This window comes from Lissotriton helveticus, chromosome 7 (genome assembly GCF_964261635.1).
Source record: "Lissotriton helveticus chromosome 7, aLisHel1.1, whole genome shotgun sequence".
NCBI lineage: Eukaryota > Metazoa > Chordata > Amphibia > Caudata > Salamandridae > Lissotriton > Lissotriton helveticus.
The window spans coordinates 1,736,438,439-1,736,582,617 of record NC_136068.1 but is presented as its reverse complement, the minus strand read 5'-3'; positions in this window follow the sequence as shown (position 1 = coordinate 1,736,582,617).

Sequence of the window (144,179 nt, the reverse complement as noted above, 5' to 3'; positions counted from 1 at the left end):
ACACAAACATAAACTGACCAACACCCAAGCACCATAGAGGCAGCCGGAGCAGGCGCAGAGGATGAGTGCAAGCCCACAAGCTCCCCGGACGACCAGCCTGGGACCTCGGGAACAGGGAAGGGCAAGGACAAGAAGAAGAGGAAGACAAAGTTTAGACTGCAGGAAAACAGGTTCCTGATCACGGAGGTGATGGAACACCATCAACAACTGTACGTCACCTCCAACTTGTCATTGGGCACCAAAAATGGGATATGGCGGGACTTCGTGGACAAGGTGAATGCCGTCGGAGAGCACAAGAGGTCAATGGACGAGGCCAAGAGGCGATGGATTGACATCAAGCGCAAGGCCAAGGAGAAACTCGCAGCCAACCAGAAGACAGCAATGCAGACTGGAGGTGGGAGCCCAGCGCGACAGGTCGTGCTGGATGACATGGAGGAGATGGTGTCGACAGTCATCAGTGAGGAGACTGTGGCCGGAGTCGACGGAACGGACACTGCCCGAAAGGACACGACACAAACGCTACAGGGGGAGTGACCACCAGGTACTGGGGGGACAGGTGGAGAGGCCCACAATGGCACACATGCACAATCAAGCAGAGCACAATGTACACCCACAATGACTCTTGGTCATGGCCCTGATCTACACACTGTCACAATATACAATGCCATGCTGTCTGAATGTCAACATGCTCTTCAGCAGCATTTCAAAGCTACTGAAGCAGGGTGATTTTCCCCACTTCCTGCCTACGCGTCCTAGAGCGGCCATTGTGGCAAGGTGACGCTCAAGTCTCGCGCAGTCATTTAGCTATTTAGTCCCAGTATGGCGCCGACGCGCAGCAGACAATTAGCCTGAGGCTCACAAGGCTTCTGAGCTGCGCTAGCACTCTGCTACTAAACTGCGGTATTTTAACGATGTTTTTAAAAAAATTGTATTTGCCGATCTCACTGATATTTACGGTAAACATCCTTTACAACGCAACTTTTACCACGCAGTGCCTTTACGACGCAACTTTTACAAAGCAAACCATTATAACGCATTGCGCTGGGGGGCGCTCTAGGATAGGGAATAGGTTTAATGTACTATCCAACACCTTCCCTACTATCCACGGGGACTGGAGTAGGAATAGTAAATTAAACTATTCACTATCCAGCGCCCAAAAGCATTATGCGTTGTAAAGGTATTCATTGTAAATACCACGTTGTAAAGGCATGCGATGTAAAAGCATGCGTTGTAATGTCATACATCCGATTTTTACTTGCTATACTCACGATTGTTGCCTGAAGATTTGTCTCCCTGGTCCACCGCAGCAAACCCATGCTGATTGAGTGGAGGGAGTACTTTCAAAGCTACTGAAGCAGGGTGATTTTCTCCACTTTCAGCCTACGCGTCCTAGAGCGGCCATTGTGGCAGGGTGACACTCTAATCTCGTGCAGGCATTTAGCTATTTAGTCCCACTATGGCGCCGATGCGCAGCGGACAGTTAGCCTGAGGCTCACAAGGCTTCTGAGATGCTCTAGCGCTCTGCTGCTAAACTGTGGTATTTTAACGTTGTTCTTAAAAAATTGTATTTGCCGATCTCACTGATATTTACTTGCTATACTCACGATTGTTGCCTGAAGATTTGTCTCTCCGGTCCACCGCAGCAAACCCATGCTGATTGAGTGGAGGGAGCACTTTCAAAGCTACTGAAGCAGGGTTATTTTCTCCACTTCCTGCCTACGCGTCCTAGAGCAGCCATTGTGGCAGGGTGACGCTCTAGTCTCACGCAGGCATTTAGCCATTTAGTCCCAGTACGGCGCGGACGCGTAGCAGACGCGAGCAGTGGGCGCACCGCTGTCGCGCCGAAGGAGTGCCAAAGGCAAGCCCGTCTGCGCCCATCCCCGGCTGGTCAGCGGCCAGGGCCAGAGATGCTGCCCATTTTCCTATTGCTCGGAGGATTGCCTATAGCCACACTGACATGACTGCCCTTAGGCCTAATCTGTTCCCACACCCGCCTATCCAGACACTTGGAGATGTTGAGATGAAATATGTATGTTCACATTGTGGATTCTCTCTAAACAGTTCCAGCCAGTATAGAAGCAACTCACCTCACATCTTACAATCTACCTCATCCCCTTCGAAAATATCACTAAAAGCCGGGTTCATAAATTGTAGATCCTTGGTCAAACATGCATTTGATATTTTTCAGTCCATTAGAGATAACGATTGGGACCTCCTATTTTTGACGGAAACCTGGCTTCATGATGACACTAATCCATCTCTGATTTAGGCTTTCCCGGAAGACTATGGTCTACTGTGTGCCAATAGACAGAATGGGAAACAGGGAGGCGGAGTGGCTATCGTTTATAAAATAAAATGTGGGATTACAGCATCTCACTTTGAGCAGATTGCTTGCATAGAAGGACTATCTTTCTGTATCATGCTCCCGGTGTCTATTTCTTGCTCTGGCCTCCTGCTCTAGACCTCCTAACTCTAGCTTGATCCATTTGCCCACCTTGGCAGACTATATCTCTCAAGCCAGCATACGTTATGCAAACTTCACGATGCTTGGGGACTTGAACTTACTTGTGGACAATGTGTCCTGTCCACACAGCTCTCACTTTATTGCCACATTAGCGGGTGCAACCTAACGCAATATGTTTCCCTTCCTACACACAAGGCAGGCCACACTCTGGATTTGATCTGTTCCAATCTTTCCGACATTACGGTCCATGCCCCTTTGACAGTAATTTGGTCAGATCACTGCTTAATTCCCTTTCAAATTTAATTGACTAATACAGATAAAGCTACCTCAATTCCTAAGGAGTTTAGGAGGAACTGGAGCAACATCACTCTAGAATCACTAACACATCATATGAAGGATTCTAAGCCGGCTCCAGTGAACGATCTTGAGTCTAGTATCTCGGATGTGAATGAGTGGATTGGCACTGCGCTTGATTCCCTGGCACCTCAGAAAGCAGTAAAATCCCCTAGATCTTCCCCTTCTGCACCATGGTATTCTGAGGAGCTTAGACAAAAAAAGTCTGACTGTAACCTACTCGAACGCGGCTGGAGACTCACGGATTGTGCAGAAAGCAAGGCTGACTATCGTGCAGCTCTCAAAGAATATCGCAAATCGCTCATAAAGAATAAAAGAGCCTTTCTATCCGATAGAATTAATTATGCTGAGAACTCATTCAGGGAGATTTTTAAGATTGTCAAATCCTTTACTGATCCACAGGCCCTGACTCACACTCATCCTACATCACAGGGCCAATGTAATAAACTCTCTGAATTCTTTGAGGATAAAATTGCATTGATCTATGCTTCTTTTCCCAAGACGCAAGATGACCCCCAGAACATGAGGACCATGTTTTGGTACAGGCCCCCGTGTCTGTATTCTCAGAATTTGCTGAAATCTCGAAGGGAACCTCTTTTCATGAACTACAGAAATGCAAGTCGGGCTCACCAGCGACCCCTGTCCAGCTAAACAATACAAGGCCCTTGCGAGATTTCTCAACCTGCACTTAAACCCCATTTGCAACCTATCGCTGAGATCGGATATTTACCCTGTGGTGTGGAAACATGCATTTCTTGTGCCCATCCTAAAGAAAGCCAATGCAGACCCAGAAGCCCCTTGTAACTATAGACCTATCTCTCTATTACCTGCTCCGGCAAAGGTTTTAGAGAAGTTGGTCCATCAGCAATTGGCCAGTTTTATTGAGTCCAGGGGTCTTCTCGATGATTCTCAATCCGGGTTTTTCTCCGGATATAGTACGGATTCAGCCCTAATTGAAATGGCGGACTCAATACGATGGGCAATACATCGAGGTTCCAAAGCACGGTTAGTGCTGTTAGACTTGTCTGCAGCATTTGACATCCTATCCTCCTGAACCGCCTAAAGTCCATAGGAGTCCAGGGCACAGTATTGACTTGGCTATCTTCTTTCCTCTCTGACCGCAAACAACAGGTCCGGACCCATCCCTATACTTCTCCTGTGAAACCTCTCAAATGGGGTGTTCCGCAGGGCTCAGCTGTGAGCCTGTTTCTTTTTAATATATACTTAGCCCCGTTGGCCGAAATGATCTTGAAATCTGGGATCACAATTACATCATACGCTATGACACTCAGCTATTGTTCACCTTCAATGATGTATCCTTTGCCACCTTTGATCCCCTCAAAGTATGTCTAAAAAATATTGCGGCCTGGATGGACCGCAATTTCTTGAAACTCAATGCGGATAAGACCGACATCTTATTCTTTAACCAACCATCACCTCTCGCCTCTAATTTATGGTGGACTGAGGAATTGGGCATTGCCCCTCTTCCCAAGGATTCGGTTAAGAATCTGGGCTTCAGATGGGACAATTGTTTGTCCCTTGCTGCTCAGGTCCAGACAGCCTCAGCCGCCTGCTTTGGCAAAATTAAAACGATAAAAAAATGCATTACCTATTTGCCTAGCGCTACACTCAATACTGTGGTCCATGCGTTGGTTACTTCGCATCTAGACTATGCGAATGGATTATGTCTGGTTCTTTCTGTGGGCCTGCTTCATAGATATCTCCCTTCTTGCGGAAACTGCACTGGCTCCCCATTGCCAAATGGATCGAGTTTAAAGCTCTAACATTGGCCTTTCGGGCAGACAAAGGTCTAGGACCAGCTTACCTTAGGAGGAGACTCCATCCCTATAGTCATTCCAGAGCCTTATGCTCTAATACTAAACATTTGCTGGTTACCCCCAGATTAAAAAACATCTAGATTAGGAGGCAAGTCATTCAAGGTGGGTGCCACTCAATGTTGGACCAAACTCCCCCTTCACCTTCGCCAGATCCAGTCTGAACTTGAGTTTCGTAAATCTCTCAAGACCTGGCTGTTCAGCCACCAGGACTAGTCAGCGCTCTTGCTCTGCTCCGCTTTCTGTCTGCTGTAGCGCCGGGACACCCCGTTGGGGGAGCTGTGCACTTAATAAATGCCTTATTATTATATTATTATTATTCCATGCTGCCACATACATGTGGACACATTGTAATACACCATCTCCCCTTCACATTGCAGGGGTACCGTCAACACCCCCAGTACAGCAGTCCCAGCCACTCTTCACTGATGATGAGGAGGACAATCCCTGCATCGAAACCCAAGCCCTCCAAAACATTATGGACATGACCTGCAACTCACTTCCTGGATCAGGGCAGCCCAGCTGCATCGAGGAGACCCCACCCACTACCCAAACCACCCAGCATGAGGCACCCACAACCCCAGCAGTCTCCCAAGACCCCCAGGAACAAACCATAGCCTTCCAACGCCGGGCGCTGGAGGGCCAGAGGGAGACGGCTGAGCTGGTGTGGATGAGGTTCGACCTCATGGCTACCAAACTGGACGCCATCCATGGGTGTCTAGGTCCCATGAGGGACCCGCTCCAGTCCCTAAGGGACACCCACAGCCCGCTCCATGGTCTCCAACGAGCCCTGACTGACATAGCTGCAGTCATGACGTGGAGAGAAGAACATCTGTCTGCTCAGACTGGCTCCAGCGATTCCAGCCATGAGCTGGCACACATGCGGAGGCTCATGGAGGACATGGTGCGGATGGAGGTGTAAAGGATGGCAGCCACCGCTGCACATCAGCGAGATGTAGCTGGGGTTCTACCAAGCCCTGCAGATCCTCATCATGGCATTGCTTCCACAAGGCGTGGCGCTGATGAATGCTGCTGCCCCCACACCATCCACATCTCTGCCCCCTCGTGTGTCAGTGCCTCACAGTACGGCTGACAATCCTCCCCCGACCCCTGAGGTTTTAGTAGCACACAGTGCCGCAGCTGGTACTGCAACACCCACAGGTGGGGCAGAGCACACATCCAAAGACGAGGATGTGGCTGGGATTGTTGTCAGAAGGAGGCACTAGCACGCATTTCTGTCACGTGGCCAGTTTCTGCTTGGTGCAGCACACAGCCCCATGACCTTCCACTGGCCCCTGATACACTCCGCTGCACTCCCCTTGGACCACAAGATAGATTGTCATATCCTGTTTGATGAACAATGACACGGCAACCAGACTGCGGACTGTACCCTTCCTCTTCCGCAGTGCTTGGCATCCCCAGATGGACTCTGGCTGGCCCTCCTGGGCCCATATTGTGTAGTGTGCTTTACATGGCCATTCACCTCTCCAGCTGCAACTCTCCACTGGATGTGCTCTAAACATCCAGTAACGCACTGATGTGTCATGACTTTCATCATCCAGATATGTATGTGTGGATGAATGTAGTGTGAGAAAGTGGCCCTATATGTACTGGACCAAAGTAAGGTGCAGTGTGTATAGAGGCCACCAACCCCAGAGGTATAACAGAGGTTAAAGTCAGGGTGACCTTACTCTCAAAAAGTGGTAGCTTAGTCGAGCAGTAAGGCAGTACCAGAGGACAGTGTAAAGCATTTGTTGTACACACTCAGTCAGCAAAAGGTTTCCCACACTCAAGGACTGAACTCCAGGCCAATTGTTTTTATATCAAAAGATATAGTGGTTTTATTTTTAGAACCAACAGGTATCAAAATATACTTTTCTCAGTGATGAGTAATCTCAGGTTATTGCTTTGCAGAAAGGCAATGACTTTGTAAACACAATAGGTTCAGGGGTTGCAATAGGCAACACAGTTCTACACACAATTTAGCATTGTGAGCTCATTGGGTTTTTCTACACAATTACAGTTGATTACTTTGCAGATTACTTTTTTAAATCCAAGACTGGACCCTAGATTCAGTCCTGGGGTCTAAGCTCGAAACAGTTTAGTATAAACGTTTTGGTTATTGCAATGATTTTTAAGGAGTAAAAAGGTATCTCCAAAGTTCACACTTGGAAACTTTTCAGTGAAAATCTGGCAATGTTATCCAATGGGAGAAAATTCAGGTTACAGGTAAAGTATGTTCTTGTTACTTTTGTAATCCAGTACTGGGCTCCTAGGTCCAGCACTGGGATCTCTACTTAGGACAGGTGAGTAATTACGTTTCAGTAGTATGTGCGAATTTTAAGAAATATTTAAAGTTTTCAAAAGTAGACACTTAGAAGAAATGTAATAGATAAGCAGACAATGAATTCCTATGAAGAAAATACAGGTTAATGGTAAACCCGGTTCGGATTACTTTTGTGGTTCAATACTGGGCTACAAGGTACCGTACTGGCTTCTCTCCTGATCACAGGTGAGTACTTCGGAATTCGTTACTCGGCTGATTTTATAGGAATATTTTAAGTTTTCAAAACCTCACACTTTTTTCGAGTCAAGCCAGTCAAAGTTATCTAATGGCAGGTAAGTAAGTTACTGGTTTCCGGGTGAGTACTCGGCTGGTGAAGTTAAGGTTCTGGGCATAGACTCAGGGGTCCCCCTGGGTCAGGTAGGTACAGTTGGTTTACCCTCAGCGGCACAGGGTCGGCCGGGTGCAGAGGTAGTTAGGCCCAATGTTAGCCAATGAGGGGCAGGGGGCCTTCGGTTGGGGGCTGCTGGCTAGCAGGCAATGTGGCTGTGGGAGCTGGGCTCCTGGTCACTTGCTCGGAGCAAATGGGGAAGTAGGATAGGGCAAAGGTTGTACTGCCAGAGGCACTCGGGCAGCTGGGTGCACGGTACTTTTGAGCCGTCGGGCGCTCAATGTTATTCAATGGGAAAGGTAAAACGGGAACAAAGGCTGCAGACTCGGGGACGGTGATCCTTCAGGTGTGACCACCACTTTGAGAGGTAAGTTGAGATCCTGGAGAAGAGGTAGGTACCCCAAAGGGAGGCACAGGGAGCCGCAGGGCGTCGGGTGCAGAGGTGTCTTTGGGTTTGGAGAAATCTTACCCTCCGCTGGTCGCGGTTGGAGGTGTCCCTGGTTCTGAGGCTGCAGGCGTCGTCTGGTTCGTCGAGGAGGGTCTTTGGGCACTACACTTTGGGTCCCAGTCACCGGGGTGACGTTCTCGTGGTCATGGATCACTAGGGCACCGCCGGGCTTGGCGGGTGCAGAGGGGGCAGGTCTTGGGATTCCTGGCTGGCACCAGGGGTTGGTTGTTGAAGCAGAGCCTCTGCTTATGGGAGTTCAAGTCTTTAAGAGGGTCAAGGCAGGCAGGTCCTCCGGTGGTCCCAAGGTTGCTGTCCGCAGGAGTCGCCAGGATTAAGCAGGAGCCGGTTCCAGAATCGACAAGCCAGTAGGGCTGGGGCCAAGTCAGTGGATGTTGTCCTGTTGAGAGCAGCTGCACGGCGGGTCTTCTTCTTCTTGATCTTCTTTCTTCTTTTCTTATTGGGATCTGAGGAAGGAAGGTTCAGGGAGCCCCTAAATACTGAATTTAGGGGCGCTACAAGTAGGGCAAGGGCAGGGACCAATAGGTCCATGTCCTGGAGTGGGTACACCCCCTAGTCTGCTCCTCTCCGGTGGCAGGGCTCCTCATCTTCAGGATGGCCGGAGCCCGGGGTAGTGCTTCACCTCGCCTGCCCCACCTGAGGGGTGGGGTTGGAACAGGCTGGCACACCCCCCTTCCTGACGTAGGGTTTCGCGCCAGTCTTCCTGCCAGAGTGGGGGTAAGAACTTGTGGGGGCCAGTTGCTTGGTACAGCAAATAGCCTGGAGAAGCTCACAGAGGCGGCATGCCTTGGAAGCTTCCTCCTGCCCATCCTGGGGAAGGAGACCGAGCACCTCGCCCAGGATGTGCATTGTTGCAGGCCCAGGAGAGCAAGGGGCTCTCCACCCAGGGGTCCAGCAACATGTCTGCTGTGTGGCAGCCTGGGCAGCCACTCAGTCCAAACGTGGATTGTAGGTTAGGTTTCAGGGGGCATCTCTAAGATGCCCTCCGGTGCATTTTACATTAAACCTCACACTGGCATAAGTGCGGGTTTAATATGCTAAGCAGTTTGATACCAAACTTCTCAGTCTTCAGTGAAGCCATCATGGTGCTGTGGAGTTTGTAATGATGACCTCCCAGCACCATATACTCTTAAATGGCAGCACTGCACTTACAGTGCCCAGGAATGGCCCTGAGTACTGTAGGGGCACAGGGCTCATGCACCTGTGCCCACACCACTGGAATAGGGCAACCAGCTAGAGGGCTGACTGATGTATGCCAGGGCAGTTTGGTTTGTGGGCATGGCACACAGGGAGATGGGCCATGTCGACTCTCTGTTTAGTTCTGTACTTAGACACTCAGTCTGCAAAGGCAGTGTGTGGGTGTCAGGGTACTGGGCCCCGAAGGGTGGCACAATAAGTGCTGCAACCCTTAGGGGTTTTCTCTTGTCACTATGCCCTGGGTACCTAGGGTACCATTTACTAGGGGCTGAAAGGTGGCCAGAGATGCCAATTGCGTTTTGTTTCAACACAGCTTTAGGGAAGGAACACAGGCCCTGGGTACCTGGTTGGCAGGAGCCCGGGGCACACTCAGTCAAAGCACATCAGCAGTTCAGCAAAAAGTGGGGGCATACCAATGCAAGAAAGATGGCACTTTCTCACATGTAGGGACAGTGATTCCCCTTACGTTAATGATGCCCATCTAGTGGGATGCCAGTCAGAGTGTACTACATTGCCTATTTTGTATCGTGTGCTGTGGACACTGCAATAGGGACACAGGTATTAATCACTTCCTGGTCCAGACATGAACTGAACCACGCCCAGAGCCCCCAAGTCATAGTTGCAAGCCCCGCGCTGGTATGCCATACACCAGGCCAGACCACTCCACTTACGCTCCAAGAGGGGCCCAATAGCTACCTGTCGCAGGCGTTCACGCTGGTGTTGTGCAGGTCACTGGTCTAGTTGTCAGCATGTCACAGCCACTCCCTGAGGGCAGGTTTGCACACACACACCACACCCATCTGGCACAGGCGTCACAGGTCCTGTGACACCGCAAATATAAGGGGCCACCGATGTAACATTCCCCGCTGCCGGTGGTGACTGGAAGACGGCCGCTCCACGGTGCTCAATCATAAAGGGCCCATGAGATGTTGCACACAGGGTTAGTGGCACCCAAGGCCTTGCGGCCATCACAGGCCTACCACCACGTGGCGCTGACTTGGGTTGCACAGGGTTAGTGGCACCTGAAGCCTTGTGGCCATCACGGGCCTACCACCACGTGGCGCTGACTTGGGTTGCACAGGGTTAGTGACACCGGACTAGCTGAGCGGGTGTGCAGCCTGCGATGATGATGTGTGCACTGATGTGGAGAGGTATGGGGCCGCGGCCAGGGCGACTGACGCTGGAATCTGGGGACCACGGTTCGATCCCCGGCTCCGGCGGCAGGTTAGCCCAGCACCATGTGACTCTGGGCAATAGCTCGCTTAATCTTCCCGACGGCCCCCGGCGCCTAGAGACCCTTACGGGTGATTGTGCGCTTTACAAATGTGGACTTTACTTTACTTTATGTGGTGTCCGCCATTGATGACTCAGGACTCAGCGTCATGTGTGGGACCTGCTCTGCCGCAGGGCGGGCCCGCATGATGTGGACTATTCCATGGTGGCGGGACCTGGACCCGGAGCTTGCACAGGCACGTGGTGTGCCTACTGGTGGACACACCGGCGGAAGCAGGTGAGCAGTGGGGCCTGTGTGCGCAGGGGCGTTGGTGTCTCTCTCTCTCTCCTTTCCTTTCCTTCCCTATCTCTCCCTTCCTTTCCTGTCTCTCACTCTCTCTCCCTTCCCCTCTCTCTCTCTTCCTTCCTTTCCTACCCTCTCTCACTCTCTCTCCCTTCCCACTCTCTCTCTCTCTCTCCCTTCCTTTCCTTCTCTCTCTCACTCTCTCTCCCTTCACTCTCACTCTCTCTCTCCCTTCTTTTCCTTCTCTATCTTTAACTCTCTCCCTTCCCCCTCTCTCGCTCTCACCCTTCTTTTCCTTTCCTTCTCTCTCTGACTCTCTCCCTTCCCTTTCTCTCTCTATCTCTCTTCTTTTCCTTTCCTTCCCTCTCTTTCTCTCTCTGGCTCACTTTCCTTCTCTGTTTCTCTGTGTCTCGCTCCTTTGATGTGCGCATGACACACATCCTGATTTTGTGCCATGTTTTCCAGACTGTGACTACGAGGTTGTCCCTGACGGACCTGACAGGATGTTGTTTTGTGTTGTGTTTCAATAAAGTTTTTGATTGTTACTTCAGTGCTGTGTGACTATTTCTTGTTCTTCTGGCCACACATGTGTGTATTTATTTTGGCAATGTGCGTCATCGTGTGCTTTTTGTGGCTCTTGTGTCGTGCACAGTATGTGTATGTCCGAGTGGGCAGTCCGGGGGTGGGGGGCCTGGGGGTGCTGGCGGGGGATGTTGTGTCCCTCATGGGTATCGGTATGCATGATGATTGTCTCCAAGGCATCTGTGGGTCTTCAGGTGTGGCTCTTGGCTGGGCTCCCTTTCATGCTGTGGGCAGTCATCCTGCTTAGCACCAGCAAAAGGCAGGTGCTAGTTCCCTGCTGCTACTGCGGCTTATTGCCTGTTTTTGTTTTGCATCGCAGATCTGGCAGTTCGTTGTGAAAGTGGTGTTGTGGTTTTTTTGTGTGCTTTTGTGTGGGAACACCTACTCTGCATCTCATTAGGGTTAGTTGGTGGTGTCCACTGTGGAGATACATTTTGGGCAAGTTATCGCGGGAGTAGTAGCGATGGCCTTAGTTTGCACCAGCTTGTGAAAGGGGTGTTGACTCTATATCCGCTTTTGATGCGGTAAGCTGGGGATAAATCCCCCTCAGTCTTTAGACCCAAACCTGAAGTCTTAGGATAATGCTATTCCCTCTTCGAGCCCCATAGGCATTTACACACTCCGGACTAAGGCCAGAGCTCCTTTCGTTGCCATCAGAGCAAATATGGCTGCACACATCTCTGCAGCCCAACGATACCCAGTCCAGCTAGGCACTTTCTTAATAAGCTGCTCTGAGGGCACCACTTTTACTCACAGCAAAACACCAGACATTGGGCACTGCCAAGGGAATATGACACTTGTTTTTGCAAGAACCTTTATCACACACAGTACATACGTATATGGGTATAAACACAAACATACACATTGATTTGTACTTGTTTACTTTACATGCAATAAATGTAGATATCCGTGCAGTTCTGCCACTGTAGAGATGATGCAACTGTACAATGTATTGTTTAGTACCAGAGCGCAACATCAATGGGTACCTTGTATATTGTGGTCCTTACTCTTATGTTAGCATTCTGTACATTTGGAACAATTACAGCTATTCTCTGATACTGGGTTAAGTTAAATTTAGCCATTGCAAAATTTCTGTGGGTTTCCTACTGTGGAGATTTGTTGGTTAATATTGACATTAAGTCGAGGTAGATTTGTGTTAATATTAGTTTTGGAGTTGGTGAAATCTGGTGAACTTCTGCACATTTCCGGGATATTTTGTGTATATAAAAAAATATATCTACTTCAAGCTGGAAACAAATCAGTGCGACTCTTGAGGTCAGCTAGACTTGTCTCTTACTGCTACCTGTAATGTGTAAACAGCAGAAGACTAAGGGGCATATTACCAAGGCGGCGCTATGAAATTATCGTCGCTTTTGCGGCCGTTTTCTTCCAAAAAGCGGCGATAATTTCATTGCCTTATCAGCAAAGATACTGTAGTAAAGAGCCACACCAGTATCAGGTAATTACTTTACATTATTTATTAAGAGCAAAGTAAACTGTGCCTCCAGCTTGCCAGAGCGGGCTAGAGTCGCAACATTCTAAAGCAGCCTTCACCTGAAGGTTCTAGGATCAAACCACTGTGTAACAGGGACAGAGGAGGAGAGAGGGGGAGAGGGAAAGACAGGAAGGTTACAACAGACACGTTATTGCGTGTTTTGCTGATTTAGCGCCCCTTACAACAACGCCCAACTTTGCATCTCTAATGAGATGCACAGTGGGCGTTCCATGCCAAAATAACTGGAGAAATATCGCTAACCAACATGTCTCCAAATATCCAGCTGCACGCAAACAATCAGAGCGTTAAGAAAAGTGGCGCTAACCACAGTTAACGCTACTTTCCTAACACCTGCTTGTAACCTGATTTAGCCATGTAATTAAATGGGAGGTGGATTACATGGCTAAGATCAACCTGCCCTATCAGCAAGGTTTCGCTGGTTGCAGTGGGTAAACAACGTTTACCACGAAGTTTTGACAACGCGGTACCTTTACCACGCGGCCGTTACAACGCAAGTCGTTACCACGACTTGCGCTGGAGGGCGCTGTGGGATAAGGAATTTAATACATTTATATTCCAACACCTTCCCTAGTATCCACGGGGACTGGTGTTGGAATATAAAATTTAAAAAACCCTAAATCCGCGCCCTCCAAAGCAAGTCGTGGTAACGACTTGCATTGTAGCGGCCGCGTGCTAAAGGTATGCGTTGTTACAACCCGCGTTGTAACAACGTACATCCGTTGCAGTGTGATTATCGCTGGATTTATAGTGATAATCACACTGTTTTACAGCTAACGCATGGATTCCTATCGTTTGGGAGATAAGCGTTGCTGAATCAAGTTTTAGCCTGCGATAATTATCCTCGCGCTATAAGCGTTGAGCGTTGAGCGCATCTGCCTATGCTTGTTCCATAGCGCGCCACTTTGTAAATGTGGCGCATCCGTGGTGGGCAAACGATGGCATTGCGTTTCGCATTTTTCTTGGCGCATCCCTGCTGATTTGCAGGGATGGGCCAGGTAACGTTAATTTGCCCCAAGGAGTATGGTTTTATATATTAGGGTGGGTCAGATACAGCAAGCTTTCGGACACTTTCCTGGTATGACCAGGTAACCCGGAAGTGGGATGGGCAGTGTGCTTCTACTGGCCCATTTAAAATACCGCACAAATTAAGGGGTTTTGATGGTGAGGTTGGGGTTCCCCCTTAACCCCTCCTGCCCATTGTACACCACAGGGCCTTAACCTCTAGAGTGCTTCGACGCTGTATATAAACTTCAATATTAAGTATTGTAATCTACGACTGAACAACATCAGGTGGTATCAGGAGATAACTTTAAGTAGCATATGATAACAAAATCAATTTTACCTATGCTCAAACAGCCATTTAGCAATTCAAAAAAGATTTCTGAATCACAAAGTTATTACTGAATTGCACTCCGGGAGAGGTTTGTTAGGGCCGCCCCTTTCTTCTCCTTTTCTATTTTGTGAGCTGTGCATCACTAGTTTGCAGTCAAAATTCCCGTTGTAAACCATTGGTCAGTCATGGAACCCCAAATTCAGATGGTTCTGATTTGCAAAGGGGCAGGGGCCCCCCATTGCACCCCTTTCCCTTTGGAGCTCACAGTGGTAACTATTGTGCGAAGGAGCAAGTGGTGCTCCAGGGTAATACTGCCAACTCGTGCTGAAGTTTTTCTCAAAATAGAAAACTGTCCTTTAAAAAAAAAATAAAACGGGCTGTTTTTATTTTTAAAAAATCTATTTCGAAAGGGAATGACCGGGATGGCGGTCCGCTGCTCCGTAGATTTTAGTGGCAAATATTTTTCATTTAGCAGCTCTTGCAATTTAAAACAAGAGTACTAGCAGTTTAAGTCGTAAGCCGAAAAAAAGCATTTTTCATTTGTTGTAGTTTAGCGCCGTCTTGTGGCCTTTTAAGGCAGTGCTGACTATGGTAAACTCAATGTCTTAGTGGTACTGAAAATGGACTGAACCATTTTATCTACATGAATCACAAACTGGCCTGTGAGCTCTCCCATCTTTGAGTGCTCCCTGCAGCTTACTTTGATTGCAGTGTACAACATGCCTGTGATATGTGGGGCCCGGAGGTGAGACTGAGGCGGCCCCGATCATCAGGAGGTATGTTATGGTGTGCGATGTGTAATGGAGGTCTTCTGTATGGCCATAAAGGACGTAGCCGTGTGGTCAGACTGTCATTTGAAAGGGAGACAGACTAAGTGGGACCCAGCAGCAGGAAGCACACTGTCAGCAGCAGCAGAATTAAAAGAAAGGCACAGGACAGCTTTGCAGTGTCCCTAGTCAGCAGACTCCAGGGCAGCACCCCCTTAATGCCAAAACAAAGGTAGAACAACTAGCCAAGTGAGTACCACATGCCTCATGTTGACTGCCCATCAATTGTTGCAAGAGGTAGAAGAAAATGTAACCCCTGCATGGAGCAATAAGACACTCACAGCTGCCCCGGCCAAGAGAAGCATAAAGTGGCCAAGCAATGTCCAGAGAAGGCAATAAGACTGCCATAAGCCAAGCCCCATGAAGACTCAAGAAAGACGTACGCTGAACGTGCAACCCACGTGGCTGTCTTACGCCACCACGAGCAAGAAGAGTGTGCCACTTACCCTCAGTGGTAAAGGGACATCACAGCAAGCTACAGATCAGGCACACCTAGTGCCAAGAAAAGGTGCGTTGAAAAACGGACCTCGTCACAAGAAGTGACCGACACCACCAAGAATGCCTGCATGGAGGCAGGAGCAGGCTGGAGGTGCATGCACAAAGCCCTTGAGGGAAGATCTAACCTGCCATTCTAGCAGAGGAGCACCACAACCATCCCTGAGAAGCAGATGGGGCCCACAAACGGTCCACAAGGAGAAGAAGCATGTCATAGCAACAGGACAGGCCTGTCACAGGTAAAGACAGTCCTAAGAACTGGACACGACCAGCGAGATAACCATGTGGCACAAACATGAGACATGTGGTAGGACGCCACGTCCGAGTGAGGAACCTGGTCAGAAGGAGGATAAGAGCGCGGCTGGACACCACATAGCGAAGGAGAACAGCGTGTCCGGACGTCACTCCACAAATGAGGAGAGGAGAGTGGCACGATACCACAGGGCAAACAACCACCCCGGGCACTCAAGAAGCAAAAGGAGAAGAGCAACAGGACAGGGTAGCACTGGAGAAGGTGCTCATTGGTACGAGCCAGCCACCATAGTGCAGAAATGTCACTGGAGACAGCTTAGCTTCGCGTAAGGACCAACCGTAAGCCGCTAGTAAGCACGATCTGCGTCCATGCCCCACGCATCATAGTGTAACCATTCACTCGTCTATCAAGGGCTGCTTGGCATAGATGGCACCACATCTAGGAAGTGCACCTGCCGGAAGACAACCGTAAGTGGGCAAAAAGTCCCTCCAGTCCTCCTCACTCCATGAGGTCACCTAAAGCACCTGTTGTCCAACTGAAAGGAAGTGATTGTGTTTATCATCAAGGTGCATCATACCCACTCAAGAACATCTAAGGAGCATCATATCAACAGAGTAGATCCTAATGCTTTAGACTTCCCGAATTCAACAAGGCTAACCAACCAGGAACCTTCTATGTGCCCCCATAAACATGAAGCCTGCTGAAGAACATACCAGACCATTGGACTATCCATCCTTTGAGTTACACGAAGCTTGGCTGTGGCCCTGTTGGAAGTTCTGCAGTGACCCCTCAATGCAGTCTATGAAATGCCCGCACAGCCCATGCAGTCACATGGCAATCCAGGGCAAGTCTTGACTGCGAGAGCACACGGACTGAGACATCACCATCTGAGGCTACATGAGCAATTTGGCTGTAGTCCTGTTGGCAGTTCCTCCGCAACGCCTTCGCAGGGCCTACACAAGTCCCTCACAGTCCACATGGTCCCATGGCAGCCTCGCAGGAAGGCCTCCAGGAGACTCTGGTGAGAGGGGAGTCTGGGCAGGAGAGGCAAGTCTGAAGCTGCTTTTGTATCAGTAACTGGAAAGCATCATCGCCTCTAATAAAGACCTCATCCACCAAGGTCATCCTCCATATTTGCAGGTTTGCTGTCCACCAGACCCTGAGCGCCTGCAAGAAGATCTCCAAAGTGGAATCTACCACTGCTCCTGATGCACCACTATTTGGACTTTGTAAATAGACTCCAACACCGCAAGACCAGGTCAGTTTGAACTTCATCGCCGAGGCGGATCAAAAAGCTTTCTGACTGTGTGGTCCAGAGCTCCAGCACCGCCCAGCAGATTGCCATGAAAATACTCATCGATGGCTGTGTGTTGTTGTTTGTATTTCTTCGTAGGTTGGACTTTTCGTTTGTTTCTTTTTCATTAAAGTTTGGGAGGGATATAGGGCCAGATGTACGACGTAAAATTGCATGCGCAAATGGGTTTGCAACCGTTTGCGCATGCAATTTTAGTCTGTACCATGTACTTACACTATTTTGCAACTCGCAAATAATAGTGTATTGCGACTCACTATCAGGAAGGGGCATTCCCTTCCTGAAAGCGACCGCAGAGCCATGAATTAATGTTTTACGACCGCAATAGCGGTCGCAAAACACTTGCAAATTACCGCCCTCTTCAGGAGGGTGGTAATGCAGTTGCAAATGGGAAGGGGTCCACAGGGACCCCTTCTCCTTTGTGACTGGCTCCAAAAATATTTTTTAAGGGCAGGCAGTGGTCTTAGGGACCACTGCCTGCCCTTGAAAAACAAGCATTTGCAATGCAATAGGTCTCGCATTTACGAACGTTTGAGCCATTGGCATTTGTAAATGACAATGCCTTTTATTTATGTGTTGTTTTTTAAAACTGATACAATGCCAATAGATTAAACTCTTGCAAATGCAAGACCTATTGCATTGTAAATGCTTTTTAATATATGGGAGCATTTTTACAACCATCCACGCAGCCCTTTATAAATAAATTCCTAAGGAAGTTGTCAATCCTCCAGGTTGGGATTTAACTGCGTTACACTCATGCGCTTCAAGTGGTGCACTGTAGAACCCACCCTGGCATCCCGCTGCGCAGTTATACGTAATTCACAGCAGCGGTGCGTCCATTGGGGCGTAGGGGCGTAGCCCCACTAAGCCTGGTGGACGCACCTGCGCTGCGTGACACACTGAGAGCACCGATAAATTAAATAAAGCGCCGCTGCAATCCGCTTGCGGGATACACCCGATGGAATAGGGAGTGCACAGGGGGTGGGGCTGGTGGTCTGAAGCTTGAGTGACACTGCAGTCAGAGAGTCTGCATGATCCGGCCACTGAGCACAGCGCATGAGGAATTCCGGGCTGAGACTAGCCCGAGCATGCGCTTTAGCGTGCAGCTGTTCTCATTATACAGGCTGAAGGGACCGAAGGGGCCAGGGGGTGCAGCTTTAGCCGGGCCCCGTCATTTGAAAGGTGCCAGGGCGAGGAGTCTGCGGGCCCCCCTAGCCAATCCTGGTGCTTATGGAGCGCCAGGATTGGCTGGTCCACCACGCCAAGGACAAGGCTCAGCACTTTATCAATCATGGCCAATCACTGTGACTTCAGCATGTGAAGTCATTCAGTGATTGGCCATTCGGGGACGTGCGCGCCGTCTAAGTTTCCAGTCGGGTAGGGGGTGGGGATCCCTCTCTGACATGTCTCCTGCGTGTAGGCCAGGCAGCACCAGGACACAGCACTTCCGTCCGACACTTAGAGTCTAGACTCACTCGTTGACTCGACTCGAGTAGTCACAACAGCCTGAGTCACAACACTGTGACACTGGTCAGAGAGGTTCAAGTATCGTCAATCGAATGGACATATCGACTGAAATTTTCGAAGGAACGAATACTAAAAGTAGGTGCAGCCGGTCGGGTCGCGCTTGGGGGCAGGGCAGGACTGTGTTTAGGGGGCTGAAGGAAGGGTAGTCGCGCTGTGCTGATTGCGCGGTATTACCCCGCTGGCATTGCCGGAGTTCCGAGTGGCCGGTAGCTGTGCAGGTCAGTGATGGCTGCTTTTGTTAGTTTTGGCTGCCTGCAGGCCTTGCTGGGTCTTGTGCACAGGTCGGTGCTTTCGCCGATATTACACCAAAGTGGCGGCTGTTTGGGGGCACTTTGAAAGGTTGTGCAGCATTTTGTTTTATTTGCTCTGCTCTACGTTTAAATGCACAATCGACATCACCCGTACCTTGCAAAACATAATTAGAGCGTATTACTTTTGCAAGGTACGGGTGATGTCGATTGTGCATTTAAACGTAGAGCATAGCAAATAAAACAAAATGCTGCACAACCTTTCAAATGCCCCCACAGCGTATGCTATCGCAGGCGGCAGGTTTCACACCTCAGCGGTCGGAGGTTGCAGGCTGGGAGGGCAACTGACCTACCTACTTTAAGTGGTGCAGGGCACCGTGGCCTAGACTGCAGAACAGGGGCAATACAATTAATGAATGGACCCAGTAAAGTGCTGGCTTGGCCTGGAGGCTCCCGAGATGTTTTTCTTTTTGTACAGTAGCAAGTTTAGCTGCACCTTACTGATCACCTTGTCTGGCAGTAACTAGACCAATTATTCATTAATAGCTGCACGGAGACAGCTTGTGTCCTGAACAGGGTGCCAAGTCAGTCAGGGTCGATGGCAGTTTACGGCGCCCATTCACCCTCCAGGGACGCCTGCACAGGGCTCTGGATTAATAAGGCCTCTTGGTGCTATAGCATACAGAGATAGTTTTATAAAGTGTTAGTCGAAACGCCTGGGGGTAGCAGAAGTAACATCATGCACGCTATGATCCCAAATGATGCCACATGGCTAACCCGTTTTACCACTGTTACCTTTTGAGTGCGGAAACAGGAAAAAAAAGAGTTCTAGAGAGGCAAATGGAAAGTGAGACAATGGGAAGGAGGGAAAAAGCAAGAAAGAGGAGAAAAGGGGAGAAGGAAGGAAAGAAAGAACATGAACCACACGTTCACAAAATTGTAGTTTATGAGGATTATCTGTGAGCTACTGCTTTTTACTAGGTTAGTGCCCTTCCATTTCTAGCACTTTACAGCAGTTTTAAGATCTGAGTTTTTCGTTGCCCAAGTGAGTTTAATGTCTGTTATTTATATGTTTTGCACTTCTTCATTGCTTGATTTTGCTTGCGAGAAAGTGTCACTCATAGTCATTGAATGTCACTCATAATTACACTGCAATTGTGAAAATGTCACACATAAGTAATCAGAACCCTTGGCAGCTATGATGACATGATGTGATGATGAGGCCTCAGGCAGGCCACAGTGCGGGTGGCTGGTGGAGTGTGCGGCGATGTGCTTTGTAGGCATTTTAAATTACAGCACTGAGCAAGCGCTTACGGCGGGATTTGTGTGGAATTCGCCTCGGGCACAGAAAGTTGAAAACGATTTTTCAGAAAATATACAGAATTCTTTGAGCTTTATGCAGCCGCGTTTTAAGTTTCTAACGAAATGCCCACAAGTCCAATCTTCCCCCTGAAAGAAAGGATATGAACATTTAGCTCTGCCTCGCAGTCATGTTATGCACGGTTTTATTTTTCTGACTCATTACCACTTGGAGTACTAATTGTCACATGTAAAGGCAGACTGATTCCGGAACGCTGTAGACTGGGGACGGTTTTGTTTGTGTCGCAGCTGCCATAGATTAAGGTTCAACTGCCTTTCTATGGTAATGGCGGAGCAGCTGTTTAGGCCCCAGTCCTTGCAGTTTTACTTGTTGAAGCAGTATGTGACCGCGTGATTGCGGAATATTTCCACTGTGGGCACGGCCGATCGTAGTTCATTTGTTGCAGGAATATGTCCCTGCCTTGTGGGTGAGAGAAGTCTCTTCGTGTGACTGAGACTGGTAGGCCCTGTCCTAAGGATGGCTCTATTGAGTGGACACTAATAGAGGTTAAGGGTGCATCATGAATACCAAGTAAAGCCAAATTCAGTGTGTCGAGATATTCTGTCTGTTGTGCTATACGCTGCGCATATCCTAAGCCAGTCTGTGTGTGAACTGTAGCTGCCCAATTGTAAAGTGAACCATTAAATATGTTCACATATATATATATATATATATATATACACAGTATTGCGTCAGTTGAGTCTTGTTTCCAAGGCACAGTGAGCTGCAGAACAAAATGCAGGTCAATCTGTGCTTAATCTCCAGCTGGTTGTTCCAGTTCAGCTATGTGCAAATTACAAAGACCGAGGGCTGCACAAAATAACTAGTCTGGCCAAACAGCATTTGGGCATGTTTTCCTATTCTGAGTAGTTCGATACATGTACTCGCACGCAGTATTTAACAACAAAACTTTTGCCACATGGAATACCTGCCTAAATTTGTTCTACGAAGTTTGCATCTCAAAGGTGGAAAACCCGTGTTTTAGTGCATTTTTGCCTTTCATGTGTGCTGAAGGTGGAATGTGTTAGTAAAATCGTACCCAGTGGTCCTGTATTCCCCGAGTGCTTTTACAACACCCACAAATTTCAGTCTTTGCTATGAAAACCAGGGCAGGGGATATATCATTATAATTATAACAACATTACTTTTGACTATTGAATCAGACGTCGTTAGAGTGCTGCGTTCTTAGTTCTTCACACTGCACTTGTTGCTTTGCCCAAGACACCTGCTAGGTTTCAAACATTGTATTTGGGGATTTACTTATGAGAGGAAGCCACAGCTGTGGTGTGAAGGGGTTGGTATGTTCGCTTATCGCTGCAGAGTGGAATAGGTTTTGGGGTTTTCAGTGCATGAGGCTTGTACCCTCATTAGATGTCTCATTATCTTAAGAGACACAATTCCAAAGGGCTGTGACAAGGGTTCGAGTTCTCCAGCTATGAGTGTATCCGAGTTCACCCACCATGAGGCTTGTACAGCAAATGCACTTGGCTATCTTACTGAATTGATTTTAAATTGTACTGAATTTAATATATACAATTACTTAAAATCGTTATGAATGTTTTACAGCAATAACAGGAATGGAAACAATGATAACAATTGAAAAATCATCAATGTAATTGACATTATATAAATTAGCTAAAAAAAAAAATCATAAAATGAATTCGCCAAAATCTTGGTATGCAGTTCTTAAATCCATCATGCCCCCTTTTCTTCCAAACAGAATGTGTCAAAGCCATCAATCAATGTGTCAAAGCCATCAATCAATGTGTCAAAGCCATCAATTCCCTATTTCCATGGAGTATCTTATGTGAGCAGGACGACTGACCACTGATGCAAGCGCCTGGCTCTTCTGGGTCAGAGGAAATTTGCTGGACATCTATTTCATGCAGTGCGGCCATTTCATATTCACAATGTCCCCTCAGATAATGGCGAGAACCGATGTCTCGTGAAGTGTGCACGTGCCTGCACCCCTAGCTGCGCCTTTCCCAGCAAGCTGGGGGTCAACAACCTGCTTCAGACTGCGCAACCCATTCCAACATGGTTGGCTTTCCCCGAACAGCCGGGCATTGTTGTTGTTACTGGGCCTCTCTGGTGGTATACGCTTTGTGCACTCAGTCCTGGTGGGTGACAGTGTGTGTACCAAAACCCTGGTGGCAGACACTGTATGAACTAAGGTTCCGGTGGCTGACACTCCATGGACTAAGATTCCGGTGGCTGACACTGAATAAGCTAAGATCCCTGATGGTTGACGCTGTATAAACTAAAATCACGGTGGCTGACACTATGTGCACCATTAACACCACAGGAACTGATTGTGTGCGCCTGAAGGCCCTGGTGCAGACGCTATGTGGAGCAGAACCTCTGTGCGCTAGGACTGTAGGATAGACGCTGTGTACACTACACTCCTGCTACACTCATGACTCATATGCAACAATTGCAAGAGCAAATACATGATGCTCGTTTAATACAAATGAGAGCTTAATTTAAGCGCAGTTTCTTTGAAATGGAGTTAGTTACCTTAATTGACACAAACGGTGCCTTTTGGTGGTGCTGTACATATATTTCTCTTGTAAAATGTGAAAGTCACTGACAACTTAACATGGGGGACTGGCAACCGACAGTTCACCCTGGCAGACGCCCTCTCTCAGCAAAGTCAGTAGCTGAATACAATCCACACATCTACCCACCCGCACAATGACTAAGTTGTCTCATATCTGATGTGGGACATTGGGCCTGGTTTTGTAGTACAGAGCACTTAGAATGCTGGTGCCTGTTAATTCTGACTTTACTTAAAAATGCACAACTCCAAGCACCAGAATCAAAGGGACATGAGCCAGTATCAAGCTATGAACATTTTGCACATGACTTGCACAACAGGAAAGTTCTGTACGCTAGTCTGTTTTTTGAATATTTTTAAAAAGTATGCCCTGAAAATGTCTACCTGGAATAATATCCACATAATTTCTTAATTTACGTGATCGAACCCTACAGTCTGTAGAAATAACTCAGACTTCTGTGCATAGCCCTTAACCCTAAAATGAAACACTTGCTGATGACATTGTGCTGGTGTCTTGTACTACTTTATCTACAAACATAAAAGACAGTCTATGTATCTAGTGAGTTTCAAAAATGAAATGAGCACAGCTTTCTGGCTGCCAAACATCCTCAGGGAGAATTTATTGAACCCCGGTTGGAGCAAATGATGTAAATAGGTCAGTGAGTGACTGCTTTTGTCAGAGAGATCCTTTTGTTACTTGCAGTTTCAAAGTAAAAATCCTAACATACAACAGCGAGCTATTAACTGTCATCTAAGAGCTGGATGCAAACTGCAAGGACAAGATTGGAGCGTTATGTTTTTCCCCACAGTCTTTGTTTGATTACCCTACTGTTTCAAAAATAAATTGTTATCTTTTCATTTTCAGCACCTGACAACCTGAAACATTACCGCATTTTGGGGCCAGTTCTCAGCAAACAAGAAGAGGACCACAACCTCCTTTGCTGCTCTTTCACCCCGGCTACCACCCAGCAAACACCAGTGATAAAGGTAAGCAAACTGATGCTATATTTTTTTACATGGGAGTTAGGCTGTGCAACTTCTTCTACTCTTAGAGCTGAGATTTCCATGAAAGTCTTATAGTCTGAATTCAACACCTGAGCATAATAGGACAGAATGTATGAAGCTCTGTGGTTATACTGAATAAGCAGCTACCTATGTTATGCCATCTATTAATGTAATAACTGCACTTTCACAATTGCTTTATTAACCTTCCTGCTTTCTCAAATTTGCTTGAAAATGCACGATTTTTCTTCTTTTTTTTCAAAAATTTCTTGGGGGGGGATAATCCCCCCGAACCCCCCTTTTGGGTTTCGGGATCGCTCGCTGCGCTCGCTCGCAACGGTGCAGTATGCAAATCACTTTGCGCCCTACCACTTTCAAATCTCACCCACCGCCCCTGGTAATTCATCAAACACGCACTGTGGTTTAGCACATAACTTGCCGGCGCTTCCCCCGCTGTGCATGCCTGCTCTCTTCAATGCTAGGCTTGTGTCTGGCTGTAATGCAATTGGTGCTGATTTAAAGTGCTCTGATACCTTTGGGTAAAGTTTGTGCTATATAAAAGTGCAAAAAAATAAATAAATAAAAGCCTACCTGTAGCACGTCCGTTCTTATTCTGCAATGACACTTGCCTTCGGGTCCCTGTACTGATTAACTGCACCCAGCTGTGGGTAACCTACATGGCAGGAACAACTTGTTGCGGGCAGACACAAGGAATGTAGCCACTGGCTGCAAAGCGAGGTAACAGTGCGGGGCAGGAAGGCAGGCAGTCTGCACGGCTGTGCCATGGCAGTGTAGTCCGCTGTGCAGGCCAGGCATGGGGGTTTCTGTTGGCTGACAGGAAGTGGTGAGGAGGTGCTGGTTCAGTATGCCTGCATCCTGATATTAGGCAGGCGACAGTTAAAAAAACAAGCATTTGCAATGCAAACTGTCTCGCTTTTGGGACCTTATAAGTATTTAGCTATGCAGTACATTAGGTATATAGTGCTTGCTACACCTGATAAGGGGTTACAGTTTTTGTTTTTAGTTTTTCTGTGAGTAGCACGCTACTTCAGAACACACTAATAGGAAACCCGCATTTCTGAATGCTGCAGCTAACAGCCACTATCAATGGGTGGGTTTGGCAAACCCCTCAGAGAGAGATACAACAGGTCATCGATGATGCTCGCCCTAAAAAGCACTATGACGTGCCAAGACCGCGACATACCGTTTTTTTTCTCTTTTAGTTATGCATGTACAAACACGTTAAAATTTTTATTTTCTCTAACCTTACTTGTGTGAGTCCCGCACTTTCTTCTGGACCACATTAAGGAGCAGGGTATGAGTGTCGATTAAATACTCACGGTGCCCCGGTGTTTAAGCCGGAATTGAGGTCTTATAACGAAAGTTAAATAAACATCAAAGATTCTTATTGCAAGTGTGGGGTCCATTATGTAACAGTATGTGTGCGTGTAGCTGTGTTTGTTTGTTTTTGTGACTCTCAGGACCCCTTCCCCCCCTCCCCTCTTCAGTCCCGGAGCACACCCTCCCCGGGGGGTTTATTTCCACAGCCAGACAGTGACGGCCCCTCTGACGGCCATTGTTGGGGGCGAAGGGGGTGATTTACTGTTGCAGAATAACGGGTGACTTTTCTTTCCCAGCCTGGATTAAAGGCCGGGTGACATCTACCGCAGTATATCACTATTGCAACGAGTGATAGTGGCTCGGATATCACTCTTCCTGACAGGGGGCACCGCACCCCCGAGTATTGTGTGGGGGGATGCAGGGTACAGGCATGGGGGCAAGGAACAACAGAGCGCGCACTGAGTGCGAATGTCTCCGCGAGACAGTGGCCGGGGGTGTTTGTGTGTCACCGTGGGATGGAAACTGCCCCAGCGGGGGCAGGAAGGCGATGATGGGGGCTGGGCACTTAGTGAGAGGCAAACTCAGTGGGAGGCAACAGTCACCAATTTACGTGCAGACCCTTTGGGGTTGTTACCGCTTTTTGCCAATGTTGAATAGTATTTTTATTTGTTTTCTAGAGTTTTTATAAAGTGATGTTGCTGTTTCCTCTGCACTGCAAGGACTCTGTATGTGCAGCCTCGGGCCTGGCAGAGTACGAATCGCGCTTGGTCACACCACTATGCAGTCCACAGCCTCACTGATGGTGCTTAGGACAAGGAAGGAGTGGCGTCGTTAGCTCGGTGAGGATATTACAGAACAGCAGTGACGATACTGCTGTTGGACAGGTGCGTGCTGCGGGCGGAATGGGTCAGATTTTTACAACTAGCGCGACATTGCTCCTGTATAGCACAGTACTGGGATCCAGTGCACGGTGTCACTGCGCATAGTGCCAATATCGGCCCACTCACCAACCCGCTCAGAGCAACATGCATGTCACAGAAATAAGCAGACAAGACAACTTTTTGTTGGAGAAAAGTAGCTGCAGGTTTATTAGCATATACACATGCCAACAAGGTGGGTTATCTTACAGACGATCCAAAGGCAAGCCGCCCCTCGCGGCCTACTACCTGATGGGCCAATTTGCAACTGCTGTTTCTGCCAATACCATCACCGACAGAGACAAAAGCTACCTCATTAAGGATTACCCTCAGGTACCATATATTTATTTAGTACCTAAAATCCATAAGAATTCCAGTCAACCACCATTCAGACCAATTGTGAGTACTACCAACTCTATACATGCCCCAACGGGCACTTACATCGACAAACACTTACAAGCGAGTGTTAAAGGTATGAGTACATTTATCCAAGACACGACAGATTTCTTAAACAAACTACAACAGATTGTAATACCTAATGATCAACCAATTGTCCTATGTACGATTGATGTCAACGCATTATATACCTCAATCCCCCATAATTTGGGTTTGGAAGCTCTTGAGACTGCTCTAGTACAAACTGATAAACCACTGGATCTTCAAGTATTCCTAATGGAATTGATGCAATTTATTTTACATCACAGCTATTTCAAAACACGTGACAATCAATACTATTTGCAACTATCTGGAGTAGCAATGGGCAACTGTGCTGCTCCAGCATATGCTAACCTTTTTATGTATTCATTCGAACAACAATACATATTACACAATGCACTTTGGCAACCATATATGTGTGCATACTACAGATATATTGACGATATCTTTCTTGTTTGGCAAGGCACAGAGACCCAATTTCTTGCTGCAATTAATCATCTCAACACCGTTAATGACAGGATTCAATTTACCCACACTCTAAATAACACTGAAATTGCTTTCCTGGATGTACTTGTTAAATTGTGTGGCAACCAATTTACTACTTCCATTTTTACCAAAGCCACAGACCGCAACAATTACTTGCACCATAAAAGCTTTCACCAACCAAGTTTGAAAAAGCATCTTCCATATTCTCAACTATTAAGAGCTAAGCGCATTGCTTCTACTGATGATCTATATAATACTAACAGCTCAAGCATTGTTCAAAAATTCCAACAACGTGGATATCCAGAGCATATCACAGCGGCTGCTGAAGATAGAGTAAAGCTTAAGAACCGAGATGAATTACTGAAACCGAAATTGAAAGTTCAACAGCAAGTGACCCGTAATGTCTTTGTATCCAAATACTCTACTAAATCAAGACAAATAAAAGAGGTTATTCGCAAACACTGGCCTTTACTACAATCAGAAACTGAATTTAATCATATTTTCGAAACACCTCCCATCTTTGCCTACCAATGCACCAAGACCATTCAACAACTTATCAAACAACCTACAGTGACAAAACAAACAACTTTCAAAGGAACTATCCCATGCCACAATTGCAGCCATTGCAACAGTGTAATTCTTGGATCTACCATGATGCATCCTACCCAAGGTACCGTCATCAATCTCCGAGTGAATGCTACATGTGATACGACCAATGTTATCTATATGATAAAATGCCCATGTGGTCTCCCTTATGTGGGCAAAACGGAACGAAAAATAAAAATCAGGCTAAATGAACACCGGAGTAACATCCGCACAAAAAACACAAAATCTAATATTGCGGCACACTTCATCCAACAATCCCACAACCCGAGCCAAATACGCTTCCTGATTTTGGAAATAGTGGAGAAACAACCACATATCGACAACAATAAAAAATTGCTACAGCGAGAACTATACTGGATATATAGACTGCAGGCAATTCAGCCTAAAGGACTCAATGAGCGTCTTGAATTTGGATGCCATCTATGATTAAGTACTTGATTCTATTACTTGAGTGTACTGTATATATTGACCTCCGTTTAGCTGTGAAATGATGGTAATTTGTAAATAGTTGCAATCATACAGTATGCCCAATCAGGGATGTACTCACAGGTTCGCACATTTATTGTACTTATTCTTTATTCTTTCAGTGTTACATTGCTTTATTCTCATGTTTTGTTCAGATTGATATTTGTATATAGCACCTTTGACTCCATTTTTGACTGTACTGTTAATTCAGTAGTTTTTCATGTTCACCTCTTTCATTTGACATCTTTTTATTTTTATATATTTCACTTTTCTTATTGCAGTACGGTATGTTTACATTCTAGTTAGGATAGATGCATGCTATTTTTTCTTCACCAGCCCATCGGACTATCTTTATACACTTTCACGCCGTTTTGGTCTCTTTTCTATGTTCACTGTTCGACACTCTTTTTCAATGCGCTACCGCGCATGCGTGGCGTCTTCCGGGTTCCTGCTTCGCATGGAGCCGGTTCTTCGCCTACACTTTGTTACCCAATGCGGTTCTTCTGAACCTTACACCAACCGGGTAATCTACCGTTGATCTTGTGATTCTCATGCTTATACCATTACGCGAGCATGTAACACTTTGACGACTTGATTTAAGTGCATGGGGAAGCACATCGTACGGTTTTAGCAGTTATTACACTTATGGTTTCCTTACTTCGGTTGTCTCTCGAGTCACATATTCGTGTCACTTTTTACTCACAAACAGTCACCCCTATTTTTCCTCACCCTTGTATTTTGTTGTAGTTCTTTTTCGACGTTATAAACACTGAGGGCAGTCTCTCTGAGCACATGCATGATTTTTGGTCGGGTTCTGGTGTACACCCCTCGTTATTCATTTTTTGACCTATTCACTTCCGTTTTGACCTGACTTAGTTGTTTTAATCACGTATATGCAGTTGTATTGTACCGCCTCCTGGAAAAATACCAGTGTACCTACTCTTGTCATTTCGATTTAATTACAGACCCCCTGAGGAAGCGCACTTTTGTGCGAAATGCATTGGGGCATTTAAAAATCATGTGGATCACCAATACGTTGTTTGAGATTCAATAATGGAAATGAATTAAAAGATGAGAATATTCAATCATATGAATGGAATATGATGATCAACAAATAAATGATTTAAACAAACTCAAATCGGATTGTATTAAAATTCCCAAACTACATTGGATTAATTATACAGCACTATTGTGAGTTAAGTGTACTTCAGGTTATTCCTACTCGCCGTAGGATTTCCCGCAACCAATTTGCAACGTGGCCTTAGCCAATCATTGCTTAGCGGTTGTGGTGAGGAGATAGCCCCTCCTATTTCCGGTGAACCATTGGTCCACCCTCTTGCTCACGCCCCCCCTACGAGGGGCGGAGCATTCAAGCGACCCCCGGTTGTACAGGTTTCCAACCGCCCGTAGGATAGCGGGCGCCGTCGCACCCCAGGGTCCACCGCACAGACTTCCTGGGGATATTAGGCCTCAGCATCCTTTGTGCTCCTGAAGAGGGTACTCCCGGGTACCTTTCCGCCTCAGGATCGCCCTGTAACTCCGCCTGCAACACAAATGAGAAAACATTAGAAGACATTCCCCCCCCACCCTGAAAACGCCGGGTATGCGGTAGGGAGGGAAACGGCGTCAGGTGAGGGGACGGCGTACAAAGAGGCCGCTAGGTGGGCGGGGGAGGAATATATACTCTCCCCCGCCCACACCAGGCCGGAAGTGACGCGCGGGACCCACCGGGATCTCGTAGCGCTGGACTGCCTCGTGTGCCATCTTGTGGCACTATGGGGGGCCGCCCTCTTACTTGTGTCCCCTGCGGGGACGTGTCTGTCGGCCTGCATAGTGCCAAAATCGGCTCACTCACCAGCCCGCTCACAGCAACATGCATGTTGCAGAAATAAGCAGACAAGACAACTTTTTGTTGGAGAAAAGTAGCTGCAGGTTTATTAGCATATACACATGCCAACAAGGTGGGTTATCTTACAGACGATCCAAAGGCAAGCCGCCTCTCGCGGCCTACCACCTGATGGGCCAATTTGCAACGTGGCCTTAGCCAATCGTTGCCTAGCGGTTGTGGTGAGGAGATAGCCGCTCCCATTTCCGGTGAACCATTGGTCCACCCTCTTGCTCACGCCCCCCCTATGAGGGGCGGAGCGTTCAAGCGACCCCCGGTTGTACAGGTTTCTAACCGCCCGTAGGATAGCGGGTGCCGTCACACCCCAGGGTCCACCGCACAGACTTCCTGGGGATATTAGGCCTCAGCATCCTTGGTGCTCCTGAAGAGGGTACTCCCAGGTACCTTTCCGCCTCAGGACCGCCCTGTAACTCCGCCACAGCCCTGGGTGTGGCGACCGTCGCAGCCAGGGCTCCCCACCAAGGCCGGTATTCCTCCTACTTTTTCTAGCGCGTTATCTCTAGGGCCTCTCCCCTAACCAGCCTGAACCAGTCCAAGTTTAAATCGGGCAGAAGTGCCAAAATATCCTCCCAAAGCCCCTTGCGCTTGGCGTAAGGTCTCCCAGGTCTAATGACGTCCAGTCTCCTCTGCCCTTTGAATTACACACAGCGCAGGACTTCCTGCGCATTGGCTCCAGCGCCTCCCTTGACGAGCGCCTTACCTACCGAGATAGAGACATGTCTGACCACTGAAATTTACCTGACCCCCACTGGTAGCAAAAACCCCACCGTGAGTTAAATGTGGTCATTCTATCAGGTGCATAGCAAGCCGTGATGGCCAGCGCAAAATACGTAAAAAGATCCTTGGTGCACATACCAGATGTCACGTTCAGGATTTGGGAATTAAGAGTATAGGGTCCGAACATGTAACACAGCGAAAATTTTGCAAAGTGTCAACCTACACTGCTTGCTGAACCAGGGACTGGTCACAGATGCCTGGATCCTGCTAACCGCATGAGACCCTGATGTATACACCTGGAAGGTGTCGACTAGAAAGATAGTGCGTCGACAAGGTTCCCTATATGGTGGACAAGGAGCATCCGCTGGAACCCGTCTGTGAATGTGAATTACAGTGACACGCCCCTCAGTCCAGAAAACCCATGCCTGATCCTCAAAAGGCACCTAGAGCTCGCTGCCCCCCGCAACGCATGGCGAGGGAAAATCGGCCCAGAACCCCCAGACTGAGTTTCAAACACTATCACCACCACAGGATCTAGCTAAAGATTGGCTACCCCTGACCTGGCAAGGCCTGTCGGAGGCCAGCCCCCACTCCCCCCCCTTAGTTGACCTAGCCCTGGGGAAGTGAACTTGCAGTAAACCCGCAGGGGGGTCAAAGGCCAAAAACATGCCAGATAAGAGAGCAGAGAGATGCCCCACAAGCCTACTTCCAGCAGAATGTGCCAAAATAAGCTCTCCCCCCATGCTCCCCTCAACATAATGCACCCCAACTAAGCAAGACAGTTGGTTGTGTTTGCCAAAACCTGTCTAAAGGGCAGGACTTGTAGACTGTCTAGGATGATCAAGATGAACCATCTCGTGGTGCATGCCTGCAAACCTTCCCCTAATACACTGGGAGGAAAGCCCACAGTCTGGGCGCTAACTTCTCTGACCAGGGGGAAAGCCAGTATGATATTTTTGTTGCCTAGGCAGCACACTTCTAACAATGCGTGCAGTGTCTCCTCGAGTTATCACATGCGCTATTCCTCCTCCTTTCCCTGGCACTCGTTGGACCTTAAGCAGTATAGGACATGCACCCTTATACAACTGTATAATCTGATATAGCAACTGGGAGAACAGTTACTTGACCACTATTACTTCCTGGTGAGTGAAAACTGCAGAGCGAGACCTTGCTTAGTACATGAAAAAACCCGAAATAAAATACTGTACAGGCGAGAGCTTACCAGAGGACTTAACCAGTTGACATCCACTACGTGTCAACCCAAGATTGGCTTTAACCTAAAACTCACTAAAACACTCGCCAACATGGCCAAAACGCACCAACCCTTTGTCCTTTGAAGGAACCCTATCCAGAGGATACTTACACCTGGCCTGCTAGTCACCTGGCTTGAGATTATCTTGCCACTTGTAGCTGACTGTACCCTTAGTGCATGCCAATGGTCCTTTACCACCTGGTACCATCGTGTGACAAGCTGGCCCCTTATATTACCAACTTTGACGGCCCTAAATGATCTTCTCTGAGTGGCGCCTGTGTACTTGAAAAGAAAGTCCTGTAAGAAGAAACAGGTTGCACTCCATTCCCGGAAGTGCTGACCCAGGGCCCCCACACTGGCCCCAGTGCGTTCTTCCCCTGTACCTGCTCCGCGCCCTGGCAGGCCAGCCAGAAGGCGTGGAATGTCCTTCGTAGGACGAAACCCGTGAGAATCTGGAAGAGAGAACAGATCCATGAAAACAGCCTAAAACCAGCAAGGCAGGTGAGCAAAAAGCTATTTCGCTGGCCAGTAACCTGGTCCCCTAATTGAGCACCAGTATTTGTACCAAAGAACATCTTCCAACCTCACACGGGAGATGCATGAATAGCCCCCACTCCCCAAAAGCTTCGCGAAAAACACATATCATATAATGACACAGGGGTTGTCCAGGGAATAAACAAATTGCCCAGACACAGATCATTACAAGGGAAGGCCTAATTATCCCACAGGGGATACCTGCTATTCTCAAACTCGCCAGTTCCAGCAGATCTATATTTTCACGGGGTGGAAACCAACGAATGCCCCCCCCTCCTGTAAACCCAAAGTACCAAAGCAGAAAAGAAAGGGGGACCCTGCATCCCATGTGGGGTGACCTATACAATACGTAACAAGCAAAACTGCTTGTAAACCCATCCCGGTAGCCCCACCTGCTGTCCGTAAGTGGCCCTTAGAGTTGAAACAACCACGTCCCGGAATGCTAAATAGCCCCCGGGATTGGTACCCCTCCACCGTAGAGAGGGAAGGGGGCGTGACTCGCACAAACTGCAAGCCCCAGGAGGCAACGTGAAGAGCGACAGATGCCGTGCCCCCTGTCTCAGCTCCAGGCAACATTGACTGCAGGCTCAGGAGCCCCAAACACCCCATTGTAGGCCCGCGCGCGTGGAACACACACCCCAAACATTATTCTAGCCGGAACTGAACCAGCGACCTAAGGATGCAGTTACTCCACTACAGTCCTCCGCTCTACCAACTGCGCTATCGTGGGCTGGGAAGAGGGGAAACAGCCCTCAGATGCACGAGGCAGCCCTCAGAGGAAGGGCGCGCGGGGGGTGGGCTGCCCCTCACGGAGCGCCAGGAGAACCAGGCCCTAATCTTCCTCCTCTCCGCGGCCCGGGCACAAGCCGCGTGACCCCACCGTGCCACAATAGAAAGGGTGGAGCAGGCAAAAGGGAGCCAAAGCGAACCCCCTATCGTTGGCTCCGTAAAATCGTGCGCAAGCAGAAGCACTGAGCCTCGTGATCAGAGCCCGCCCTCCCAGTGGCACAGCCCCTGAGTCCTTTCCAGACCCTCCAACCAATGCAGCGACGGAATGACGACCATAGACTCCCGCAAAGGGTCGGCTACCTATAGAAAGTAGGGGGTAACAGCTCCACAGGTAAAACCTGAACGACATGGGCCAGGATTGGACCGAAAGCTAGAAGAAGCCCCACCAGGAAGATAGCCTGCCCCAAGCGAATGCCTCCTAATAGCGACATCTCTGTGATCTAAGGGTAAGGAATCGCCGGGAGGAAGCGATTCACGGAGCCAGGGAAGCCTCAACACACCGGATGTGGTGCAAAGGAGAAAAGCCTAAAATATCAGGAAGGGAGCCATCCTAGGGGATTGAACAGTGTAATCTCAGCTTACAGGCTGGCCGAATACTGTGTGACCACATCCTCAAAAGATATAGAAGTCGCCCGAGCTGCGCGGCTCATAGACCATGCAGTGCACTCATGGAGAAGAATACTCTCCCGGCGGCCAAACTCGTCAGGCGACCACGGACAACCGGGCCGGCTCTCCTCCCTCCTAAGCGACCACAAAGAGTGCAGCCTACATACCCATGCTGATTACTAAACCTCCATAGGAGGACCCTGAGGATGGTCCGAGACCCGTAGGGAAGAGAAGCCAAAATGGCCGCACCCGGGCACCGTTACCCCGTGCGCCGGACCTCAGTACCGCAATTGCTCCAAAAGTACTAAAACATAAAACATCACCCTTTGCCCGTCACCAACACCGAGCTCGGGGCCCAGTAGACCCCGTGAAAACCCCAATACACTTCAGGCCACCTGGACTGGAAGAAAGGAAAATGGCTGCCCGCAAGGTCGCCATTTTCCCCCTGGGCCTCACACTAGCGGCCGCAATTCCAAGAAATTGCGACTCCTTCGACACCGCCCCCCGAGGAGGGTGCTAGCGAACGCGGGGGGAGCCCGTCAAAAGAAAAATTCAGCCTCCCATAGATCCCCTGCTCAAAACAAGACAGTTGCAGCCGCTTGTGAGGCCGAAACCCCTCTCCCGCCCGCAGCGGAGACCCAGACCCAAGGAGGGGGGCAAACACGGGCGTGAAAACCCCTGTCGCAGAGTAACAAATCCCCTACTCCTCCGCGGCCACGCAGTCCCGCGCCGGTAGGTTCAACGCAGTATGAGAACCTCCCCCCCCCCTTAACTAACCAGGAAAACACTGTTAAACAATACTTTCACACCAAGGAAGACCAAATAGTACGCCCCGCTGCAAAAACCGGGGAGGAAGAAGCCAGCACCGTGCCCAGATCACCACCCCCGAATCGTAACAAAACACAAGATTACAACATCGACATAATTGAAAGCATGCCCCAGCTTCAGCGGCCTGCTCCTATGTAGGCCGCCCGGCCCAGCTTAACCCCCATACTGGGGAAAGCAGGCACGAAGGGGGTACAAGAAAGCTCACCTGAACTCAATCTATTCCTGGTCACGATCAGCAACGAGGCCATTAGGCCAGCTGCCAGTGGGAGTGCTGTTTTATGACCGACCGTGGCCTAAGGGGTGTCCTTCGAGCTGCCCTGTAAGCGGTGTCTGACCAGTGCAACATGCTCGCCGTGCTGCAGTCACTACATCTGGCAACAAGCCGACAGTGGCACTTGTGTGCACGCACCTGGGTGAAACGCACTTCTAGCCCCGTGCCTCAAGGAGAGAAAGGGCAACCGGTCTGGCCAGCAGCAGAAGTGCCCCAGCCTAGTACTCGCCAACTTCCAAAGTTTGCACGCTCGCATGCATTCCCCCTGCTCGACAAAACTGAGCTAGAAAACTGAGCCCCACAGCACAAAGCCCAGGGATCTTACTAAAGGATACCAAAGTACCCGAGACGGTTAGGAGCACTGAGCCCCGCAGAAGACTACCGCCGGTAGAGGCTATTGACAGCGCACATGGCACGTCGGGCGATGAGGACTAACTGCAGCACCCCCGTCGGCAGTGTCGGCTAGACCAGAAAGGCAACAAACACTAGGTAGTGGCCTCGAGTATAAAGTTCAATACCTTAGCCGTAGCACCACATTAATGCATACATATTACACCTAAATGCCAAATAACTGTAACATACATGGGGGGGCTACAGTGGAAGTCCATGTGAAAGATGGTCGCTGGCCAGACGACCGCGTACCCCACGGCCTGTCGACGCAAGATGGCCGAGTGCCCCCCAGCAGCGAGCCAAAATGGCCGGAGACCACTTGGGCCGCACATTGCATAGGAAGCGACTGGACGCCAACACTGCGAAGATACCTCACCAAAGCGATATCTCGCCGAGTGCTGATTGGCCGCTACAACCCGTTAGAAAAGTGCAATCCCGGGAGCACACGAGGGCGCTGAAAACTATGCTTGCCTGGCGGGGCGCCATTACCCGGCAGGTGCCCCGCGAGTGTCCCTAATTGCCCCGGCAGTGAAAAATTACCAACAGTGACACATGCGTGCAGCTAGGAAAGGAAACCAACCCAGAAGGGAGTGCCACAGGTTGTTGAACCTTCACCCTAGAGCCAGAAAAGGTGCCAGCATGGAGATCTGGAAAAGTGCACAGACCCGATTCCATAATAGTGACTATACCAACAAAGTTTCCTAGGTAACTGGACATGGACAGGACTGAAGAAGAAAAGTTCACCTCTAAGACCTCTAAGCTTTTTCCAAAGAAGCAGACATGTCCCCAGCCCATATGGTCTACTGAGGGCAAATGGTGGACACTAGTAATTAAATATAAATTTTGTGCTGAGTAGTTTTTAATTACATTTCCAAGTAAGCTGTATAGAAAGTGGCTGTGGAAATATAATCCCCAAACATAGTTTATGTGCATATACATTTGCAGACAAGGGGGTTGTAAAGACTCCGAACTCATTCTCCCATATAATGCATCCCCTACTGAACTGTTCAAAAGGAAATAGAGAATTAGTGTGCTTATTAATGTGTTAATCCATGTTTTAACAATTAACCCCATGTCTATAATAGGTGGTGCATAATAGTGACCTAAAGTGTGCAGGAATAACATAAAGACATGGCGGCAGAAGGGATAAAACCATACATAATATTTCCACTAAAGATGCTAGCCCTGTTCCAAAGTGCACTGAATGTTGACCCACGCCCCCGCAGAGTCACCCTAGCCTGTGGCCCAATAGCCCACGGCCGCTCCTAGAAATACGTGATCCAAAATAAGGGCATAATTAAAGGTGGTGCAGTAAGTAGGCTATTACCGGGCGGTAAATCACACGCCAAAAACCGTAGCACTCGAAAAGAAAGCCTAAGGTCCAGGTAGAGAGAACAGAGATTGGGGGTTCCAGCCACTCCCACGCCCAACAAGGCTAAGACTAAGGAGAAAGCCCCTCTCGTGCAGGTGCCTCGCGACATGTCCCCTCGCTCCTGTAACTGACGCTTCCCCGAAGAAGTAAAGCATAATATAACAAGTGTGAGTACCGTCAGCGTCTGTCTCACCTTGCACCCTCCATCCCTCACTATGGAAAATCATTGCAAGCCGTGGCGGGGTTCGAATACGAATTCGAACCCACACCTCCTGAGACACTAGACTAGAGCCTAATGATGCTGCTTAGACCACTCTGACACGCTCCCTTCTTATCTTAGATAAACAAGAAAAATGTCCCAACCACAATTATTTCAAATCAGCTTTAAGGCATGGAAAAATATGTATTCATTCCAAACCAGGCAAATTCATTTATTGCCATTTACTTTATATTTTATCAACAATTGTTAAGTAATAATAGCAAAAAACAAACACTGTACATTCAATATTTAAACACTTTTTACAAAAATCACATGAAATTATGAATCAATAAAGACAACATCAAAACATGCTACAGAGAATACAAAAAATTAAACCAAGAATACATGTATAAACAACAACAAATGAATATTCTAAATGTGCGTGGAACTTTATGTCAAATGAATGGCAAACAATACAAATCACTGGACTACTAGGTCCTAGTTGTTATTACAAATCAGAATTTGTTCCATCCAACACAAAAGCCGACGCGTTTCGAGGCCAGGACGAATGTCCCTGGTCTCTCATCAGGGCTTTAATTTTTTATATCAGGTTTGGGTCATGTGGTGGGGGCGTCGCGTTCTTTAAGCATCTGGGACACCAAGGGCTTTATTTAGAGTAGGGGTACCTTTGCTGTGCCGTCTCCCGGCCGAACTTTGGACAGATTGTAACCATGTACCGGTTATTCTTTTTTTTGGTACTTCACTGGCTCGAAAATTTTTGAAAATCTCTCTGCTCACCCGGACCGTTTGTCTCCGTGCCTTCTCAGAACCCGAATGCAGTGACACTGATTCAAAGACCACTATGGAAAATCATTGCAAGCCGTGGCGGGGGTTCGAATACGAATTCGAACCCACACCTCCTGAGACACTAGACTAGAGCCTAATGATGCTGCTTTGACCACTCTGACACGCTCCCTTCTTATCTGAGGGCGTGCCGAGCACAATCAAGGGAGAGAGCCGCTAGAGCCACAACCCCGGATATATATCCTCCTCACCCTGTAACAAAGCACATCTCCGCTCACCGACAAAACCTTCAATAACGCTGCACCTCTACTCGTGGAGCGTGGACATCAAAGCCTCCTAGCCTACTCGGCGCCACGGGCTTAACCTACAAAGCATTGCCACCGGCAATCCCACCCCAGCGGGCCCAAAAGGTGACTACACATGCTCCCGGACATGCCAAGGCCATGTGATCGCTTGATCATAATTAGCGCCAAGCAGCACCTCACCCTCCAAGGCCTCCCAGGGGCAAACACACGCTCCCCGCAAGCCCTTGCAAGGCCGAGGCCGTGTACAGGAGAAAATCCCAGGGTGCAGGGCAGAGGCATGCACACCCGACCCGTGGCAAAGGGCGTCTGCCCCCCCCCGCACTTCACCTATTAACCCGACTCACCGCCATAGGAAGCAAATCATCGGAAAGCACAGCAAACCGACGCCAGACCAGGCCTCTGGACGCACTACCAGAGGCACACCAAACGGCGTCAGGGTGAGGGGATGGCGGGCAAAGAGGCCGCTTGGTGGGCGGGGGAGAAATATATACTCTCCCCCGCCCACACCAGGCCGGAAGTGACGCGCGGGACCCACCGGCATCTCGTAGCGCTGGGCTGCCCCGTGTGCCATCTTGTTGCACTATGGGGGCCGCCCTCTTACTTGTGTCCCCTGCGGGGACGTGTCGGTCGGCCTGCATTACAGCAAGTGTACTACCACGACTGCCAAGTGTCCGTTCTCAGCTATGCGAGGAAACCTCCCACCACCCAACCAATCCGAAAGCCAGGGCAGCGTTGTCCCAAGTGCCTCTCCCTGTTGAAGCCTCCAGTCTCCTCCCGCTCTGGTGCCGGCGCCTGTAAGTCCCCTGCTGAGGCATCCATTCGGTTCTCCTGACGTCCTCCGATCCAACTCTGGCTGCTTCTATGGAAAACGTCCGGTGACCTCCATTGTCCAACGGCCGTTTTGTCCAATTGACTGTGGGAGGCAGAGACAGCACAAGCAGCGGCCGGGAAAATGCTCATTATATTCTCCCAAAGCGATACAAAAGGGATGATGGACGGAGCGTTTGAGCAAATCAAACACTCACCCCCAGTCAACTGATCTGGGTTTAATCCATCACCATTCTTTAGCCCACTCAGCCACCCCATTTCAGACATGGCCATATGCAAATCAGTCTTACCCTGTGCCTCATGGGAACAGTCCAGCCCGAACTGCCAAGCCATGTCTTCCATAGACCGGAAACAAGCATCCTGGGACCGGTTTCGGATTCATAATCCTCATCAGCGAGGCTATCTTGAATCCAGTGGCCAAGTGAGCAAGGGACTCACGTCTGAGCATACCCTGCCACACTTAGGGCGAACAAAGCGATACAAAAGGGATGATGGACGGAGCGTTTGAGCAAATCAAACACTCACCCCCAGTCAACTGATCTGGGTTTAGTCCATCACCATTCTTTAGACCACTCAGCCACCCCATTTCAGACATGGCCATATGCAAATCAGTCTGACCCTGTGCCTCATGGGAACAGTCCAGCCCGAACTGCCAAGCCATGTCTTCCATGGACCGGAAACAAGCATCCTGGGACCGGTTTTGGATTCATAATCCTCATCAGCCAGGCTATCTTGAATCCAGTGGCCAAGTGAGCAAGGGACTCACGTCTGAGCATACCCTGCCACACTTAGGGCGAACAAAGCGATACAAAAGGGATGATGGACGGAGCGTTTGAGCAAATCAAACACTCACCCCCAGTCAACTGATCTGGGTTTAATCCATCACCATTCTTTAGCCCACTCAGCCACCCCATTTCAGACATGGCCATATGCAAATCAGTCTGGCCCTGTGCCTCATGGGAACAGTCCAGCCCGAACTGCCAAGCCATGTCTTCCATGGACCTGAAACAAGCATCCTGGGACCGGTTTCGGATTCATAATCCTCATCAGCCAGGCTATCTTGAATCCAGTGGCCAAGTGAGCAAGGGACTCACGTCTGAGCATAACCTGCCACACTTAGGGCGAACAAAGCGATACAAAAGGGATGATGGACGGAGCGTTTGAGCAAATCAAACACTCACCCCCAGTCAACTGATCTGGGTTTAATCCATCACCATTCTTTAGCCCACTCAGCCACCCCATTTCAGACATGGCCATATGCAAATCAGTCTTACCCTGTGCCTCATGGGAACAGTCCAGCCCGAACTGCCAAGCCATGTCTTCCATGGACCGGAAACAAGCATCCTGGGACCGGTTTCGGATTCATAATCCTCATCAGCCATTCTATCTTGAATCCAGTGGCCAAGTGAGCAAGGGACTCACGTCTGAGCATACCCTGCCACACTTAGGGCGAACAAAGCGATACAAAAGGGATGATGGACGGAGCGTTTGAGCAAATCAAACACTCACCCCCAGTCAACTGATCTGGGTTTAATCCATCACCATTCTTTAGACCACTCAGCCACCCCATTTCAGACATGGCCATATGCAAATCAGTCTGACCCTGTGCCTCATGGGAACAGTCCAGCCCGAACTGCCAAGCCATGTCTTCCATGGACCGGAAACAAGCATCCTGGGACCGGTTTTGGATTCATAATCCTCATCAGCCAGGCTATCTTGAATCCAGTGGCCAAGTGAGCAAGGGACTCACGTCTGAGCATACCCTGCCACACTTAGGGCGAACAAAGCGATACAAAAGGGATGATGGACGGAGCGTTTGAGCAAATCAAACACTCACCCCCAGTCAACTGATCTGGGTTTAATCCATCACCATTCTTTAGCCCACTCAGCCACCCCATTTCAGACATGGCCATATGCAAATCAGTCTGACCCTGTGCCTCATGGGAACAGTCCAGCCCGAACTGCCAAGCCATGTCTTCCATGGACCGGAAACAAGCATCCTGGGACCGGTTTCGGATTCATAATCCTCATCAGCCAGGCTATCTTGAATCCAGTGGCCAAGTGAGCAAGGGACTCACGTCTGAGCATAACCTGCCACACTTAGGGCGAACAAAGCGATACAAAAGGGGATGATGGACGGAGCGTTTGAGCAAATCAAACACTCACCCCCAGTCAACTGATCTGGGTTTAATCCATCACCATTCTTTAGCCCACTCAGCCACCCCATTTCAGACATGGCCATATGCAAATCAGTCTGACCCTGTGCCTCATGGGAACAGTCCAGCCCGAACTGCCAAGCCATGTCTTCCATGGACCGGAAACAAGCATCCTGGGACCGGTTTCGGATTCATAATCCTCATCAGCCAGGCTATCTTGAATCCAGTGGCCAAGTGAGCAAGGGACTCACGTCTGAGCATACCCTGCCACACTTAGGGCGAACAAAGCGATACAAAATGGATGATGGACGGAGCGTTTGAGCAAATCAAACACTCACCCCCGGTAAACTGATCTGGGTTTAATCCATCACCATTCTAGCCCACTCAGCCACCCCATTTCAGACATGGCCATATGCAAATCAGTCTTACCCTGTGCCTCATGGGAACAGTCCAGCCCGAACTGCCAATTAGGGTGGTGGCCCAGCTCAGCGTCCTCTGGGCTCCAACGGGCATGGACGGGCCCACCCTTGGCCCAGGCTTGCCAGCACATTGAGCGTTTTTATGCGCAGGTGTTGCGGGATCTTGTGGGAGTAGTAGTTTCCCCAGTGGCTTGTGGCGGCTTCCCCCAGGCGAGATTCCAAGCCTCAACAGGAGTCAGGGGCAGGTGTTAACCCTCTTGCAGTCACAATGTGCGCTTTTATGCGTTGATGCTGCGGGGGCTTGTGAGAGTAGTAGTCTCCCCAGATGCTTGTGGAGGTTTCCCCCAGGCGAGAATCAAAGCACCAGCAGGAGTCAGGAGTCCTTAGTTCTTTCAACAGACCATGGGTGGCCATGATTTCCTCAAAATAAGGGATATTTTTTTGGCAGTCATGGACTCCAGAATTTCGAAAAATGATCAATAATCACCAGCATGGGAAGGCCATCTGGCAAGCTTCCAAAGTCCACACTAGCTCTGTGCCATGGAATGAAGGGAATGACTTCAGTGATAAGAGGAGCAGGTGGCTCATCCAGACCAGTGGCCTGATAAAAAGAACATTGTTGCACAGTGTTCTCCACCATGTCATCCAGGCCAGGGAACCATACCTTCCACCTGAGTCTTGATTTCGTCATGACAATCCCCTGATGGGCTACGTGAGCGAGATCCGCTGCCTACTGTCGAAGTGTATCTGGAATAACCAGACGAGGGCCTCTCAGTAAGCACCCTTCAAGAGACACGACCAGTTCATGGCGCATATTATGCAAGGACATCAAACTTGCTGGCACTTCCGTTGTGCGATGAGAGACATTCCTAGTAAGGGTGTGCCAGTTCCCTGAGGACACTGCAGAGACACTGCAGAGACCTCAAGCAGAAAGTCAGCCCGCGTAGCTGTAATAATCTTCTCCAAAGAAATGGGCAATGGCCTTGAGCGTTCCACCACCAACCTGACATACTCAGCATCCAACATTTCACTAGCTGTGGTGGGCCTCACATGTCTGGGAAGATAATATTCAGAGTTTTGAAAACCTGGTTGGTATATGAGAGAGAAAAAGTATTCTTGCAGTTGTAGGATCCACTTTTCAATTCCGGGTGGTGGTGTGGATGAGGCCCTTGTGAACAACAGCATCAATGGTTTTTGGCCAGTTTAAATCACAAATAACTGTCCATAGAGATTGAGGTGGAAATGACGATACCCCTGGTGAACAGCCATGGCTTTTTTATGTGAGAGTATCGCTGTTTAGTTTTAATCAAAGCTCTGCTTGCATATGCTACAGGAGCCCATCCTCTATTATACTGTTTCTGGGAATAAAAAATCTCCTAGGCCAGTGGGGCTGTCATTCACTGACAACTCTGGGTCACAGCAAGGATCAAAGTATGCCAAAGAGGTGTGCACAGACAAAGCTTGCTTGGTTGATGCAAACGCTTCCTCCTGGAGAGCCCCCCACTGCACTGGCCTTGGTTAGTTCTCTAAGGGGAGCAGTGAGATTTTGAATATATCGGCCACAATAGTTAACCATCCCCAGGAAACTGTGAACACCTCTGATGGTCATCGGGGCAGGGGCTGATTGAATGTGCTGAACCTTTGCAGGGGCAGGCATAACCCTGTGTTCAGAGAAACAGTTGAAAAATGCCTCCTCCGTCTGGAGGAACGTGCACTACTCCTAATGAAGAGAGAGTCAATTTTCTTGCAGACTTCGAAACATTGCCCACAGCCAGTCCAGAAGTTCCTTAATGGATGGGGCATGAACCAAAATGTAATTACTGACATTAATGACCCCGGACAATCCTGACAAGACCCCTCTTATTGTATCCTGAAAAACTTCATTGGCACTGGAGTTGCGGAACCTCAGGCGTTTGTATTTGTTCAAACCAACATTTGTGGAGAAGGTAGTGATGGCTCGTGATTCCGGAGCCAGCCTAAACTGATGGTACTCTGCCCACGGGTCCATCATGAAAAACCATCTTGATCCACTCATTTCCACCACAATGTCATCAACAGTGGGTGTTAAATGGCGTTGTCACCATATAACCATACTGGGCAGCCTCATGTCTACACAAATTCTACCTTGGGAAGGCTGTTTGGGCTCACGAGCAGGACAAATGGTGAAACCCACGGGGTAGGACCATCCACCTTTTCAATGATGTAGCATACGTGAAGGGTGGTCCAGCTTCCACCACAGATTTGGCAAGTTTGTGAATATCAGCACCCCCTAAGTGCAGCAACATGGGACATCGTCTGTCTGGGTCTAGCACCACTGAGGCAAAGTAAGTTTCTAACCGCTCCGCCCAATCTTTACAGTGTGCCTCTTTTACAGACGGGGGACACTCCATCACAATCCGCTCAAAGACAGGTATTGAGGCCATGGCAGCCGCAAGTGTAGAACGTTAAGCAGACAAAATGCAGGAACAACACCACCAATCAGAACCAGGTGCACATGAAAATTATGTAGTTTGACCCAGGACTCACCAGCAGAGGGATACAGTTGCCAGAACCAATGGTCAGGATGATGAGGGTGCTCAGGTGTGATTGACAGGCACAAGTCAGTGATGCATAGGAACCTTTCTGGGCAGTCAAACAGGGGATGAGGCAGAATGTGCCCTGTCATCAGTTCACCATGATGTTGTTACAGTAAGTAACTGTAGCACTAAGTCTCTGCAGGAACTTCACAGCAGTGTGGTGACTCACAGACCCACCCATCCAAGGAAGGTTGATAATCTAAGACTCCTGCCATTGCACTCCCGCTCTCCCTTTTAGGCAGAGCTGTGCTGCCCTGGTTTTTATACGCACTTCAGAATGCGATGGATCTGGTTCTTGCGTCCTACTTTAGGGAAATAGAGGCCCTCCAGAGACAGCTACTCTGGGACGGTAAACCCCGCATAGCATTCTCCAAACTTACCTTCCCTGGCACGACGGGGCAATAGGATTGCCGGACCTAAATAAATATTACTGGGCCTCTCAGTTGTTGGCGGTAAATCACAGGATATATGGGCCCCCAGATGATGCCATGGACCAATGGCGACTACCGGGGGGCGACTACACTAGAGCACTATATGCTGGGCCTCGCAGGTTTCCACTCACAGGACCCACGGCACATGCCGTTCAGGTGTGGCATGAGGCCAACAGGCACCTCTAGTGGGAGGGGAGGCTCACACTCACCACCCTGCTGTGGAGTTTGGAGAAGTTGGGAAGTCTATGGAAGTCTAAAGGCTTTGCTAAGTGGGACCTTATAGGGACCACGCATATAAAGAATGTTTGGGGGGAAGGTACAATTCACACATTTGATTCCCTTAAGCTACAATATCAACTGAATGACTGTGAGTATTTCCCGTACCTTCAAATCCTGCATGCGTTGCTCACACACATTCCCAGGGGCACGACCCTCCCTAACTCTTCACCCCTTGAGGACAGAGTGCTGGACGGACATCTTCCAGAGAAAACCATCTCTTTATTATATAAGAAACTCATAAATAATATGGAGGATCTGCTAGTACTCATAAGACGGCATTGGAATGAGGATGGGTTGGAGCTAGATGACGAGGACGAGCAGGAGCCGGTTTCCACCCCGCGGGTGGTGGCAATTCAGATGAGGCTCAGATTGGTGCAACTAAAGATTTTACACAGGCCATATGTCTCGGGGCCTTGTCTGGTCCGTATGGGCCTCTCGGAGGGTGGGGAATGCAAGAGGGGATGTGGGGATCTGGGGACGTTCACACATATATTGTGGCACTGTATAAGTGTGCCAGCGTATTGGGGAAAGGTCCAGAGCATGCTGCGAGCAGTCCTGGGATAGAAATTCAGCCAGAGGCCCGCAGGTGTATTCTGAACGTCTGGGACCCACGGACCTAAATGCATATAAAAATGAATTTGCAACGTTGGCATTCATGATAGCAAAGCGTAATACTGCCTAACTGTGGTGAGCCAGCCAACCGCCCCGGATCGAGAAATGGATGGAGGATTTAGATTGGTGTATGTTTAGGGAAAGTTCAGTCTATTCCGCCAGTAGATGTCCGGGGAAGTGGGGAACGGTCTGGGAGGCTTGGAATCACTACAGGGGAGATGTCCGTGCCCCTCTGGCATGTCAAGAAGAAGCGGATATGCATATGTCCCCTTGATCCACCAACTGTCACAACTGTATAATATTTTGGATGTATGGAATGTAATCAAGAAACTTGTAAGATCTAGGAAAATGTCACCTGATGTGTTTCTTTGTTGATTTTTGTTTAATAAAAAGAATTAGAAAAAAAGGACTCCTGCCCTCTTGCAGGAACACTGCGGCCACCATGTGGAGGCGGGGGATGCCCGAATCACAGGACCGGAGAACTTCCAGCCTCTACAGCATGTCAGTATCACTGCTGCTGTATCGCAGCCCACCGAAAGGGCACGAGCAGCTGCGTCCCCGGGGTCGGGAAAAAGCCAGGAGGGTAGGAAACCTACCGTGGGTACTCAGAGGTGTGGGAGCTATCATCAGCACCAACCGACACTGGTGGATGTCGAGGTGGTGCACGGGCGAGGAATCCAATCAGCTTGTCACCAATTTGTCGTGGTATGCGACATGCAATGGAGGCCTTCTATCCAGTCGGGAAGGGTGTAACCCACACAGTGTAAGTTTTGTTTTATTGTCACAAGGCATGGGCCCCCGGGCTATTTATTTTCTCCCCTCGTTGCGTCATTAGGGTCAGACGTAACTGGGTGTTATCTCAAAAAAACCTTGCTTGGGAGGCGTGCATGGGACAGTCCACGCAGCCTCCCTAAACACAACAGAGGTGTAACTCATGGAACTGGGACTGAAAACCCTGAAAATAGACCACACAGAGATGGTGCATAAGGTTCCCTGTGCCCTGGCTAAGGCCTCCTCAGAGGCCACACCCAGCAAAGACAGCATTTATTTCCAAACCGACCACGTGGTATGGCACAAACCAAACAATACTCAGCCCTCAGGGGCAGTGACATAACAACCACTGACATCGGGGTACATTGATGCAAATCTGAAGCTCCATTTGTATCACTGGAGCGACATTACATACCTCCCGAAAATGCAGATCAAACAAAATACAATGGACAGTACAACCAACATGAATACCATAACTGAATGGTGAACAGGAAGTCTGGGAGTTCACACAGGGATAACAGATACACATGACAGGGTGATGTACCTCATAACAAGAGGTTACCTGACACCGAATAAACAAACAAAACCGATTATACCAGATGATCCCACTGTCTAGTCTATTGCATAGGATTGCTCTGGGGCCCATACCGGGTGCAGGTAATGTGGCTGGGCTGTAGATCCAAGGACCTGGCAGTGGGACTCCTCAGAGGGATTTCAGTTGAGTTGGCAACTCTGGGTTCATTGTCACTAGACACCGATGTTCCACCTTTCGGATAGTCCACTTCATAAACCCCGTCCTGTTCCTACATCACAGGGCCATCATAATCGTCCCACAGGGAATGTGATGAAACCTCTTGAACGTTGAAATGTTCTGAGTGATTGTCTTTTGGCCATGATGAGCTGTGACTCTAGTGCCATGTAAAGACACTATGTTCCTGGGGTTTCACTCAAAAGGTAGCCTGAATTTACTGACTTGGAGATTTTGTAGATGTCTCTTCCCCCCAAGTGTAGCATCAGAGACCTCTTTTTGGGTTGAAACAATGAATAGTCGATGACCTCTACAAACATCGTTAGAAATGGCAGCTCAGTTTAAACATTGAAGAGGACGAGTTTATGGATTCACTCAAGCAGGGTCACTCTGTATTGAGGTCAGCCGGTGTGCCAGCACAGCATTACAAGATGATATTTTCTTTATACTATGTGCCAGCTAAGATCGTCCAATGGGGTGGCACAGACGGCATCCTCTGTCCCCAATGTCGTAGTGCTGATGCTGACATTGTTCACACGTTTTCTTCTTGTCCGTCTCTAGAGCCTCTGAAAAAGGCTATAGACGAATTTTTAGCACAAACTTTGAGGATTCAAACAAAACTCAAAACTGATTTGATGTTATTAAGGGTCACAAAGACAGGAGCATTCCTGGTACAACGTGAGTTGATCTTCTTAGCCATGGCTGTAGTAAGATTGTGTATTTCGTCAGCCTGTGTGAATCCTGACCCCCCCCCCACATTTCAGCAATGGCTTTCATGGCTATTAGCTACATATAATCTCGAAAAGGATTTATATGAGAAGAAAGGATGGAGGGCTCGAAAATTAGGAAATATTATCAGGGCTCCTATAAATAATTGGAAAGCTGAAATTGAAATATGTCTAGCCACATCTAAAGACCTAGAGCCTCCCGGGTATCAAAAATAGTCTAATATGATATTTTACATCATGTCACGAAATATTAGCACAATGTTTTGAATTCTCTATCTACTTATGATAGGTAACGTTTCCTCATATATTTTTATGGCTGTAACTGTATAAATGTATTTTACTGATGGAGGAAAAAAAAACAGAGACCTCTTTTGGGCGTAGTCCACTTTAGTGGCTTCAAAGTACATTATTACTCTCTCTACCCATTCTTTTCACCTTGGTGCTTGCGCTGACAGGGCACCTTCAGCTATGAAGGGCTCATCACTGGTATATTCGCCATTTTGTGGATAATGAGGGTATATCCGCTACAGTGTTTCTTGTTGAGTCACCTTTTTTGTGTTTTGTTTGAAACGTCACTCAGATGGCATGCAGGGGTGAGATAAGGATTCCCCCTTGTCTTTGTTTCCTTCCAGCACTACCAACTGGCAGGCAGGTCACACCCTCAACATCGCTACTAGCCTTGCTTGGTATATATATGTATATGTATATTCTCTGAAAAAAACATAGGTTTCAGGCCTGATATAGTTAGGAATTAGCATTTAAAAAACCTTTGAAATTCACTGAAAGAACCATAGGTTTCAGGCGTGATATAGTTAGGAATTAGCATTTAAAAAACCTTAGAAATTCACTGAAAAAACTGTAGGTTTTAGGGGTGTTATAGTTAGCTGGGCATTTCACTCATACAAAACCATTGAAATTCCTCCAATATAGTTAGTTGTACTAACTATATCTCGCGCGCCCGCAATCCACTGCTGATGATGTCACATATTACATCATTCATGATGTGGTCAGTGACATCACTGATGACATCTCAAATGACATCACTGATGACATCATCCAGTGAATGTGGTTTGCTTCGTTATTTAAATATGTATAATATATATAGCAGTTTGCATTGAAGAATGAGTGGATATATAAATATAAATATCTGGATGGAGGATTTAGTAGCAGTGTGATTGACTGTTTACTTGACTAATTTAAAGTGTCTCCCTAAATATATTGGATAGTGACTAAACTGTGTGAACATCTGTATCACTTTGTCAGTTGTTGTAAAAACTACCTCTCCAGTAGGTTACTAGGTATTTGAAATTCTGTATTAGGTTTTGATTAGTTAACTTAGTATTTGTATGGGAGAGTGAATGTGTATGTGGTTCCATGGGAGGTGTGTCACTGCCCAAAGTTGTGTGAATAGTTGATTTAGTAGGTATATGACGTTAAGACTACATGTTATAACAGTTGTTTGGGTGAGTGAATATCTTTATGGGTGTGGTGATGAGCAAATCTCTCTCTTAATGGTACATGTCCAACAGAGTAGAAAAATAAAAGGCAATGTATGTGTCAGTTGTTGTTTATAAATAAGTATACAGAAGACTCAGTGATTGTATGTGTGACTTTATGGATAACTGTATACTTGTAATATTGGTTTTATAACACACTAAGTATAATTTACTATCTATATGAATAGATAAAGAGGTGTTTGTATAAGTGTATAGCTAAGTAAATGTAAGTATGATCCATTGTTTGCATAAGTGAATAGGATGACTTTATAAGTAAATAGGATGTGTGCTGGTGTGTAATGTCGATATAGGTGTATAAGTATATTTGATAGTGTTCTATTGATCATTGACTGCATGTATGAGTGAATCTGTAGCTAAGGGATTAGATGTGTGTATAGATCTAGGAATCACTGAGTGGGTTTTTAGAAACTTGTATTGGTGTGTCAATGGATTCAAATATGGTACTCTGTATTTTACAGTGAGTGATGAAAGGTTATACTAGTGTATGATGAGGTGTATCGTCATGTGGATGATGTCATCAGTGATGTCACTGACCATGTCATGAATGATGTAATATGTGACATCATCAGCAGTGGATTGCAGGCGCCCGAGATATAGTTAGTACAACTAACTATATCGGAGGAATTTCAATGGTTTTGTATGAGTGAAATATCCAGCTAACTATAACACCCCTAAAACCTACAGTTTTTTCAGTGAATTTCTAAGGTTTTTTAAATGCTAATTCCTAACTATATCAAGCCTGAAACCTTTGTTTTTTTCGGTGAATTTCGAAGGTTTTGTAAATGACCATTTTTAAATGTATTAATTGTTATATATTTTTTATACTGATTTACTACATTTTTTAAACTATTTATTTTTAGATATTTTATTTTTTAATTTACATTGTAATTACATTATACATTATTTTACAAAATATACTTTTTCAGAATTAATTACTTTAGTTTAAATACTTTGCAAATAGGCAATGGACTTTTAAGTACAGTAGTTACAGTTGTTGCAATGGGCAACACAATTTCAAACACAAAGCAACATTGGCCTCAATGTATTTTTTCTAGTTAAATGCAATTAGTTACTTTATGGATTACTTTTCTAACCACCGGACTGGATCCTAGATTCAGTCCTTTGACATCTCCTGTAAATGGTTGAGTAAAAGTGTTTTAGTTACAGTATTGATTTTTAAGGAATATTATTGTATTTTAAAAGTTGACACTTAGAATTTTTTTCAAATAGAATAACCAATGTTATCCTAAGGGAGGAAATTCACTTAGCAGGTAAGTCGTGTTATCATTACTTGTTCTTACTCAGTGGTGGATCCTGGTTCCAGCACTGGTGCATCTCCTGTAAACAGTTAAAAGAATGTGTTATACAGTCATACAGGTGATTTTTTAGGAACATTTTTAGTTTGTGAAAATAGACACAGAAACTTTTCTGGTGAAAACCAGACAATGGATTTCTATGGAAGGAAATTCAAGTTACTGGTAAGTATGTTTAGAATTACTTTTCAGGATCAGTACTGGGATCAAAGATGCAGCACTGAGGTCTCTCCTGATAACAGGTGAGTAAATCGGTATTCGTACTTCGGCTGATTTCAGAGGAATTTTTTAAAGTTCCAAAACTCCACACTTAGAAAATATTTTAAGTGAAACCAGTCAATGTTAGCCTATGGAAGGAAATCCAAGTTACTGTAACTACGATTAGAATTACTTTTCAGATCTGAAATAATGCACAAAAAGAATATATCATAAATGTTCCATCAGTTCCAGTGCACTCACATAGCCAAATCAAAAGTATTCAGTATATCTGTTGCCATCAACACTGCATCGTCTGCAATAGCGACTCAATCTGAATTGTGATCCTGCGATTTAAAAAATATATATATTTATTTTTGGCCTTGGGGCTCCTTGTGGGACCCCTTAAGCAAGCCTAGGGAGTCAGGGTGTTTCAAACCTGGTTCTACCGAGGCACAAGATGGCTGTCAACACTTCCTGGTTTGGAGTGTTGACAGACAGTTGATATCCAATCAGCATGCAGCTCGTGCTCAGGAAGGTACAGAGTATGGTACTTCATCTCTAGATATCACTATGATTTTACTTTTGATTTTCTTAGGAACTACTGAACGGATTTACACCATTTAACAAAAAGCACAATCTGCGAACCAAACTCTATCTTTTTGCCAAATGTTGTGTAATTCCGTTCAGCCGTTCGGGCTGTAGCCCTGGCTAAAGGTCCTACGGAAAATTGCATGGGGAAACACATTTTGGAACCCCCCTTTTTTCTCGGCCCCCACTTGACTAATCACCCCCAAACTTTCAGGGAAGGAGCGGAGCAGAGCAGGCCATTTTCTTGGAGAAGTTCGCGTGTATTTGTCCACCGGCGCCAAATTTATTCCAAATAGAATGTTGCGGATTGCCTATGGAAACTACGTCCTAACTATATCTACCTACTGGCGACCGCCAGTAGGTAATATCCACCCTTTTCGTGTTTTGCACGTTTGTTTCACTGCTTTCTTGTGCCTCGCTCCTACCGAGGCACAAGATGGCTGCCAACACTTCCTGGTTTGGAATGTTGACAGACAGTTGACATCGAATCAGCATGCAGCTCGTGCTCGGGAAGGTACAGAGTACAGTACAGAGTACAGTACAGAGTATAGTACTTCGTCTCTAGATATCACTATGATTTTACTTTTGATTTTCTCAGGAACAACTGAACGGATTTACACCATTTAACAAAAAGCACAATCTGCGAACCAAACTCTACCCTTTTGCCAAATATGGTGAAATTCCGTTCAGCCGTTCGGGCTGTAGCCCTGGCTAAAGGTCCTATGGAAAATTGCATGGGGAAAACACGTTTTGGGACCTCCTTTTTTTTCTCGGCCCCACTTGAAGTATCACCCCAAACTTTCAGGGAAGGAGCAAAGCGGAGCAGGCCATTTGCTAGGAGAATTTCGTGTTTATTTGTCCATCGGTGACAAAGTTATTCCAAATAGAATGTTGCGGATTTCCTAGGTAAACTAGGTCCTAACTATATCTACCTACTGACGACCACCAGTAGGTAGTATATACCCTTTCCGTGTTTTGAAGGTTTGTTTCACTGCTTTCTTATGCCTCGGTCCTACCGAGGCACAAGATGGCTGCCAACACTTCCTGGTTTGGAATGTTGACAGACATTTGACATCCTATCAGCATGCAGCTCATGCTTGGGAAGGTATAGAGTACAGTACAGTGTACAGTACAGAGCACAGTACAGAGTATGGTACTTCGTCTCTAGATATCACTATAATTATACTTTTGATTGTCTCAGGAACTACTGAACGGATTTACACCATTTATCAAAAAGCACAATCTGCGAACCGAACTCTACCTTTTTACCAAATTTGGTGTGATTTCGTTCAGCCGTTTGGGCTGTAGCCCTGGCTAAAGGTCCTATGGAAAATATCATGGGAAAAACACATTTTGGGGCCCCCTTTTTATCTCAGCCCCTACTTGACGAATCACCCCCAAACCGTCAGGGACGGAGCGGAGCGGAGCAGGCCATTTTCTTGGAGAATGTTGCGTGTATTTGTCCACCAGTGCCAAAGTTATTCCAAATAGAATGTTGCGGATTTCCTATGAAAACTAGATCCTAAATATATCTACCTACTGGCGAACGCCAGTAGGTAATATATACCCTTTCCATGTTTTGCATGTTTGTTTCACTGCTTTCTTGGCCTCGGTTCTACCGAGGCACAAGATGGCTATCAACACTTCCTGGTTTGGAATGTTGACAGACATTTGACATCCAATCAGCATGCAGCTCGTGTTTGGGAAGGTATAGAGTACAGTACAGTGTACAGTACAAAGCACAGTACAGAGTATGGTACTTCGTCTCTAGATATCACTATGATTTTACTTTTGATTTTCTCAGGAACTACTGAACGGATTTACACCATTAAACAAAAAGCACAATTTGCGAAACAAACTCTACCTTTTTGCCAAATTTGATGTCATTCTGTTCAGCCGTTTGGGCTGTAGCCCTGGCTGAAGGTCCTATGGAAAATCACATGGGGAAAACATGTTTTTGAACCCCCCTTTTTTCTCGGCCCCCACTTGATGAATCACCCCCAAACTTTCAGGGATGGAGCGAAGTGAAGCAGGCCATTTTCTTAGAGAATTTTGCGTGTATTCATCCCCCGGCGCCAAAGTTATTCCAAATAGAACGTTGCGGATTTCCTTGGTAAACTAGGTCCTAAATATATCTACCTACTGGCGACCGCCAGTAGTTAATATACACCCTTTCCATGTTTTGCATGTTTGTTTCACTGCTTTCTTGGCCTCAGTTTTACCGAGGCACAAGATGGCTGCCAACACTTCCTGGTTTGGAGTGTTGACAGACAGTTGACATCCAATCAGCATGCAGCTCGTGCGCGGGAAGGTACAGAGTACAGTACAGAGTACAGTACAGTACAGAGTACGGTACTTCATCTCTAGATATCACTATGATTTTACTTTTGATTTTCTCAGGAACTACTGAACAGATTTACACAATTTAACAAAAAGCACAATCTGCGAACCGAATTCTACCTGTTTGCCAAATATGGTCTAATTCCGGTCTGCCGTTTGGGCTGTAGCCCCGGCTAAAAGTACTATGGAAAATTGCAAGGGGAAAACATGTTTTGTGACCCCCCCTTTTTTCTCGGCCCCCACTTGATTAATCACCCCCAAACTTTCAGGGAAGGAACGGAGCGGAGCAGGCTATTTTCTTAGAGAATTTCACTTGTAGTCATCTACCGGGGCCAAATTTTTTTCCAAATAGAATGTTGCAGATTTCCTATGAAAACTAGGTCCTAACTATATCCACCTACTGGCGACTGCCAGTAGGTAATATATACCCTTTGCGTGTTTTGCACGTTTGTTTCTCTTCTTTTCTACCGAGACACAATATGGCTGCCAATACTTCCTTGTTTGGAGTGTTGACAGACAGTTGACACCCAATCATTATGCAGCTCGTGCTCGGGAAGGTACAGAGTACAGTACAGAATACAGTACAGAGTACGGTATAGAGAATGGTACTTCATCTCTAGATATCACTATCATTTTACTTTTGATTTTCTCAAGAACTACTGAACAGATTTACACAATTTAACAAAAAGCAGAATTTGCGAATCGAACTCTACCGTTTTGCTAAATTTGGTGTGATTCCGTTCAGCCATTCGGGCTGTAGCCCTGGCTAAAGGTCCTATGGAAAATTGCATGGGGAAAACAAGTTTTGGGACCCCCCTTTTTTCTCGGCCTCCACTTGACAAATCAGCCTCAAACTTTTAGGGGAAGAGCGGAGCGGTGCAGGCCATTTTCTTGGAGAATTTCGCGTGTTGTCATCTACCGGCGCCAAATTTATTCCAAATAGAATATTGCGGATTTCCTATGGAAACTAGATCCTAACTATATCTACCTACTGGCAACCGCCAGTGGGTAATATATACCCATTGCGTGTTTTGCACGTTTGTTTCTTTGCTTTCTTGTGCCTCGGTTCTACCGAGGCACAAGATCGCTGCCAACACTTCCTGGTTTGGAGTGTTGACAGACAGTTGATATCCAATCAGCATGCAGCTCGTGCTCGGGAAGGTACAGAGTACAGTACATAGTATGGTACTTTGTCTCTAGGTATCACTATGGTTTTACTTTTGATTGTCTCAGGAACTACTGAACGGGTTTACACCATTTAACAAAAAGCACAATCTGCGAACCAAACTCTACCTTTTTGCCAAATTTGGTGTAATTACGTTCCCCTGTTCGTGCTGTAGCCCTGGCTAAAGGTCCTATAGAAAATTGCATGGGGAAAACACATTTTGGGACCCCCCTTTTTTCTCGGCCCCCACTTCATGAATCACCCTCAAACTTTCAGGGAAGGAGCGGAGTGGAGCAGGGCATTTTCTTGAAGAATTTCGTGTGTATTCGTCCACCGGCATCAAAGTTATTCCAAATAGAATGTTGCGGATTTCCTATGAAAACTAGATCCTAACTATATCTACCTACTGGCGACCGCCAATAGGTAATACATATATATATATAGTGGGGCGTGTCATCAAATTCACAAATAAAGAAGAGACTTGCATTAGCCACTTACAGTTCACCTATCCCTGAGGAAGAAGGCAGGTCCTTCGAAACGCGTCGGATCAAACACTGGATGAACTCTTGACCTCTGTAACGGAGGTTCCCTCCTTGACCCTGAGCGAATCAGTGTGCTGCTGCACAATAAAGCTGCTGTACTGCTATCCCCGCGAGTGTGGTGTGTTCTTTGAACAGCGAGCGGCTATATATATATATATATATATATATATATATATATATATATATTACCTACTGGCGGTCGCCAGTAGGTATATATAGTTAGGATTTTTTCTCTATGGGTTTTTTGAAAATTCTATGTCTAATAACTTTGGCGTTTGTGGACGGAATCGGCTGAAATTTTCAGGAAAATGGCACATTTTGTTTCTGAGCAGCCCTTAAAAATTTGGGGGGGGTTCGTCCAGTGGGGGCCGAGAAAAAAGGGGGGTCCCAAAACGTGTTTTTAACATTGAGTTTTCCATAGGGCGGTTGGCCTCACTTTTAGCCCGAACGGCTGAATGGATTTGCACGAAACTTGGCAAAATTGTAGGGACTGGTAGCCCGATGTGCCTTTTGTAGGTCTCAATATATGTGCTCCAGTGGATTTTGAGAAATTAACGTTTAAAAAAAGATATATATCTGTAACAGCGGACCGGTTAGCGCTCTGGTTCGCGGACTTTTCGCGCAACGGAGCTTTGTGAAGCGAAGCTGATTGGTTCTCCGGCGTCTGTCAACATTCCAAACAGTCCGTAGCGGCCGCCATCTTGTCTCTCGGTAGGATCGAGAGACAAGAGGAGGTCAAAACAAAGGGGGAAATAACTATAAGGGGGCATAGTAGATCCTCGCTGACCCCCTAGGTTTGATGTGGAGGTTTTAAAAGGGCCCCGCGGGGCAAAAAAAAACCAAAATAATAATAATCGAACGGCTGAATGGATTTGCACGAAACTTGGCAAAATATTAGGGACTGGTAGCCCGATGTGCCTTTGCTAGGTCTCAATATATGTGCTCCAGTGGATTTTGAGAAATTAACGTTGAAAAAAAGATATATATCTGTAACAGCGCTCCGCTTCGCGTACTTTTCGCGTTACGGAGCTTTGCGAAGCTGATTGGTTCTCCGGCGTCTGTCAACATTCCAAACAGTCCGTAGCGGCCGCCATCTTGTCCCTCGGTAGGATTGAGAGACAAGAGGAGGCCAAAGCGAAGGGGGAAATGACCATAAGGGGGCATAGTAGATCCTTCCTGACCTCTTAGGTTTGATGTACCATTTTGCCAAGTTTGGTGTAATTCCGTTCAGCCATTCAGGCTGTAGACGTATGTAAATGTCCTATGGAAAATTGCATGGGGAAAACACATTTGAAAGTGTTGAAATTTAGAACCAATTAAAATGTTACTTTGGTTTTGTATTTGTGTGTGATGAAAGTTAATTGGTTATGTATATATGTCAAATGAGAGGAAACCACAGCCATTTTGTGATACTACTGTCTGAGGTACATTTGTGAGGAATTTTTGGTGGTGAATTTCTGGTGTTTGATTTACACAGTACTAACACTTCTGCTACTTTTAAAAAGGTGAGTTGTTAATTTGTAAGGGGAACTATGTTGTACACTTGAAGATAATTTGAAAAATGTTTTCTGTTATTTATTTGCAGTCCTTCTGTTATACTAAATACTTGATGAAGTTAGTTTTATATTATGTATTACTAAAAACGATAAATGAAAGTGATTATTTTTTTCTGCAATTTACAGCAAGCAATTTCAAAATAAAATGGCTCACAATGAAGAGACCGTGGCAATTTCTTTTGAATTGTCCACTACATTGATTGAAATTGAGAGCACCAATAATGAAATATTGTCACAAGGAGGACATGACTTGTATGATTCCATTAGATTGATTGAAATGGACAGCACCAAGAATGAAATATTGTCACAAGGAGATGACTTGAATGATTCCACTACATTGATTGAAATTGAGAGCACCAATAATGAAATATTGTCACAAGGAGGAGATGGCTTGTATGATTCCATTAGATTGATTGAAATGGACAGCACCAATAATGAAATATTGTCACAAGGAGGAGATGACTTGAATGATTCCACTACATTGATTGAAATTGAGAGCACCAATAATGAAATATTGTCACGAGGAGATGACTTGAATGATTCCACTACATTGATTGAAATGGACAGCACCAATAATGAAATATTGTCAGAAGGAGGAGATGACTTGAATGATTTTTTTGATCAATCTCTTGATGGCGAATTTATCGAGTGTTTGGAGACCATAGAGTTACAAGAATCATCATTGCAGACTTTTAATGAGGAGATTCCAGATGAGATGATTGAAGAGGAAATTACTGATGAGGACATGTTACTAGTTGTTTCAAATTTAGAAAATTCTGAAGAATAAATTTATATTTAGAAATCAAAAATTGTTTGAGACATTATTTATTTTTATTTTTAATTTATGAGGTTGTAGCGAAGTGATTGTAGTATAAAATGAGACTTATAGTATAGAGTGCAACATTTTTATGTTACATGGTAAGTTTACTCATATTTACTTCCCTTCTGCCACTATATTATCTCCAATGTGTATTTGACATGTCTTCTTCATCTCCGGCCTCCTTTCTCTCACTGTGTGTCTCCGATGCATCTTATCGCTGGTATTTTGTGTAATTACAGAAGAGAGTAAAATAAAATAGTTCGGAACGTGAAAAGGGGGCAAAGTAGAGTACTCCTCACCCCCTAGGCCTTTTTAGGCGGTCCCAAAAGGATCAGTTTCTGCTTTCCTGAGAGATTATGGTATGAGTTCCATATACCACAATAACTTGCATTACAACATGCAAGATATCTATCTCCTATTACCAACTTTTGGAGATATTCGCGCTAAGCGCGAATATCTCCAAAAAGTAACACCTGCCCTGAGCAGTTCTTAGCCATGTTATCCAATGGGAGGTGGATAACATGGCTAAGAGTATTAGCTCGGTAATGCATGAATATCGCTGAGTTTTTAGCGATATTCATGCATTGCGGCCGTTTATTATCGCATTTGCGATAAACCTTGATAATAGTAAGGTTTATCTTCGATAATTTCTGACGATGCTTAGTGGTAAAAAATTGGTTGGTAAGCATCGTTAGCGATAAATATCGCTTAACTTTGGTAATATGCCCCAACGTCTGTTAACGTTCGATTCGAAGGAAATGAGGAAGTGTTGAAAAACATTGTCTGCGCCATCTTGCCTTTTTTGAAATGCCACACTTTTGTCGTGCACGGCAGCCATTTTAGATGTCTTGACCAGACCCACTCTCTGCACGCTGTCGATTCGTAGCATGGCTCCTCACCCTCGTAAGCATCTCCCCCAGGCACTGGTCACCACCGCTCTCTGTCTTATGCATGGGCAATAAACCTTCCCCCATCTGCGCTGCTCTTCCCTGAGAATCACACTCTGTGCCCGCCCGACACCTCCCTTTCGCCCTATTCACTACCGCACCCTCTGACACTCCTCTTCCTCTGTGTCCGAATGTCCAGGCCGGTCCTAGGCTATCAGCTAGCCCTGCAGATGTAGTTTATGGCCCCAGCTGTAAAGAATCACCCCTCTTCAAAGGAGTTATAGTAGATCAAGGCCCACACCCGATGTGATCCGTCACAGCACACGCGTTCCTACTATCTGAAAACCATCCTGTATTGTGATTGGGGAGGGGACCGAGCCTGAAGCGGAAGATTCCAGGAATGACTCTTTGTACATCAAAGTTTTTACAATTATGTGTCACATTAAAAATATATAGCACTCCAACAAAGTAGTAGGAATATAAAACTTTAATAACATATAAATATATACAACAAAACAAAAACAATAAAAACATTTAAACAACGAAGAGACCGTGGCAATTTCTTTTTAATTATCCAATAGATTTATTGAAATTGACAGCACCAATAATGAAATATTCTTGTCAGTAGCGGTCTGTTGTGCGAATAGTTCCAAGGCAGCAGAACGCGCTGAAATCTAGATGGCACGAAAGTGATGTCTAGTAAGTTGCCGCCCAGCAAATAATGGCGTGGGGCGCCGCGGGGGTGAGTGAGTCCAGTAGGCACCACAGCTATTCTTACCGGCATTGCAGAATTACTGCTGGGGACAATGCCTGTGCTGTAGCAGGGTCACAGCAGAAACAAAAAGGATTCTGTTGAAGATGTTGTTGGTTTTCAATTTGAAAACAGTTCTGGTGTCAACTGCTATGCTAATGTAGTGGTTAATGTTTTGTTTTCTCTAGAAAATGTAAAAGAGGGGGAGGCAGTCCAAAGTTCCGTTAAAAGGGCAAAGGAAAGGATCGGTGGTTTGAACTATCAGTCAAAAAGGGGAGGGGGTGCAATAATTTTTCCTACCGGGTCACACTGTGCTTTCACCGGAAGTGAGGTCTGCAGGATTGTAGTAATTCAAAGTGAGGCTGGCGCCAGCATGGGAGCGCCGACGTCCCGCGGATACAGTTTCGTCACTCCACGGGCGATCATGGCAGTCATTCCCCATCGGGGGTCGGAGACTCCCGCGGCTCCTCTAGAATCTTCAAGGTCGTGGAGGACTACGGTGGTGGAGTCAACCAGTGACCGGGCCATTTCTTTATGTTGGGCCCGCTCTTGCCAGGTCGACCGCCATTTTGAGAGTTCGGCAGCTACCGGCGATCGCGGGGTCACATGAGCGGACGGGCTCCACCCTGCCGGGCGAGACGTTGCAGCATGGCCACAGTGGAAGAACCGTTATCTAGGTCGTTCCGAAACTGTGCAGCACTGTAGTTGTTAGGATGCCACCGCCTGGAGCGCTGAGGGTGCAGCTGGGAAGCCTCCACCTGGGGAGGCGGGAGAGGCCTGTTCGCACCGTCTCTCCCTCCCAGTGCACCCCACGGCGTCTCGCTTGAGATTTGTTATGGCCGGACCAGGCGATGAGGACGAGGGGGGGGTCGGAGGCATGTGCAAGACATCCCCCTCCAGTGTTGTCGCAGCCATTATAAAAGAAAGAAGTGTCCCGTCCGTCTTCGGGCCGGGCTTCCGGTGGATGTCGGCCGGACGCCCCTGGCTCTGGCCCCATGAACGGGTTTCTTGGTTTATCGGCTGCAGCCGGATCCCGTCGGCCTCGGCCCCCCGACCGTTGGTGGTCGGACCGGAAGAGCATGTGGCGGGACTACCTGCAACTCTCAAGGGCCACCGCGGCCGGACTGGGAGAGAGAGGGGAGGGTCGAGGAGACATTCCCCCCCCCTGCAACTGTTCAGCGTTGTAAAGGCAATCCCCTGGCCGGGTCCCGCTGGTCTCGGCCTCTCCTCCGGCTACACCCTACGTTAGGATCTCCTGGCCGAGGCGTGGCAGCAGGACCTGCCTTATATGGGCTGCTCCCGGCTGGGCGTAGCCGGAACCCTGCCCCACCTTGGAAGTTTCCAGAGTGGGGGTGGATGTTCTACTGACTTGCATTTTCCCTAGTCTATCGATTTTTTTGGCGTGGCAGGCGGTGGGACAGCGAGGGGTGATTTGGTTTCTCTTACTGTTTTTCTGGTCTCTCACCACTGGCATATTTTAACGTTTTCTTGTTTCTAGGACATTAATAGGTTTTATCATTACGTTATGTTATCGTTTCTTTGTTCGTTGTTTAATAAAAGTTCATGTTCATCAGTGGCCTACTGATTTTCGTTTTCCTATTTTTTTCTTTCCAGGTTGTTTCATGGTAAAGTTTCTGTTAACAGGATACAGTGATCACTTCGTTATTATTGCATATGTCCTTTTCACTAGGGGTGCTCTCTGGTCGGGCCAGATGACGTATCTCTAGTAAATGGTCCGGGTGAAAAAGGTGCATCAATCAGTGGGGAGTAGATAGGCATGACAGATTACAACGGGGGAGAACGGTCCGCATTACGTACCCTTTCACTACTTGCAAAGATTTTCCTACGTTTATTTGCAAACAGGGAATACCTCCAAAAAGAACTAATTCCCAAACAGTCAATGTTCGGACAATCAATCAATCAATGAGGAATGAAATAGGTACGACGTGTTAAAGGCTTGCGTTACCTACCCTTCACTATCTGCAAAGGGAGATAGAATATTCCTATTCTTCCTCGTTTGCAGGTAGAGAAGATCGTTAAGAGAATTAACTTCGAACAATTCAATGCTCGATTGAAACAATCAACAAGGGGTACTGTGAACACAAATGAACGCCGCTTATATACATACGCATTGCTATTTTCAACAGGTTGTTCCTAATGTTTCTATTTTAGCGAGGTCAAAAGAGATCCCATTAGTGGCCTCCTGATTTTGCTCGATTCCTTTTGTTTTTTTACACGATTTTTCGCTATCTGCAAAGACTAAACAGAGTATTGCGACTCTGTGCTTGTTTGTAAATAGAGAATGAACCAAAGAGAACAATCAATCAAATGGAGAGAGAAGCAGGCACGACGGATTACAAAGGGGGAAAGGGCTGCGTTAACTACCCTTCACTATCTGCAAAGAGAGAGTACTCCTAATAGAAATGAGGGGTGGGGGGCAGCAATCAAAGCAGATCAGTGTGCATAAACACGAAAAAAAAAATTCTTACCACGTACTTGACATTCGACAGCTTATGATATTTGCTATTAAAAAACCATTGAAATTCACTGAAAAAACCATAGGTTATAGACCATATATAGTTAGGAATTAGCATTTACAAAACCTTGAAAATTCACTGAAAAAACCATAGGTTATAGACCATATATAGTTAGGAATTAGCATTTAAAAAACCTTATTTTACTCACACAAAACCATTGAAATTCCATATATAGTTAGTTGCACTAACTATATATTGCGCACCCGCAATCCACTGCTGATGATGTCACATATTACATCATTCATGACATGGTCAGTGACATCACTGATGACATCACTGATGACATCTCAAATGACATCACTGATGACATCTCACTTGACATCAATGATCACATCACTGATGATATCATTCATGTGACAATACAATGCATCTCCTCACATTTTAATATAACCTCTGTTTCACCCAGTGTTAAAAACAGAGTATAATTTTGGAAACCATTGACACACCAATACTAGTTACTACATACGTACTCACTGATTCCTACGTCTACACACACATTCACTCATTCACCCATACAATCATTCATACATACAATCACTCATGTTTACAACACAATCATATGCACTCATACACCTATACAGACACTCACACTCTGCCACTCATCCATGGAGTTACTCACACACCTAGTCAGTCCTGTAAAGAATCAATCACACTTCCATTTTCTACTCTATACAGTTAAACATAGAGCACCTTACGTTTTCAACCATATACTAACACATACTTACTCTCTTATACAATCATTGATACAAGTACACATTGATCTGTACAGAGTCACACACCTCCCATCCAGCCACACACACACTCAGTCTCCCATGCAAATACTTGGGCAATCAATCAATAACCCATATAGTTACTCATATAGCTACTGATCAACACATGCAGCAGTTTACAGAACAACAGACATAATGATGCACAAATTAAGACAGTTTAGTCACTAACCCATGCACTCAGTGAGACACATTTAATCACTCACTCATACATTCAGTCATGCACCTACTAAATCCTTCGTCCAGACACTTATACATCCACTCATTCTTCAATATGTAAGACATATTTTAACTTTACAGAAACATAGTCACTGGATGTTGTCATCAGTGATGTCATTTGAGATGTCATCAGTGATGTCATCAGTGATGTCACTGACCATGTCATGAATGATGTAATATGTGACATCATCAGCAGTGGATTGCGGGTGCGCAATATATAGTTAGTGCAACTAACTATATATGGAATTTCAATGGTTTTGTGTGAGTAAAATAAGGTTTTTTAAATGCTAATTCCTAACTATATATGGTCTATAACCTATGGTTTTTTCAGTGAATTTTCAAGGTTTTGTAAATGCTAATTCCTAACTATATATGGTCTATAACCTATGGTTTTTTCAGTGAATATATATATATATATATATATATATATATATATATATATATATATACATATATATACATATATATATATATATATATATATATATATATATATATATATATATATATATATATATATATATATATATATATATATAATTTTTTGTGTATCCTCCTATGAACAGTGCAGGCTTGCCTCATGCTCTTGATTGAGCCAACAGGGGCAGGGGCAGTCTCCATGTGTGTACTCCATTATAGGCTGGACCCTACCACCAGCTTACCGCCACACCAGCTGTTGGGGGGAACACACCACCAGGAAGGGACCACCAGCACTAAAATAGTAGCGTCGTCCACGTTGTGTGCAGATTGGATGGCATCCGACTACAGCAGAGCACACACATGAGACTGAGAAAGGCCACATCTGTCACGCAGAATGAGCATCGCACGCACTCCTGCCAGGTACGCAGCTGCCACAAAGCACCAGGGGCGACAGGAAGACAACAGCTCATCGCCAGTGTTGGATCTGGGGCTCGGAGGTGAGGTTGAGGTGGGCCCAATCATCAGGAGGGGTAACTCAAGGAACTGTGGCTGAAAGGCCTGAGAACAGACCACACAGAGACAAGGCCTAAGGTTTGCACTGTGCCAAGGTCTCCTCTGAGGCCACACCCAGCCACCATGTGGTATGGGGTGAACCAAACAATACTCAGCACGCATGGGCAGTGACATAACACCCCTGACATCTGGGCACTTTGATGCAATCCTGATACTGATGTTGCGTCACTGGAGCAACACTACAACACCGGCTGTGCTGCTTTGAGTGAACATTTTCCCTTGTTCTTTTTTTTACATCTGTTCCCCACTGTGTTTCCAAAACTGCAGTTAAGGCTTTGCCATTGGAACCCACAAGCCATTGACCTGTCCCTATCAAGTTCTTTTTACATTTCTCAGGACTTACTACAATTATGAACAATCTATGTTTTATAGAGAGACCTGCAACACGCAAGAACAGATACATTCCCTGGCTATATTTAAAAAAAATTAAGCTTGAATTCTTTTTGAACTCCACCTTAATGTTCATACTGCCAGCTTCATACAATAAATATTCCTTTTTTATGCTTTGTCAATAGGCTCTTACAGTAAAAAGGGCTTGCCCATGCCTTCCCATCACCATGGGCTATACTTCCTCTTGACATCTGCAGACATTTAGCAACAGCACCACCACAGTGCTTTATTACCTACACAAGCACACAAACGCACTTTCTGTCTTGGTTCCTTTAGGCCTTGTCACACTCAGGGCACGTCCAGGTGACAACCTTTTTGTCACTTTCTTTTCACATACTCCTGCCACACCATGGGACTCTGTAGACCAAAAGGGTCTAATCGGAGTACCAAAGGGAAATATAGTCAGCTTGTATATCAGCAGAGGCGCCACTAGACTCGAACTTCGTGAGGAACTAACACGTCAACCAATCAGGCTGGGTTTAAACCTCAAACAGTGGGATGGAGTGATTATTAGAACAAATACAAGAAAATAGCAAAACTTTGTACATTTGAAAAATATTGGTTAAATCCATTACAATTATAACAAACATGTTCTAGTGGGTTCGACAATGTTTAATTTGCTATTGACAGAGGTCTTTAAAAAGCTGAATGTGTGATTTGGCAACTAAAAAAGCAGCATCTATCGATTTCAGTACTAACCACCTTAGAACCAGTTTTCGCAACAGCCCTTTTTGCCAATGCTCCAAAAATTCCTTCAGTGAATTGACAATGAGCTCCTAAAATATTTTTAATTCTATCTTCAGAAAAGGACTGCTGTCTAACTGGTGACCAAAGGTACATTTTCAGTCTGCTCATCGGGACGGTGAAACATAGGCTTGTTTAAGTCTACACACAGGTCTCAAAAAATTCAGCTTAGTGCCTTACCATGTATGACTGGCGAGCCATAGATTTTATTATTTTTTGGGCGGGATTTTTTTATTAGTTTTTTAAACATTTGTTAACAAACCACAACAACTATTTCAATACTTGTCTTTACCATAAGAACAGAAATCTTCTGTGTTATATGTTGTGCACATTTAACTACCATGAAACACTAAACAGCTTTTTAGTTTCTAGCTGGGTTACAATAGCTTTTAATTAATGTTAATGTTAACGTTAAATTTAATAAGATTTTTAAAGCGCTCTGCTACCCAAAGGTGCCCTGGCGCTGTACACTACCATCTAAGAGAAATTATGACTAGCACGATGGGCATGAGCGATTTATCCAGAAAGCCAAGTTTTTAATCCTTTTCGAAACAGGAGCAGATCTTTTGAACTCCTTAAAGAAAAAGGAAGACTGTTACATGCCTTAGCGGCACAATATCAAAAGCTCCTTCCACCCAGCTCTGTTTCGCGATTCGGGGGAAGGAAACTTGTTGGGCCTGCATGGAACGAAGGGCCCTTCGCGGGAAATACCATTGAAAAGATTGCTTCAAGAAATCAGGTCCTGGTGCCGTTTAGGGCTTTAAACACCAATAACAGGGCCTTAAACTGGATCCGAGATTTAACAGGGAGCCAATGAAGGGCTCTGAGTTGTGCCCTAACCGAAGCAAACTTGGGAATACTTACGAGTAGTCTGGCTGCCGTATTCTGCACCATCTGGAGTCTTTCTAATTGTCCCTTCTGGATGTTGATGAAGAGAGTGTTGCAATAATCCAGACGTGAGAAAATGAGTGCCGTGACTGCTATTTTCATACTGTCTTCCGAGAGGAAGAATTTAATCTTGCGCAAGATGTGCAGGACAAAAAAACAGGAGGAAACGACCCTACTGACTTGATCGCAATAAGCCAGTTTTGAGTCCACAATCACTCCGAGGTTCTTTTCTCTATCCACCGGAATTGGGAGTGTGCCCATTCTGTCAGGCCACCATTAAGGTGTCCACAGACGGGCCGAGTTCCCAAAGATGATAACATCGGTTTTCCCTGCATTCAGTTTAAGGCAGTTTGACGTCATCCATGCAGCAATGGATTGCATGCAGTTGTGGCAGTTTGTACCAGTCTCTGCCTCAATGCCTTTTTTAATAGATAACACAATTTGTGTATCATCGGCATATGAGGTCAACTGGAAGCCGAATGATCTAATTAAAGATGCCAATGGAGCAACGTGAACATTAAACAAAATGGAGAGAAAAAGGCTTACAGCTGTCCCTGCCTAGGTCCACTGTTTGTGTTCTATTTGCCAGGAATGATTTCAGGAGATCCCAGGCCTTTCCATGGACTTCGACCGCCGATAGACGGTCCATCAAAACTTTATGATGGACCGTATCAAAAGCGGACGAGAGGTCCAGCATAATGAGTATGACTGCCCCACCCTGGTCCAAGGCCTCTCTGATCTCGTCGGTAGATTTTATTAGCGCCAGCTCAGTGCTGTGCTCCAGACGAAAGCCAAACTGCGTGTTATCTAGCAGGGAGTTGGACTGAAGTTGACCGTTCATGGCCCTCTCAATCATCTTACCCGGGAAGGGAAGACGAGAGATGGGTCTGTAATTGCTTGGTTCCGTGGGAACGAGGTTAGATTTTTTTAGTAACGGCAAAATAGAGGCTGTCTTCCAGAGGCCGGGAAAGTGACCTGAGTTAAAAATAGAGGCAAACAGTGGAGTGAGAGCTTCCCCCAAAGTTTCTAGTATTACTTTCAATACAGAAACTGGACAGGGGTCCAAGGGAGAGCCAGACCGAATCGCTGAGATCAGTTTGATTACTCCTTGCTGTTCCAACAGAATGAAATAGTCAAATCTGGGGGAGCACCCTTTCTGATCAGCGCTTGCTGAGGACAACACCTCACTAGTGGCAACAGATGTGAGAGTGAAAGAGGAGAACATTTGTCCGACCTTTTGTGAGAAGAAAGCAGCTAGGGTCTCGCATAGTTCTATGTTGCTTTCTATCTTGGTACAGGGGGCTGTAGCAAGCAAGGAAATAGTTTTGAACAAGGCTTTTGACGATGAGCTGGCCATTATAATTTGTTCACAAAAATAAGCCTTTGTGGCATCGCTAAGCACGTTCTTATAGCCAGCGAGACCCTGTTTATACGCTTCTCTGTCGGAAATCTTATACTCACACCTCCAAGCTCTTTCCAGTTTTTTACAGTCTAGTTTGTGTTTTTTTTAGACTTTCGAAGTACCAGGGGGCAGAAGGCTTTGATCGCTTGGAAATGCACCGCTTATTGGGTGCCAATGTCTTACAGGCAGAGTCCACCCAGTCTGTGTAGTTGATTGTAGTACTTTCCACATCATGGGAGGGTATCGGTAAATAATTTTTTTGCATATGATCCAGAGCAGCATAATCAATGTTTTTCCAATCCCTAGTCTTAAGAGCTACCCTGGTAGAAGATGGATATAGACCATGCCTAGCATGTTTGAGCTCAAATAGCACCAATTAATGAAGCGTCACATTGCATCCAGGCATTTTGACATTTTTTAGCTCACATATCTGCAAGCGGGCTGACTACATGGCGTTCCCTGCTTGTGAATATTGCCACTATGATTCAATTGACATATGCTACAGGGCGGTGCCATCTATAGAGCTTAGGAAAAAGAACATGGGAACCCAACACACTAAGGAACCTGGGTGGGTAAATTATTGTCAGAAACAGTGGTTCCTGTGGAATAATAGAATAAATATAGATAATAAGGTGCACAATCGCAATCAAGGGTTAGAAATGATGTCTGAGGTATTTAAAAAGTCAACCATTTAGCAACTCAATACATAATATACAGCAGCTATATACAATTATATGTACCGTTAATACGCGCTGTTAATGGTTCGCTTTCTTTTGTTGTCAATGACGTTTCGACCCTATACGTGATCAACTTTTTTGAATACCTTGGAAACCTTGTAAAATACTGTCACAATTATGTCACCAATATTTTAGGTTCCTGTTTCTCACTTGGAACACTACTTACATTTTTCTTTTTCATTGTATATAGAATTTTGTTTGTAAAATATAAAATATGATTGAATCAAACTAAAAGCATAGGTGTAGATTCTCTTCCTTTTACTCAGTTAGCTTGAACATACAATTTTCCCCATTTATTTAACATCTTTCTTAATGTTAGTGCTCTATAAAGTAAACAGAATCTCAGTGTTGCTGTTAACGCAGGGACGACAACTGGAGTCAGGAGGGCTGCAGACGCCGTACTTTAGTATCACTGCTGTAGAGCCTAAGCCAGTTCCAGCATATAGTCCTCTAACACCACCCTCTCCCCTGCTGAAATTGCATGTGAGAGAGGGACAGACTGCTGGGGGGATGTGGGGCAGAGCAAGCAGGAAATTGTATGTCTGTGTACTTGGTCGGGGGAGTGTGTACGTCTGTGTTTGCAAGTGCACATGTTTGTGTTTGCAAGTGTGCATGTGTTTGTTTGTGTTTCTGCTTTATCAAATTTAAAACTTTATCCATGCGCAACTGTTGTTTATGAGATTCCACTTGGCAGTCACGAGAGTCACTTTGATGGCTTTTAACCGGGTCTTGTGTTTCTCAACTCTTTGCGTTCCCTGATCCATACGCACAGCCAGAGAATCAAGTTTAGAGTCAATCGCTTTGAGGCTTTCTTTTACTTCTTTCAGAATGTACTTTAACTCATCTTCTTGCTAACTCTGGGCTAGCGGAAGTTTCGGAAATTTGCTAGCTACGTATTTCATTGAAAACACAGAATTCATACAACAAAAGATCTTCATGCAGCAAATAAAGATAAGTTCCAATTGGAGGCAAAACTGCAGGACATTACAGGAAATACAACAGGCGGTCTAACCTACGATTAGTAGGCATTCCCAAAGGCCTGGAAGGTACAGATGTGGTAAAATGGTCAGAGTTACTTCTAAAAAAGTCTATACCCGATTTGCAAGGTGACCTAACCATCACAAGAGCGCACAGAGTGCCGGCACATAAGCCAAATAACCTTAAATACCCGCGTACGATACTAATGAATTTTTCGGATTATAGGATTAAAGAGAAAATCTTGAATGTGGCATTTTCAAGAAGAAGTTTCAACGCCGATGAAGTAAAAAACTTTCACATCTTCTCGGACATGTCAGCTGCATCAGCTCACAGACGTAGGGATTTTGTTAAAATGATTGACTCTTTTAAGGCTAAAAGCGCTCAAGCAATGATTGTTCAACAGTCTAAGCTAAAGTTGATAGCCAAAGGATTTTTTTTTATATTCACAGACACACAAGAAGCTCGGTCATTCATGGAGGGTCTTTCCATGTAGCCAGGTTTGAGATAATTAAAATATGGTAGAAATTTCTGGAAAAATGTAAGTTCCCATGTATAGACTCGGCGATTAAAGGGGCGATCGCAAGATGACTCAGGAAGTGCACACGGATGCAACAAGATGGCATCCACAAAGAAGAAAAGAAAACAGAAGGGGATGGAAGTGGGACACTGGGGGTCTCCGTCCCCTCTAGGGGATTCAGGGAGGGGGTTGGTGAAGGGGGTGTAGCAGGGGGAAAAAAGAGATTTCATATTGTAGGATTTTACATGGTCAGTTTGTTGCAGAGTTCTGATATGGGAGAGGTTATTAGGTTTAGTTCTTTGCACTTCAAGGCACTTTGTAATGTATGTTGGAGGTCTTGATTAATTTGCTAACTAGAACATTTCTGCACTTTAAGGCAGTTTGGCATAGCCAGATGTTGGAAGCCGACGCTATTTGCACATGGCTGCTGATTTTGCACATTTATACATTTCTGGGTAAAGGAAGATACATTTCCCTAAATAACGTTGGAATTTTATACTAATTTTATTCTAACGCTGTTTTTGCATACTCTGTTGCTTCCTTTTTTAGAGCTTAGGTTTGCGTATGTTGCACTTTGCGAAATGTTCAATTTTCATGATACCTGCACTTTAATGCTGACTTTGCACATTTTTTGCTGCTTTCTCTTCTTTGGAGTTGAGGTCTGCGTATTTTGCACAAAGAAGGATCTTTGAATACTATGATCTTCACACTTTAGCATTAACTTTGCATATATTGCTGCTGCTCGTTCTTAGTCTCAGTCTTTGCGTATTTTGCACATGGAGAGTTGTTTAGCTTATATATCTACCTAGGATTGGTTGAAATGAATCTCTTTTACAATGTTTGTTCTGCAGGAGTACTCAGATTGCCTGAAAGTTTGAAGATTAATGAGAAATAAGCTGAACTTTCTGTCTTTTAATGCAAATTGTTTGAATAATGTTCGTAAAAAAACGCTATAGAATGTTGGCTTGTTTTTTTGCAATGAGATGATCACGAGATCATGGCCATTCATTGATGTATTATCTAGCTTTCTGATTCATCCTGTCTCATGCAGGAAAATTACAAACCTTTACACTTTTTGTCACTCTCATAGCATCTTTCCCAATGGTTAAGGAAAAGAAGGATTACTTGTTGTTTACCTCCCTAAAGACAGAGAACCCAGAAGATGTAGGTGAAGTCAGGACACTAACATTTTTATACTTGCTTTTACCTTCATCTTTAACACCTCATTTCATCAGTCAGTGTTGCTAATAGATCAAAAAAGGGATCATCAACCCCCTTTACAATAAGTTAAACCAATGCTTCTGCATAAAAAGCTAACTAGGCTCATTTTTCGGTTTCCAGCAGCCACCAAAATTGGTGAGAAGTTCTGTTTCACCAGCTTTCTAAACACCAGGATGAGCACTGGTTCCTATATAGTGGCTACATGAGTTTCAAACCTGGTTTAGGCACTAAGATTGTCAATGTGGCTTCTACTGAATTATGTCAGACAAGATTACACTGATGACATTTCCACCTGCCACATCCAGCTGTTGCAGTTGTGTCATCCAGTTAACGTCAAATAAGGTTCTAAAAAAAAGTTTCTATCATTCTTGGCACCTGAAACCATGTGTTGCTCATCCCACCATAATTTCTAGATTGAACTATCTCAAGGCTTGCTACATTGGCCTTCCTGAGTCAGCTATTTATAAACTTCAAGGAATGTGCAGCATGGCGTGTCACGAAGTTCCTTCTTTTTTGCTGCTTCCTCTATTTGGGATGCACTTCAACTTGACCTATGTAAAATAGACCACCATTCTATGTTTAGGAATGCTTAAAAATTTATCTATTTTAATGATTCTCTTCATATCTTTTAATATCTCCTCCTAAGACGTATTTAATGACAGCTGCAGCACAGATGCACCTATCCATGCCTGGGCCACACCCAGAGCCTGGAACCCTTGATCTCCCCCTACCCCCCAATGTCCTGCTGTGCTCCTCCATGCTCTTAATTTTGGCCACCATTCATCTGCAGTAATGCCACACCGCATCATACAAAATGGATGGAATATTCCCAGCGGCAAGTACTCATGTACTCTCCCACACCCTACACCCACCCTTCTCACATCAACACCACTCATCATTCCACTGGTTCATGCTTACACTAACCAGCCACCCTCTCAAGCTTATACAGACCAAACACCACCCAAACAACATGCCACACTTGCATGCATACTCCTCAACATGGGCTGGCTCACCAAACACATAACAGAGATATGGAACCTACTGCACAACATGCTCCAGACCTGTTATTTTTCAGAGCATGGCTAATCTCAACCCTGGCACTACAGATGTCCTTGTGTGCTCCAAGATAATTAGGTAAGACCATCAGCACAGGCCTGGAGATGGAGTCGCCATCATATTCAAAGGCACTATCAGCCTCTGCCAGGTACGTATAACACCTCACTTTAAAGATATCATCACAGCCAACTTCTCCCTGGATAGAACCCTTGTATACAGACCACTAGAACCCAGCACCAGTTTTACCAGTGACATCACAAACTTCATCTCACCCCTCAACATCAATGCCAGCACCTTCATCTTCTTCAGAGTTGCTAACATTCACCTAGACGACTGTACGACCCAATCTCTATAGACCGCCAAGATAACCTCAGCCTCAACCAGCAAGTTAATAACACCACGGGACACCTATTGGACCCAATTTTCTCCTCAATCAGCAACTTGACTGTTGACTAGCCACCAACTACGACCTGGACAGATCTTGCCCTCATCAGTTTCAGCATAGCCATCTCAGTCCATCACAGACCTATCACAACCATAACCATGTTCCACAGCTGGAAAAGCATTTTTAAAGAGCATCAGCCCAGGCACACCAACAGCATTCTGAAAGTCATCAAAAAGATCAACTGCTGGATCACAGCATGTGCCAACAACTTGTTCCCCTCAAGCACAACCTAAAGGCAAGAGGCTGACCTAAGGCCAGCTGGTACACAGAGGAATGCAAGCGGTAAAAATACCACTGAAATCAACTGTAGCACGTATGGAGAAAAAATGAGACACCATAGATAGACATTTTCAAAACAACCCCCTTAAACATTACCTTAAGCAAATATGGAACACCAAATGCACAGCTTTTGTAGATCACAATGACACCAGCACTAACAGCTGCAGGGGAATATTTGCCATCATCAAATAATTCACAGTGCCTCCTGCTGCCTCCCTCAACTTCAACCCCTCACAATACCTTTGCAGAAAGTTCTTGGGATTCTTCTATAACAAAACGACCTTCATATACAACAACTTTGACCCTCAACTGGACCCCACCACCATCCCAATTCATCTTCCCATCAAGGCTGACGAACAAACCCTGACCTCCTATCCCACTGTCACCACCATCAAACTCGTTACTAACATGAAGACTATCCACTTGGGGCTCCATCTAATCCTTGCCCTCCCACCATGTTTTCACCAAAGGACTCCTACCAATCAGCAAAGAACTAACATTCATCTCCAGTGCCTCCAGTGACTCAGCCACATTCTTGGGCATCTAGAAACTTGACACCATCATGCCCCTGATCAAGAAACCATCCGCTGACCACGCCATGCTTGCCAACTTCAGACCCATCTACCTCCTACCATATCCATCAAAGGTCTCAGAGAAAACGAATAAATCAATGCCTCACCGACCACCTCAGCAACCACCAGCTCCTTAATGCCAGGTAGTCTGGGTTCAGACCCAACCAATGTATAGAAACATCACTCATCACTACCTCAGATGACATTTGCATGAACCTTGACAGATGTATGACATTACAACGCATGCTTTTACCACGCATGCCTTTACAAAGCGGTTTTTACAACGCATGACTTTACAACGCAAAGTGCTTTGGGGCGCTGGGTAGTGAATTATTTAATTTACTATTCCAACTCCAGTCCCCGTGGATAGTAGGAAAGGTGTTGGATAGTAAATTAAACCTATTCCCTATCCTAGAGCACCCCCCAGCGCAATGCGTTGTAATGGTTTGCGTTGTAAAAGTTGCGTCGTAAAGTCACTGCGTGGTAAAAGTTGCGTTGTAAAGGATGTTTCCCACCTTGACAGAGGAGAAACTACAACCTTCATTCTCTTCCTTGCAGCGTTTAACATGGTCTATCACCCTATCCCCATCAGGAGCCTGCTTAAAATTAGCAACCAGGGACCCACTGTCCGCAGGATTTATTACTACTGAACGGATAGAACACAAGCTCTAAACTAATCAACTGATGCCTCACAGAACACCTCAGCAACCACCAGCTCTTCAATGCCACGTAGTCTGGATTCAGACCCAACCACAGTGCAGAAACAGCACTCATCACTACCTCAGATGACATCTGCATGATCCTTGACAGAGGAGAAATTGCAACCCTTATTCTCTTCCTTGCAGCATTTTACATGGCACCTTACCCCATCCTCATCAGGAGCCTGCATAAGATTGGCAATCAGGGACCCACTGTCTGCAGGATCTATTACTTCTGAACGGATAGAACACAAGCTCTAAGCCTGGTACCATACTCCTCCAATGCATGCAAGTGATTTGTGGAGTGCTTCAAAGTTCATCACTTAGCCCCACCCTCTTCAACACACACATGATCCCTCTGGCCAATGTCATCTGCACACACAACTTCAACATTCTCTGCTATGTAAATGACACTCTCCCTTTTGGACAAGGCCCCTAAGACAAGAAACAAGTTCACCGCCTGCATGACTGAAGTCTCTAACTGGAAGAAAGCCACCTGTCTCAAGATCAACTCAGAAAAGACAGAAGTTGTAATCTTCAGCAAGAACACCTCACCATAGCACTCTAATTTGTGGCTGGCTGAACTCAGACCCACACCCAGAACCCATGCTAGGAACCTCCGAATAATCATCTACTGGACATAACCGCACAAGTCAATGCCATCACTGCATCGCGCTTCCACATCCTGAATATGCTGAAGAAGCGCCAGGAGACCATTTGATGAATGTGCGCTCTAGAAATTGTAGTAACATAACATAACAAGTGGATCTTCAAATGGCTCTCAAGTAACACTAGAAAAACTGTCACTCAATCTCTAGTCACCAGTAAATTGGACTAAGGGAAAATCCTCTGTGCCAGACTAGCTAAGCAACTCATTAGAAGATGACAAATCTTCCAGAACTCAGCTTTCAGGCTCATCCTCAACCTCTCTCCCAGAACTCACATCCCAGCACTTCCCAGGTAATTACACTGGCTCCCAATACACAAATGCGCTAAATTAAAAATCCTCACACCCATTAAAGGTACTATACAACTCAGGCCTCACCTACCTGAACAGTCGCATCTCTATCCAGCAACAACCCAGACTCCTCCACTCCACAGGACTATTTGCACACATCCCACGCATACACAGAATCGGATCAGGAGGACAGGCATTCTCTTACATTACTCTTAAAACATAGAATGACTTCCCATTCCACATCAGAGCCTAGTCTTCTACTCTTGATTTTCACAAGAAGCTGAAGACCTGGATTTTCAATTAACCAACCTACCAGGTATAGGCAGAAACACCTGCTCAGTGCCAGAATACCCTCACCAATGGTAATGTGCTTTACAAATAAGCATAACATAACATGCTGTTAGGCAGTTCAGTTCAAAGATCCCTGAGGGCGTTTGTTGCTCTTTTTAAAGTAACAATGTGCTAGACTTGGCATACTTTGCGTGGCTTCCCCTGACTTTTTGCCTCCAACTCCTGCATTTTTGACTGTGTGCTGGACTTCATTATCGATGGCTTAGATGCTTTGGGCACTTTGCCACTGCTGATCAGTGTTAAAGTGCAAGTGCTCCCTATGTAAATTGTGAATATGTTTGCCTATTCTTGATTGGCATATTTGGTTTAATGGTAAAACCCTATTAAAGTGTGCCTTGGGCCTGTAATTAAAATGCTGCTAGTGGCCCAGCAGCACTGATTGTGCCACCCACACCAGAAGCCTTTCAAATGTGTCTCAGACCTGTCACTGTAGTGTCTGCTCACGCAGTTTTTAACTGCCATGTCGACAGTTTCTTAGCTAGCTCTTGGCTTAGCTAGCCCTGTTGCAGGCACAGCTTTTGCCACCAGCGGTGGCCACTTGAAAGAACGGGGGTGCTGGTGGTTTCTGAATTGCTGGCCGCAGCATGAAAGAGCGGGGGTGGTGGCTGCTGCAAGCAGAACTCATGACACCTGGACCCCTTGCTACGCCACTGCATTTCGACCTAGCAAGTGTCCCCACTTTTAAGGCTTTAACCTTCCCTTTTCTTACATGTAAGGCGCCCCTCAGATAGGCCCTACGCATCCCTATGGGCAGGGTACAGTGTATGTAGAAGGAGGGACCTGTACTGCTGTGCTTTACATCTCCTGATAGTAAAATACTGCCAATTGTGTTTTTCACTATTGAAAGGCTGTCTGTTCCACAGTTTAACATGTGAGCTGCTTTGTAATATCTTACAAGTGTAACTTTCTATTTGGACAAGGTAGAGAAATGGAGATTAGGCTCTCTGAACTCAGAATTTAATAACACATCTTTTAGTAAAGGAGGTTTTAAAATTGTGTGTTTGGAAATACGACTTTTTGAAAGAGGGCATTTTCTTGTTTAAACATCCTGTTTGCCTCTGCCTTTTTGTGTATTGTGTAAGCATGGGCGTAAAATCCGTTACGCTCGCGGATTTTTCGTATTTTCGGAGAATCCGCAATCCGCGAACTCTCGCGGATGCGGCGAGAATACGCAAAATCCGCGCGAAGCGGATTTTTTGTTTGTGTTCGCACTGCTCGCGCTGCTCGCGGTCCGCGGCGCGGGCAGGAACAATCTCGCACTAGCGAAAGTACAAAAATTACTTAGTAAAGGAAGTGGCCCAGTCTCCAACTTCCTGTTCCTGTCCAGCAAGCTCCTCCCATAGGGGTGGGGTGAAGGAAGTGCCCCAGTCTCCAACTTCCTGTTCCTGTCCAGCAAGCTCCTCCATTTCCTGGCCACTTTTCGATCATTCTTGACTGGGAAGGATTACTTTTTGTGGTTGCTGCTGGATATTTGGATTTGAGGCTTTTTGGATTACTTTTGGATTCGAATTTTGATTTCACAAAGAAGTAAGTTGATGTTGTTTGTTTGTGGTGATTTTTGTGTGTGTTGTTTTTCTTCGACTTTTTTTGGGGGAAAATCTGCAAGTTCGCGAGCTGAGGATGTTTTTGCTTGTGTTCGCACTGCTCGTGTCCCGCGCAGCAACAATCTCGCACTCGCGAAATTGTAAAAATTACAATTCTGCTGCACATGAATTGAAAACCACCAGGCTTATTTATGGGTGCATGGATGATACAACTGTTTTGTTGAAATTATTTTTGTTAACATGATTCTGGCCAGGGCATGGATGACATTGGATTGTGCTGATTTGTGTGTGTTTTAGGACTTTTTGGGGTGGTGTTGGGGGCTTGCTATGGGGGTGGGGGCCATTTTATTGTCTGGTCCCGTGTGGGTGGGGGTCTAGGGGCCATTTGTAAGTTGTGTGCTTTGTGCCATAGGCCTGCACCCACTGTGCTCTGATGTCATCCATTATGCCCAGGGGGGCCCAGAATCGGTCTGTTCGCGGATTTTGTGGGTTTTTGCCACGTTCGCGCCGTGAAGCAACAATCTCGCACTCGCGAAATTGTAAAAAATGCAATTTTGCACCGGAAAACCACCAGCAGGCAGCATAAGCCTTCTGAAAATGGATGGATGGCATTGGATTGTGGTGATTTGATTTGTGTTGTGTGTTTTCACTTTTTGGAGTAGGGGTTGGGTGCTGGCTATGTTGGTGGTGGCCATTTTGAGGCATGGTCCTGGCCATGTGGATGGGGGGGTCAAGCGGCCATTTTGAAGGCAGGCAGTGAGCTTTGAGACATAGGCCTACACCCATTGTGCCTTGCTTTCACCCATTGTGCCCAGGCGGAGTCAGGGGTACATGAAAGCACAACCCTCTGTGTGTGTGCTCTCTTGGATCAATGTTAAATTCCTGTTTCCCAAAAATTTAGCAAATCCTAATTTTGAAAATTCCATATTGTGTGGTGTGCACGTGTGTATTCATAAATGCCTACTTGCTAACTGTTTATTCAAGCGCTACATATGCAACATTTATATTTACTGATGTTCCTCTGTCTTCGTTTGCGTTTAGGTGCACAAAACTACGCATCATCGTTGAGCATCAGTGCCAGGAAGAAGTGCTGCTGCGGCCTGTTGTTCCGACATCTGAAGAAGATGGCTCCAAAAAGAGGTGCCCGTAGGTCCTCTTCCAAGAAAGATGTCTCTACTAAGGAGAAGAAGAAGCAAGTGGCACCACTTACCAAGGCGACTGGTTGCTCAACCAAGACATTTTTTGGGCAACAACAACCAAAAAAACAAAGGCCCACCATGAGTGCTGCACAGGTAGCCTGTTTAGTTGTTGAATCACCAACGACCAGTGATGTTGGATCATCGCAAGAAAGTAGCAGCACGCCATCAACACAGGTTTTAACTCATCTCACAAGTACTATTCAACAACCAAAGCCGCAACAACAACTGCATGGGCTACTAGTACAAGCAGAAGTACATGCGCAAGGAGCTGTCCGAGAAGGAGAAGGCCGAGAAGGAGCTGTCCGAGAAGGAGCTGTCCGAGAAGGAGCTGTCCGAGAAGGAGCTGTCCGAGAAGGAGAAGGCCGAGAAGGAGCTGTCCGAGAAGGAGAAGGCCGAGAAGGAGAAGGCCGAGAAGGAGAAGGCCGAGAAGGAGAAGGCCGAGAAGGAGCTGTCCGAGAAGGAGAAGGCCGAGAAGGAGAAGGCCGAGAAGGAGAAGGCCGAGAAGGAGAAGGCCGAGAAGGAGAAGGCCGAGAAGGAGAAGGCCGAGAAGGAGAAGGCCGAGAAGGAGAAGGCCGAGAAGGAGAAGGCCGAGAAGGAGAGGTCCATGGAGACTTGCAAGTAGAGGTCAGTGAAGATGGCCATGGAGCGGTGCAAGTGCCCACAATGGTTGTTCTTCCAGAAGTAGGGGCACAGGAGGAAATTGACTTTGGAGCCGGGGTATCATGTCAGGAAGACGAAGCCACTCCTCCTGATGATTCATTTTCTCCCAGCTCCCCAGCAAGGAAAAGATCAAGGAGGGTGTGTAGAAGTTCCTCTTCAAGCCCCGCTCCATCAGATGATGATCTGGATCTGGATTGGCAACCATCTCCGACGTCTGAGAGGGAGGCACACCATGAGCTGCGAAAGGTATCAAATGTTAAAAGGAAGGGCCCCGGAAAGCTCATACTTATGGATCCGAACGTCGGACTTGATGAAGTGGTGCATTCTGATGTTGTTGAAGAGGATGACAGCAATGACCTAGTCATCACACATGTCAGTCCAGCCACACCGGCCATGCAGCAGACAGACATTTACACCCTATCCCGACGTCATGCTGAGCGTGACCCTGGCGACGTGCCACTGGTAGCACCACCAACGCAGTCAAGTAGTACCACAAGTTCAACAAAACCTACAGCTCCCATATTTTCTCCCCGGAGAGGGACTCCATCCAGCTCGACTCCCTCAAGTAAGGTTGCTGCAATAATTGCACAACCCAGTAGATGTCTGCAAGGCTCATCCACCACTGCTTCATCTGGCATTGGCAGCAGTATCACCTCGTGCGGCAAAACCAGAAGTTTCCAGTCCCCAGTTTGGAACTTTTTTAGTGTCCATGAAAAATATGATAACATAGCCGTTTGTTGCATTTGTAAGACTACCGTTAGCCGTGGTAAGACTGGTACCAACTATGGAACCGGAGGCCAGATAGGTCATCTTGAAAGAAAGCACGCTGTCGAATGGTTTCCGCACCTAGCAAACGTCAAGGGAAAGCGATCCCAAAGGGCAAGTGGCCAAAATATACCCATAGTAGGTGTTTCATCTGAAGATGATGGGGAGGTAGAAGAAGCGTCAGACATGTGTCCGGTTGCACCCAGTACCCCTTGCAGCACCACACCCTCCGTAACACATAGCAGGCACACTGAGAGTCTGGGAGACACACCAATGCGGAAAATGTCAACACTGATCAGAAGTGGGTCGAAGAAGGCATCAGCATCATCCCGTAAATTTGTCCAGCGCACCATTTCAGCCATGTTCTCCTCAGATGCGCAATTTCAACGCAACCACCCAACTGTACGCCTCTATAACACTAAGCTGGCAAAAATGCTAGCGGTGGACCTTCTCCCTTTTTCGTTTGTCGAAGGTGTGGGTTTCCTTGAACTCGTGGCAACATTGGCCCCTAAATGGAAGGTTCCTAGCCGGTACTATTTTGCCAGGGTTGCTGTTCCAGCACTACACAAAGAGGTGCTTGAGTTGGTGGGGGCAGCTTTGCAGAAGAGTGCTGTTCACACTATACACCTGACAACAGACATGTGGACCAGTTGCGCAGCCACTGATTACATGTGCATCACTGCACACTGGGTCTCTTTTTCAGGGGTTATTAAACAGATAAATGCAGGTGGTGACTTGGTCGAGATTTTTAAGGGTGCTCGTAAACATGCAACATTAGCCATGTTTGGCATGGAGAAAAGTCATACTGCAGTCAACATTTTGGCTGACTTTAACAAAAAGGTCTTGAAATGGCTGCGCCCAAGAAATTGCAAGGTTGGTTATGTTTCTACAGATAATGGCAGGAATGTAGTTAAGGCCATGGAGGACGGTTTCTATATCAGAGTGCCGTGTTTGGCGCACTGTATCAACCTTGTTGTGCAAAATTTTTTGAAAAAAGAACTTGCAGTCGACAAAACACTGACCATCTGCAGAAGAATATGCACACATTTCAACCATTCTTTTAAGGCCCGGAAGGAGCTGAGGCGCAAGCAAAATGAACGTAGAATGCCAGTGAAAGCACTTATCCAGGAGGTAGCAACACGTTGGAACTCAACCTTCTACATGCTTGAGCGTCTGCATGAGCTGTTTCCAGTAGTCAATGAGTATTTCTACAACCTGGGTGGTGATACGACAGGAATGATGCTAGCGGTGGAGCAATGGCAGCTAGTTAAAAGCCTGACAGACATGCTTCGGCCTTTTGAGGTCTTCACGCGTGACGTGAGCAGGGAGGACTGTTCTTTGAGCAAAGCTATCCCACTGTTGCTGAAGCTCGAGCACCAAGTCAAGGTGGTGTCTTCACAATTAAAGGACGTTGGAAAGAACGAAGCACATGAGTTGGCGCAGAGATTATTACAACGCCTAGTTAGCAATGAACGGCTTGTAAATATCAAGAAACAACAGCACTACATTTGTGCTACTATTCTGGATCCACGTTACAAAAAGCCATTGTTTGGCAAAGTAATAATTCCTTTTGAAACATCGGATGTTACAGAGTACAAAGGTTGGCTAGCTCAGTCAGCCATTCGTTTTGAAATAGAACGGAAGGAAACTGTAGGAGAAGACAGTACTACTAGTGAATCAGCAGGCGATCAGGCGTCCCAAAAAAGCACTTCACCATCTGTGCCTGTGGCAGAAGTGAGTGACTTTCCCTCTGAGCCGTTAACCACACCAGCAACCGTATCATCTGCACCAGGCGCATACGATATGTCTGAAGCGAGTTGGCTAACTCAGCTAGGGTTTCCTGGTCCTAGAAAGGACACAGAAGTGCAAAGTACAGGAATCCGGGAGGACATTCTTTCAATGGTGCAGGCCTATCTGGATGACTCAACAGAGGTCAATATTACTGAGGACCCATTGGCGTATTGGCATGGGAAAAGAAAAATATGGCGAGAGCTCACCAACCTGGCTATCAATTACTTGTCTTGCCCACTCGCAAGCGTGTCTTCAGAACGTGTTTTTAGTTCTGCTGGTGGCATTGTGACTTCCAAAAGGTCCCGCCTCTTGCCCGCAAATGTGGAGCGGCTCACCTTGATAAAGATGAACCAGCACTTCATACCACCAGATTACAGAGTACGAGAATGCACGCAGGAAGAAGAGGACACCGCCCTACCCGAGGAAAGTTCTCCTCAGTTACCAGAAGTAACCCCGACTGATGATTTAGCAGAGTATGAGGACGAGTTCTGCTTCCCTGACAGCGAGTTCTGAAAATGACTCAATCATTCATTAATTGTAAATAGTCCTCCTTATTCACTTTTATTCCTGTGTGTCTGTCTTTCTTTAGCAAGTGCTTCATCACATTCCCAACAAAACTGTAATCAACCAATAAAACAACAAGCCCATCAACAGAACTATCTTGATTTTGATGCCGCAGCATTCCTCAGGTTCACAACAGTTAGTTGACAAGAACTCAGTCCTGGTCGTCTATCCTGAGTCCTCCTCCTCCAGACTCACCCTATCCATTACCCATAATGCTGATGCCTGGATTCTGCACAATGAAGAAATGAAGAAATGAAGAAATGAAGGAGCCAGCCCTCAAACACAAATTACAGGTAAGATAAGCTTTTGGATGGGAGGTAGTATAATGGAGTATTCGGAGAGGCGAGAGAGTGACAGTGGTACTAGCAGCAAAGTCCTAGGGCTCTTGAATTAACAAAGTCTGTGACAGGCATTTACTTAGGAAAACATTTGGCCTATTGCACGTGAACGTGTAGGCGCTATATTGCTCGCTTGCCTGTCTCAGGGGTGCTGTCTCTGGGGCTTCTAGGTTTTAGGGTTGTGTCAGCACCGCTACCACATTTCTAATGTTGATTGCTTTTGATTTGCAGAAAATCCACGCCGGGAAACTCCAGTTGTGGCCCTGCTGCAGAACGCGTTAGGACTCTGTGAATTCCAGGTGGAGCCAGCCCTCAAACACAAATTACAGGTAAGATAAGCTTTTGGATGGGAGGTAGTATAATGGAGTATTCGGAGAGGCGAGAGAGTGACAGTGGTACTAGCAGCAAAGTCCTAGGGCTCTTGAATTAACAAAGTCTGTGACAGGCATTTACTTAGGAAAACATTTGGCCTATTGCACGTGAACGTGTAGGCGTTATATTGCTCGCTTGCCTGTCTCAGGGGTGCTGTCTCTGGGGCTTCTAGGTTTTAGGGTTGTGTCAGCACCGCTACCACATTTCTAATGTTGATTGCTTTTGATTTGCAGAAAATCCACGCCGGGAAACTCCAGTTGTGGCCCTGCTGCAGAACGCGTTAGGACTCTGTGAATTCCAGGTGGAGCCAGCCCTCAAACACAAATTACAGGTAAGATAAGCTTTTGGATGGGAGGTAGTATAATGGAGTATTCGGAGAGGCGAGAGAGTGACAGTGGTACTAGCAGCAAAGTCCTAGGGCTCTTGAATTAACAAAGTCTGTGACAGGCATTTACTTAGGAAAACATTTGGCCTATTGCACGTGAACGTGTAGGCGCTATATTGCTCGCTTGCCTGTCTCAGGGGTGCTGTCTCTGGGGCTTCTAGGTTTTAGGGTTGTGTCAGCACCGCTACCACATTTCTAATGTTGATTGCTTTTGATTTGCAGAAAATCCACGCCGGGAAACTCCAGTTGTGGCCCTGCTGCAGAACGCGTTAGGACTCTGTGAATTCCAGGTGGAGCCAGCCCTCAAACACAAATTACAGGTAAGATAAGCTTTTGGATGGGAGGTAGTATAATGGAGTATTCGGAGAGGCGAGAGAGTGACAGTGGTACTAGCAGCAAAGTCCTAGGGCTCTTGAATTAACAAAGTCTGTGACAGGCATTTACTTAGGAAAACATTTGGCCTATTGCACGTGAACCAACACGATGACAGTGTTCAGTTAAATGAAATTACTGCAAAACCACCACCCACCCAGCTCAAAAGTAGTAAAAAAACAGGTATGCTCAGATAAAGTTTGAAAAAGTATATTTATATCCCTAACAAAATAATCTCCCGCAAGACCCTCCCTAACCCCAACAAATAGTCCTCAAAAGTCCCCAAAAAACCCAACTCCCAATTCCCACCCCCCAAAAGTCTCAAAAAAAGGGGCAAGGGACACTCTAGGGATGCAAGCTGGTAAGTTTGGCCTCCAGGGCATCATGCTTTAGGGCCAGGGCATCATATTTTTCTTGGAGGATGGCTTGCTCTAGGCGGAGGCCCTCCACCACATTTTGAAATTTGTGCCATTTCTGGACCTCCGCCTCTAGGTCTGACACTCTGCGGAGTGCACGGCGCAAGCGACCTTTAACAGTGCTGCGAGGTGCAGCTTTTGCTGCTCGGCGGTGGCGTCTTCCGGCACGGCTCCGGTTCGCTGGAGCACTGTGCTTACCGGCAGAACGTGGGGTAACAGAGGAGGATGTAGACGATGTTAAGTTGGATGCACTGGAGTGCGTGTCATCCCCCTCGAGTTCCACCAGTCGCCGATATTCGGCAACAGTTGCTTCCAGCCTCCGTTGCCGGGCCAGTACAGCCAGCATACTCCTCGTTGGTTTGGAGGTTTTAGTATTGCCAACTATATGAAGAAAGAAAGACATAATCTGTAAGCAATGCTCTTTAGGAATATGATTAACACAAAATGATTCAGCAGGAAGTTGTGTCACAGTACAACTAGCAACTAGCCAGGGCAGTACAAAACTATTCAGGCCAGTATCATGGGCGTCCGCAGGGCGGGGCGCTTGAATCACCATTTCCCTTCCCACAACTCACTTGTATCCTTGGTTTGGTGCTCTTTCATATGAAAGAGATGTGGCAGAAGTGAGTGATTTTTCCTCTGAGCCGTTAACCACACCAGCAACCGTATCATCTGCACCAGGCCCAGGCGATATGTCTGTTTCCCTCCCTCTCTCTCTCTCTCTCTCTCTCTCTCTCTCTCTCTGTCTCCCTCTTTCTGTCTCCCTTTGTCTCCCTCTACCTCGCTGTCTCTCTCTCTCTGTCTCCCTCCCTCACCCTCCCTCTGGCTCCCTCCCTCTCTATCTCTCCTTCTGTCTTCCTCTCTCTCTGTCTCTGCCTCTATCTGTCTTTCGGTCCCAGCCTGCTGTAATTACCATATTGTAATTTGTCACTGGGCCACCACTGGATACACATCATATCCTATCTAAGAGTCAGATAGTACCATGATCCAGCTTACCTGTACTCGCCACCGCCACTGTCTCCTTCCTCACAGTCTGTACTTCTTCTTGGTCCGACTCCTCTAGCGCCGCCTCCTCCCCAGATTGACCCTCGGACTCCGAGTCAATGATGACCACATCCGAGCTGGCCCCGCCACCAGATGTTCCACCTACAAAGTAGATTTAAGAATGTTAGATTACACCACTCCACTAGTATTTGGTCTATGAATGAAAAAATGTGAAAACAACTGAAAAATTAATTGACTGTCTACTCTAGTCTAAAGTAAATGTCCCTCCTTCCAGGGAAAGCTGTTGTCTTGCTTAATTTTTTTGTCACAATTGTTGAATGCTTGCTTAATTTTAACACACATTATTTTTCTCTGAACAGACAGAAACTGGACTTCTAAGGACAAGAGGAACATCAACTTGAAACCAGGTGAAAGCTCGGCTCGACCACAAGAAATTTCTACCAATCCAGTACTCATCAACTCTGCACCAAGCACTTTTCCATTTCCAACTAACTTTATTTTAATATATGTGTTTACTTAAACTTTTAATAAAGCTTTTAAACTTGAATTGACTCTGTAGTTTTTCCTCCAGAGAGTCCAGACTAGAGTGACTGAGCGAAAAGTTTTGCAATTTTTGGAAGGAGGAATCTGTGCTGCTGACACTACCAGGTTTATTTATACAGTGTGCCAAACACGCCACTCTGAAATATTATTACTCTGGTCTTTGGTGTCCATAGTTCGGTTTGTGGAGAATTGTCCCTGCAACAGTAGGATTATTGATTTTGCTCCTATCTAAACACTATTTCGAAACAATTAAATTAGGAATGCTTGGACAACAATAGGTCCTCTATATTTAAATGAAAACTTACTGGGGCCAGCAAAGGAGCACTCGCCGCCCTGGCCTGCATCCTCCTCCTTTGGAGCCACTGCTGCATCAGATTTTTCGGTCCGCTTGCCCCTGGGCGGACCTGACGTACAACATGAAAGAAATAACAGAAAACATTGATGATTGCTGCTTGCCGATGTCCTTGTCAACCAAATCAAACATTTAGAAAGAACAAGAACCTACTATTTCATCCAAAAAGAGGGCTACAAAGGAAGGACTGCACCTGAGCCTCTACTCTAGGGGCAGATTTACAAGCCCCTTGCAGCTCTTCTGCTCCATTCTTGCGTCAATTGTGTGACGCAGCGCCACAAGAGAGGCGCCATGGTCTGGCGTATATTAACAACGTGACGCATATGGGAGATGCATCCCATTCTAAAACCCTGCGCCATTAGGGAGCATTCCATCGCAAGGGATGGCGTTCCTGCGCAGGAACGCATGCTAAAAGTGGCTATGGGGAATATATAAAATTTCAATCAGTCATTTAGGACAATGATGCGTCACTGAAACCCTGCGCCTGCATGAAGCAGACTTACGGCTTGACGCAGCATTGCTGGAGCTGCGCCATCGTTGCAACGCAACTCCATCAAAGAGCCGCTTTTACGGCACCGATGCGTAACGCTTCGGTGACGTTTTGGGACCATGGTGTGCCGCATTGTAAATACGGCGCACCATGGGTGGTGCTGCCGTGCCACACACTTTGCAGTGATGCGCAGGTAATTGCTAATCTGACACTTACGGGCATACTTACGAGTTCTGAGCTGGACACCTCCAGATGTGCACCAGAACAAATACGTAACGCAAAACTAACCTTGCGTCACGGCAGATGCGCCGCTATTACAATGCGGCAAACCCTGGCGCAAGGGTAGGCAGATGCGTAACGCATCTCGTGACGAAATAGGGGCGCATCTCTAGAGTCGCTTCGCGGGCGCAATGCAACTATAGCAGTGCTCAGGGCTGCCCAATACTCTACATACCGCATCAGTCCTTACGCCTGCTTCAAGCAAGCAGGCATAAAGAATTGACATAGCAGCGTCGCGGAAGTGCCTGCGTTAAATCTTGTAGATTTCACGCAGGCACTTTTGCGAGGCACACATCTGCCTGACCGGCACCACCCACCCCCCACTCCCCCCCTGCGTGGGAACGCACCCATTGAGGCGCAGGCCCAGGCATTCACGTGGCGCATCTCCTTAGATGCATCACGTTGTACATGACTCGCAGGGATGCGCCACGTTTACGTCGCTGTGCGTCAGGTAAGGCAGTGTAAACGTGGAACAAGGGGCTTGTAAATCTGCCCCTTTGTGTCTAGCATTACGCAGTTCTGTAAAATACACTCATACTCAGCCCAATTAAATGAACACAAAATAGATAACAAATAAGCAGTGGCACCGGCACAGAGAAGGAGAACAGTGCACCTGAAATGCACAGAAGATTTTGAAATATTAATGAAAAAATTGCTACTACTACTCACCAAGACCGGGGACCTCCACTCCCAGCACGTCTAGCAGGTCACGCTCTCGGTCAAGGATGTCGGTCCAGCGGTGGGTGACCTGATTGTAGGTGCGCTGGACCCCCGTGATCTTAAAAAGGGCCCGGCACACCTGCCCCCACCGCTTCCGTCGCTCCTGGCTGTTGGTGTAACCAGCAGCAATCCTGCCGCCTGCCGCGATGGTCCTGGGGAGACGGCGCTGCACGTAAAAAACAAGTGCGCCCACCTCCTCAGGGCTGAAAATCTCCCGGGGCACCACCATTTCCGCCCTCAATCGACCACACGGGAGCCGGGCACGGGCTGCGGTGCCCGTCTTGGGCAGCTTCACAGCTGTCTTGACCATGTTCTGGGCAGGTGTGAGCAGTAAAGAAGAGACAAAATGAAAAAGAATAAGAGTAGGGAAGAAGGAAAGTAAAAGTTTAAAAAAGTAGTTCAAAAGTAAACAAAAATAGCCTAAAACACAAAAATATAGATCTAGAAAAATACAGGGATAGAAAATAAGTTAAATAGATCAAAAAAATAGTAAAACAAGCAAAGGATGGCAGAGATATAGAGAGGATAGAAACACCATACCCAGACACATAGGAATGAATGAAAAACAAGATGGCGGCCCGATCACGTGCGCGTAAGTAAGTTCGCACGCGATTTCTCTCGCGAACTCGTGCGAACTTGTATTCGCAAGGCGCGAGTCGGGCGAGATTACACTTAGCGGGCGGAAACGGAAATACGTCACGCAAACAAAATGGCGGCGCCCATACTCAACCTTGAGGTAACTCGCACGAGTTCGCGGCCTCCACGGGCCAGTTCGCACTACGACGCGCCCCGCGAATAGGGCGAAATTACCGAAAAACGAGTTTTGCAAAAGCAAAACGAACGAGCAGGTGCAAAAGTTCGAGCTCATCATTTGTAACCATTTACCTGTAGTGCTTCCTGAAGGGGCCCTCCAGAATCCGGTTGCCTACTTGCAACTATTGTGTGACCCTGCTCTGACAGTCACAGAATAGTTACAAGTATGCCATTGCATCCTGTTAAAAAAAATTATTTACTTTGCATTTGCAACAAAAAGGAAAGGGAGCAGACAAGCAGGTGCCAGCCTTCATTAATGTCAGTTGGGGCAGGGCAGGTGTTGTTGTTTGCAAAACTTAAGGCACTTAGCAGGTGTTTGTTCACTCAGTGGTCAATCAGAGGGTGTTGTGATGACACTGAGGGTGGCATGGGTGTGCCAGCCAGAGGGTGGCATGGGTGAACCAGAGTGCCAGTGTTGACAGAGGATGGCAGTGCTTTGCTTTGCCCCAATAATGTACACTGGTGAACTAGAGGGTGATGTGATGACACAGAGGGTGACATGGGTGAGCCAGAGGGTGGCATGGGTGACCAAAGAGAGTGCCAGTGGTGACAGAGGGTGGCAGTGATGAAGAAAGCTTAGCAAACAGGCTGGGCACGTACAAACAACAAGTTCGCTAAACTGGCGACCCGACAAGTAAGTTCGCAATTTGCGAAATAGTACAAAACCCTCGCGAACTTGCAGAAACCCGTGCGAACACACACACCCCCAAAAAATCCGCTAATCCGCGAGAATTCGCGGATTTCGCGTATTTTCGCAATACGCGAATACGCAAATCCGCAAATTCGCGGATTGCGAATCCGCAAAATCCGCCCATGCTTAGTATTGTGTTTACATTGTGTGGTTTTGGAGTGACAGGAGCTGGGGTTGTGCATTCACTCTAGACAGTCACAAGGGAGGTTGAGGAGTACCCTACCTTTCCTGGGTGACTCATAGCCAGGCTAAACAGACCCTGACTACATTTAGAGTGATGGGAGGAGTTTTACTAGCACCTGAATAGGCTGTGCCTCCTGCGCACTATGCTGTCTCCCCCTCTTGTGGAGAAGCTGAACCAGGGAGGAAAGAACTGTTTTTTATTGAACTTAGTGACGCTTGCAACAAAGACCACAAAGACAAAATGGGGTATAAATATTGGACCTAAGACCGCAGAACTTTAGATCACTTCTGGAAACAAAGAGACCCTGCCAAGCAGAAGAGCTGAAGAGCTGCCAGGAGGAGTACTGCCCCTTTACTATGCTGTTGCTTTGTTGGGTTGGCCTGCAGTTGCTGCTTCTGTCTGTGGACAGAGGGAAAGGACTGACACGTTTTTCCCTGCTGTGTCATCCTGCTTGAGAAGATCTCCAAGGGCTTGTGTGTGCTTGCCTCCTATTCTGAAGTCTCAGGGACAAAAATACTTTACCACCAGCCTCCTTGAACTCCACTCCTGGGAGTTCTGACCTACCAGGATGTGCCTGTTCCAGTTCTGGGTCTCTGGAGATTGTTCCTGTTGCTGGGAGCTGAAAAAGCTTGAAGAAACCAAGAAAATCGATGCATCACCCTTCCAGCGCCTGTTTTTCCAACGCAGCACCGGCATGCAGGAAGAATTTTCATGCACTGCCGCAGTGCAGCCAAAGAATCAATGCAGCACCTGTCAGCAGCTGAAAAATCTACTGCATCCCATGCACTGAAGTCTGAGATCACCACACCGACTCCGGCGCATGCCCTGTGCGGCTGAAAGAATAGACGCATCATGGGACTGCGGCTAAAGAAATTGATGCAGCGCCCGCTCTCTGCTGCCACATTGAACTCCAGTGCATCCTGGATTTCCATGCAACATACCTGTGCATAAGTTTTCTGACTCATCACATGCAGACCAGAACCATTTTTTAATTGGCGCATCACTTCCCCCTACAGTCCGGATTCGATGCATCACTTCTACTGTGTGCAGCAGAACTGTTGCATCGCATCCCTACATTGTGTAAAATCACGCATCCATAGATTTCTATGAACAGAATTACCTGAAGCCTTTTAAAAGTCATATTTTGAATCATGTGTGTTGTATTTTTGTCATTTTGGTTTGTTTGGTTTAGATAAAAATACTATATTTTTCTAAACTGTGTGGTGTATTTTTGTATTGTTTTCACTGTGTTACTGTCTGTCTGGGTGCAAATACTTTACACATTGTCTTTGGGATAATCCTGTCTGCTCGCTCCAAGCTACCAAGAGGGTGAGCAGGGGTTTTCTAAAGTGTGTTACTCCCTCATCCTGCCAAGATACAAGGGTCCCTACTTAGACAAGGCATAGCCCCGCATTTCCAACACAACTCAACTCATATCTTGAATATGTCGGTTTTCAATATAATTAGTGAATGCCATCAGCCCTCACTAAATATATGCTGCTGGTGGCAGTTTTGGAAGAAATTGAGTAGATGTGGCTCTGTCCTTTGATGATGAAGTATTATAACAATAGAGTTAGCTAAGGTATCCAATGCCGGACCTAGGGGTAAACTGACAAGAGCTCATCTATATAAGGCCTAAAATGTTTTCCAGTGTGCATTGTAAGCCTGATGTAGAACTTGCTTTAACGTATGGCTTGGGTGTATTTTGTCTGGGATGTTTTCTATGCAGACGAAGTATGGAGTAAATATTGCATCAGTGAGTCCTGCCTCTTTAATTTAGAGTAGTTTGGAAGAAAAATGCTTCAGAGACCGTATTCTACTGGGAAACTATGTCCAGGGCAATGAAAAGCAGCATAACTCTGATATTGTGCATAATAGATTGCCAGGGCAAAGCCCTTGCACAATGTTAACGCTACTTTGTACCCTCCTTATTCCAGTGTTACAATGACAGGCAGAAACCATGGTGTCAGCCTAATGTCTCTCCAGTGCCCCACTAAAGGGTGTCCCTTTTGTTCCCTAGGTGAGGCTCGTTGTTATAATTAGTGTAGGCATTCAGGAATAACCATTAGTGATCATTCTTCTCAACTGAATTCTGGAGAAATTTGTAGCACATTTTGCATTTGCCCTTGGAGTATTTAATATCAACATTGATATTTTAGTGGATTTTACTTTTTGTGTTTGGGGCATAGGAAGAGAATTAAAAGCATCATTTTTGGTATTAAATCATATGATATTAAGAGGCATAACTTATGTTTCTGTTGGAGTGACCTTCTTGCAGGACATTGCCCATCAGGCATACATGTCTATGTGTTCTGGAGATTGAAGGAATAGTGGTATTCTTTGCTTGGTAGAACAGCATTTGTTGCAAAGGTATTTTAAGCACCTAAGGGGCATATCATCAAAACAATTATTACCGCTTTAGCTGCTGTTTTCGGCCGGAAAGAGGCGATAATTGTATCATCCTATTAGCAAGGTCACGCTATCGCGTGAATCCTTGCCTCAGTGCCCTTTCCATTAACGCCCAGCTTTGCATCTCTAATGAGATGCAAAGTGGGCGTTCCTCCCCAGAATAACGGGAGAAATGTTGCTAAGCGACATTTCTCCTATTATCAAGCCTCACACTAACCTGCAGAGCGATAAGAAAAGTAGCGCTAACCTCGGTTATCGCTACTTTCCTTACGCCTGCTTTTCATCCGGCTTAGCCATGATATCCAATGGAAGGTGGATATCATGGCTAAGTATGCCCTGTCCTACCACCAACGTAGTGCCAAACGTTGTGCAATTATCGCTGGAATCCCAGTGATAATTGTACATTTGGCCGCTAACTCGCTTGTTTTTATTGCTCTGGAGATAAGCGTCGCTGATAGCATGCTATCTCCGCGATACAAACAAGCGATAGCCGGCGATAATTATCCTAGCGCTAAGTTCGCTTGGCGATAATTATCGCCGGTTGTTGGTGATATGCCCCTATATTCTTGCCAGTTTTTTTATGCCTGGTGGCTTCATGCATGTATGTAGCTCATTCATCTCCTATGAGAACTGCTCAATGTGTGGTGCTATGTTACTATTTGATTTTGATTTAGTATAGCGCAGTTTCTTTGTATAGTAATTAACATGTGGTAATATTGACAACTGATTGGCACTCTGTTATTCAATGTCAGGAGGAATATAAGAGGCATTAAGAATCAAGTCCATCACTTGCCAGTTAGACATCCCGAAATCAAGTGCAGGAGCCTACTAAGCTCACATTTCTGAGACTGGTACATTTGTGTTGCCTCAAACATGGGCATTAACCAGATGAGCAGAGTGAAAATGTACCTGGGTCTGGTGGCTCAGTGGCCTAATGCATCCACGAGAGGGGCCTGTGTTAGACCTCAAAGTCACAGGTTCAACTCTAGGGGGTCCATCCAGCCTTTCATCCATCTGAGGTCGATAAATGAGTACTATTGATTTGGATAACAATAAACATCTGTTATACAGCGCAAAGATGACAGTGGGAAAATATGTGCTTTACAAATACACGTTATGTTAGCCTTGGTCACCAGTTAGACAGCAGTGCATTTCTGAAGATAGTATTAAAAAATATTTCGTGAGCTCATTGTCATATCACAGAAGGAACATTTGGAGCATTGGCAAAAAGGGATGTTGTCTTGAAACAACCTTATGAAAACTGGTTCTAAAGTGCTTAGTAGCGAAATCTGTGAAAGCTGCTTTTTCAAATCACACATGCAGTTTCTTAACGACCTCTGTGAATACCATATTAAACATTGTTAAATCAACTAGAACATGTTTGCTATATTTGTATCAGGTTTGACCAATATTTTCAAAATGTACAATTTGTTGCTATTTTCCTCACTGTTTGAGGTGTACGCCCAGCCTGATTGGTTGACGTGTTAGTACCTCCCGAAGTTCTGGTCTAGCTGCGCCCTTACTGATATGCAAGGTGACTATATTTCCCTTTGGTACTCGTATTGGACCATTTTGGCTTACAGAGTTCCAGGGTGTGGCATGAGTGGGAAACAACCTTTACAATGCAACCATTACATTGCACTACACTTATAACCCAGGCATTACATCACAACATCTTTTACAACGCATGACACAACAACGAAGGCATTACAATGCATACCATTACAATACATACCATTGGAGTTAGAATAGTAATTTTTACCCCTACACTATCCAACACTTACCCTACTGTTGCACCCCCTGGAGTTAGAATAGTAATTTTTACCCCTATACTAGCCAATACTTACCCTACTGTTGCACCCCTTGGAGTTAGAATAGTAATATTTACCCCTACGCTATCCAATACTTACCTTAAATTCAATGTAATGGTTTGCGTTGTAATGGTATGTGTTGTAAAGGCATTAGGCGTTGTAATGGAATGCATTGTAAAGGTAGTTTTTTAAAATGCGATGTAGTGTTCATGCGATGTAATGGAATGCGTTGTAGTGGATGTTGCGATGTAAAAAGTAAGTTGTAAGTGCATGCGCTGTAAATGTATGCATTGTAACGCCATACATTCGGCAGGAGTATGTGAAAAGAAAGTGATGAAAGGGTTGTCACCTGGACGTGCCCTGAGTGTGACATGGCCAAAGGGAACCAAAACAGAAAGTCCTTTTGTGCGTTAGTGTAGGTAATAAAAACATCTGGGTGGTGCTGCAGATGCCAAGAGGAAGTATAAATTCATGGTGATGGAATAGCAGGGAGGGCCCTTTTTCCGGTAAGCGCCTATTGACAAAGCATAAAAAAGGAAGATTTATTGTATGAAGCTGGCAGTATGAGCATTGAGGTGGAGCTCAAATAGAGTTATAGCTCAATTTTTCAAACATAACCAGGGAACGTATCTGTTCTTACTAGTTGCATGTCTTTATATGAGCCAAAAATCATTAATGAATGTAGCAAGTACTAAGAAACTTTTAAAAACTTTAGTGGCACAGGTCAAGGGCTTGTGAGTTGCAATGGTAGAGTCATAACTTCTGTTTTGGAAACCGAATCAGGGAAAACACCTTCCCACCAACAGAGCACCTTTCTTCACAAAAACAATCCTGAGATGCGTTTTCCTCTTTCTATGAATGAGGTATACATAGAAAGAGAAAAACACGAGGAGAAATAGGATTTCTCCTTGTTGTGCCTCGCATGGGAAGGTGTAAGGTTTTGGCACATCCTCAGGTTTACAAGTCCTTGTCAATCTGGGAATGCGTCAAAGGCATCCACTGCTTGCCCATGGAACGCCTCCCTTGAGCAGTGTAAGGCAGTGCAGAGATTTGTGCTGCTTTGTCTTCTCCAGATTTTGTAAGTCATTCAAAGCCAAGAAAAGTGGCTTTGTGTGGCTTCATAAATCTGATTTAGAGCCTTGCCTCATGCATGTACCTATTTGCGTGGTGCAATCGTGATGCAAGCCTCTCATAAATATGCCCCCTGGTTTTTACAGAATCTGGGGCTTTACGACTGCAAAACTCCTTTGTACACCTTGCTTGCAGAGTGAAAAAAACATGGCTGACTCAGCTTGCAGGATTCCCTATACTGCATCCACCACACCAGCAGATACACTGTAGACGAAGATCTGGGGACTAATAGATAGGGTGGCTGGTTTTCCATCAGGGGAACACAGGTGCAAGACTCTGCTGATCTAGTAGACTGGTGGGTAGCCAGCCATAGCATACACGAGGCTTTCTTGTTTCAGCGTCACTGATTGAAGCACTGTCCTGAAATTCTGGACTAATGGCTCCTGGGTCCAAAGGGACTTCCCTGTTGAACTTTAAGTTAAATTCTAGCATTTATTTTAATACTGTTGCCTATATCATTCACTGGAGCTGTGAAATCAAAATGTTAATTGTTCACACCTGAACCTTGAATATATGAGATATTTTTACATTAAACTAAAGACAGGCCATTTATTTACATTCAAGAAAGGTAGGACAGTTAAAATGAGGAGTATCAGTACTCTCTAAAAGCTGATTTTTCCATGATGCTCCACGTATTGTCAGTGGTCAGAGAAAGTCTGACCTGACCACTTTTCAGTCATTGACTTCCACTGGCTTCCCTCACCATGGGGCAGATTTATGAAGGCCTTGTGTCGCCGGTACGTCACTTTATTTGACGCAACGGTGGTGAAACAATGCGCCCTATTTACAACGTGACGCATCTAGGAGATGCGTCACGTTGTAAAGCCCTGCGCCATAAGGAGGCGTTCCTGCGCAGGGGGGGGCGATCCTGCGCAGGAACGCCGCCTAAAAGTGGCTGAGTGAAATCTATGAGATTTCACTCAGTCACTTTCAGGACAATGCTGCGTCAAAACCCTGCGCCTGCTTGAAGCAGGCGTAGGTCTTGACGCAGCATTGTGGAGATGGGGCACCCCTGAGCCTTGCTGGAGCTGCGTCGCGCTTGCGACCCAGCTCCAGCAATGCGCCACCTTTATGGCACAGATGCGTCACGCATCTGTGCCGTTTTTGCCCCATGGTGCGCCGCATTGTAAATGCGGCGCACCATGGGTGGCGGAGCAGCGGCGCAGGATGACTGGCGCATCCCTGGGGATGCGCCAGTCGTCATAAATCTGCCCCCAAATATGTAATATAAGACTCTGTTTCTCATCCAAAATGTGAACCACTCCAACATGCCTGACAATGTGGCTAGAAAAGTTACATTGTATGGTTGCATCTTGACCATTTCTAACTTGCTTGAACTGGAGATCATCAGATCAGTCTGTGTAACATATATACACAAAAGATAATGACACAGCTCCTAGTCTGGCTGAGATGCAACCCCAAACACAATCATGTTTACATAGTAAAGGTTTGATTCAATACTTTTTTAAAATTTACTTTTTTGGCTATTCACAAAATCTGAATGTATATTTACTCAAAAAGTGTAACTTACATTCTTTTATCGAATGGAAGGGCCTGTAGGCTATGCGCTTTTGAGTTATTTAAATATTTGAGGCAGCTTACTACTTTTTAACAAGCCTCAAAATATGAGTGTAAGTTATACTTTGGAGTAGAGTTACTTCAAAGGTGTAACTTATACTAAGTAAGTAATCTTTATTGCTCCGGTAATTAAAACAATTGCAATCAGTAACATATAATACATTAAATACCAATTGGAATGACGCTTGGAAAAAAGGTTTTCGTGGGATTTTTTTACGGCTTGTTACAGACCGCTTCTGCTGTTTTGTTACGTGCAAACTTGCATTAAGGTATTGAGGGGATTGTTCCTTGACCGTGCTGAATGAGTAAATAAATTGTATTTGCCGCATGGGTTTGCTTCATTCGGTCCCTCCCTTCTGTCATTCTGTTTTTTCTCCTTTTTCCAGAAATTTGACAAAATGGCTTGCTAATTGGATGTTTTTGCCCTCAAAGCATGCCTTGACCGCCTGCCGGCATGTTCTTATTCCTCACTTCTTTAGGGACGGTTTTAGATGATGTTTCCGCTCTTTTTCCAGACCTTTGCAAATAACATATAAAATGGAGGATGTCCTCTTTTGAATTCCCACATAAACGACAATTCATTGTCGTTTGGGGCCTTTTCCATGGGGGAAGGTGGTTTTGTGATGGAAGTATGCCCCGCCGTAGGCGTATAAACCTCTCCTTTGTACGCTGAGCGAACCCGACTCCTAAGTAGCTGTGGCAGGAGCTGCTGGTATAGTTTGGATGACTGTCCAGTCATGAGCCCTATTGGCTCTATTAGCAAAACTATTCTTACTGATTTATTTACTAGCTGTTTGAAGATGTTATGTGACCCGATGCTCTTCCAGGCTTCATGTAATTCTAATGATTCTATGGAGTGCTTTAGATATTTTGCACAATGATTTTTTCTTTCTATCTCCTTCCATAGGTGGTAATTCAAGCTTGAGTCTTCTCCTCTCCGGATTTTATGCCATCTTTTTGCATAGGCGCCCATTCGTTTTACTTTTTGGTTCCTCAGGCCGATTTTGAGCCTTATTTGTGCCTGCGGGGTGTAATTAGGCAGGTTGAATATCATTCTCATGGCCTTAGCTATAGTGTTGTCCAATATCTGGACGTCCCTCCCTCAGAGGCATTTGCTCCCATAAGTAATGACTGATGTTAATTTTGCCTGAATGACTTGTTGCAGTGGGGTGAAACTACGGCTGACTGCTTTCATTTTGAGGCTCCTTAGCGCGATCGCTGTGCTAATTCCTCTCTGTTTTATTGCTTCCTTCTGTTGTTGAAATGACCCTTGTCTGTCCACGATTATGCCCAAATACTTGTATTCCTCCACAGTTTCGAGTGTGAATCCTCCCATTTGCCAGCAAAACTTTGGTGTGGATGTCTTAGCGTTTATTCTCATAGTTTTTGTTTTTGAGAGATTAATGCTTAGGCTGTTCGCTGTCGAGTAATTGTATGTTGTACTGATTAGATGTTGTAGCCCTATCAGCGTTCGGCTGATCAGCACATTGTCATCAGCATACATCAGGTTTGAGAGGGTAAGACCGCCTAAGCTCGGGCGTGAGAGTTACTTTTGTTGAGTTTCTGTGAAAGGTCAGACATGAAGATGTTGAATAATGTCGGCGCTAACATGTACCCTTGTTTGAGGCCCTTGGTCGTTCGTATTTTTCTTGACATATGGTCTCCTGATCCGAACTTGACTTGTACCCACGTGCCCATATGTAGTAACATAAACTGTGATAGTAGGGTTGATGGAATTTTCCTGTTTGCCAGCTTCTCCCATAATAGCTTTCTGTTGATGTTGTCTAACGCTGAATTGAAATCAATGAAACATACGTAAAGAGCCAGATTGGCTAGTTTAACAGCGTCTATTAAAAGTGATAATGCCAAAATATTTGACGTTGTTCCCATTTGTTTGTGAAAACCTGTCTGGGTGATGGGGATCACAGCGTAGAAGACCAGCATAATATTTGGCCTCGTTGTCGAATAAGGCAACAAGTCTGTAATTTTTTGGGTCATTTGTGTTACCTTTCTTATGAATTGGAGCTATTATAGAGCCTTTCCATGAGGCTGGAATTGTTTTGGTGTCTGTGATCTGTTTGAACAATGGGAATAATGCCGCTGCCCAGTATTCCGGGTTTCGTTTGTACAGAGTGGGAGGGATCCCGTTGGGGCCCGGTGCCCCCTCTGTCTTTCCATTCGCTATCCTACATATAATTTGTTTTTTAGTGAAGGCCAGTGAAGTAGTGTCCGATTGTAGGGAACACGCTTGGATTTCGCTCTCATGGTCTGGTTGCCTCGTGATGGACATCATTGATGCAGTGTTAAAATGAACCAGAAGGTATTTGGACCAAGCATCTTCAGTAAGATGAGAATTAGTGCTTGGGCTTCTTGGGTTCTGGAGGGTGTTCACCATTTTCCAGAATCTTCCGCTGGTATTATTTACTTTTGCACCCACGCCGCCGGACACACCCTGGACCGCATCTTCTCCGCCAGCCCCCACGTCTCCTTCAACCACACCACCGAACCCCACTGGACCGACCACAGATGCGTCCACTTCACCTTCAGGAAAGCCACCACACACCACCGCACCCAACAGCTACCATGCCGCTGCTAGGGCAAGATCACTAAGGACCAACTGACTACCACCCTCGCCCTGAGACCACCCGCCGACCCCACCGACCCAGACACCGCCGCGACCAGCCTCAAACAGTGGATCAACGACTGCGCCGACACCCTCGCCCCTCTCAAGACCTCCACAACCAACCACACCAACAAGAAAGCCGTCTGGTTCACCGAATACCTCCGGATCTCCAAGCGCACCTGTCGGATGCTGGAGAAGAAATGGCTCCATGACCAAGCACCAGACAGCCACACAGCGCACAAGAGCGCCACCAGCAGACACCACCACCTCATCAGGACCGCCAAGAAGACTGCCTTCAAGGACCGCTTAGACAACAATGCACACAACACTAAAGAGCTCTTCAGCATCGTGAAAGAACTCTCCAACCCCAGCTCCAACACCAACGACATCCCACCATCACAAGACCTGTGCGACTCCCTGCCGCCTTCTTTCACCGCAAGATCACCGACATCCACGACAGCTTCAACTCTGACACCCCCGCACCCACAACAGAGTCCACCACCCCTGCGACCACCACCCGCACCAGCCACCTGACCGCCTGGTCCAACATCAGCGACGAAGACACCATCAAAATCATGAACTCCATCCACTCCGGATCCCCATCTGACCCCTGCCCTCACCACGTCTTCAACACAGCCAGCACAACCATTGCGCCCCACCTCCGAAAAACAATCAACAGTTCCTTCGAGACAGCAACTTTCCCGGAAAGCTGGAAGCACGCTGAGATCAACGCCCTTCTGAAGAAGCCCAAGGCGGACCCCAAGGACCTCAAGAACTTCCGGCCCATCTCCCTGTTCCCGTTCCCGGCAAAAGTGACAGAGAAGATTGTCAACAAATAGCTAACCCGCTACCTCGAAGACAACAACATCCTGGACCCCTCCCAATCCGGTTTTTGCAGCAACCACAGCACCGGGACCGCCTTCATCGCCGCCAATGACATCAGGATCCTGATGGACAAAGGAGAAACAGCCGCCCTCATCCTCCTGGAACTATCAGCAGCCTTTGATACAGTCTGCCATCGCACCCTATCAGCACGCCTCCATGACGCCGGAATTCAAGAGAAGGCCCTGGCCTGGACCACATCCTTCCTCTCCGGCAGAACCCAGAGCGTCCGCCTCCCACCCTTCCGCTCGAAATCCATCGAGATCATCTGTGGCGTCCCACAGGGTGAGGTGAGAGAAAATCTCCTGTTGTCCTGAGTGCCCTCAGACACCTTTGCGAGTGTCAATTATCATCATAGGGCTTTGCTCCTCGTGTGGGTGGCCCTGCAGTCCCTCATGGGCCCCACCAAGGGGCTCTTTGATGGAGATCTTTTAAAGGAGATGCCGCAGTTGTGCATGTGGGTATAGGGGCCTATGGAAAAATGTGATGAGTTAAAATGGTCTTACAGTACCCGCAGTCAGTTTATTGTTGGGTCTGTATGATCAATTAAAAGAGGTGGGTCCTGGAGAAAACATCTAAAAGCAAATAAGAGGAGTGGTTGTACTACTAGCCACTACTCACAGGACAAGTGATCTGGTGAACAAGTGTAAATATTTCTCTTAGGTCAACATGTTTCGCGCTCCCTGTTGGGCCCTACCGGATCCATAGGTGCTTCGTCAGACTAGAAAAAGGGTTAAGTATTACTAAGATGGCCATAAATAAATAGAATAGCAGGTGCTGGGCAAGGAGCCCATGGACCTGTAATACCTTAATCTTCAAGCTGTTGCGCGGTTTAGCGCTGATGGGTACCTAAGTTCTTAGTACTCATCCCCAATCCCCAAATTATGAAGGTGGTGCTCCCTCGAAAGCTGCGACGGGGAGGCTGGAAAAAGTGTCCAGTGCTCCGACTGCCGTGATACCTATTCGTCCGTGTCAGTGTCAGAAGAGGCCATTGCTGAGTACCAGCAGACTCCCCAAAGTCCCTTTTCACACAATTAGGTACAAATCTGCTCATTTTTTAGGTTTACATCTTAGCACACTGGGTACTGGAGGCTCCATTCTCTGTCATCTCTTCACGTCTGCTGCCAGCGTTCTCCTCCTAGGCCTCACTATCAGTCTAATACATACCAATAAACCTTTCTCTAGATAAAGAGGAACCTGATAACATAGCTTCAAAGGAAGGAGAAATGTGACACTAGCAAACTATGAAATGTGAAATACTCAGCATATTCCTTAGCTATCAAACGGCTATGATTAAGTGTAATTGAATCAGGAAATATGATTTTGATTATCATTTTGTTTAGTACAGTTATGTATGATCTTCTCAACATCTAAAGTGATGACCTACTGCAATTCTCCTTAAAAGGAGCACTGACTAGTGCAAGTTAAACACACTTTTGAATGTATGGATCACACATAAATGGATATATATAAAATATAGAAGGTAGAGCTTAAAATTACACGGTCCATTAATGTACAATACCGTATAACATCATAGCTTTAAAGCACACTGCCATCCAATAGGACAATAGGGACTGGGATCAAGAATCTAGGATTCGGCATAATGAAATAGCCATCACTTTAGTGCCTCTGAGATGTAACGTGATGTTTGATCAAGTGAAGATTCATACATGGGGTACGGTTCTTCCCTAACACTGTCAGTTCACTGGTAGTAACTGTAAGGTCTCAAATATTGATTACTAGTGCTCTGTGAAGTAAGGGCATATGTACAAAGGGCTGTATGACGTTTCAACGCATGCTTTTACCACGCATGCCTTTACAACGCAGGTATTACAATGCAAGTCGTTACAACGATGTGCGTTGGGGGGTGCTGGATAGTGGAATAGTTTAATTTTCTATTCCAACTCCAGTCCCCGTGGATAGTAGGGAAGGTGTTGGATAGAAAATTAATCCATTTCCTATCCAACAGCGCCCCCCAATGCAAGTCGTTGTAACGACTTGCGTTGTAATACCTGCGTTGTAAAGGTGGTGCGTGGTAAAAGTTGCGTTGTAAACGCTGTTCCCCGTACAAAGTCACATCCCTCTGGACGTATGCTTTTGTGTTATGTGGCTTTTCTCCTCTTTTCCTGGTACTGTCTCAGGTAATGTTTTTAAAATGTAAAAGGTTTTTGATAACCAAGTACCTCTGCACATATTATATGCTATTTCTGTCTCTATAGTACCTTAATATTCATGTTCAATCAACTCTGGTAGGAACACATTTTGGGTCTCTCACAGACTAGGAGGAAAACTCCCAAACGTTAAATCAAAATTAAAATAGCTTATTCAGAGGCACAGTTATGAGAGGTCAAAGTTTCATCATTTATATCCAGCAACTAACTAACTAATGGTTCAACTACCAAGGGTCTGGAAAATAGACCCATTTAGATCTTCTTTCCTGCTTTCAATTGCACTCCAATCCATGAAGGGAAATTAGAGGGCGTCAACTGGAGGTTTCTGGAAGGATATGTCCAGCCGATATCTACTCACAACTCTACCATTCTGAGATCAGCAGGAGATGGTGATCTATAATGTTACTGCTTTGCCAAGGGCTTCTGCTCAATGAATTCAACTTGCAGAAGATTTACTAGATACAGTTTTCTGCTATGTGGAGCTAGACTGGTTCCATATCTGAGGGTACAAACCTTAAATGATGCTACTTTCAAGCTTAATCCTCTGTCTTGTATTTCTGGGTCAACCTAGCCTGAGCCTAGCATAAACCCTAAGTCCTTTCAAAGAATTTAGTATATTTTCTCAGATTTGTCATTTAACTTTTATGTACTTGGCACAATAAATTGACAAAGGTTCCCAGGGGAACTGATACATTACTTTAATTTTCCTCTGGCCCATTCATTTAGTTTACACTTCAGTAAAAGAATGGTTGGGTCTTATGAATACCTCTGGTAGTGTGAAGCTTGAAGCACAGCTCAAGTCAAGGCTGAGCTCTCTCTACCACAGACGTCCATATTTCCAGCTATCTCAACCACTCTCTACATCTCTGTGCCTACTCCCCTCTGTTTCAACTCACTTTACCTCACCTCTTTCACAAATATAACTCTTTCTTCCCACCTCTCTCTAACGTTTTTACAACCTAACATCTCTTTCTTCAAATCTGTGCCTATCTCTATCCCACACTCTTCATCACCTCTTATGCTACCTCACCCCTCTTTTTGCAACACACAACTTTGCCTCCACCTCACCTCTAATCACCTCTCTCTCAACCTTATCTCTCTCGTTATCTTACTTCTTTCTACTTTTCTTTCACCCCTCTCTGTACCTTTCCATTTGTCCTTACAGCTCTCGCTAATTAATTTCTCACATTTAACTTACTACCTCATCTCTTCGTATCCCATCTCTCTCAGATTCCTTAGGGCCTGCTTTAGATCTTGGCAGATGGGTTACTAAGTCACAACGGGTATGGACATCCCGTCTGCCGACATATACCTCCCATAGGATATAATGGGGTTATATTTGAGCGGACAGGTATCTGACCCTGTTGTGATGGAGTAACCCATCCACCAAGATCTTAATCAGACCCTTAGCCATTTTTGATACCAAGCATCTCCACCCCTGCTCTTTTTTACCTCGTTACTCATCTCTTTCTATCTGCAACTCGGATCTCATTCTAACTAGGTATGGATGAAATTGAAATTATTGCAAAGTAATTCAATACAGTTTATGATTTTTTGTATTGTGCTAGTTGCACTAAATTCCGGAAATAAGGCCATTATGCCACTGTGCACCACAATCCCTTCATGCAAAAAATTTACAATGAACATGCCATTCATGATAAAAGTTTACCATGAACATACGGTAAAAACAGAATGCAAGTGGCTGTTGTTTGCAATCCTTTTGGTTTCCCTCATTTTTTAGTGCAAAATAAGTCCTTGAGTAAAAAGTTGGCTCAAGGATGCATCTTGCGCTAAAATATAACACAAAATAACAGATATGAACTTTGTGTAATTTTGCATAAGTATGCAAATTAGGCAATATGTTAAGCATTTTCACTACTTTCTTTCACTCCTTTAACCTAAAATTCTCTTTGACTCAACACTCTAATTACTTGATCTATATTTAATTTCCACAAATCACTTCTCATTATGCCTCTCTACCCTTTCTCTACCTTGCATCTCTCTAGACTTACCTCTCTACAACTGTCTATCTTAGCTTAATCTCTATCTCTACCGCCCTTCACCCTCATCTTCACTATTCACACTATAATGTTCTCATTATTGTCCTGTCCTTTTCATGTATAATTAATTAATTGTATGAGAATTGCTAGAAGGTAAGTCTCTAGCTGGCAGAGCTATACACCACAATCCTAGTTAGGGTAAGTCAAATGCATACCATAAATGAACCTGTGCATACCCTCTGGTAGTTCAGCACAGAGCAGACAGGCTTAACTTAGGAAGCAATGTTTAAAGTATTTGTGCAATACTTGAAACAGCAAAACAGTGAAAACACCACACAAAAATAATCCACACATGGTTACAAGAATAGAGCTTAATTTATTGAACAGAACAAGACTAAAACAACAGAAATCCAATAAGTAGAACATGAGTTATGAATTTTTAAGGAACATCTTGAAACATAGTGCCTAGAAACATGGAGACATGTAGCAGCAACCCGGGCTATCTGGTCGGGCTTGACGCGTCAAATCTTAAATTTCAGGCTGACCGCGATGGAGCGTGGCGATGGCCACAGGGACCTCCTTGTCCGGCTCCAAAAGTACCTTGGATAGAGGATGCATCGGAGATCCGATGCGGGAGCAGAGGAGACGATGTGTCAGGACTGATCCCTTGCGATGTAAGCGAAGCGTTTCTTCGAAGCTGCGCAGTCAGAGATGCATCATTGGCAAACATTTGGATGAAGCTGATATGTTGTTGTTGAGCCGCTGAATCCAGCGATGTCCTCAAAGCTGCGATGTAACGGTGCTGTAGGACATGCATCAGTTCAAACAAGCACAACATTGGCAATACATGGATTCTGCTGGGTCAGCACATGAAAACCCACTTTCAAGGGCCCAGTACTGGATTGGCATCACTTGGCAGGGTATGACTCACAGATGGAAGAGTCCAAGTGCTGTTGTACAGTTGAAGGAAGTCTTTTCTGTCCTTGAGACTGCAGAACAAGAGGCAATCTGACAAACCCTAGGATCACTCTCAGTTCAAGTGGTGTGGGTCCAGTCCTTCTCAACCAGGCAGACAGGCTAGAAGGCAGCAGGCAGGTCAGCATGGCAGAAAGGCAGTTCTTCAAGAGCAGCAGTCTCACGGAGTGGCAGTCCTTGAGCAGCACAGCAGTCCTTCTTCCTGGCAGCTTATCCACAGGTCCAGAAGTGTATTAAAGTGGTGGTGTCTGAGAGTCAGTACTTATACCCAGTATTGTTTTTGAAGGGGGGATGACTTCAAAGATGGGCTTTGAAGTGCACAGAGGTCCTCCCTGCCTGGCTTTGCTACAGACACCCTCCAGGAGGTTAAGCAGTCCCTTGAATGTGAGCAGTACACAGCCCATTCTGGTGTATGTGTCAGCTCCTCTCTTCCATCCTGCCCCAGGATAACCCATTAGGATGTGAGTGGCTCATCATGCAAACCTAACTTCCCTTTGTGGTGTAACTGTCTCGAAGGAATGCACAAGGCATGGCTGTCACCCATCACAGACGTGTATTGGAGACAGGCAGCAGGCACACAGGGGTTAAGAGCATAAAAAATTCCAATTTCCTAAATGTGTTGTTTCTAAAGTTCTTATCATAAATACAACTTCACAAGTCTATTGGTACCAAACATGACAGCTCTACACCTTCTCAATCAGGAATTACACTTAATAAGTATATTAAGGAATCCCCAATTTTAACCTATGAGAGGGGTAGGCCTTATAGTAGTAAAAATACATATGTGGGCGTATTTCTCCACCAGAACATTGATAACTAAAAATATATATATCCTGCCTTTCACTTACTGAGTGCCCTGCCCTATGGGCTACCTAAAGCAAAAACAACAGTTGATGGACAGAATGCAGAAGAATGTCATACATTCACCCCGTGTACAGAGATCTGAGCCTAAATCCATCATTTTATTGCTCACCATTCTCTTCCAGTTTGAACCCAGCCATATGCAAATCAGTCTTGACCCTGTGCCCCATGGGAACAGTCCAGCCTGAATTGCCAAGCCAGGTCCTCCTTGGACTGGAAACAAGCATCCTAGGACCAGTTTCGGGCTTTCAGCCCTCTTCAGCCAGGATAGCTTGATTCCAGTGGCATGGAGAACACGGGTCTCACGTCTGAGCATACCCGTCCCACTCGGGGTGACAAATGCAAAACCAATAGTTGATGGACAGAATGCAGAACAATGTCATACATTCACCCCAGTACAGAGATCTGGCCCTAAATGCATCATTTTTTTGCTCCCCATGCCATTTCAGTTTGAACCCAGCCATATGCAAATCAGTCTTGACCCTGTGCCCCATGGGAACAGTCCTGCCCGAAATGCCAAGCCAGGTCTTCCCTGGACTGGAAACAAGCATCCTAGGACCGGTTTCGGGCTTTCAGTCCTCTTCAGCCAGGTTAGCTGAATTCCAGTGGCATAGAGAGCACGGGACTCATGTCTGAGCATACCCGTCCCACTCAGGGTGACAAATGCAAAAACAACAGTTGATGGACAGAATACAGAACAATGTCATACATTCACCCCAGTATAGAGATTGATGGACTTGGCCCTTAGGGCAGGTTCACCCCTAATCTTTTTGCTTTTATTTGTGACCCAGTGTTAGTGATTTTTGGGTCTCTGCGCACTTTTTCCCTGTGTCCCAGGGTAAAGTGCGTGCGTGTAGTATGACTGGCCTGCCCTCCCATAGGAATGCATGGGGAATGTGTGTGTCCATGTTAGTTCCTGATGTGTAGGGAGTGCAGGCTCGAGTTTGGTATGTGTGAACTCGTGAGAATGAATGCTGCGCAATGGTATGTGCGGCTTGTATGTGTCTAGTAGGGAAGTGCTACCTCTGGACATTGATGTGTGTGTGCAGTAAGGGTGCTGGAGCGTGATTGGCTGGAGCTGGCTGGCATGCCAGGCTCCAGGAAGTCTGGATGGGTCTGCCCGGTGGTGAGTGTGAGATCAGCATGCTGATGGATGGGGAGGGCTGCACCTGGTTCCTTGATGGGCTGGGGTTTTCCCCACACAATGCTGGCTCACCCCCCCTGTGGTGTGTCTAACGACCCTAGATTCCTCAGTGAATGAAAGGGGTGGTTGGGCCATCCAGGGTACTCCCAAACCAGCTGCAACTGGCTTTCCTCCCACCCTGCATCTCCAAACAAAGGATTTCTTAGTATAAAAATGGGGCTGTGTCCCCACAGAAGTTGTTCTACTTTTGGATCCTGCCAGAGGGGGCTGTTGCTGCTGCTGGGGCCAGGAGGACCGCCACTTGGACTGTCTCCCTGCCTGGAGACCCAGTGAGCTGGTTCTGGGCCCAACCTTGCCCCCCTGCCTCCCTGAAGAACTTTGCTGGACTTTGTGCTCTCTTTAGCGCTGGGGCGCTTTACTTTTACTTAGCGCTTGAGAGCGCTTTATTTCATGCCCCTAGCGCTTGGGAACGCTTATTTGCCTGCTAGCGCCGTGGAGCGCTTTATTTTGTCCCCGATACAGAAAAGGGGGTGGTGATGAACAGAGTGTCTGAATTAAGCAGACCACTCTTACCCAGTCCAAAGATCAGGGCTTGATCCATCACCGTTATATATCTCACTGCCCCATCCCAGCTCAGAACCTGGCTATATGCAAATTAGTCTGTCCCTGACCCAGTGCATCATGGGAACAGGGCAGACCAAACTACCAAGCCAATTCTTCACCAGAAAGGAGACAAGCTACAAAAATGGCAGAAACCGGTCCCCGGAAGCTTGTTTCCTTCCCAGTGTAAGAATTGGCTTTTGTAGTCTGGTCTGCCCTGTTCCCATGATGCACTGGGCCAGGGACAGACTAATTTGCATACAGCCAGGTTCTGAAACTGGGATGGTGCAATGAGCTAAAAAACGGTGTTGGATCTAGCCCTGATCTCTTGACTGGGTGAGAGTACTCTGCTTAATTCAGAGACTCTGTCCATCACCACCCCTTGTTGTAAATTATTTTGTCCCCAGCGCCTGGGAGCGCTCTGTCCTGCTTCTAGCGCTTAGGAGCGCTTGATTCTTGCTTGTAGCGCTTAGGAGCGCTTTATTTACAAAAGCCGGTGCCCACCCGGCATCGGACCAGTTTTGCCGATTTCTTGGCAGAGCGAGTGCCTACCTCACCTGAGATTTAAATTACGCCTGCCTGCCTAAACGGGCCGCCGCGCTGCCCGCGACGACCCGGAAGTGGTTGGCCGGCCGGCCAATTGGAGCGCGACCCGGCCTGAAGTCCCGCCCCGCAGCCGCAGAGCGAGAAAGGGCGTGCAGCAGCTGTCCTGTCCACAGCGAGGCCCCTGAGAGTAGGAGCCTCGCCCGCTGCACCCGCGAGTCTGCCCAGAGGCGCTCTCCCGCCTACCGATGCCGCTGACGGGGGAAGGAGTCTCCACCCTGCAGAAGTCCCGGTGAGTGAGGGGGCCGTTTCTCTTTGTTTCCCGAGTGGCCCCAGTTGGCAGAGGGCCGCTCCGACGTCCCTCCTGAGTCCACGAAGGAGTCCAGCAGCCCCGCATTTTGTGATTAGGAGCCCCGAGGCTCCTGGGGGCAATTTGTATATTTCGAGCCCCGAGAGGCTCTGCGCCCATATTGTTCTTGAGCCCTGAGAGAGGCTTGGGTGCCAGTTATTGTGTAGAGCGCTGAAGCTCTTTAGTGCCTATTTGCTTTGCGAGCCCTGAGAGGTTCTTGGGGACACGAGTGTGGTCAGAGCCCCGAGGCTCCCACGCAGTACTTGCCCTCACCTGTGTTCGTGAGCCCACGAGGCTCCAACGTTGCCCAGCATTATTTACAACTGTCCAGCACTTAGTGGACAGTTGCTACGTTTAGGCTTTGTGTTCTTGGCTGCCTGCGCAGCCTTCCCTGACATTGAGACTCAGGGCATTTCACCCCTTTCAAGGCCAGTTAGCCTGAGGGACAATTCTAGTGTTGTGCTACATGCACCCGGCGCATTGTGATTTACTTGCTAATTTGATTCCTGCGCAAATGTTCTACCTGCACCTCGGAATGTGTTTTAATGCCCCATGTGCAATGTTCTTTATGTTTTATCCCCTTTGCTAAAAGTGACCTGCTTAGAGGATTGTTTGTTATTACCTTTGCTAAAAGTGACCTGCTTAGGTAATTGTTTATGTTTTATCACCTTTGCTAAAAGTGACCTGCTTAGGTGATTCTTTATGCTTTTATTCCCCTTTGCTAAAAGTGACCTGCTTAGAGGAATGTTGATGTTTTATTGCCTTTGCTAAATGTGACTTGCTTAGGTGATTATTTTAGGTTTCCTTCCCTTTGCTAAATGTGACTTGCTTAGGTGATGGTTTTCCTCCCATAGGTCCTGATGATAAGGTCCTAGTTCCCTGCGTGATTTTCCTACAGTGTTTAGGGTTGCGTAGGAGGTATTTACCCTTTACCAGTAGTCCTGGTTGTGTGCTACATTCATTATATGTTTATGTGCTAAGTGTTATACCTACAAGTATTATTTCTAAAAAGTGCATACCCCTGACAGTGGTCCAGGTGGCCCTGTCCTGTACATAATCCCTTGTAAATCTTGCCCGTGCCTGTTGGTACATTGTAAAGTGTGTGTCTTATCTAATGTGTTTTTATTATAATACAAAGGCTATTTTTATATAACCTTGTGTGGAGTTTCCTATGTGGTGGGCCTAGGGTGTTGTCGCTGGGGTGCACATCGCCTCCGAGGTTAGCCTTGCTGCTCGCGTCACGTTACCTAGAGGGTGAGCAGGGGTTATCTTGGTGTGTAACTCCCTTGCCCTGACTTAGAAATGGTGATCCCTGACTGACCTTGGCGTGAGCATTGGCCGGCCGGGGGTCCCGTTTCTAACAGAGATCTAGGCCTAAATCCATCGTTTTTTGCTCACCATGCCATTCCAGTTTGAACCCAGCCACATGCAAATCAGTCTTGCTCCTGTGCCCCATGGGAACAGTCCAGCCCGACCTGCCAAGCCAGGTCCTCCCTGGACTGGAAAGAAGCATCCTAGGACCGGTTTTGGGCTTTCAGCCCTCTTCAGCAAGGATAGCTCACTAAGCCACTGAAGTCAAGCTATCCTGGCTGAAGACGGCTGATAGCCAGAAACTGGTCCTAGGATGCTTGATTCCCGTCCATGCAAGACATGGCTTGGCAGTTCGGGCTGGACTGTTCCCATGAGGCACAGGGTCAAGACTGATTTGCATATGCCCATGTCTGAACTGGGGTGGCTTAGTGAGCAAATTAACGTTGGATTAAACCCAGATCCGTGACTGGGGGTGAATGTTTTGCCATTGTGCAACATTCCGCCCATCATCTTGTGTGTTTTGCTGTTCACCCTCTGTGGCAAGGGTATGCCTAGACGTGGGTCCTGTGCTCACTAACCCACTGAAGTTAAGCTATCTTGGCTGAAGACGGCTGATAGCCAGAAACCGGTCCTAGGATGCTTGATTAAGATCCAGGGAAGACATGGCTTGGCAGTTCGGGCTGGACTGTTCCCATGAGGCACAGGGTCAAGACTGATTTGCATATGGCCATGTCTGAACTGGGATGGCTTGGTGAGCAAAATAACGATGGATTAAACCCAGATCTGTGACTGGGGGTGAATGTTTTGCCATTGTGCAATATTCCGTCCATCATCTTGTGTGTTTTGCTATGGGCTACCTAAGGCCTTACTTAGGGGTGACTTATGTGTAACACAATGGGACTTTCAGGCTTGTACTGTATCTCACCATTCATCCTTAAAACTCTTGCTACTTCATTCCTCACATTGAACTTACTACCTCATCTCTTCGTATCTCGTCTCTCTCAGATTCCTTAGGGCCTGATTAGATCTTGGCGGATGGGTTACTAAGTCACAACGGGTACGGACATCCCACCTGCTGAAATATAAATTACATTGGACATAATGGGATTTATATTTTGGTGGACGTGTATCCGTCCCCATTGTGATGGAGTACCTCATCCACCAAGATCTAAATCAGACTCTTAGCCATTTTTTTTTATATCAAGCCTCTCCACCACTGCTCTCTTTTTACCTTGTTTTACTCTCATCTCTTTCTCTCTGCAACTCAGATCTCATTCTAACTAGGCATGGATGTAATTGAAATTATGGTAAAGTAATTCAATACATTTTAGGGATTTTCGTATTAAGCTAGACACACAAAATTCCAGAAATAAGGCAGTTACGCCACTGTGCACTACAATCCCTTCATGAACATGCCATTCCTGATAAACATTTACCATGAACATATGGGAAAAACAGAATGCAAGTGACTGTTGTTTGCAATTCTTTTGGTTTCCTACATTGTTTGGTGCAAAATAAGTCTTTGAGTAAAAAGTTGGCTTATGGACACATCTTGCACAAAAAACAGCCAAAAAAAGCAGGCAAAAAACAGGCTTGGCAAAAGGTTGTACATGCCAAGTGAAACTGCACATATAGGCTCTGCAGTGGCAGGCCTAAGAAATGTTTAAATGGTGTTGGTCCAGCTCTGCTCCCGGCCATATCTGAGGTGGGGCAGAGTACCACCAGCATATAACTGGGCTTCCCGGTGGAATATCGTTTTGCGTTCTAACAGACGTGCATGTGTTTTTCCGACCTTAGGATACTCTTATTTCTGCTTCCGGGTTCATAGACACATCGGGGCATATTATCAAGGACCGGTGTTCACATTATTGCCGTTTTATCGGCAGGAAAGTCCCGATAAAACGGCGATAATGGGCTTGATAATATGCCCTTGTTAATTGTCATAGAAGCCCATGTTCTTGTGTTAACAGGGGCTTCTATGGGAATTAATAAGGGCCTTATTATCAAGCCCATTATCGCTGTTTTATCCGCAGTTTCCTGCCGATAAAACGGCGATAATTTTAACAACGGTCCTTGATAATATGCCCCATCGTTTGTAGCGCTCGACAGTTGTTCGCCGGTATTTTTCCAAAGTCCTGCTGGTTTTGGTTGTACGGCAATCCTGGAATTCCTATGGCGAGACAAAAAGGATAAGAACATTTAAAGCACTTTTGTCTACAAACTATGGCTGTAATGCGCTTGGTGCTAGCATTTTAAAAGTATAAAGTGTATACTTATCTGACAATGTGCCTGATGGATATAGAAGATATTGTCCTTTTTTTGCAGTAGAAAGCTGGATATATCTATAGAAAAAGAAAGGCAATAGATAGGTTACTAGGTTATACAGTAACTAAAATTCAGCTTTGATGACATATAAAAGTCCAGCACTATTTTTGTGTTACTTTTTTTTTCGCCTGTTGTAGGAGAGTACAAGAGACGCAGGGGCATATTAGCAAGGAACCTAGTTAAAATTATCGCCGTTTTATCGTCAGGAAACTATATGTGTTATAGAATTCCTATAGAATCCCAGGTTAGATGTGCAGGACATCTAACCTGGGATTCTATAGGAATTCTATAACGCATATTAGCAAGGCCATTATCGCTGTTTTATCGGCAGTTTCATGCAAATAAAATGGCGATAATTTTAACGAGGTTCCTTGCTAACATGCCCCTCCTTTCTTCAGTATTTGGACATTACTGTATTATGTTTTTTTGGTCTTTCTATTAATGCATGTTGCATTACTTTTCATACCACACTCTAACTATCCTAGCTGTACTGTAAACCTATTTACTCTTTTCTTTTCTTTATGTAGAATGTATACTATTCCTGGGTGCACAGTCTTTTTCCTTGATTTTGGAAGAGGGAAATTACACACATAGTCAATATATATAATAGTTAATAGTCTTAAGTATCAGTAGCTTTGTATGTCCTTAGAAAGGCGCTATACATATGTCTAAGGCATTTTTCTCTTCCTTGTATGCAGGCAATACACAGAGATATTCTTCACACTCCATACCTCCCTGGGTATACTCCGTGTGACACGTCTTTTCTCTTCCCTTATCCTCTTACCGCCATCTCACGCCAACTGGCTTTGACTTTGTTGGACAGTCCTGGAAGAGGGATGAAGTTGGAATCTAGCTTTGTCGTCTTTCCTATCGCTCCTGCAGAAACACAGGTGATAATTGACAAAGGGCTATTTAAGGGGGTGGCAAAATCAGTGCTGCAGGCCAACTGGTAGCATTTATTGTACAGTCCCTGGGCACATATAGTGCACTTTACTAGGAACTTATAAGTAAATTAAATATGCCAATTGTGAATACACCAATATTACCATGTTTCTGGGAATGAGCACATGCATTTTAGCACTGATTAGCAGTGGTAAAGTGCCCAGAGTCCCAAGGCCAATACAAACATCAGCAAAAAGTGAGGTAGACAGGCAAAACGTTTGGGGGAAGCGCACCCTAAGGATGACTGGTCTAACAACATTATGTTCTTCTGTAGTGTCTGTGATGTAGTATGCTCTATCAAACAGCCATTTGGACAGCCCAAAGGCAGCACTTCTTACCGTTTCACTGACGGTCATGATTACATCTGCTAGGAAGGGTTAGTCTCCTTTCATTATATTGTCTCTTCTTTACCCTAAAATAACATTCATTACTAATAATGAAAGTAGAAGCTGTTTGGGAGGAAACAGAAACCATGTGCTCCCAACCACGTGGTGTAGATGACTGTGCATGTAAGCACTTCAGTGTCCCACAAAGAGCGCTATACAAATAGTACGATAAAATGCAAAATCTGCATACTTGCTTGCAAAACTCATTTTGAAGAGTTGCAATTGTTGAGACACCTCACCAAGTAATATTGCCATTATACTGAATCAGGTCCAGTTGGGTTACTTTAATTTAAATCTTAGCTCTGTCCTGGGTAGCTGTACTGTACAGCAGTGAGGATTAACTCAAAGGAAACGTGTAAGGCATTTATCAGTACAAAAAAGAGGTAATAAGTCTAACATACAACACAATGAAAATTCCACTCCAATTTATAAAAGCAGTATATATTGTACTGAGCAATTAGACACCAAAATGATAAAAATCCCATTAGGGCAACAGGAGATATGATGTTTACACCTTTTAGAGTTTTCTAGTGTCAGCCTCTGGTAATTTGTTGCAATAGACCAGATCAAATTAAACAGTTCAGGCTGACCGCGATGCAGCACGGGTTGGCTACAGTGACCAGTTTCATCCCTGGGAAAAGTTTACCTTCTGACTTAACCTTTTTTTCTGGCTGAATTTTCTGGTTGTCGGGGTGGGCTGCCGGCAGGATCTGACAGAGGGCTACACGAACTTGGTTATGTTACGTTAAATTAATTTATTGAGCGCGCTAACACCATTAGGTTCCTTGGCGCTATACGGAGAGAGCAAGGAGGAGAGACAGAAATAACATAACAGAGGATAACAACTAATTATACGCTTAAGTGAAGAGGTGCGTTTTAAGGGAGGATCTGAATCTGGAATAGGGGGAGGACAACCTAAGAGGAAGAGGTAAAGAGTTCCAAAAAGACGGGGCTAAAAATGAAAACCTAAGGCCACCGTGTTTCTTTCGCTTGAATCTAGGGACAGACAGTAGAGCCATATGAGATGACCGGAGGGTGCGGGAAGGGACATACTGATGAAGCAAAGAAGAGATGAAGGAGGGGCTATGGCCAGTGAGGGATTTGGAGATGATGCAACCAAGCTTAAATTTACAGCGGGCAGAAACCGGAAGCCAGTGGAGACTTTTTAGAAGAGGTTGAACATGTTGATCTCTGGGCTGATGATATATCAGGTGGGCAGCCTGATTTTGGATCAACTGGAGTCTCCTGAGTTGGTATGCAGGAATGCCTACGTATAGTGCGTTTGCTTAGTCAAGCCTAGACATGACTAACGCAAGCAAGGCCAGAATAAGGGCGTCGGTGGTAAGTAGGCAAGAGATTTTACGTATTTTCCTGAGCTGGAAGTGGCTGGAGGAAACTACAGCGCTGATCTGGGGTGTCATAGATAGGTCGTTACTAATGACAACTCCCAGACTTTTTGCTGAGTTGACGGGACAAGGGGGGCTGCCAAGACTGGCAGGCCAGAAGGAAGAATGCCAGGGATTGGAGGGTCCCCCGACAAGCACCAGCTCGGTCTTGTCGGGGTTAAGTTTCAGATGGTTTGTGCCCAACCAATCGCTGATAAAACAGAGGGTATTTTGAAAAGTGGACAAACCAGCAAGTTAAATCTGTCTGGCAATGCAGTGTCTGTGGTATGCGGTGGTCCCATAGTAGTCTCTGGTTCTGTTTGCAAAATGTTCAGAAAAGGCACTTGTGCACCCTTGTGCAAGGGTGCCTGCATTGGCGCTAGGCAACCAAAACAGCGGCAGTGCCGGGACAAGGACAGGAATGCTCAGCAAATGCGGCACATTCCTGCCCTTTCCCTGTGTTTCACTGCACAGCGAGGTGACACAGTGCTGCACCACAAACTGACACATATGCCCCTTGATTTCCAAATGTGGAACACTATTTTCAGCTATTGATTGGCTAATGGGAGCCACTTTTACTTTAGCGCTTAGTGCTATTTTATGTCTCAATTCGACCCTGGTAACTAGAGCCTAATTAGCCATAATGTACAACACCTCATTCACTCCTACCACAACCCCGATGGGTCGCATGTGTGGTGGCCAGTGACACTTTTGTTACAGGGCCATCTAAATGACTTTGGGGGCCCTGGGCCAAACGCATCTTGGGGGACCCTGTTCGGACCAGCTTTGATTTTATGATCCAGTTTCAGCTCTTTCATGCCCTTTTTGTCCAGGTCACTGACAGTGCTCAGGCACAATCATCCAAATGCTAAATGTGTTTAGATCGGATATTCAGGGATACTGATGTGTTTTGAATATTGTAGCGCACCATCAGCTCACTATTATTACTACAAATAATTTCTGTGACACCCTCCCATTTCTCATATGTGAGGTCCTCTTTTGTTCTGAAAAATCTTTTTTTATGGCTGTTGCATGAAACCTAAACACACCATTGCACCGTAAAATATCTGTAATAAACTCTTAGACATCACCCACAATAAAGGTAAATTAAATTAAAACAGTATTACAAAATTCTGTTTAAGAATTATTCAAGATCATCAGGGCACGACTCTGCAGAACAGAGCTGGCTCTATCTGGGGGCCCTCTGAATGTCTGGGTCCCTGGGCCAGAGCCCACTTTGCCCATGCCTTAAAGCGTCTCTGTTCTGTTACTCACTATAATAGCACACCATAGGCTCATCTGACTGCACACACCCTTGTCAGCACTGGGACATGACGCTGATAATGAAGGGGTTGTAAAAGCTTCGTGTAGACAGGTCAAACAGATGGAAATGTTTCACCAGGCAGCAATACCCGCATGCTTCAAGGTTTTAGTTGCATCATTGTGTACAGTCCCCGAGTTATGAGTGCATTATAAGACCGTCATAAACTTCATATCGTAATAAAGGCTGTCGCTACAGTGTCTGGTTTCAGGAAATAAAGTGACGGTACTTCTGCTGCAACAAGTGTGGCCAGCGGCTGACGTCACAGCAGGCCAATGACCTCTCCAGCCAACAAACCATCGAAGATATGACCTAGATAATAAAGTATTTTTTCCCTTTTTTTTCCTTTAGAATTTAAACACTTAAAACGATATGAATTTGCCAGGCACTTGACTTAAATATGAACTTCCATCTGGTCGTCAAAGCAATTAAGGGCCTCATTACAATTTACAGAGTTTTTTTAATTTTAATTTTAATTTTAAAAGTTTTATATAGCGTTAGCTTGACCCGTAAGTATCAGAGCGCTTTACATACACACAGTAAACAGCAGAAGGACATTGCATTACATAGTAGGTCGGCAGTAAGGAAGCAAACCACAGAAAAAAATACAGCATGGGAAATAAATATGCAGTGCAGCGGAGGGGGAGAGAGCAATAAAAGAAAAGGCGAGAGTGACATTGTCAGGCGCCACCTATCCATGAATGTCCAGAGAGAGAGGAGACAACTCAGATAAAGAAGACTAGGTTAGTTAACGTTGGTTATGAAAGTATTTGTTTAGGAGATGGAGTTTTAGGTCCCTTTTGAAACAGGAGGGGAAGGGGTTAAGATCGGGAGGGCCAGCTTTCGGCGCGGCCAAGCTGTGTGTAGGCCGAGGGCGCAAATCTTCACGGGGCGAAATCAACTGTCAACATAAAGGTACTGAAAATGCAATGCCCCTCTCCCTAAGCTTCAGTGATTCCGTTTAAAGTGCTTCTAATCATTTTAACTTGCTACAGTCGCTGTTTTTAGCTCCATATCAGCCCCCTACCTCGCCCTTCCATCTCACTCTAACCCCCTATTAAGCTGGGGGGTGCAGAGATGTGTTAGAGGCAGGTCACTGCTTTGATGTAGCCCACCTGGGACCGGCCTATGAAAAAGGGTGCTGCCAAGTTTTATTCACCAGCAGTAAGGAGGGTGGCACATTTGTCGCTGACCAAGGCGTTATTTGAGCAAGGGCCCACTCTGGGCCCGATTAACCAATTCTGGACAGTATCATCCCACTAAAGCCAGACATTCCGACTTCAGCTCCTTGGAATGGGAAAATACCATGTGGCCCAACTGGCAATTCCCATTTCTGCAAAATGTTCTGCTCTCACTTGGCACCTGCTCTACGTAGATGGTAAAATGGAATGAGAGAGGCAGTGCTGTCACAGGGCTTGCATGAGGAGAGAGCAGCCAGGTCAGGTAGATAGAGTGGTTGGGGATCTTTGCCACCACCAATGAGAATAAGATAGTGAGTGTGGGTGGTGAGTTGGGATTGTTGTTGCCATATGTTGCTATATATTTACACTGGACCTGCAACTTGTTAAGGCAGACTTACAACACATTATAAGCATAACCATAGAGCTTAACAACAATACATGTCCCAACAGGATTCCTGTGAAGACCAGTCACAACAGTGCCTAATACACTTGCTACCGCACTAGGCTTCCGTCTCCCCCCAACCAACTTGATCTCTACAATCCTGACTTTTCCCCACCTGAATTGGAGAACCATACCCTACCCTAATGACCCCAATTGGCCCTTTAGATGCAAAGTTCCTCTTTCTGACAGAGACATTCACTCCCTCCTCTCATATAATTTCACTTCCTCTGGAAACACATTCTGGAACATATCCAAAGCCACACTGAAAACCTAGGCCCAAAGCCAGAGCTGTTTACAGCTCCAACCTCATGCGAGTCAGCATCACCCAGACTCCCTCAGCGGACACCATATCTCGCCTGAAATGCATGGTAATTCAATTGCAGATAAGCAGTAAGGCACGCAGCAGACATGGCTGACCTCATCCTTACACTTGAACTTGACCTCTTAATTGTTCCTCAAACATGGCTAAATGATTCCCCCACAGTTATCCTTGATTTACTAGCTCCCCCCAATCATGACATCACAAGATTAGATAAATTCCATAAACTACGGGGAGGTATCACCTGCATACTTCATAGCAGGGTCTCATTGAAACAGTAACAAGCCATTGCTCTGTCCTCAAGCAAATAACTATGCATCGATAGAGCTAGCAACAGCAGGTCTTTATGCAGACTGCATGTGCATCACATTCCTAGAACAAATGATGGAAATCATCTCAACCAATGCAGGACAAAATGGTACAAACATCTTACTTGGAGATTTTACCTTCCACTGAAATGACCAGAATGACTCTGCAGTGCACAGCCTTAAATACTTCCTAGATTACCACCACCTGGTCCACATTTGCGACTTTTCTACACACAATAAGGGTGCAACCTTAAAACTAATTATATCTAGGGCTAATGCCAATCTACTCGAATCCATAGTCCACTGTGATTGGACTGACCACCACTGAATCACCTTCTAGATCAATGAACTGATTATAACTAACAAGGCTCTACCAAAGAAACCTAATCACTGGAAAAGGAGCTTAAGATATATTAACCCAAATGATCTGATAGCCATCAGCAACAACCTCTTGCCCAGTGGTGGCTCCACCACTACGGCGGAGGAGCATCGCTCCACTGAAGAAAAGGAAAAATAAAATGATAATAACTATCCCTATTAACATTTTATTATTCCTATAGCGTTCAGTTACTCTCGGACGGGGTGGGACTGGCGGAGCACGGAGAGGAGTGGCGTGCCTTCCTGAAGTGCCCTTCTTGGGCCGGCCAAACAGTCATACACACTTTGCACGTTCCTCTCAGACTGCATTACACAGCCTTAAAATACGCAAAGCCTCCCTGGCCCCATTTGAGTGTTGAACCCATAAAACTATAAACACTATGAAAGCTGGTTTAATTACACTTGAATAGACAACCTACGCTTCCCCTAGTAAATCAATTCTGCAACCAAACTGCGAGGATTTTTCCTCCATCCTGGGAAAGACCAAACAAATGTGAAATTGAACTAAGGATAGAAATGGAGCACCTTCCTGGCTCACCACATCTGAACCTCCCCACAACCTCTTTCTGGGCATTTCTCCAAAAATAACACCATGAATTACTCATTCAAATTCTATGAGTAAAATGGCATTCTCAAAATGCTCACAGCTCTGAAACCCTCTAACCACTTCAACGACCCCTTGCCATCAATTTACTTAAATGAGTGCAAATTGTCAATACTCCCTATCCAGACCAAGATAGTAAAAGCCTCATTATGTCAAGGCGCCAACCCTGAATGCCTTAAGTCTGGACAGGTAACTTCCCATGGCAGACCAGGCACACCTAAACAACATCCGCCCAATCACTAACATTCTGACCCTGGTAGAGAGCTCTTGGAGAACTGTGTTCACCTCCCACTACTCAACCACATAGAACAATTCCAACTGGTAGACCAATTCCAATCTGGCTTCCAACAGGGACAAAACACTGAATCAGCTGGAACACACATAGTAGATTATGTACTAAAAATGCCAGATCAAAAGGAATCCTGCCTTCTAGTTCTCCTTGACCTATCATCAGCTTTTGACACGGTTAAACATGACAGCTTCCTTGAATTACTGGAAAGTAGGATGCCGCTATCTGGGTCTGTTCTGAATTGGTTCACCTATTTCCTCTGCTTCAGATGACAGATTCAGTGTCAATTAGTTCTTTTCCAATTCTTCACCTGTCACACTAGGGGTCTCTCAGCCCCCACCACTTTAACCTGTTCATGGAGCTACTAACTGAAATTCTGAACCTATCTAACATCCACTAACACATGTATGCCGTCGACACCCAACTCTACTTGAAAATCTTCCCACCTCATGATATCCAGACTGTTAACACAACTCTTAAAAAAACTCAAAACTTGTTGACACACAACCACTTCAAACTAAATACTCCCAAAAAAGAATTCTTCCTAATCGCCATACCCAAACAGTCCTCCGATATCGGAGAATGTATGAAGCAACTATCAGTACTTAACTGACTTTCACACATCATAGATTCCAGGAGGCCTTTAGGAACCCTTGACAAGAACATAAACATGCAGGAGCACATCAGAAGGCCACTAAAGAAGCCAACTAACAAAATAATATCCTAAGGAAAATAAAAACCCTTCCTTTCCCTTGATGACTTCAAATCAGTTGTTCAAGCCCTTCTGATTTCCAGGTTGGACTATGGAAGTGCAACCCTCAGCGGCCTACCTCGATCAACATTGGCTCCTCTACGTGCCTCTCTTAACTCTGATCCAAAAGATATGTCTAGATCACTTCAGATCTACAGGCTCTACACTGGCTCCCATATGAGGTGAGGATTGAGTTAAAAATTGCCTGTATGACTCATAAAAGACAACACCACACTACCCTGTGGCACTTGGCAAAATAAACTGGAGCTATCTGGCATTTGTAGATCTACTAGCACCATACTGTTGAAACCTAGAAAATCTGCAAAAAGGAAACTTACAAGCAAGCCTTCTCGGGTTTTGCACAGAGATTCTGAAACTCCCTTCCCCCTGAAATCAGACAGATCCCATCAAGCATAGAATTTAACAAGCATTGGCATAGCCAATAGGTCTCGCATTTGGGGCCTTATAAGTATTTAACCATGCAACAGTTAATGTTGTTGCACCAAAGATATTGTGCTGCATAACTACATACTTACAAGGTACCAAAATCGAGACCTATTGGCTATGAGTACTAATAAAAGAAACCGCAAAATACAAGACGGGTGGCACCCTATGCTAAGCACAGATTTTTAGCAAATGTGTTTTTAAGCCACGCGCTTAATTACATTGGCCACACCACTTTGAGAGACCCCCCAGGTTTTTCCAATCCACTTAAAGCCCTGCAATGCATGTATAGAGTGAAGCAAAAAAGTACAGCAAACAATCACTACCACCCATATTGTTCTTTCAAAGACTGCAACCCCCTCAGAAAGCTAGGCGGGCTGCACTATAATGCAGAAAACGACATATGCAAAATTCTGCAAATGGGAATTAATGGGAAGGGATGTGGGAGGGACAAGGGTTCCTGTCAAGTTATTGAAGTGCAACTGTTGGCATGCGGATTTGGGTAATTAATTACCCGAGGAGCACTTTCTGGTGATGGTTTTCCGAGGGCGGCAGGGGTTGCAGTGTGTGCGGGCATGAATAGTGGCTGTTATGGGTGCGATATAACGTACTTTGTTGTAAATCGCCTTGACGCTGATAGCAGAGTGTTGTGCGCAACAGAAAACTTACCAAGTAAAACAAAAAAATACACATTAGGACTCAGTGAGCGTTTTATGAAATTATTTACCTGGTGGATGGGATGGTGGTTAACTGGAAATCCAAACATGCTTCAGGCTGCGACCTTCAACATTCCCAGACTGTATCTAAAGTACACAGGTTACGTGATGTAAACTTAGCAATCTGTTGTCCTAATTTTGTGTTAAATTCAATATTTCTGTTTCTGAGGTATCGCTCCAAGTAAAAGTGGGATCGGCATGAGGGCGCTATTTGGTAGTAACTTTGTAAATGTTGTAAAAGCACATCTCAGTACAATTACTTGATTTCATGTCATTTCATTTCAGTCAGGCGCCAGGTAGACAAAGGGGAGACAGTGGCACTCATCCTTTTGGATCTGAGTGCCGCTTTTGACACCGTCTCCCATGGCATCCTTTTGTCTGCCTTGAAGTCTGTTGGTATCCGCGGCCCCGCCCTCGCCTGGATCTCTGACTTTCTTTCTCATCGCACTTTCCAGGTTTTCTCCCCTTCTTCTGTGTCCACTGTTCACAACTCCCCGTATGGCGTTCCCCAGGGTTCTATTCTCAGTCCTTTATTTTTTAACCTTTATGTCAGACCTCTTGCTTTTCTTGCTGAACAGGCTGGACTTTCTATTTTTTCTTATGCTGATGATACCCAAATTATTTTCTCTCTCTCCTCTAATCAGCACTCCCCTTCTTCTTCTCTCTGTTCTGGACTCACTGACATCGCCAACTGGATGCTGACTAACAAGCTAAAGCTAAATGGCGATAAAACAGAGCTTCTCCTATTTGGGCCGGATTCCGCTCTCTGGGGCCCGCAACATTGGCCTCAGCAAATGGGACCTCTACCAGTCCCAGCAACTTCAGCACGCAATCTGGGGGTCCTCTTTGATAATCAGTTATCCATGAGACAACATGTGGTCAAGGTCTCGGCCACCTGCACCACCATCATCAGGTGGCTGAGGAAGATCACATGGATGCTGCCTCCAGACACCCAGAAGTCAGTGGTCCAGGCCCTAGTGACATCGCGGCTGGACTACGGCAACGTACTCCTTCTGGGTGCCTGTAAGGAGGTCTGTGGAAAAGTAAATTTTGCCATGTTCTGTGTCCCTACGCCTCATCCATCATATGTTATGTGTGCATGACCGATATGCATATGTTATTCCCCATGTCTGATTAAAGACGCAATTCCAGTTGTGTCCACCTCTGGTATGTTAGTTTCCAGTCCTCGTGAATACTACGAATATTAGGCCTATGTAAAGTAATGTTGCCACGTTTCCCAGTGTGCACGTTATTCCATTATAAAGTCCCCGTTTCCAGGCCTCAAAAGGGCCCGGACCACAGATTCAGCTCCTGTCTCCTGAAAGCCTCGCTGAGGAGCGATACAGCCCCCACCTGTATCCTCGACCCTTCACTTACTTCCTGCCTCGCAGTGCCCGGTGCACCCCGGCTCTGCCTCTGAGTCTGCCAAAAGTATGTTATAGTTCCTGCTATCAGTTCAGTCCTCCTCCTCTGCATTCCTAAGCTACTGAACTGCATCAATAGTTTCCGTCATTGTCTAGCCTTCTCGTCTCCATGTTAGAGAAATACTGTATTTAATGGTCATTTAGTATTCATCACGCACTACATGTAGAATAATGCATGGTCCAGTCTTAGAATCAAGTTAGCTTTTCCCCTCATGACTTCTAGTTTATATCAACATGTTCCCTAAACATCAGATACCAGATAGGGTTTAGGTACATGTCGCTCCGACCCTCCAGACTCTAGTCTCTGCTCCTAGCACAGAGTTCGTAGCCCCCAGCTTCTCCTAGTAACACGTCATTGCCAGTTTTCGCGCACCATTAGGTTAGAGGTCCCGGCTCCTTAGGTAGCCCCCTCCTATGTCTCCGCCCATTCATGACATATTCTGTTACGTTTGCATCACATGTCTAAGTAAACTCCCAGTTACACCTCTTATTTCTGTTATCTCTCGCGACTGCTACGCGTCATGCCTTCTGCTCCACCCACTGCTACGCCTACTGCAATGTAATGCTATGTGTTTGCGCTATGTATATAAGTCAATGTTTTGTTATTAAAAGTTAGCGCGCTCATCCCAGACCTAGCCCCAGCAGCTGCTGGGCCTCTTTTTTCCCCTGCTGGGCCTCTTTTTTCCCCTGCTGGGCCTCTTTTTTCCCCTGCTGGGCCTCTTTTTTCCCCTGCTGGGCCCCAGTTGTCCTGCTGGGCCCTGTTACCCCTGTTCCTATGCAGGTTGTCCTGATCCTGTCCTTATGCTGTAATAAACCTGCAGAAACTCCTACTACCTCGAATCTTGACTCTTATTTATTGAGCTATCTGTTATGCTATAAGTCTAGTCAAAAATAGGGTATTATTTATTTATTTACCACATAATGGCGCCCGAATAGGGACTTGCCCTTTCCCCACGCGTCGGTGAAGCCACGCCGACCCCCTGACCCTCTGCAGTCGTGACGGAACCATACCGTGCACTGGCAGATATTTCTGCTTCAAGTATCCCTCAGGCCCACGGAGGAGACGGAGGAGGCGGTCCAGCATCCAAACGAGACGGTGGAGGAACGCGGCGAGTCCCGACCAGAGCCCAAGCCGAGAGTCCAAGGTCCGAGGTATCCGGAGGTCCACCCGTAACTGAAGTCCGAAGTCCGAAGTTCGTCGTCGTCAATCCAGTCCAGTCCGAGGCCTTCCGTTCCGTGCTGCCCGGTGAGTACCATTGCTGGGGTAGCGTCTAGACAGGGTCAGTCTAAATTGACTCCTGGTCCGTGGGTTGGTGGTACCCAAGCCCACAAACGAAGTGTTCACCTAGGTGGATACGGGTCTTGATGCGTTCCTTTATGGGACCGGTATGTTCCGTACTGTTATAGCAGTGCATCCAGTAACTCTAGTCTGTTCCGTTCTCGAGAATTCTGTTCTGTTTCTGTTTTCAGTATTTTCAGGTAGTATTCTGTTCGAACTGTTATTTATAATGTTGTTTAATGTATTTTCAATGTCGTGGTATGCCTGAATTGTTTTCCCAATTGTTATTGTTTTTCGTGTATTGTATTGTGTTCCGATTCAAGTTTAGAATGCCGCTCTTTTCCAAGTTACGTCAGTTAAAAACTAGAAAGGGTCTGCTGGAAGCAGCAGTTCCTGTTCCGCCTAGGGACAGTCCAGGTCACTTTATGTATCAGAAACATGGCATAAGCGCCATATTGTATCTAGATTTATGGGTAGAGTATACCAAACAGTTAGAAGAAAAGTATAGATGGCCCGTATCGGGTACATGGGATGCCGAATGTATCATGCGAGTAGAAGAAGCATTATGGAAAAAGAAAGCCAGACAGTCACAGAAAGATGCCATCGAGTTATGGCGTAAGGAAGCGCATAGAAGAACGGAAAAGGAAGTCAGAAAGTCAGAGTTAAGTAGAGAATCCCAAGAACGAGCCCAAGAAAGAGAATTAATCGAGATAGGTGAACAAGTCAAAGCCGAACAGTCAGACAGACAGAGGCATGCCCTTATTAAGGGTATGTATCCTCTTCTTGCCGAAGGCTTGCCAAAAGCGACCCCAGAGGCACCCAGTAATTTCCCGCCACCATTAGTTCCGACCAAGCTACGTCACAAACCGACCGCAGCTGATATTTTTATTTCGTCCTATTTGGACGACACAATCCCAGAATATGCAAATCCAGTTCGCGCTCCGCCTGTCCCTGTAAATCAGGCACTTCCCGCTCCTCCAGACACCGGAGTACCTGTTGCGGTACCCCCGGGTCAGCCTGCCATACAAGTCCAGCCCACGTTACAATTACCGACCCTGCAAGCACGAAGAATGTCGGTCGACGATTCTAGTCTAGGGGCCGCAGGAGGAGGTCCTCCTCAAACCCCGCCGCCACACAAGCGTTTATCAGCACTCGAATTACATGCTCAAGCATCACAGCGTACTCCTAAAAGTAGTAAGTCTGTCACAGAAATCAGACAAGCCCTTGCCGAATGTGTCTATGACACAGTCCCAGGCGAGTATAATATGGTTTTATATTCCGTACGCGTAAGAAGGGTGACCGAGTATCTAATCACCCTACCGAATATGAAAGAAGATCTAGACAGAATATATCGTTTCATCCGTACAGGGGATGATCCAGAAAGTATTGGCGAGATTATGTCTCAAAGGAAAGCCGAGATTCAGCTCATGATATTAAAGTTCCTGATCAATTGTCTAATAAGAGAACAAGATTACCCGTCTAAAGATCCCGCCGACATGAGAATCCTGACAAGGTGGAGTGATAATATAGCCGAGGGTAAGCACAAGACCATTAGTGCTATGGAGAGTATGTACAAGAAAATTCGTAAAGAAATAATAAAGATACACGAACAGCGTAAAGCAGCACAAGTAAGCGAGAAAGAAAGTATCTCTGATCCTGAAGAGGAAGAGAACGAGAATCCCGCCAGAATAGCGTATGTAGGAAAATCCAGATTTCCAGATCGCCATTTACGTCCAGAACCCAAGTCTATTTTCCATCATCCAGCACCAGAACAAGGCTCTCTAGAACAAGTATTTCAAGCTACCGATCACATTCTGAAATCACGAGTCGGTTATAGCGAATTAAGTACCATGCATGAACAAGAACTAGCCCGATCAGCAGTCCGATGGATTACTGATTCTACCACTTTTCCAGACGAAATAGTGGCACAAATGTTTCTGAAACTGCCCCCAGCCGAGCAACGACTGGTGGGTATGTATATGATCCAGCACCTCATTACTCTGTATGAGGGTCAACATTCTGATCCAGGCCCGTTACACGATATTCTGAACGAGTTACTCCAGTACAGATGGAGAGGTCTAGGTACCGATTTAATTAGTGTCATTCTAGAACAGCGCCACAAATATAGAACGTTCTTGAACCCGCATTTTGTTCATGTCTCACCCCCAGAAAGTAAACCATTCTACATAGACAGACAGAATCCGTTACGAGAAGTCCACCCAGTCCAAGGGGCGGGTGGCGTAATGCAACGAGTGTTTGTATACACTCCAATATCAAAGATGGAACTTCTTGAAATGAAGAAATTAATTCCCTGTCATGACAAAGATCCAGCGGGGTTCCATAGAGAATTAAAAGACATGCTCCGTATGGGAGAATACACCTACCCGGACATCATTAAAATGTTAAAGGTCCTGCTACCCGCAGGGGTGTATGAAAAATTAAAGGAAAAAGAATGGGAGGTGGGAGAGAAAAAGATCGATTGGACAGCTCTAGAAGCTGAAGACAAGGCACGAGTACCAGGTACCGGTCTTGGAGATAAATGTAAAGAATTACCAGAATTATTGATTCAAGTTTTACCCAGATTATTGACAACGAGAAAAGAAGACTGGGATGCAATCTCAGCCTGTAAACAGAAACAAGATGAAGATATTAGTGATTTTTATTCTAGATTTGAGAAATGTTTCAGTATTAATAGTGGTCTCAAGACAAGTAGTGAGTCATACCCTCACCTTTTCGTTACTAAATTAGTCGAGAATTCAAGTCCTCAAATTAAAAATCGAGTCTTGAAAGTCGAAAGCACCTGGCAAGCAAATACTCCGTCCCAGATGCTCCAGATGCTTCAGTATCACCAGAATAGAATTAGAGAAGAGCAAGAACACGAAAGAAAACGTATGAAAGACACGAAAATGAAAGTGCTAGTTGCACAATCTATTCCTCAAGACAGTCAGAAGAGGGGTCCGAATCAAGCCAGTCATCCTGCGGCTCCCGTTAAAGGGAACTGCAATTATTGTAAACAGCCAGGTCATTTTATAAACGAGTGTGCAGTTCTGAAACATAATATAGCTACTGGTAAGACTAAAGAAAGACCACGTCCGCCTAGACAAGAACAAGTTTCACAGACTCCTCAGCCACAGAATGCACAACAGACAGTTACAGTACCGCAGCCTATTGCTGCAACACAGCACGTTACATCACAGATGTACCAGTATGCACAGTCTGAGTATCCAGAGTACCAGTCATATTCATGAAACAGCCTAGAGAGGGAGGTAGGCTTGCCTCTCATCGAGATACCTGTAGACCAAGAAGGTCCCTATGTTCATAGTCAAGTATTAGGGAAAGACAGAAAGTTTTTGATCGATACAGGGGCAAGTAGGACCACAATTAGTCATGCCGAAGTTCCAGGGGCTCCGCTCTCAGGCTCAAGAAATGTCTCCCTTGGATTTTCAGGTAAACCAATAGTTAATGAGATATCTAAGCCAGTTACTCTAGAAGTAGGTCCATTGTCCCGTACTACTGATCTGTTACTTACTAAGTCATGTCCAGAAAATCTATTAGGTATTAAGACACTGAAAGAATTAGGTGCAGTTATTTGCTGTTCCCCAGAGGGAATACGTCTGTTCCTACGTGACTTCAAGGGTCACTATGTATTACGAGATTTTGATTCAAGATTGTCTAACGTTCCGCAGCATTTATGGGCGCAAGGTCCAACTGATGTAGGTTACATGCAAATCACACCCCATCGTGTGACTCTCAAGCCAGGTGTAGTGTTACCACGAATCAGACAGTACAGATTGCCACCCGAGGCTGTAGCAGCCTTAGCCAAAATTATTGACGAGCTCATGGCTCAAGGAGTAGTTGTAGAAACTGACTCCAATGTATGTAATTCTCCGATCATTCCAGTCATGAAACGCACTGATCCAAATACACCCCCAGTATATCGATTAGTGATTGATTTACGAGAGCTTAATAAATGTATTGTTCCTCAGTACCCAGTTGTTCCAGACATTTCTTCCCTGTTAACTGCCATTGATTCCGAAGCCATGTTTTTCACTGTCATAGACCTCAAGAATGCATTTTTTAGTGTTCCCATTCACCCAGACAGCCAGTTTCTTTTCGGATTCTGTTTAAATGGAAGGAGCTATATGTTTACACGCGCTCCTCAAGGTTTCACAGAAAGTCCTAGTATTTACAGTCAAGCACTCAAGAGACAACTAGACAACATTCACATGCCAACTGACACTGCCCTGCTCCAGTATGTCGATGATCTACTGATCACAGCCCGTTCTGAACGTGACTGCGAGCGCGCATCACTTACAGTCCTGTATTTTCTAGCCGAGATGGGGCACAAGGTGTCACCTTCGAAGCTTCAATTCTGTGTCCAGCAAGTGGTATACTTAGGACACTTGCTGTCCAAGAGGGGTAGGCAGTTGACACCCGACCGTATCCAGTTAATAGCGAGTCTTCCCCAGCCCAGAACCCAGAAGGAGGTACGTGCTTTTATCGGCCTTACTTCTTATTGTAGACAATGGATTCCCCAGTATGCATTTCTAGCCAAACCACTGATACAGTTAACGACACAGGAGGCAGCCGTATCGACTGTCCTCCCTTGGACATCTGAACATACACGTAGTTTCAACGAGTTAAAGAAAGCCCTATGCCAAGCTCCAGTTCTAGCTACACCGAACTACAGTAAGCCTTTTACACTTTTCGTTACAGAACGCGAAGGTACGGCATTATCTGTTCTCACACAAGATCAAGCAGGACAATACAAGCCCTGTGCTTATTTTTCGAGCACATTAGATCCAGTCGCCCAGGCGTTGCCTGCGTGCCTCAAGTCAGTTGCAGCCACAGCACTAGCTATCAGACAAAGTGATTCCATAGTTTTAGGACATTCCCTGACAGTACAAGTCCCACATTCAGTAGAAGTTCTTTTAAACCGAACACAAACTCAGCACTTGACAATTGCACGTTTAACAGGTTATGAATTGACACTGTTCCAGCCACACATAGAAATTAGACGCTGCAACGTTCTGAATCCTGCTACACTGTTACCATCAGTTAATGTAAATCCAGACCCACATGATTGTGTGGAAGTAGTTAACATTACGACAAAACCAAGACAAGATCTGACAGACATTCCGTTACCAGATCCCGACCTGACACTTTATGTGGATGGTTCATGTATGAGAACTAGTACAGGAGAACTAGTAGCCGCGTATGCAGTGACTACTGACACCGAAGTTATTGAAACACACCGTATTGATACTCTGTCCGCTCAAGCAGCAGAGCTAGTCGCTCTGACACAAGCCTGTATACATGCCAAGAACCTGAAGGTTAATGTTTACACAGATTCACGTTACGCATTCGGAGTTGTGCACGACTTCGGAGTGCTCTGGCAGGAGAGAGGTTTTATGACTTCTCATGGAACCAAGATTCAGCATGGTCTCCTTATTCAAGCTCTGTTAGATGCCATACATTTACCGACATCTATAGCTATCATGAAATGTAAAGCACATACGAAAGTTACTGACATTATTTCCCAAGGTAATGATCTAGCAGACCGCACAGCCAAGCTTACAGCACAGACTCCAGACATTCCAGTTAACATGACACATATTCCAGATCCGATTACATGCATGACAGTTAAGGACCCTACACAAGACGTCATAGATATCCAGTCACATGCTACTCCCGATGAAATCAAGAAATGGTCTGTACAAGGAGGGGTCCAGACAGATCAAGGATGGTTAACGAAGGGTAGAGCCACATGGTTTCTCCCCGATTCTATGGTTCAAGTCATTATCAATGCCGCACATAGTCCAGCACATTTAGGAGAAAAAGCTATGTTAGACAGTATCCAGAACATTTGGTTCAACAAGCATTTACGAGCTGCAGCCAAGCAGAAAGTCCGTACCTGTATGATATGTTGTCAGTTTAATCCAGGTAAAAGTGTCCCGGTGGAACAAGGTGGTTTCCAGCGCCCTGACCACCCTTTTGAGGTCCTCCAGATGGATTATATTCAAATGGAGCGATGTCGAGGTTTCAAGTATGTCCTTGTAGTTGTATGCGCTTTGTCCAGATGGACAGAAGCATATCCAGTCCCAGATTACACAGCCGCGACCACTGCCAAGCAGTTGGTTCGTGAATTCTTCCCTAGATATGGACTCCCTAGAGTCGTATATTCTGATAACGGCCAGCCATTCTCATCTGAACTCATGAAACATGTTTTCCTTTTGTTAGGGTACCAGTGGAAGTTCCATTGTGTACGCCATCCAGAAGCAGCTGGACTAGTCGAAAGACATAATCAGACTCTGAAAATCCGTATAGCCAAAGTTTGTAAAGACAAGGGTGTGGACTGGCTAGTAGCTCTGCCAGTCGCTCTGTTTTACATGCGCATGGTCGCACATTCCAGATCAGGTCTGTCCCCGTATGAGGTCGTTTTCGGCCGCCCCCCTAATATGTGGGGTACTCCTAGACCCCGAAGTATTACCGATGTTTCATGTAATATGCTGACAGATTACCTAGCTTCCTTGATGTCTGCCCTCAACTCATGTCGTTCACAGGTTGCTGCCGCATTTCCAGACAATACCGAGGTGGCACCGCATGAAATCGTTCCAGGCTCCCTTGTGATGATCAGAAATTTCGACAGATCAAGTCCGCTGGAACCACGTTGGAAGGAGCCACGTCAAGTCCTCTTGACCACCCGTACTGCCGTCAAGTTGGAAGGCAGGAAGGGGTGGGTCCACCTTTCTCATGTAAAACTTTTCAAAGGATCGAAACCAGTCTTCAAAAACATTTCCAAGGATTTCCAGGATTCGAACGATTGCCAGAACATTGTTTTTAAGGACTGTCCCGCACAAGACATTATTACAACCCCTCCCTTGTTAGAGAAAACTCCGCAACAGGAGTATAAGCAAAAGCTCAGGTCTAATAAGTCAGCCAGTTTGATTGTATAAGTCCTCCCCTAGGTGAAACGGTTAGACTGTTTCTGACATGTATAAAATAGACCCCCATAGTGAGAGAGTCAGTCGAAGTTCACTTCAATGTATCATTTTTCTGAGTTTCGTATTATTCATCAGCATAATGATTTCCTGCACTAGTTACGCACTTTTCCTGTGTTTTCCAGTTCCTCATGTAAATATGTCTGCTCATGTTACAGTAGAGCACACGTTTAGTGATCTGCCTCCTCACGAATATTCTTACCGCCTCGCTATGCGTAATAACACATTTATCCGTATGTTACATTATTCACACCAGACCAGCAATGCCACTAATTGTTGGGTGTGTGGTCGACTCCCCCCTTTCCAGACACCGAAGGGAGTTCTGCCACTCTTTCCTTATCCATTCTCACATAATGGTTCGTGTGGAGCATGGTCCACGCTAACGTCATCCTCAACAGATATGTCTTTTCTTAACAGTACATGTTTTCCAGACAAGCAAGGTCTCCCCCACAGAACAGGTTTAGATCTAGAAAACGAAGTATATAATTTAGGAAATTATTCGTCGAATTTCATGGTCCTGAATGTTCAGTCTGATACTACTCCAGACTCACCTGCTATTTCAGTACTACCAGTCAAAGGCGAATTATGTGTCCGTAGTTATGGTTCTGTACATGTAGGTCATAGTGAATGTACTACTGTTATCAAGTATAGTGACAGTGGGAAATCTGTTTTCAAAGCTTCACGTCATTCTTATTTTGTTTGTGGTCAAACTGCATATGTCCGTCTGCCCCTCGATTGGGAGGGAACCTGTTACATTGCTTTCCTACTGCCACCTGTTTTTCTAGCCCCACCTGACTATCATAGGAATTCTTTCCTAGTACACACTAGACACAAGAGAAATCTCCCGATTGTCGATTATACTGAAACCGCCGCAGAGCAATTCATTGATATAGATAAAGGTGTTTTCCCTTATTTAGGTACAGTTGTAAATAGTAAGCTAATTCGTAGGTTAACAAGAACCCTTGAAGCAGTAGTAGATGAGACTGCCTCCGCTCTAGGTAACCTAACTGAAGAGCAATCCTTTATGAGAATTGTCGTTTTACAGAATCGTCTCGTCCTTGACGTCATACTGGCCGATAGGGGCGGGGCCTGTAGAGTTCTCGGATCCAGTTGCTGTATTTTCATTCCAAATAACGCGCCGTCTGTTTACTCAGCTATAACCAGACTCCATAAAATTGCCCATCTGTTACACCAAGATCCAGGCACCTGGACATGGTCCGGTTGGTTCTGGAATATAATTTCCGCCTGGGGATGGAAAGTCCTGTCCTTTCTAGGTATTGCAGTAGCGATCATATTTAGCTGCTGCCTCTGTATACAATGTGGCCCTGCGATTTGCAGCATGTGTGCTACCTCTTGTATTCCTAGTCCCAAGCCCCGTTCTAAATCCCGTTCCAAGACAATTCGAGACGAGCAAATGGTACTGTATGAAATGATAGACGGTATCATGAATATTGATGTTTCCTGATGGAAACGTAGTGACAAGGAGGGAATGTGGAAAAGTAAATTTTGCCATGTTCTGTGTCCCTACGCCTCATCCATCATATGTTATGTGTGCATGACCGATATGCATATGTTATTCCCCATGTCTGATTAAAGACGCAATTCCAGTTGTGTCCACCTCTGGTATGTTAGTTTCCAGTCCTCGTGAATACTACGAATATTAGGCCTATGTAAAGTAATGTTGCCACGTTTCCCAGTGTGCACGTTATTCCATTATAAAGTCCCCGTTTCCAGGCCTCAAAAGGGCCCGGACCACAGATTCAGCTCCTGTCTCCTGAAAGCCTCGCTGAGGAGCGATACAGCCCCCACCTGTATCCTCGACCCTTCACTTACTTCCTGCCTCGCAGTGCCCGGTGCACCCCGGCTCTGCCTCTGAGTCTGCCAAAAGTATGTTATAGTTCCTGCTATCAGTTCAGTCCTCCTCCTCTGCATTCCTAAGCTACTGAACTGCATCAATAGTTTCCGTCATTGTCTAGCCTTCTCGTCTCCATGTTAGAGAAATACTGTATTTAATGGTCATTTAGTATTCATCACGCACTACATGTAGAATAATGCATGGTCCAGTCTTAGAATCAAGTTAGCTTTTCCCCTCATGACTTCTAGTTTATATCAACATGTTCCCTAAACATCAGATACCAGATAGGGTTTAGGTACATGTCGCTCCGACCCTCCAGACTCTAGTCTCTGCTCCTAGCACAGAGTTCGTAGCCCCCAGCTTCTCCTAGTAACACGTCATTGCCAGTTTTCGCGCACCATTAGGTTAGAGGTCCCGGCTCCTTAGGTAGCCCCCTCCTATGTCTCCGCCCATTCATGACATATTCTGTTACGTTTGCATCACATGTCTAAGTAAACTCCCAGTTACACCTCTTATTTCTGTTATCTCTCGCGACTGCTACGCGTCATGCCTTCTGCTCCACCCACTGCTACGCCTACTGCAATGTAATGCTATGTGTTTGCGCTATGTATATAAGTCAATGTTTTGTTATTAAAAGTTAGCGCGCTCATCCCAGACCTAGCCCCAGCAGCTGCTGGGCCTCTTTTTTCCCCTGCTGGGCCTCTTTTTTCCCCTGCTGGGCCTCTTTTTTCCCCTGCTGGGCCTCTTTTTTCCCCTGCTGGGCCCCAGTTGTCCTGCTGGGCCCTGTTACCCCTGTTCCTATGCAGGTTGTCCTGATCCTGTCCTTATGCTGTAATAAACCTGCAGAAACTCCTACTACCTCGAATCTTGACTCTTATTTATTGAGCTATCTGTTATGCTATAAGTCTAGTCAAAAATAGGGTATTATTTATTTATTTACCACAGGTCACCCGGAAGCTCCAAGTAGTTCAGAACATGGCTGCCCGTCTACTCTGTAACCTACCGAGAACAACCTCAGTCTCTTCCTCTCTGCGTAGCCTTCATTGGCTGCGCATAGAATCTAGGACCAAATTTAAAGCACTTTGCTTCATGCACCGTATCAAAGCTGGAAAAGCCCCCCAATATCTTTCCACTTTAGTCCAGCAATACTGTCCCTCTCGCACCCTTAGATCTTCCACTCACTGCAGATTCTCTGTTCCCCGCTTTAAGCGGTCCAGAGTCGGTGGACGCTCATTCTCCCACCTGGCACCTGCGCTCTGGAATTCGCTTCCCATCCCTCTGCGATCTGAAACATCCTATATCAAATTCCGCAAAGGTGTGAAAACCTGGTTGTTTTCTCTGTAACCGATTCCTTAACTTCCGTTGTCCTCTTTTATTTCTATTCCCCTAGCGCCGGGAAACCTACGGGTAGCTGAGCGCTTTACAAAATCAGATATAATAATAATAATGGTGCTTTTCGCATGGCTGTTGTGCACTAACATTTACTGTAACTCTATGTTTACCCGTGTGTGCGAGTAACTGTACATGCATCCGTGTGCAATCTAATGACTATTTCTGGCCCATACTGGTGGTCATCCGCCGCTTCGGCGCCATCCTTGATCTCTGGCGAGGATCAAACACCTTGAGGCTGCTCATTAAGTGCCGCCAGGAATGCGCGCATTAACTCAGGTGTGGTACATCTGTCAGCCACCTCCTTCTCTGTCCCCAGCTGACCTCTGGGTCTCACTGGCCTCCCCTGGTCGTCAGAACACCTGGCGGCAGCAGAATCTGCCCACAAGAGCATCCTGGACGGGTCAGATGAGGTGCTCACTGCACAACAGACCGAGCTGGGTAACACAATCCCAGGGCACTCACATTACGCACTCACCCACAGCAGCCAACCACTCACTCACTGCCAGCTTCCTCTGGAGAAACAAAACTAATGACTCAGCAGCGCAGACGAGGTATACACCAAGTTAAAAACAAATGTTGTAAAACCACAGTTAGGTCACTTGCGCACTTAAATGTGAATCGCCTACTGTTCTCTCTCTGAAAACACGACCCACATGCGGCTATATGTAGAACAAGCATTGGCCGTGCGGCAGTAAAGCTGCGTGGCCGTGAAAGCCATCATGTAAATTAAAAAACAAAATCGCGGGCCGCGCGCGGCAGCAGGGGGAGGGGGCCTGCGCGATTACCTTGTGGGAGCGTGCGCCGCGCGCTCCCGCAAGGAATTCGCCAGGATGAGCACGCGTTGCATTGCAAGCAATGCAACACGTGCACGTTTTTTGCCCCCAAAGCTGTGGCGATGGCTACAGGTCTCTGTCCTAAGTAGCGCATGCGTGCTGCGTAGGCGAGACCTAAAAAGGAAGTCAAAGTGCAATTAATAAACAAAGGTTTGCTCTATGCTCTTGAAATCTTCTAGGGGGCCTCATTAGGCCTCTTCTGCTTTAACTATGGAAGTTGTTGGATGCCCACGATCATATATATGTATATATATATATATAGTGGGCGACATGGTCTATGTGAAGGCCTCCTGCCTCTCTTTTGATCCCTCCCATCCTTTTCCTCTCTAGATTTTTTTATCTGTTCTACTGTTTCTTTTCTTGACCTCTTGTAAAGCGCTCTGATACCCTCTTAGGGTCATGCGCGCACTATAAAAAACTTTAGAAATAAAAATTAAATATGTACATATATAGAAATATGACTAATTGCCTTGTAATTTTTTGTGTGTGTGTTGGGAATGGGGAGTTGAATCTCTATGTCATACCTGTCAAGTGTCTGTGTCTTTCCTAACACCTTTCGCATAACAAGTGTACTTTGCATTCTGGGACATGTAGTTTCATACTTCATGCGCAGACTGGCTATTATCCTTACAAAGTTAATGCCCTATAAAAAACCTTCAATGCTAGCAGCCTGCTGGCCTAGGGCTACTTGTTGCATATGATCACATTCCTCGTTAGCATCACAAAATATATGCATCTCTAGTAACGTGCCTGCACTGTGCATTACATCTTCTGGCTGCGAAAGAGCACAGCCATTTGTGTGCAGTGAGTGCAGTGGCACTGGAGCCCACAGGTGGAGGGAATCCAACTGCAGCGGACACTCCAGTCTTCAAAAAACAGCTGTAGAGGGTAAAGAAGAGGTTCACTTCTGCTTGGAGTTAAAGTGCTGTTAACTGTCCGTAGTTCTGAGAGCCTAGAACCCAGCAGAGGGCTCCTTCTTGCAGTATGCACGCGCTCACTGGAGCACACCCTTGGAGGACAGCTGACAGAAGCTTTGCATGCTTTCACTGTGGCACGGAGATAGATGTGTCGCAGTGTATGCGGTCAGGATTATAAATGTAGAGTACAACACTCTGCTGTTGCTTTCTACCACCACCGGATGGCAGTAGACATGCTGCATTTCTTTCGGGAGTGACATAGCAAAGCCTTATGTCCCCCACATGAGGTTGTTTGGGGGGCCCCAACATACAGTTACTGCACCACCTGCCGTTTTCAACCACCTCACCTTTGCACCCTAAAAACACAACATAACAGCAGGATTTTCAATGAGACAATAAGTTTCAAGGATATCAACATGTCTTGCATTGAGAGAGATACCAGAGCATAAACAAAATATTTTTGGTGTTAAACCCATTGTTGTGTAAGTCTACAATTCTCCAAACGTAGACATTCTTGGTGATATCAAGAGACCCAGGGAACAGCAAAGCAATGCCAGCATATAAAATATAACAGCAAGCAAAAATGCTACCGTTATTATGCTACTCAAAAGTCAATTCACAATGCACCAATGGTGTTTGTTATCAATCCATTTTAACACCCACATTTCTCAATTCTAGCTTGCTTAGAGGCATCTCAAGCTCATTCTTTCATCACCTCTTCTGCTTCAAACATATCACCGGGTCTCTCATTCTTCCACCAGCTGAAAAACACATGCACTCTTGTAGACCGCTTCAACAAAAACAAAACAGTAGCGCCTGAAAAAACGAGCAGTGCAAGGGCACAGTAATGTGTCCATGCTCCAGGGAAGGGCGAAACACCCGAACAGGACAGAAGCCTGAGGCCGCTGATAAGTGAGAAGCAAGGAAATGGGAGTGACAATGAAGCCAACCAATGGTAGGCAATGGGGGACCTCTAAGCCGGCTTTCAGGTAGCAATTGATCTTGCCAGAGCCAGCTCTTGCGCTATATCAGGCAAGACCTAAAAAAAGTACCCCACTCCTCAATCTAGGATATTTCTCAGCTTTAAAGTTTCTCAGGAAACATGTATGCGTGAAGATACTCATAGTGGATGGGTTGTAGTACAAGGTGGCAGATGTGGAGCGTGCAGTAGAGTCTCTAAGGTTCGAGGAAAGGAGGGGCTCTCTCACAGTCTGTTATGAAGGTTTTCTTAGGGTGGGTATGAGAATGTCAACAGTTGCGACAGGTCAGTCAGCTTATTAGGCCTTTTCTGAACAGTGGCATAGCAAAGTGCCAGGAGCTATAATGTAAGCAGAGGAAATATGCCCCCCATCTCACCGTCTCATTACTAAACTATAGGGAAAATTCATGCACCTAGTGCCCTGGTACCACTGCACCTGTTGCACCATTGATAGCTATGTTTCTGGAAGAGGGTTGTGCAGGGCTTTAGTTGGAACACATAATGCACACAGCCCAGACTGCCTGTTATCTACCTTGCTTGTCCGTCCTCATAGAAAGTAACTTTTTTTTTAGTTTCCGCCTCAATCCTGCAGCACATACCATGCTTCCATGACGATGCTCCACTCCTACAAAGCCCCTCTGACTTCGGTGATGGACAGAATGTATTCGTATTCTGGCTGTCCTCCCTGCTGGCCTTACCTGCCCAGTGCTGTCAATCACACACAGATCACACAGTAAGGCGCAGCATGCCTAGCTGCGACTTCAGGCACCACTGCCAATACAGATAACTTCATTAGAATGCAACCCTTCGGGTGCCGCACCCAGAAAGGTGAAGGCGGAGTATGATTAGAACTGCCTCTGCCCCTACTGCTGGGGGGTTTCTATCCCCTTATCATGGCAGTTAGGCCTCAGCAGGCCTCTCTCGCTCTCCATGCAACCCGTAGGCTGCTTTCACCGTTCCTTTCTAGCAGGTGAGCAGATGATTTTGGGGTACCTTCTGACAAAAAAAAGATGTGCCCCCCCCCCCCCCTTTGCACCACTGGGGCTGTCAGGTCCTCAGATAACCCTCTGAGCAGTATGGCTAGAGGATGGCAGTATGACTACCGTACATACGTTGTATAGAGTGTGGGCCTACAATGCCTTGGTGCCCTGCCAATCACTAGAAGCTTTGACTTTCTACAGCAATGAGGAGCCATCAAATCGACAGCCTAGGGAACACATACAAATGTTTCAAATACAATAAGTATGCATATAGCGGGCTTTGGGTCGGCCCTTGCTCATGGATGGATGGCTTTATTGTCTATCTCACTTCTCTCTTCATGATCCAATGTTTTTTCCCTATTTTTGTGGCTGTCCCGTCCCAGACTATTTAGGTCTTACAGCGTTTTGATTGGTTCAGGCACTTTCCACTGCTGATGCCAGCCCCTCCATTACAATACATACGAGGACCTATTTTGTCTTCCTCTATCTGCTCCCCATTTAATCTCTTTTTTCTGCTCGTCTTTCTGTTTTTTGAACAGCCCCTTTGCAAAGATTTTGGCTGGCTTCCACACTAATGAGTCCATCTTAAAATGTATTTTGACTATTTAAAGATGGCCACCAGTGTTTCCTTGTATGAACGTTTTTAGTTTTTTTTCAGATAAGCATGCGTCCTCGGTAGCCAATTTTATAAAGCATTTATTAAAATGCTACACAATACATTAGAAATGGTCACTGTAAATGCACTGGTTATGTTTTAAAGCCCATTTTAATATACCTGCCATGATTAGTGTGCTTTTGCTGCGACTCAGTGTTGGAAATTGAGCAACAATACTAAACAGGGTAATAGACAGGCAAACCCTGACTGAATCTGTGCTCACCCTCTGGTAGCTTGGCACAAAGCAGTCAGGCTAAATGTAGATGCAATGTGTAAAGTATTTGTGCAACACTTCAACAAGTAAAACAGTGACAATTCCACACAAAAAATCTCACACCGAGTTTAGAAAAATAAAGTAGACTTTGATAAATGAAACAAGACCAAATCGACAAAAAGCCAATCAGTCGATTCAGATATATTGATTTTTTAAAGTTTATAGTGAGAAATAGCACAAAAATCACAAAGCGCTGTGGTGGGGCATCTGGTTGCATCGGACCGGGCAAAATTCACAAGTTAAGGCTGAATGCGATAGAGGGTGTGCCAGGTACAGAACCCAAATGAGGCCATTGAACAAAGTACCTTGAACATATAATGGAAACAATCACAATACACTCCGCCCTACACCCCAATACAATTCTTCTCGAATAATTCAACCTTCACTGGAACAACGAGGAGGATTGCAAGTATCCACTCTAAAACAAATTCCTCTCGTATCAGAACTTGATCCAATCATGCTTAAGACCAGCTCATATCAAAGGATCAATGCTCAACCTAATCATATCCAGAAAGGAATTTACTCAATCATATCCAATGACTGACTGATCAACACTCAATCATTTTCCACCTAAATAGACACACAGAGACATAATCAATCAATCAATCAATCAATCAATCAGGGGTTTATAGAGTGTGGCACTCACCCCTGAGTCTCGAGGCACTGAGTGGGGAGCTGCCGATCTGTCTGGGCGCTGGGGTTCAGTCGAAGAGCCAGGTCTTGAGATCCTTCCTGAATTGAGTCAGTAATGGGATTGCTTGAGGTGGAGAGGCTGCGTGTGCTAGGACTTGGTGGTGAGGTAGGATAGGGATCTTCCTCCGGCTCTGATCTTTTGGATCTCTGGAACGTTGGCCAGGGCCAGTTGGGCAGAGCGAAGGTGTCTGTCTGAATCATGGAATGTGAGGCAGTGGTTCAATATGCTGGTCCTGCATTGTAGAGGACTTTGTAGGCATGTGTGAGGAACGTGAAGGTGATTTTTTGTTGACTGGGAGCCAGTGGACTTCTTGAAGGTGTTTGGTGATGTGGCTGCAAAAGGGGATGTTGAGAACCAGTCTGGCAGCGGAGTTTTGAACGTTGTGTAGTTTCCTGAGGAGTTTCTGGTGATGCTGGCGTAGGGTATGTTGCCGTAGTTGAGTCTGCTGGTGATGAGTGCAGGGGGACTGTCTTTCTTGATTCCAAGGAGATCTATCTTAATGTTTTTCGAAGCAGGCAGAGCATGTGGAAGCATGAGGAGGATATGCCATTGATTTTGCGGTTCATTGTGAGCGAGGAGTACAGTATGATGCCGAGGTTTAGTGTGTGGTCCGTGGGCCCTCGGGGGGGTTTCCAATGCAGCAGGCCACCAGGAGTAATCCTAAGTTGAGGGGTTGGGTCCCAAGATGAGTACTTTGGTCTTGTCTGAGTAGAGTCTGAGGCAACTGTCTTTTATCCAGGTGGCAACAGCCTTCCTCCCACTGTGGAAGTTGACTCTGGTGGCTGTGGGTTCGTCGGTGAGGGAGAGGATCAGCTGGGTGTCATCTGCGTAGGAGATGATGTTGAGTATATGGTTCCTGATGATGGCAGCGAGGGAGGCCATGTAGACATTGAAGAGGGTGGGGATCAGTGAGGAGCCCGGGGGCACTCTGCAGCTGATCTATGTGAGTTCTGAGGGAAACGGAGGTAGTGTGACTCGCTGTGTTCGGCCAGTGAGGAATGAGAAGATCCAGTCCCTGGCTTTGTCAAGGGGTGCCAGCATCATGGAGTCTTGTGATTAGAGTGCTGTGGGAGACAGTGTCGAAGGTAGCCGAGAGGTCCAGCAGGATGAGAGCTGTGGTTTCACCCTGATCGTGGAGGGAGCGGATGTCATCGGTCGCGGCGAGGAGTGCAGTCGCGGGCAAGGGTCCGAGGGGGCACCAGAGTGGAAGCTCTTCACGGTCTTGAGTGTGTCATCTATGGTGAGGGGGGTCCAGTTGCACAGGATCTGTTGGGGTGTAACGGGGTTGGGTGTAGTGGTGTAATGCATGGTGGGACGGTCTTCAGTGTTGAAACAGTCATAGATCTGCATTATCTTGTGGTGAAAGAAGGTGCAGAGTTGGATGTATGACATTACAACGCATGCTTTTACATCGCAGTTTTTACAACGCATACCATTACAACGCAAAGCGCTTTAGGGTGCTGGATAGTGAATAGTTTAATTTACTATTCCAACTCCAGTCCCTGTGGATAGTAGGGAAGGTGTTGGATAGTAAATTAAATCTATTCCCTATCCTAGAGCGCCCCCCAGCACAATGCGTTGTAATGGTTTGCGTTGTAAAAGTTGCGATGTAAAAGCACTGCGTGGTAAAAGTTGCGTTGTAAAGGATGTTTCCCTGCAGAGTTTGTTGCAAGGAAGGGACGTCTGTGGTCTCGCTGTTGGTCCTGGCGAAGAGTTCTTTGCTCTTGTGTGCATTGGCATTGATTCTGTCTTGGAGGGACATTTTCTTTGTGTTTTTGGGGAGGAGGTTGTGTGCGGTTACAGCGGTTCTGAATGTTGCATGGGTTTACGGGGTTGTGTTGCTCCTCCATCTCTTAATGCATCATATACAAGTGCTTCTGGACTCATGGAGGGAGGGAGTGAAGCAGCTGGCTTTCATGGTGAGTTGCTTGCCGGATGCCTTTTTTGAAGGGAGTCACAGTGTCAGCGCAGTTGGAGGAGGTGGAGGTTGCCTGCAGCAGTGCTAGCATCTGCAGATGTTGGCGGTGTGGGACTGCTGAGAAAGGCAGTGATATGTTCTTTGGTGGCCTTGTTCCAGCTACGATGGGGTGAGGCGATGAGGGTGGTGGTGTAAGGTGGGTGTGGTGAAGGCAAAGTGCATGCACTGGTGGCCGGTGGTGTGGTAGTAGATGATGTTCAGGTGGCAGAGAAGACCTGGTCAAGCATTGTGTCCCGCTGCATGAGTCAGAGCGGTGACTAGCTGCTTGAGTCTGATGTTTGGGAGGTTCTCCAGAAGGAATGTGGTGTTCTGGCAACTGGGGTTGTCCAGGTGAAACTTGAGGTCACCAAGTTGGATGTAATTGGTGGATGCGAGAGCCTGGGGTGTGATTAAGTTAACAATGGCATGGGTGAAGGGTGGGCGAGGGCTGGGAGGCCTGTAGACGATGGTGCTGAAGAGGGTGGTGTTGGGTAGGGGCTGAAAGTGGAGGTGGGGGTGTTCCATGGTTGTCATTTGGTAGTCCGTGTGGGTGCTCATGTGACGGGTGTTTTTGTGGACGGTGGCGATGCCTCCTCCTGGTCGGAAATTACGGTCCTTATGAGTGATTTTGTAGCAATTGGGGATGGCGGTGGCGATGCCTGGTCCAGAGCTGGGATTAGTCCAGGTTTCCGTGAGGAAGGCGATGTCGGGAGGGACGGAGTCGAGGAGGTCCCAGCTTTCTATGGCATGTTTGTGGAGTGAGCACATTTTGAGGAGTATGCAGCTGAGCCGGTCAGGTGCACTGTTGGTCAGCTGGACTGTGAGGGGAGCTGGAGTGTGGAGGTTGGCAAGGGTGTAGCTGTAGTTTCCGCAGAATAAGGGTCCTTGGGTGGCGTTCTCTGACATGAGTTGGCAGGTGGCATGGCATCCTGTGCTGAGAGCGAGGAGGGTGCTGGCTTCGTACCAGTGGAAGGTCCAAATACCAGGGTCTGTTGTGCTGGGCACAGTGCAGGCGGTTTTGCCTTTGGCACGTCTTTAGCGCGCTATTGGTGCACCCACTGTGCACGCCCACATAGCGGCCGCCATTAAGTAGTGTGCATGTGTGGCTGGACAGCTGGGGGGCGGGAACGCAGGGAGCAGGAAAGTTTCACAGGAGGGCGCCGGGGCTATGATGAATCGAAAAAGGAAAAAGAAAAGGGCAAAAGGGGGCAGAAAAACAGTCAGCAAAGGCAGAACGATAGCATCAAAAAGGCTCTACCACTAGACTACCAGGGATGAGGCACAGGCACGATCCTGCAGGTGGAGGAGGGCCTCGAGCTCCTGACCAGAGGGTAAGTAGCGGCAGCGGGGGCAGCAGCTGCAATCGGAGCGTGCAGGGAAGGGAGCAGTCAGCTAATAAGGTCAGTGGCCTTAAGGGGGAGAAACCAAACAGAAACGCTGGGTAAGAGACACCAAAAACATATACTGGGCCGAACTGACTGCCCTTTGCAATAAATACCTCACCCCTCCCGGAAGCACAATATCATACGCTGATGACACGCAGCTTATCCTGATGTTGGATAGGGAGCTGCCCGGAGCAGAGGAAAATCTGAAAAACTGTCTTACGGCCACATTTGAGTGGATGAATAGCAATCACCTCAAGTGCAACTCCGGGAAGACGGAAATCTTGCCCTTCGGTCCTCAAAACCTGTTTTCCCCCAAACAATGGTGGCCCGAGGATGCCATAGCTCCTCCCAACACTATCTCTTCTGCTCATAATCTGGGCATCAAGTTTGATGACCAATTGTCATTTAAGCAGCAAGCAGAAGGCGTGGCTAGCACGTGTTTCCATATTATTAGATCGCTTAGGAAGTTCTTTGATCTTCTTCCTTTGGCAGCAAGGAAAATGGTAGCAGTAGCGTTGATAACATCGAGACTGGACTACTGCAATAGCCTGTATGCGGGAACTAATAAAGCCCTGCTCCACAGGCTGCAGTTGGTCCAGCATGCTACTGCCCGTTTGGTACTTCGCTGGCCTAGAAAGTCATCTGCCTCGGCCGCGCTTAAGACTCTCCATTGATTACCAATACACAAGCGTATTTTATTTAAGATCCTTATTATCACCTTTAGAGCTTTTCAGCTACAAGGACCCAGGTACTTGTCCAATGGCTTCAAACATTATCAGCCAGCTCGCTGCCTGAGGTCCGCTAATCAAAATCTATTGGTAACCTCTAGATTCAGACTTGTCACTAAAGGTGGGAAACCTCTTTTTGTCCTGGGTTCCAGGGCTTGGAACAAACTGCCACCTCAGCTTCGGCTAATGTCCAATGAGAGCCACTTCAGGAAGTCCCTGAAGACCTGGGTGTTCTCCCTCACTGATGCTGCCTGTAGGGCACTGGTGTAAAGTGTGTTGTATGTACTGAGCTGCCTTTAGTCCACCAACCTATTCCAGCTGGGTTGGTCCCAAGCGCCAAGATGCTCCATGGAGTGGTAGTAGCGCTATACAAATGTGACGTTACATTACATTACGTTACAAGAAGCCAAGAATGTTCTCGAATTAACCAAGCACTACAACCAAACATTATCAAACATGTTGTAGTCAGTAGCCACACTGAGCCTCAAAAGACAACAAATCTAATCCTCACACCCTTGGTACAATCCAAGTCTAAATGAGGAAAGGAGGAGTCTTAGACTCACAGAAAGATGATGGAGACAGGAACCATCGATGCTGCTTCTAATCAAGCTACGTGAACAATGGAACAACTACAAAAACACGCCAGGAACTCAAAAGTATAATAATTCGACAATGCAAGGAATCACCCAAGAAGAATGTTTGAAATTGTCAAGCAACAAACTGGGGCATGACAACATCAATCTTGGCCTGGAGGGACTGCATCTTGCCCCTGCCCACCAGCTGGCCCAGATACACCACATAACCCTGCCCTATATGGCTCTTACTGGCCTTGATAATCAGGCCTGCCAGCTGCAAGACCTGAAGCACCCCCTTGAAGTTTTCTTCTCAGCTGGAGCTGTAAACAGGGATGCCAACCAGATGGGTGGCACAGAAGGCCTCCTTTTCAGCTAGGACCCTGTTAACCAACCTTGGAAGGTGGCATGGGCATTCTTCAAGCCAAAAGGCATCACCTGAAATTGGAAGAGGCCCTCTGGGGTCGAGAATGCTGATCTCTCTTTTACCCCCTCAATCAGAACGATCTGTCGATACCCTCATGTCAAATCAAAAGTACTAAGGAATCTGGAAGCGACCGTCCTGTTGATGAGCTCATCAGCTTGGGTAACCGGGGGTGTGTCAATATTCGTGATGGAAATGAGACCCTGCAGTCAACACAGAACCTAAGTTCTGGAGTGGCACCTGGTGGGGCAGCCTTGGTACCAGCACCACAGGGATGGACCAGAGACTGCTGGAGGGCTCAATCACTCTTAACTTCAGCATCTTGGAGACTTTCCCTCACCCTATCTGAGAACCTGTACACTTTGTTCTTCACAGATGAACTGTCTCCAGTGTCAATATTATGGCTGCACAGGTGTGTAAGTCCAGGGGTGAGGGAGAACAGGGCTGTG